We start from the raw sequence: 144,179 nt of genomic DNA, 5'->3' as shown, positions 1-144,179 counted from the left end.
GGGAAGACAGTGTAGCACAGAGAAGACAAATAGTGACTCTGTGGCATCTTACTACACTGTTGGACAGTGACTGCAATGGGGTATGGGGGGACTTGACAATATGGGTGAATGTAATAACCACAGTGTTTTTCATGTGAAACCTTCATAAGACTGTATATCAATGATATCTTAATAAAAAAAAAGGTGGAAGACAGCAGGAAAAAAGTACTTGAGCAAGAAACAACTGAAAGAAACAAATTTGGATTCAACATAATTAGAAACTGGGACAAAATTATAGTAGGTTGAAGACACAGTAGAAGTAGAAGAGGCTGTATTTTTGTTTGCTGTGGTGTTCATGGAAAAATCACTGATGCATTTCCAGCAAGGAAGGGGCATTAGCAGATTTATATTTTACAAATAAAACTCTGCAATCCTGTAGAGAACAAATGACAGAGTATTTTAGTTTAAGCCAAGAATAACAAAACAATGGCCTGCACACCAAATCTGACCTACTGCTTGTTTTTGTTTATATTTAAGGATTAAGTAGATATGATTTTTACAGCAGTCTTAGATTCACAGAAAATTTGAGAGGAAGGTAAAGAGATTTCCCACATACCTTGTGCCCCTACTCATGTATATCCTCCCCCATTATTAATATTGCCCACCAGAGAGGTACATGTGTTGCAACTGATGAGCCTACATTGATAGATCATTATCATCCAAAGTCCATAGTTTACCTCCAGGTCCCGTATTGGTAAAGCACTGCCTATGGCTGTTTTCTCAGTACAACGAGAGAATTCAGTAGTTGCCCCAGAGACCCTATGATTCATAATGCCTAAAAAATGTACTAAATGTACTTTAAAGGAAAATGTTTGTTGAGCCCTGGTTTTAGCAAGAAATAATAGTAAATGTGACCAATATTTTGTTAATATATACGTTAACACCTGGACAGCTTTGAGATCTGAGTTGATGATCAGGATGAAAAGAGAAAAGGAAGATGATTCCTAGTTTTTCAGTTTTGGGTATAGATGGATTGTGGCCTTTTTTACTGTGATGTAAAAACTGAGGGAGCATTAGGTTTCATTAGTTTTTTATTATGGCTAGAAAAAAGTGCCATAAACTTATTGGCTTACAAAAACACAAATTAATTCTCTTACAGTACTATAGGTCAGAAGTTTTATGTGAGCTTCACTCAGACAAAATCATAGTGTTGACTGAGTGGTATTTTTTTCTGAAGGTTATATGAGAGAATCTGTTTTCTTGCTTTTTCCAGTTCCTGGAAGACCACTTTTATCTTTAAAGCAGCAACTTCATATATTTCTGGCCATTCTTCCATAGTCTCACCTTTCTCTTATTTTGACATCAGGACAGAAAAGTTCTTAGTTTATAAGGACTCAGATGATTATATTGGGTCCACTGGGAATCCAGGATACTCTTCCCGTCTCAAGATCCTTCATCATATCTGCAAAGTCCCTTTTTCCATCACAGGTAACATATTCACAGGCTTCAAGGATTAATATGTAGTCACTTGGAGAGGGGTTAGTATGGTACCTACTATTGCAGGCTTAAAGGGGAATTTATAAGTTCTGTTTGAGATGTCTTATTTAAGATTTCTAAGCAGATATAACTAATAGGCATGTTTATTCTTTAATAGTATTCTTATTGAAGTATAATTCATATACCATACAATTAAACCATTTAAAGTGTTCAATATACAAAACATAACCACAATATAATTTTAGAATAGTTTTGTCACCCCAAAAACAAACCCTGTACCCAATAGAAGTCACTTCCTACCTCTTCCCTCCCCCAGCATTTGGCTACCACTGATATAATTTCCATCTTTTAAAAATTGCTTAATCTAGACATTTTATGTAAATGGATCACACAATACCATTTTTGTGACTGGATTCTTTCACTTAGCATAATGGAGAGATTCTAAAAGGCCAAAATACTTCTGATTCACTCACTGAAAATACTCACTCTTGGAGCCTTAAGCCACCTAAATTTTCATTACTCATTAATTAGAGGCCTTAGGCATTATTTGAAAAGAATTCATTGTAGCATTAGGGATAAGTACCACAGGAATCTGAGCAATGTTTGCTTGAAATTAACTTGCAGCTTTGAGGGCTATTTGAGTGCATTCATATATATTCTCTTTTTAATTAATGATGCATCACAACTCAACTCTAGTTTTTCAGATTGAATAAGTCTAAAGATGAGCAGTTTAAGTAAAACATGTACTTGCTATCCCATTATTAGATACTCTTTATCTACAAGGACTCACTGACAAACCAGAAGGGGGATCCAACACAGAAAGCAGTAGTCAATGAGGGGTGCAGCCACTGCTGCAAATAAGTATGGAAGAGAAAAGTGAACAAAGCCCCTAACATTACTTCTACCTTGTCCTCCAATCTCCTAAGAATGTCATTTTGGTCAAATTTTAAAAAATAATAACTATTCAGTAAGGGAGACTATGTAATCATTCCATAGCAAATGGACTCCTGAGGCAAAGAACAAGACCAGAAAGAACTGAGAATACCGCTTAGCACAGTGAAATAAATGCTATTGGACAGTGCATGATATCACTGAGTTGAAGGACATGAGTGTTCATAATGCTTTGAAAAGCTACAGGCCATTTTCTAGGCCCAGAGACATTTAGGAAATATTTGTGCTTGACTACCTAATCAATTATTAATGCTTGTGCATCAAAGCATTTTTTGGTGACACAGGGATTGATAGGCTAAATTCAGCCATGATCTCTCTCACTTTCTTGAGTCATCCAAACAGAGCCAGACAGTGTTGTTTCTAGTGTAAAGAGTAGGGCTTGTGGTAGGTCCTGCTGAGAACAACTGTTTTCTGTCTTGTCCTAGACCTTGAACTGTTAAGGCATGTTGCACTATATTCAGTTACTCAGTTGCAATCTTATTCTTGTGTTAGAACGTACATCCAGGATAGAGTGTAATAACATAGTTCCAGGAAGGATACTATGTCCCAAACTGGGTATTAGAAGAGGAAGCTTGGCTTGTAAATATAACTTTAGTAAACATAATAAAGTAGTTTGACTTTTTTAGGGTGATATATTTGGAAATATAACTGTTTGGGATGATCTTTAATACATGACTTCCCTCAATCTGGCAGCACTGCCACCTCTAGTTTACTGTAAGACTCTGTATACAGTCAAGAAACTAATCTCATTGAATATTTGCCAGCTTAGTGGTACCTAGTAGGCTCTGCTGCAAATATATTCATAGCACTTTGTTAAAGCAAACTCATGTGTCATGATTTATCTATTTCTCCAAGCCTCTCAGTCAGCCAACTGAAAGAAAAACTTTAGACACCAACTGCGCTGCTAGCAGGGTCAGCTTATTCCGAACCTCCCTAACCACTCCAAGGCAGAGCCTATTCAAATTAAGTTCTCTTAACACCCAAACTCTTAAAGTAGACAATTATATAATTGTGAAGCAGAATGCTACATTCCTTTTGCCCTGTAAGTTTGTGAGGGAAAGAATAGAACTTCCAACTGAGCTTTCTCATTTCTGTCTGGAGCTTATTATAGGGAAAATTTTCAGTCACTCTAACCATCTTCTGCATGGGGGAAACATTTTCAATTCTTATTGGAAAAAGCCAAAAGTTAACTCTGTACAGGTTTACTAAGGCATGAACAGAAGCAGAGCAAAATCTGAAAGGCAAGCATGCCTTGTTTCTTCTTTCACTGAACATGCTCACTTGCAAGTACTTTCTCTTCCCACTACCTCCTGTGCTTTGGGAACCAGGGAAAATTCTGACAGTACATGCGCCACGAAGTCAGTCTGTAATATAGTTCTGACCATTACACCTCATCTTTTGTGCATTTTGTAGAGAAATTAGTTTGGAAATGTACTTCCTAGTCCAAGGCTTTTTGTTCAGGGGGTATGCAGTAGTTTCACATAAAGGTTAGTTGGGTTTATGCAAATTTTTAGCATGATTTGCAAAAGACTTTCTGCTTTTCCAGGATTTTTCCATGATAATTGCCATAACACTAAACACTCTATACTGTCATTTTTTTTCTCTTGTAATAAGTTCACATGGAAGGAAGTATGAATAGAGTACTAAGTCAAAACGTCCCAGAAGTACAGCACAGGTAATCTTCCATTCACTTGTTGAAAAAATAAAAGCAGAGTAGTGTTGGTAAAATTGCAATATTTCCAGAATCTCTTGCCTGGCTTTAGTCCATCTCCATATCAGTAGGTGATTACAAGGGGGAGTGAGGGCATATCTGGACTGGGGAGGATGGGTGGGGCCCCTTTTTTGCAGCCGGGTCATGAGATACACAGGTGAACAGAAGTGGACTGTTTGTAAGCAGTAAATGGGTTTCAATCACTTTATTTTTCCCTTTGACTGATTTCGATTTCAAAGGTAATTTACCCCAGGATGGGAAACAGATTTTCCCCCTCTAAGTTACATCTGGCAGTAGTTGGCAGGACCTTTGTACCCGAAATCTGTCTACATGAGTGCAGCCCTTGGGTGAGCTGCCTCTAGAGGTAGTGGGGAGATACCCAGAAACCCCCGCCCATGGATCATGGTGGCCTCAGTGGCTGCACTGGTGGAGGGTGCAGCTTCACCTGGGAGCACCCCATCTGTGGGGTTTCCAACTGGGGAGCCCCTAGTGGGGAATTGGTCTAGGGTAAAGCACCTCCTAGAGGGTTGGGCCTTCCCAGAATTGGGGAAGTGTGGAGGCACTGAAAGCTGTGGAATTAGCCCTCCATGAGATAGAAAACTGCTTAGAGGCTCTGAGTGGCTTTGAAGCAGCGGGGATTGTGGGATGTCTGTTTCTCAAGATAGTGGAAAATGTTATCGAGGAGAGAGAGAAGGTTATCGAGGAGAGAGAGAGACTTCAGCAGGAGAGAGGCACACTTCAGCATCATTTGGGGGAGCTGGGCTATGATCTACAAGATGTCCTAAAGAAAGGAGACAGTTATTGAGAAGACAGGTCGTGCTCCTGGAGGATATGTTAGCAGCAAGGGAGGAGGCAGCAGGAGAATCAGTGCTGCAGGAGGCTGTGAGGGAGGAAAGGGAAATAGCAGGGCCTCCAGCTCCAGAGATGGTAGAGGAGATGCTGGGAGAAGAGGAGGGAGTGGAGCAAATGGCTGATCTGTTGCCAAGACCACTGACCAGGGGACCAGTATCTCTCATATTAAAGGCTCTCCTGGTAGTGCTTAATAAAATAAAAACATAATAACCACCCCCACACACCGTGTGATGGTAGGCAAGTGAGATTGACAATTATGAAAACAATCCCATATGCCAGGCATTGGTAATAACCAAGTCAGGAAGGCAACAAGAGCTGCTTCAGAGCTGACCAAGTGTAGGGAAGGCTCCCCCACCTCTTTCCCTAGTATTCTATAAGGATAGCTGTCTGCTGCTTCACCCCGGATATGTCTGGCCTTGTCTGTAAACCATGAAAGAACTGCTATTGTACCCATGACTAAGGAGCTAGATAAGAGCCTTGAACGCCGGACACCTGGTCATGAAGGCCATGCACATGCTTGTTTTTACTACTTATGCAACCATGAATCAGCACTAACACACTATGAAAAGTACAGCTTTGTGCAGAATAAAGTGGCTTCTTTTGAGCACCCTCCATAACGACTTTTGCTTCCTTCTTCACTCTCTGCATTGCCCCAAGACATCAACTGCAAGCCCTGTGCTCCAACATCATGTTTCTTGCAGTGCCCTATGATTGATGTAACACCTACACCAATCACTTTACTCAATACAGAGAATTCACCCAAACGTCTAGGAATTCAGCTCTCAATTCTGTAGGATTAGATAGCAATAGTTACTGGTAAGTTACTTTGTCATTCTTTATGAAAGATCTGATGAAATGTCTTCTACTGGGTATCTGTTCTTCATGTGTGCTCAACAAACCCTCTTACCTTTCACACAGAAAAAAATCTTAGTATGTAAGATATCCTTCACCTCATAGTCACTAACATTTTTGAGATGCCTTTTTTATATATTCCTGTGACATAATAAGAAAAGGATAAAATAATAAGACAGTGTTAAATTGTTTAGTATTTCACTAATCAGGAACATGTTCATATTCAAGTAGATATAATGCATTGAACAATTCCTAGTGAGCCATCATTTTGAATATTAAAGCTTTTGAATATTAAAGCATTCCATATGTTTTCTATTTTAATATATACATATTATAATTTACATGTATAATGCAACACACATATTAGAAATATATTCTTAAAAATTATGTTTTTGGTGGTAAGTGCTTTTAATTTTAATACAGAAAATGTGTCATATTTTATGTCATTTTTGAGACATTTATTCTCTTACATTATAACTAACATATTGCTGTATTGTTGTCAGTCTCCGAAATTTATTTGTATTGTTTTATAATATTCCTCTGTATGAATATACCACAATTCATTTCTCACTCTCCCAATGTTAAGCTTTCTACCTATTTAAGCATCTGCCTTTGAGAAAACACAACTATTAATGTATTGCATATCATGACTCCTAGTCTAAATGCACAGGTGTTTCTTTCCTGTTAAAACCAAATATTTATTCATATGCTTATTGAGCATATGTGGTTTTCTGTTCTGTGAAATACTTGCTCAAATCTTTTAACTATTTTTGTTGTAATTTGTGTTTTTGTAATTCATTTTTTAAAACATTTTCATAGCAATTGATGTCTACTGTGTATAAGTATAACTTTTTGGATTTGATTACTTCATTTAACCAAATGTTGTAAACATTTTGCTTTCCTTTACATATACTTTTAAAGAATATAATTTTTAATTGCTAATATTTATTTATTCTGTTGTGTACTTCCTTGTGTTTTAGATCAACTGAAGTATCTAAACATAAAAAAAGTAATGGCCTATGTATGTTCTTTCCTTAGCTCAACAGTCCCAATTAGGTGTTAGTTCTGTTAGGAATGAGAACTTTCTCTATACCATCAGCAAAAACAAAGGAAAAAAGGAAAAGAAAAAAATTAGATACGAAGGTAATAGCTGCTTGGTATGGCCTTTGAAGTATTTTGCATTTGTTGGTTTTTCAGGAAATTTAATTTACTCCCAAGTTTTGAAGAAGTCACAGAAACAATCCTAATTCAAAGGACTCTTATTTATACTCTAATATAATTATATTATACAGTTTTGATATGATATACAGAGATAGTTGTCTTTGCTAATATTTGGTATGAAATAAAGATAACCATATCAATGATAATCTACAAGGAGACATTTAGACATAGATGTTCTATGTTTAGACATATCATCTCACCAGATAACATCCTAGTTTTTGCCAAGTATTAACTGAACAAAATAAAGAAGAAAGAAGAAAAAAGGAAGGAAGGAAGGAAGGAAGGAAAAATGAATCATCACTAATTTAAAAATACTAATGGAAAAATTAAGAACAGTCACATTAATCCCACCACACAAAGATAATCATTATCTGTAACATTTATGTTGTATGCTTACTTAAAACTAACAGTGGTGATGAAATTGTTAAGTACCTCTACAATTAAAAACATCCAAGTGAGTGCTGTGAATGTTTATTCTTTCACTGTGGCAGCAGCTGCTCCTCACCCCTGACCCCCCACTCCACCCCACCAGCAGGAGTGCCCTGTGGAAGATTTCTAGACTCTCCCAGTTTGCCCTTCAACGTCTCTCTTGATCACCCTCTGGACTTCACTGGAGAAGAGCCTGGGAGTAGGCATGAACTCTCTTTATGTCTGTGGCTATCAGATATCTTGCTCTCACACTGGCCAGCAATTGTATAGTCTCTCTATTTAACTATATATTTTAATCCTAGTTGTATCATCAAGGCCTAAAAGAGTGCCTCAAAGAGGAGGCAGGTGGTAATTGTATTTAAAACATTTTATATGTAGCTCATATTTTACTGATACTAATTCATTGAATAGTTATATGAGAAATTTCAATAATTTTTCTAAATATAAGCATTCTAACTTTTGTTTTATCAATACCAAATATGGTATGTGGATATATGTGTGTATTTATCCTAAAGAAATGAAAACTATATATAGTTGACTTTATTTATGCAGAATAATTTCCCTGAAGTCATATTACTTGAACACATAATAAGCACATTTAATTTTTTGAAAAGTTTTATATTGCCAGATATTGTTCCAAAAGACCACAGCAACTTACTGTGCTACTAATTATGTATGAGAGTTCTCATATATCCTACTTTAGTAGGCTCTGCTTATAATTATATTCTTTAATTCCCCAAATTATGTATTGGCAATATTTCATTCTTTTTGATAAGTTTTCCCCTGACTAGTAATTAAACACTCATTCTATCTATCATTTGTATATTTTAACCATCTTCTGTGGATTTTGTCTCCATAATTTTGACCCTTTTAAATTATATTGTTTACTTTTTCTATCATATATTTGAAGGTTTTTTATTTTTAATATTGGTACTTCTAGTTTTCTCTACTAAATGTTTTCTATATTTACTTTTCCCTCTAATCTTTGGGTAGCAATTTTGTATAATTATTAAATTATCAGAATACTATTGTATAATGATAGAGGAAATATGGGTACATGAGTAGACCCACTATTAATATTTGGGAAACCAAAATTATTTTAAAACTACGCTAATTACATTTTACATAGTTGTGATATATCTGGACTATATTTATACTCACTTTAAAATTTTTCTCTTGTGTCTGTCCATTTGGACTTTTCATACCAAAGTTTATATCTGTTGTCAGTGGCCTTACAGGCAGAGATCAAAGGAAGAATATGCACTATAGATCCCAAACACAGAGAAAAGATCTGATTCAGGGCATCAAAGAGGAGTTTCCCCTGAGATTTTAGTTTTTCATTTCTTGTTATTGTGGTAAAGAATCAAAAGCTTAAATTTTTCTAAGAATAAGATGAAAATCATTCTGGAATGTGTTCAGGGCTCGGATTCTAATCTATTATCAAATTTAATATTCAGTATTCTTATGATTTTTTAAATCAAATTATAATGACATTATTTTCCTCTTTTATATTATTTTTGCTTACAAAATATCTGTGTGCATGTGTGTGGTTTAAGGGTTATTTGAAATAATATATTACAGTGTAATATTTTACATCAATTATTTCATTTAATCCTCATGATTATGCTGAGATATGGATTTTTTTTTTATCTTACAACTGAGAAAAATACATCATAAAAGTCTAACTGGCCCTGGAAAGATCACACTAGGAGTAGAAATCTGGAACTGAAAGTTCATTCTTGTAATTTTTATTAAAGTTATTAATAAATATAATTTATTTCTCTTCTAAATATTGAGGTGACTACTGTCTATACATCAGTAACAGAGATGATGTTGTTTTCTTCCAGAGATATAATATAGTTTATTTTCTATTTGTGCTTCTTCACAGTTATTTTGGTGTAAAGATGGCCAGGGTTATGGAATAGGGAAACACTACTTTTTAATATTAACACAGGCTCATAATGCTTTATTACTATTTTCAAAATGTAAAATAAAAATAGTGTATTTACATATTTTACATTGTCAAATTTCAATTTTGTATCAATCACTTTCTATTTATTTTTACTTCAAAATACATCATTTTTTTTCAATTTTTTAAAATTTTGATATTATTAATGTATACAATTACATGAACAACATTATGGTTACTAGACTTCCCCCATTATCAAGTCCCCCCACATACCCCATTACAGTCACTGTCCATCAGCGTAGTAAGATGCTATAGAATCATTACTTCTCTGTATATACTACCTTTCCCGTGTCCGCCCCGCCACATTATGTGTGCTAATCGCAATGCCCCATTTTCCCCCTTATCCCTCCCTTCCCACCCATCCTCCCCAGTCCCTTTCCCCTTGGTAACTGTTAATCCATTCTTGGGTTCTGTGGGTCTGCTGCTGTTTTGCTCCTTCAGTTTTTTCTTTGTTCTTATACTCTACAGATAAGTGAAATCATTTGATACTTGTCTTTCTCTGCCTGGCTTATTTCACTGAGTGTAATACCCTCTAGCTCCATCCATGTTGTTGCAAATGGTAGGATTTGTTTTCTTTTTATGGCTGAATAATATTCCATTGTGTATATGTACCACATCTTTATCCATTCATCTACTGATGGACACTTAAGTTGCTTCCATTTCTTGGCTATTGTAAATAGTGATGTGATAAACAAAGAAGTACATATGTCTTTTTCAAACTGGGCTCCTGCATTCTTAGGGTAAATTCCTAGGAGTGGAATTCCTGGGTCAAATGTAATTTCTGTTTTTAGAGGAACCTCCATACTGCTTTCCACAATGGTTGAACTAGTTTACATTCCCAACAGCAGTGTTGGAGGGTTCCCATTTTTCCACATCCTCACCAACATTTGTTGTTTTTCTTTTGGATGTTGGCCATCCTAACTGGTATGAGGTGATATCTCATTGTGGTTTTAATTTCCATTTCTCTGATGATTAGCGATGTGGAGCATCTTTTCATGTGCCTGTTGGCCATCTGAATTTCTTCTTTGGAGAAAATACATAATTTTTTTAAAAAGTCTATTCCTCTATGTTTTGACAATAGTAGATGTCCTGCTGATCATGCAAGGGTTTAGCACATTCTGGTTAATTATAAGCAACAGTCTTTTTAACCAATTTTTAATCTATTTAATGCTACCAATATATTAACAAAGAGTTATATATCTTCCCTTTTGCTCTAACAATGCCGTGAAAGCACATAAATTTCTAGATTACTTAAATAGGATCAGCGCTACAGGCTATATTACAATATTTAATTGTACCTGAAGTTAATGCCAAGATATATAAATTGAATATCTATACTGAAAAATATTTTGATAGGAATTGTGAAAATTAAAAAAAATAAAAGCAATAAACTGGAATACTTGGTGCCTGTTTCAATGAGCCTGAATGCAGTATATGATGTACTTAGAGACACAGAAAAATCTAATCATTAGCACTCCAACATTTTTTCCATTCCTATTGCTAGAAACAAGACCTGGTCACCAACATCTCTTTCCTGGTAATAATCTCCTAAATGAAACCATGAACTCTAATATACATACTAAACTTATCTTTTTATTTTCCAAAATGCTGTTTCTTTTCATATTTGAATTTTTATACACACTATTTGCTTTGATATAGATGTTTCTCTATTAGTTTGCTGGGCTGCCATAACAAAATACCATAAACTACAAGCCTTAAATAACAGAAATTTATTTTCTTAAAATTCTGGAGTCCTGAAACCTAAGATCAAAGTACTGGCAGCACTGGTTTATGTTGAGGCCTTTCTTCTCGGTTTGCAGAGGGCCACCTTCTCACAAATGTTCTTACTTAGCCTTTTTTTCTGTTTAAGTAAACAGAGAAAGAGAGATCTCCAGTGTATGTCCCTCTTATAATGACACCAATCCTATTGTTTTAAAATCCCTCCTTTATGATCTCACTAAACTTTAATTACTTCCATAAAAAGTCCTGTCTCCAAATACAATCACATTAGTTAGTGTTAGGGCTTCAACATAGAATTTGGGAAGGGAAAATAATTCAATCTATAACAGTTTATAAATTGAAATTCCAAATTACAGGCACCTATAGACTCTTAAAAATACAGATGACTATTGGTCCTCCCCTGTACCAATAAAAGTAGAATCCTAAGGATGGAACCCATGCATTGGTGTGTTTTATAATCTTCCCAAGTGATTTCCAATTGCAGCTGGTGGTGAGAATCAGTGATAGAGATCTAACTTTGGTTTAGTCAAAAATTTTATTTCATTTTGTTAATATCCTCAATATTCCCAAATCTCTAATTTCTCCAGTAATTCTCCCCTTAATGCATATACACAGAATCGCAATCTTTTATACATTTTAATGCAATTGTTTATTTAATTGTCTTCCTACTTCACTACTAAGCAAACTCTATTGTAATGTTCATTATTGTATCTCAATACTTGACATACTGCCTGGACCCAAACTGAGGAATTTGTTAGTAAATACTTATAAATAAATTTTAATAATAAGTGTTGAGTGGTGCAGGCAATATATGCTACAGTGATATTGCCCTGTGATTTGTAGAGTTACAGGTAACAAGACAAAATAAATACATATTTAAACATCACTGTAGACTTCAAATTCAACATTAAGAAATATCATAATATTTTGTATTTTCATTTTTACTTTGATGGAGAAAAAATATGCTGGAGTCAACAGAGACTTATTGCAATAAAAGAAAAACAAAGCCTTCCCTTTAGTAGCTAGAAATTGCTTCACAGTTTTTAAAAAGAAATCTGTTCCATAAGAATAGTTTCATTTTAATAATAATATGAAAATTAAGTTATCTAAGAATTTGTCTTGACTTTCTTAAGAGATTAAACAATTGGGACACCTATGAGATAATCAACAGTATGCTATTGTTGCATAATATTCCGTCCATTAATTCTTTATGTTGCTAATAAAATGTGATGTGTCCTAATTACATGCTGGTCAGTCTATAATGAAATAATATATACTAAATAAACATACACTGTACAACTCACAGAAAATAAACATTAAAATTATGAGTGTCTACATACATGTATATTTAATTATTACAGTAGTATAACCTGTTCACTAACCTGAATAACCCAGTTTCCCAGTTTACTAAATATTTTATTTCACTAATTTTTAATTCACTTGCCATTCATTTTTAATAAAAAGATGGAGAATTTTAATTTTAAATTACTTGAAATGCCAAGTCTTAAATATTACAATAATTAAAAATCCCTTGATTGTTTCTATAAGTTATATATCTACAAATATAACATATAAACATTTTAATTGAATCATTGTAATATGTAAATAAGTTAGGCAGAAAATGTTTTTTTCTATTTACTTATTTTGTGACTACTAAGTAAATTATTAAATTGTAATAAACTCATATATGACAATCACTTCTAAACTTAGTCTTAATTTATTAAGTTTTTCAGAATTATTTGTTCTACTTCTTAAAAAAGAGAAAGAAACACTTTTTCCCCTTGGATAGGATATACATCTTAGAACTGAAATAGTTGTTTAGAGATTGTCTTATTTGAATACACAGGACAAAAAGTCATAATCCTTATATTATTTCTTGTCTCTGGGATCCTGAAGGTCATTTTTGTGGACAAAAAGGAATAATCAACCCATCTTTACTTAATAGTCATTATGGAACAATCTCAATGGTAAAGTAAATACAAAAATAAATGATAAAGAAAATGTGAAAAATGTGATTTATACTTAGTAGTTACAAGTTTTTAACAAATGTGCATGCATCATTTTGAGCTGGTTATCTGTGTTGTATATAAAGATACTTTTACAGGGAGGACAGAGGTGTAATTAATTAAGTAAAGCTTATTTGGGGGAGAAATTTTATAATGAAGCATAAAATTTTTAATATATATTGTATGAAGGTAAAATGAGGCTGTAATCTAAATTACTGATAGAAATATAATAAGTAGGATAATATATACTGCCTCAAATTGCATTTAGTCTCTTTGAAGTATACAAAGGTGGTAAATAAACTCATTGGGAATACTTCTGCCAGAAATGAGTACATGTTCCAAACAGTCTTTCTCGTAATTATAACCTAATGGCAGATGCTTGTAATCGTAAGTAATTACATTTCTTAACTTTAATTTCCGTTTAATAAGAGAAGAATCACTAGAGGGAATAAATGGAAGGTTCATAACCTGGGTCATTTTTGTTGTTTAATATTCATAATTTACTTCAGTAATTTTGGACTATCTAGAGCTGGCCATCAGTTTTACCTCACAGGCATGTTCCTCTGGCCTATATTAAATAAATGAGAAAAGAATTTAGAGTTTTCAGAAACCCACTGATGGTTGAATTCAGACCCTTAAAAATGTCCTAAAAGTTCACCTTTTACTTTGTAAAACCATTCTATCACTAGTGGAGCATTTCAGAATTATATAATATGGAATCACTGTGTTACATACCTAAATCTAATAAAACATTGTATATCAATTAATCTTAAATTTCTTAAAAAATTAAAACATCATTTTATCACTCATTCTACAAATATTTGTTTTTAATTCTCTTAATATATGTGGTGTAATCTAGGCACTAACACAGTGTTGAAGGAGATGAGGTCCTGCTTTTAACTAGATGTGTTCTCATATGAGGCAGATAGCACACCAGCAAATGTATATTAATTGCACAATTTTAGAGAATTATAAATTAAAAAAAAATAAAGCTGGGTAACTACTTCTTGGAGTCAGGTATTCAAGTCACCTTGGGTGGTTAGGGAAAGCTTTGGTGTGGTGATATTTGAGTTAAGATCTCAAAAACAAGAAGGACTCATTCATGCATTGAACTAGACATCTGGACACGGGGTATTCCAGAGAGAGGGAACATCAAGAACAAGGTCCTAAGCCAGGAGCAAGCTTGGAACGACATTTAGAATTCTTGCATGGTTTAAACAAACTGAGGGGTGATGCTCAGCAATTGACATAGATAGAAATATTAATATACTTTGCCCTGAAAGTAGTGAACTTGCATATATAAAGACTGGAAGGACAAACATGCCTCTATGGGTTGTCATGAATCAGTAACATGATACGGTAAAACGTATCATCCCCTAACCATGACAAACCGTGGCAGATCCTCCCAAACTGTTCCAGCGATATGTTCCAACTGTTTATATCATGATGACAAATGTTGGTTTTATAATTAGAATGAAAAAAATAGAAGCAGAGCATATGTTTCACAATTCATGTTGTTTATAATCTGTAAATGTTATACTTTCATAATACTTAATAGAGACACAAAACTCTTTCCTCCTCTGGGAAGTTATGTGGGGTTGAGGAAGGCATACAAACTTTGTCTGAATCTGCGCACTGATAATACCAATTGTATGGGGAGCTGTATTTTGGCACACCAGCAAAAAGGAATTGAAGCAATAGCTGGAATGGCTTTCTCAGAATTCTTTCAAAAAACATCAAGCCACCAGTAATCTATATTCTAAGGCAAGGCAATATATTGTATTTTAGCTGATTTCCTCCTGTATGAACCAAAATGTCCCAGATGTATTATTAAAAAGTCTTTTTGATTGCTAATATTTCATAAATTATGAAAATTGGGTAACATCTTCATCATAAATGGTTGGATCCTCCAAATCAAAATGATATTGAAACACAGTCATTCTCACAGAGCAACACAAAACTGATAAGATAAACTGGGGAGATGATAATGGTCACACTGGGAGATAAATAATTGAAAATCCCACTTTCTGATTCAGGACCTTCTCAACTGCTAATTTTGCCAATACTGTATATTGCTTCATGCAGAACCCACTCTAGTGGGACAAACAATATCATTCCACATCTGGTGTGTAGAGGCTTGAAAGAACGGGGAAAGAAAAACATTTTCAATATTTTCTCAAAACTAAGAGATGCATGAGATATGTTCCTCCAAGTAGACACACAAGAAGGGAAGTGAGAATTTGAGCAATATGAAATAACATTCCTCTGGGAAGAGGCCATCTCATTTCAAGTAGAATAGTGGAAATATACGGTTCTTCCAGGGACATTGCAGTGGAGTTTCTAGTGCACAGTCTCCGCCCTCATGGCAAGATGAGCAGTAATATAATAAAATCACTTTTCCTGGCTAGAAGACTCAAACATTATTTCCTTTTCAATTCCAGAAATTCTAAAACCTAATAACTTGTAATGAATTCCTGTATGATTAAGCTAGCTAGAATAGATTACATGTCAGCAATAGAATGAAACAGTGCCTAACAAACAAGATTATATGGCTTATGCAAATAAAGGAAATTATTGACACATGAAAATATCACGGTTAAGCTATCTTCAGAAATGTCTGAAGCCAGAGGCTCAATGTTTCGATGTTCTCCTCTATTTCCCTCTTAGACCCTATCTATGTGGTGCTTCAAATCAAGTTTAAAATCTCCACATACCTTGAAATTATAATAGAAAGAAAAAAGATTACCTTCACTTATCCTAACAAATGCCATGGGAATGAGCATCACTGGATCAGCTCAAGTTCCAGGCCCATCACCTCCAAACCAAGCTCTATCGTAGGTTGTGGAATAAACTGATTGCCTAGTATAAAGCCATGTACCCACTACTGCAACAAAAATGAGTAGGGCTTCAGTCCCACTTGGACCACATCCATGACAGTAGAGAGAGGTGGTTTCTCAAAGAAAGTAGTTTTACCCAAAGAAAATGAACGTTGGGCACAAGAAAACACAGATCTACTCACAAACACACACACTCTGTATGTATATTTCTGCTTCTCATTTTTTTAATATATAATTTATTTTTTATTGAAGTATAGTTGATATACCATTTGATATTGATTTCAAACGTATAACACAGTGGTATACCAGTTACCCATATTTTTAAATCCTCAGTTACTATCTGTAAACATAGATGTTACAGAATCATTGACTATATTCCCCATACTGTACTACTACCCTTTAATTCTTCGGGTCTGGGGGGGAATATGTTCCCAGACTGGGGCAAATAAACCTTTAAAGCCAAAATCCATCAAAGGGACAAATAAAGCAGTCATCTACTCCTGCTCACACAAGTTTCTCACAACCCAGCTTCCAACACCCCACAAAACCTCTTTGGTCCAGGTGTGTGGTCGCTCCCCACCCCCTTGTAATCACCTACTGATATGGAGATGGTTACTTCTCTCCATCCCTTGGAAACACCTATTGATATGGAAATGAACTAAGGCCAGGTGAGAGATTCTGGAAATATTGCAATTTTACCCACATATCTCAATGAATAACTTATATTATAATTGAGAATTTTTGTATCCCTTTATCCCCCTCACCCTCTCTACCCACCAACCAGAACCCTTTCCCCACGGTAATGTTGCTGGGCAGCTGTGTCTTGGGAGGACTGTCCTTGAGCATCAGGTGAAGCACTAGAAAAAACTACAACCTGCACGTTGGGAGGGTTCTTGACGCTGGAGAAGAAAATTCATGAACAGGTCAGGCGAGTATAGGTAAAGAAGGAATTCATTAAAGCGAGAGTAGTAGGGAATGGTAGCTGCCCTCTAGGTGGCTGAGAACAGGGAGAGATCCCAGACAAGCCTCCAAAAGATGATATGGGGGTTCTTTTTTACAGAGTCAAAGAATGAACTTCTCAAACGCTTAAGGTAGGCAAGCAAGAAAGAGGCTTTTTATTGATAGGGCGAAGCAAAGATACCGAACTCCCAGGCATATACTGGGAGGGCCAAGGCTACATTCTACGGGCTCAGGCCTAGGGGTTTTATGCCTGCTGCATTGACGAGGGAGAGAAGCTGTTTGTTTTCTATAGGTTCTTGTCAGAAGGCCTGCTGTATTTTTGCTAATCATACTAAAGGTCATTTCTATTTTTAACTAGTATGCCTTGATCAAGCTATGTGAACTATGTGACTTATAGCCAGTAAAATGATTCTTTATCACCAGAGGATTGGAGGGAACCTTCTTATACATTGTTGCATTGTTTCAGCTGTGAGTCTCCTGTTTTTCACATTCCTAAGTTCCTTAGTAAACATCTCATTTTCACATTCCTAAGGTCTTTAGTAAACATCTCATTTGTCTTTCTCAGGGCCCTTACCTTGCTCTAATTAGACAGGGGCTGCCCCTGTTCCCTCCCTATCTCACTAAGCACTAGTCACTTCTCAGTGTCTATGAGTCTATTGCTGTTTCGTTCATTTTTTTTTTTATACATTCCACAACTAAGTGAAATCAAGAGGATATTTACCAGGTGGAGAAAGTTACCTCCCTTTTCTTTAGTCACCTCAACTAGCAAATTTGGCGAACCTCAAATTTCATTCTGGTATAGGATAGACTAGCTCTCTGGAAGCCATCATGATATATTTTTTATGTGCAAAAAGATAGGTATTCATTCTAATATGTGATTTTATAAGCATATTTTTACTTGATATTTTGTAGAAAAAAACAAAAGAGCATTGTAATGGAAAATTTTTATTTTATTTCCATTCATGTTATTAAATAACTGTCAATGTTATAAAAATTCATATCTTCTCTGTCTCTATTATCCTTATGAAGAAATAGGACAAGTTAGATTTTTCTGTTGTAAGTTAAAGTAAATGAAATTTCCAATATTTGACTAATTTTAACTTACAAAACTAGCAAATTTGCATGTTTCCACCTATTTTTTTTTTCATTTACAAAATCATGAATGTTCTTTTTCAGTATATTAGACAACTAAATCAGGACACCACATATTTAGTTTTGAGCATAGCAGAAAACAGGAAATGTACTTATATAATTATTGAAAATAACTAATTTACACATACATAAAATCTATAAACTCAAATCATGTCTGAAGTTGCAATGAAATCATTATACCAACTCTTCTGCATTTTCTGATGCCTTAGGCACATTTCTAAGGATATATTATTGTTTAATAAATATGTACAATATTCATAGTTATACAAACAAAAAGTTAAAATTAATTTCTTGGCCAACTATTTTCCTTTATTATCTTAACAATGTAGAGCCCATGTTTGTTACTTTTTACAATAAAACTAATTCAGAATGCCTTAGGTAATTGACCTATAATGATGATAATTTTCTCTTTGCCTGAGAAAATTACATTTAATTTTAAATTTCCTTTTAATCTTAAGGGAATGATTCACCTTGTCAATTCATTTGTTTTTGATTTCCCAATTTAATTAGTCTCAATTTAATTACAATTGATCAAGTTAAATTATCAAACAAGAAACTACATGCATGAATAGGAAAATCACATTCTCCCAGTAAATGTGCAAAAAGATAGGTATTCTCAACTTACACTTCAGAGAAAAATAACCAAACTACTTTGTATGTGCTTATGTATGTGAACTTCCAAGTTATTTTTTAGACACTAATTAAAAAAGAAAAACACTTGCTTACAAAAATGATAAAATCACTCCTGGGGCCAAAATCAATTCACTCTTTTTTTGTTAACACATAGAAACAAGGAGAAAAAAACAAAAACCGAAAAACACAGGGTTATTCTGATGCATGATCAAGGCTGAGAACCGCAGAAATCTATACCCTCATTCTCTGTCATTTATACTTTACTTCCATTGCTATCAAAATACATTGATTTAGTTAAGTACAGTTTAAGGGTAATATAGTAGAAATTAGAAATGGTCATAAAGCTAGATGCAATCTGTTTTTCTTTCCCCAACTGATTATAAGCATAACTCATTTCTCTTCATTCTATGTTTGGCCATTTTTCCCTGTTGTACCAATGAGATTTAAGGAATTAGTGCCAAAAGAGAAGTTTTAGGAGAAAGTCTTATTAAATACTACCATGTGGGAGATATAAATCCAGGACAATTCTTCTAGGATAGCAACTTCTCTTTATTCCCCTTCCTGTCTCAGTACCAATTAATCCATCTAATGTTCATTCCCAATAGTGAACAGAATATTTAAAATTTTATTATTACAGTTTTTACAAGATTTCCAAATGATAAGTATAAATTTTTTCAGAATAATACAATATATGAGATTAGCACTAATATCTGGTTCAAACAAAACAGTAACTATGAAATTTCATTTATACAGTGGATTTTAATACTATTTTTTCTTGTTTTTCATAAAACATGATTAGCTTCATAATGACAAAATTCCAAGAAAATTCTAAAACAAAGTCAAAAATGATTCCTGAAGTGAAAGTGGACATTTGCAGACCAGACAATATAGAAAACTGGATTTTGGTTGAATATACATGTTTCTATATATGATGTATTTTATGCCATATAAGTATAAAATATGGTAGGTCTTTATTAAATAAGTTTTTATATTTTTAATGTATGTAAGTGAATACTATTTATTTTATGCTTTCTTTGGAAATATATGTGCTTAAAATAGCTATAGCCCAATAGTTTTTTAGAACTCTTCAACTGAAATATCTTCAAAGGTTTTATTTTTTTTATTATCAAACATAAATTGGGAGGGGTTTTATTTTTGGAAGGAGCCATTCACTCCAAACTTATGCATTGAAACATGTTTCTATCATGTCGGATACAGTAATGAAAAAAGAAAATGAAATCCTACCCTATTAGTACTTTTCTATTTTTCTTTTTAAGTGGGGAATATAATGAAATAGCTATAAGTCTGCAAAATGTTCAGTAATGGGAAACTGTTTAAAAATTAATTAAAAGATAGAAAGTGAAATGGTGGTTGCCAGGGCTGGGAGGGAAGGGGAAGAGCTAATTTTTTAAGGAGAACAGAACTTTAATTTTAATAGATGGGAAGAGTTGTACTTAACACTACTCAACTGGACACTTAAAAAGGATTAAGATGCTAAATTTTATGATACAGTTATCAGAATGGAGGTATTAGCTGACCCTATGGTGGTAATCACTTTGCAGTACATATAACATGTACAACTTAAATCTACACATTTCAGTATATGAATTTCAGTAAAGCTGGAAAGGATTTTTGAAATTATAGCATAAAATATATGATTAAATGATAATTAAAATATAAGGAGAAGACAAAAACCTTATAATTATGGTGAAATCACACAAGGACAACTGCCCCAAAGCTAACAAAATTTTCAAACATTTTTAAGAAACAAATAAAAATATATAAGAATTGAAATTTTATCAGGTCAAATTAATTCAAACAATTGAATTAAAAAGAGGAACCCAGACTAGACAAGTGATTTCTTCACCATCAAAGTGATCTGTGTTGAGGGGAAGAAGTGATTGGGTAACAGAAAAGTAAATAAAACAATGACAATAGGGAGGTTGGAGAACTTACTGATATCCTATAAATCAGAATAATGTAGCTTTACTGCATGATTAATAAATAGCAATCCACCAGAAGCTGAAAAAAGCACCAAAAAAATGGCATCTTATTTTTCTCTCTAGGCAGAAATTAGGAGAATGTCAAGAGAATAATTTTCTAAATGTATTATCTCCATTAGCATTATCTTTCCAAGAGGAAAAAGGAAAAACAAGAACAATAACAAATGTAGATGCCTGCAACTCAGAAAATGCTTAAAAAGTTCTCAGGAAACCCAATATTTCATTGTAAATGACATATGCCACTGTCATAGTTGCAAGAACTCCAAATTAAACGTTCTTTTTACCTTCCCCATTACCTAAGGCTGATTTTCTACCAACAGCAAATAAAAGCTCAACTAAGTCAACTCAATGAAACATTCTGATTCAAGAGACTAATTGAAAACTAAGGGGGATGTCCTACATGACAAAATAATTCCAAATGGAGGTAGAAAAATGTCAGCCTGGCAATGTCATTTAACAAAATTTAGGTAGAGAAATGAAGGCAGTGAAGAAAGGCCAAAGCCACCCAGTTCACTGCATACATCCTCCAACTGTGTTAATTCCTTCTTCTTGGAATAGACAACAAATATATATAACTAATGATACAAATTGTCTACAAAAACACTCAATTGGAAACTCCAAATTAGAAATACAAAACTGAAATACAGCAAGAGACAGAATAAGAAAAATTTAGTTTCCCTGTATTTGAACAAATAGAAGGGCTATGTAGAGACATTCCCATCTCATGAAGAAACAGCAAATGTACCTATTCCTAAATACTACAGGAGAAATGAGCAAAAGAAATGTATCTTGCAAAAGGCAGATGAAATATCATTATATTTAATGAACCTTAAGAAGCAAATACAAATTTTAGGAATAAAACTTTCATATGATCAAAGAAAGTAAAGACAACTTGACATCATTGAAATAACCATAAAAGATGATATAGTGTACAGAATGTCAGTAGTTAAGAAATTGGAAAAAAAAAAAAAGCACATTAAGGGAAACTGACATTACATCAATGAAGTAATCAGAAGTAATAACATATTACTGATATGAAATAAAGAAATGAGAAACATACATAAAATTTATAGGAAGAAGGAAGGCATGAATGTAATTAGATTATATGATAGATATATGGAGGTTGGAATTAGAGCTAGAGTATATGCCATCTTGTAACAGACATGCAAATAAAAGACAAAGTACACCAAATAATATTTAATGTATTTAAAATATGAGATAAACATTACTGACTTGACAGAATAATTAAAACATTAACATGAGATCACAAAAAACAGATGCATGTTTTATCACTGGAGCTTCAAGAAAATCAAAGCCTGAACCTCCAACAGAAAAAAGACAGGGGTAGAGAGAGCGGAAGAGAGAGTCAAGCGTTTGGAGCTGGGAGGAGGAGGCAGAGTGGTGAAACTGAGGGAGGAGAGAACATGCTGTTTTCAGAAATGTTCAGAGCATAATTTCTTACAGAACAAATGAACCACACTGTGCATAAAATTCCAGGAGAAAATTTAACAAACTGTTTCCATCATTCTTAAAATTAATTGATAATGGGCACTATTTTAGTTCTTATTTCAACAGTTTAAAAAATGGATGATAAAATATGTTACTTAAATTTGTGTTACCAATCAGAAGAGAAGTCTGTTTTTCAAATAACCAGAAAAAAAGAGATGCACTGTAAAGGAAAAACAAACTCAGGAAACAATAGAACAAAAGGAAGAATTAAAATGAGAAAAATGTTAAAAAGACCACTTCAAAATACAGAAATACTCAGCAGACTCTGTATCGGCAGTACCACTCGTTGGCATAAATATGTCTATGAGCAAAAAAAATTCCCTAAGGCTGATTTGTAAATATAAAATCGGTATATATTGGAGAATATATTGGAGAAAATATGTCCTAGAAAGTTTTAACGGGGAAGAATGGATAAAATCAGCAAAATTAAAATAAATGGAAGTCAAAGAGTTGTCTCGAAGAAAAAAACAAACAGATCAGAATGGAATTGATGTCAAAACGCATTTAATAGTCTATATAAAAAAATAGTCTCTTATAAAAAAACCAGTCTATAATAAAGTCCTGAGAAAAATTAAAATGTAACAGTTATGAATCTTTTGGCATCAAATAGTAAAAGATCAACACATTTATAACAAGCAAAGTGGGAAATGGACACACAAATCAAAAGTAAAACAAACACACTAAGATAAATGAACTCACTACTCTCACTTTATAAAGTAGACACAAGTTCACACAAGCGTTCACCTGGATAATTGCTAAAACTGATGTGACCGTTATATATCTGAGTCAACTTTATGAAATCAGCCATTATAATCCTTTATTAAATATTTATCTAAAATTCACACGTATTAATTCAAATCTCTCATCAATAAATCACTAATATCAGTAATATCACATTAATCCCTAAACAAAAGTAGGGCAAATCTACAAATTAAGAAATGAAGAATATGTTAACTATTTCTTTATTTTTTAAAAAACACCTCCATCAAACACATACACACCAAAAATTTAAATTTTGTTCTTGCTAAAGAATTAAAAACTAAAATTTCAGAGTAAAAAATTAACTATTTAAATAATTATATTCATATCCATGTATTAAGGCTAAATCTGTATTCAGAAAGAACAGTTGTAAGATTGTAAAATTCTCAATAAAAAAAATGAAAATACATGCATGGAGTTCTTTACTAACTAATTGAAGTGATGAAAAATACATTTTAAGATAGACTGCATGAATGAATAAGGCTAAATTTAGGAATTATTGAAATGGGAAAAATTACAACTGTTAAATAAATAAACAAAACTTATCATCTGAAAAACTAAATTTCTCCCTGCCAAACAAAACAGCTAGCTAATAAATTTTAAAAAATGTAAACACAATTATATTTAATTAGAAAATAGAAAACAAAGGATAATGACAGATGACTAGGAAGATAAAATAATGAGTTGCTTAGACAATTTTTTCAACATGTTTCACAATACTTGGCCAATATAGGATGGAGCCATCAGTTTAAGGTGTACATGTTAAGTCTGATACACTTATATATTGCAAATGATTACTACCATATGGTCAGCTAATACCTCCATCCTGATATTTATATCATAAAATTCAGCATCTTAACCCTTTTTAAGCATCCAGCTCAGTAATGTTAAACATTCATATTGTTGTACAACCTCCAGAACTCCTTTCATCTATCAAAACTAAAATTCTATTCCCTTTATTAACTCCCCATTTGCTTCCGCTCCTAGCCCTGACAACCACCTTCTACTTTCTGTCTCGTTATAATGGAGCTTCAGTCCATTTGTATAGATGGGGGGAGTTTCCTGTGATAACAATATGGTTAAATTTCTTGGTAGGGATAAGTGGCTGGGCTGATTACACAGAGGCCCAAAATGAGGGAGTTTAAAGATTAGATGTTTGAGGAAAAGACATAGGTGAGTTTGGGGGGAAACTAAAAGTATAATAATAAGTTGTACAGATTTTTAGATTTCTATTGCTTTCATGTTTGCCTGACATTATACATAATATTGAATATCAGGAAGCTTTCAATAAAACACCCCAAAATATAGTACCCTAAAATTAAAAAAAATTATTTTTCACATTCTGCAATCTTTGGTGGGCACAGTGTTGTTTCTGCTTCTTCTGGCGATAGCTAAGGCTGGACTATCCAAGATAACTTCCTCACTCACATGTCTGATGCCTCAGAGGGAACAGCAGAACAGCTGGTGGATATCATGTCTCTCTTCTCTTCCTTCCCCTTGTCTTACCACCCCTTTCCCTTCTCCTCTCTATTTCTCTTTCTCAGGCACTGACTTTACTATATGGTAGCTAGATTGGCCTAGCTATATATTTCTGTTTTAAATTCACTAGTTATTTTTCTTCATTAAGGTCAAATTGTTTCACCTTTCTCAACCGAGAGCTAACAGATTCATATGTCCTATGACAAAACCCTCATAGTTGTTGATAATCCTTTGCTTTTAAGCAGGATGAGATATTACAAGGCAGGAAGCTGTATCAGCAGTCTTTCCAAGGAACTCTGTATTACTTTAATAAGAAATGGTATTTATGGACAATTATCTGGAATATAGCAGTGATTATTTTACTGAATTATTCCTTATTTCTAGGGTATTTCAATGACCCTATTCAAAGCTAGGAAACAATGTTCTTTAAAGTTATAAAAAGAAAGCATATACTTAAACACACACTTCCAAAATAAATTAATATTTGAGGACTGTTATTTAACTTAATTTATTGTATAAGTGCATATTTTAACTCTTATGCTGACAATCTTAGTTCCTAATGATGTTAACAAAACATGCACACAAATACATGAACTCATACCAAAATAACTGGTATTTTGAGAGAATATTATTGGTATCTGTTTCCTACTATATTCTCCCTATTTCTAGAAGTAATTTCTAGAAATTATTGAGATTTCATTTATCTTTCTCTTTCCTCTTAAAATGTTAACACATATTAATATATTTCTTTATTTTTCTCTTCGATACTCAGAAAGATAGCATTCTGTATATCCTCTTTTCCACATCTCATCCTTCATTTAACAATGTTCTCTGGACATAACTACTTAGCAAATTATGGAGTTTTTCATTCCATTTTCCAACGGCAAAGTATTCTTCTGGATGATTTTACATAGTTTATTCAGCCTTTTTCCTAAGCAGCATAATTTTTCCAATCAGTTACCGTAAATAGCATTTAAGTGATTTGCAGACTTTTTTTTTTCAAATAATGCAAAATGAATGGCACCGTCCATAAGTCTTATGTACTTTTTACCAATTTATCTTTGAATAGATTCCTAGAAATAGGATAACTGGTTCAAAAGGTAAATTAATGCACAATTTTGATAAATGTACAATTTTGATAAATATTCCAAATTTCCTCAAAAGAATGACACATTTGCATTTCCCACAAAGAATATATATATATATATATATATATATATATATATATAATATCCCTGTGATCCACAACCACAACTTGCCAAGGGAATATATATTTCAACTTCTATATTTTTTAACCAATCTGAGAGATAATGAATGTTATTAAATTAATGTTTAGAAATAGGAGTGAAATGAAACACCCATATATATCACTTTGACAATTCTGATATTCAAAATTCTGTTTTAAATTGTAAAAACCATTGAGTGACAGTTGGTGGTATAAATATGATACCTCCAATGAAAGGATATTAGACTTGAACAAAAATTAGCATCAATAATATTGGATTTGAGAGAAATTAGTTGATATCTTCAAATTATAGCAAATATATGGTTCTATCCATAATCATTCAAATATCAATTTGTATGCCAAAACAAAATTAGTACTGATTAAGGAAAGAAACGAATCATATTTATTTCTTATTTCTAAGTAAGCAAATAAAGGTAAGTCCCAGGCAAAAAAATGATAATAATAAAGAAGTATCTAGTTCCTCCTAAAAGTTCAGTAAAAAGAAATCATAAGTAATAGCTTCATAACACATGTAGATAGCAGACTGATATAGAATAAATGGTGTGAATGTTTTAAGTTAAAAAGCCTATGTATTTTAGTGATAATTTAACAATTAAAAGGAGGGAAAAAGGGAAAAAATATGGGTAAGGAAGTAGGGAACAGCACTAAGCTATTTTGAACAATTCATGAAGTATAAGAAAGGATAGTATATTATATGTCAATGCTTAAGGCATTAAAGGAATTAAAATTGGAGATATACCGTATTATATCTCAATACTTAAGGCATTTTCTGAATGATACTCATTAGATGATTTTGAGATGGATTACTGGTTTTGTGGATTGTGAAGGAAATAAAACAATGTTAAATTTCTATCTTATTTTCTAGTCTCAGAATTTAAAAAGATGACAGAATATATAAAAACATGTACGAAAGACAGCTGTTATAATACATTGAAAATGTCAGTATATGATTGTGTTTGTAGAAGGAAGACAGTAGGAAAAGTAACAGGGAATGTAAAGCTTCACATTACCTTAACTTACAACAAAGCAATCAAAGATTAAGTTTTAAAATTTATGGATAACAGAGCAGAGGTTTTAGTTATAAGCTTTATGATCAAACAGAAATCAAAAATAATTAAAATTGGAGACATACCAATAAAATTTCTGAAGAAAAGATAGAGAAGGGAAATAGTTTCTCATTTAAATTCCTCATCTTTGAATGATGGACAAAATTAAATACTCCTTCTTTTATGAAACAAGAATTAATAGTATAAGAATGTATTTTAGAATTCCATAACAAAATGATACTTAAAAAAATAAATGGTGAGCAGGGGAAAAAGCAATATACATTAGGAAGAAGAAAATGTACAAGGGATAGTGTTAGAGAAACAAGAGTTGTGTTAATGGAAGAAAAGTAAAAATAATCAAGGGAAAATTTGCATGTCAATTTTTTAGTATTTGTGTTGGTAGATTAGCCATGAGGGATGAGGGAAAATTGCAGGAAAATAGATGCTGATTTTAGCACCTCAGAGAAAGGGTGACAACAGTGGGGAAGATGAGAGACTGAATGGGTTTGGGAAAGGAGGATCACATGTTCAATTATGAACAAGTTTGTATGGAGATCATGCAACACATCCATGTACACAAGGTAAGTTCTAGATGAAGGGAAAAGCAAATCTAGGATGTAATGAATGCTGTATATATGTTGATGGGTTAATATTCGTTCAGAAGAATGTGTAGAGAACAGATCACAGTTTTCCCAACTACCTTTGAGAATAACTATGTCTGCTACTCTCAGGCAGTTAAGTTAGAGCAAGGTTCTCAAAATGTGGTTGGGCAACATGTGGGGATCCACATAAATGTCAGGAGGCCTACTGGATCAAAATGATTTCCACAATAATACTAAGCTTTTATTTAATTCCTTTACATTCATTCTCTCATGAATGCACTATGATTCCTGAATTTATATGACATGTGCTTCCACAACAGATAAAATGCAGAAGCAAAAATGATAGTCTGGTGGTCTTAACCAAACCAAAGATGTTTCAACAAATGTAAAACAGTGCAATGATTCTCACTTACATTTTTTGATAATATCTTTTTCATAAAGAATACTATGTATGTCAGCATATTTTAGTTTTTTTATGTAAATGAATTAATAACTATGTTTAAAAAGATTATTTCTAATATGATAAACACCAATATAAATCACATAAACAAAACTTCGAAGTCCTCAGGAATGTTTAATAGTATACAAGGTGTCCTGAGGACAGAAAATCTGAGAGACAATGAGTTAGATACAGTTGCAACCCTAGACCCATTTAATACAGTCATGAATTCTATTCTCTTAAAGCTGGGTTAAAAATTTTGGGCACAGTACTCTATTTCAAGTTTACATTCAATCTCAGAGTGTATCCTTCATGAGTTCTGAAAGTTGGGGAAGTATGGCCAGGCTTTTCCTCTTTTGTGGACTAATAGGTAATTGACCCTGCTAAAACTTTCAAAGTCTCTGTTTACTCCTCAGTATCTCAATCACTGCTTTGGAATTTGGAAACAAATGCCCCAAAAATGTTCAATTGTATTCTGGGCTCTCTTTGTCTGGATCTTAATCCCATGATTCTTCACTTACATGTAGTAGTTTATATTATAAATGATATCACATTAAAATAGAATCATTTTTTACTTTTCAATATAATATATTTTACTTAAATAAAAATAATTGAGTTATAGATAACAATTTAGAAAACAGTTCATGATATTCTTCATTTGAAGAGAAGTTATCTCATGGAAAGTTCTGTTTCATACTCGGAAAGTCTATAATATGAACAAAACCACAATAAAAAATGTGTAGCCACTGTTAAAAACATCTTGCATGAAATACTTCAAAAAATTAAACTTTTGCTAATGGCATTTTACAGATAAAAATACTGAAACATGAAAACTGTTTCCGCTCTTCTTGTCCTACCTCCTCCACCCATGGAGATACCGTTTCTGCTCATGACCTATCATTAAGTTCTACTATTCCTAAGTGATGAATGCCTATCCCACTAAACTAATTCCTTTACTGAAAACTTTTTCTTAAATAGCTGACTCAGTGAAAAAGAACTTACACATAAATGTACATATTTTTGCAATGCTAGAAAATTTCTGTTGAAAGATAAACATAATATGGATAAATGATGGCTTGATAACTTTGATGTGCTTAATGATTTACTCTTCTGGTATTGCTTTACTCACCATAGATCCAAGTCAGTGAGATTGGGAGTTTATGAATATATTAAGAGAAAATTAACTAGAATGACATCATGTATTCCTGTTGCTATGTATGCATATTGAACTTACGGGAAGCTCAATAATCCTCCCCTAATAGCATACACAGAGGTGTGTTCCAGTATCACAAAGCAAGCTTTTTCTCAATAAAGTAACAGGAAAATAATACAGACATCTGTAGTTTAAATATTTTAAAAGCAAATAGGAAAGAATTATTCATAAATAAGTGGAATAAGAAAAGGATAGCTTGGCCTTTCAAATTCTTTTCTGGATCCTTGGTATACTTGAGAGAAGGATAGAGGATTCATTGAATGGGGTAGGATTACTAGAAGAGCAGCAACAACTTTAGAGGTTCAATACAAATGCTAAATATTTATACTTAAAAATCATTAAATACATAAGCTATATATTATTAAGGATGATTATTATAATCATGAGATATATCATGAACATGACTACAATATTGATTACCTTTGTAAAAATTGAATGAATATATTTTAAAATGTTTAAAAGAGATATGGGACATACTACAAGATGTATTTCATGGTGAGGTATAATTATTTTTAGGTGTTTTCTTTAAATCTGAGGTGTCAGAAATCTGAACTATTTTTATGTAACTTGTAATTAAAATGGCTTGTGGAAATCAAACTTTTAAGATGTTTTGCTTCTCCATGTTTGCCGTAATTTAAATATTGTGTGACAACATTTTATTTTTAATACAAATCTACTTAGTTGAATTGAATTTTCTTAAGGATATTTTTCTTTGAAATAATTCTGTATTTATCTAGTATATTTCTGGAAATTAAGGAAGGAAAACCTAAAAGTGCTATCTAGGGACACAAATTTCTTAGAAAATGTGTGCTAAATGAATTTATAGATGATAATTAATAGCAGTATGACTATAAATAATATTAATATAAATAATACTATGATTAACTTTCAGTTAAATTCACAATACACTGTAAGGACTAAGACTATATATATTTTTTCCACTGGCCACTTTCAAATGATCATACTCTAATTACCCAATGAATATTCAAATACATCCCACTAAAATTTATGTTCTGAGTAATTCATAAAGTTAGCACCATTTATTTATTTATACTGAAAAAAGGCAATCTCTCTATTTGTATTATTTATTCTCTGCTTTCATCATCTGATGCACTTTCAGCCCTCCAATAATGACATCCAGAAGGCTGACCTCTTTGTGAACTAACTACCTTGTCCTCTGGATTTGGTCATGCTCAGCTAATGGAAGGTAGGAGAAGAGAAAGATCAGAGTGTGTGGTACCCTGCGTTTTCTCCTAGCTGGGTGGCCATTTGGTGCTGCTGTTCTATGTAAACACCTGTGCTGTTTTGCAGCTCTCTACTATACCCTCTGCTCAGACAAATTGTGGACAACTTCATTCTACCTCTGCATTTCAGGCCTATGGGTGATAAAGACTTCCTTCTCCTCTGCCTTCTATTTCATTAGTCTTAATCCTATGTTTTCTTAATCTTTCTGTATTTTGTATACAATACATTCATTAAACTCTTCAATCACCCCTTTTCTGAGTGTGCCATCTATTTCTTCATCTATTTCTTGCTGGGACACTGATACTTCCAACTTATCTGTCATTGGAAACACTTAGATTCAAGTTACAGAAGAATACTGTAGTGTCTAAAGTTGTCTTAGATCAATCAGAAATTTTAAGTAAGTAAATACTACTTTGAAAATAATGATTACTATCTAATATGTGTTCAATATTTGGGAAAAGTAAAGGACCAAAGAATCAAAAAATACAGTTTGAATTGTATTAATAAAATCATATACAAGTAATTAATTATATTTATTTAAAATTTAAGTAAGATAACTGAAAGGATTCAAGTAAAGAAATGTATGTGCATTAGTTTTAGAACAAAGAAAAAGACAACCATCAGGTATTTATTTTCTGTCCTCAAGTGAACGAACATGGCTCTATTCCAGTAGTCAACTAGAAAGCTCCTCTTGACTATAAACAGAGACCATACAATTGAAGAGTAAGCTTTCTTCTGACCTTGTCCTCTCATTTTTTGTGATTTTTATGGGGTATTTCCATTTTCATGTCTACCCTTTCTTTTAGTACAATATAATCTAAGTTTGTTCTATATTTCTGAACATTATATATCAGTCTATTTCATTGGATTGTATTCCTTTCAATCCTGAATTTTGTACTCTACAGATTTTTTTTTTGTGAAGCCATTTACTTCCAGTGATTATTCTTTCTCCTGTTTCTCCTGTTTCACCACCTCTTCTTTCGTACACTGTTCATTGTTAATCCATTTTAGTGAATATTACTCAAACTGAACTATGTTTACTCCAGTTATCTATGGTGAAATCTAAAGTTATACAAAGTTAATTAGTTTTCTAGGGCTACTCTAACAAAGAAACAAAAATTATGTAGCTTAAAATAACAGAAATGTATTGTCTAACAGCTCTGTAGACTAGAAGCCCCAAATCAAGCTGTCAGTAGAGCCCTGTTTTCAGAGAGCTCTGGGGAGAATCCTTCCTTGCTTCTAGCTGTGGTGTTTGCCAGCACCCCTTGGCATGCATATGCATCACTCTGGTCACATGACTATCTTCTTCCTGTGTGCCTTCACCATGTCTTCCCTTTTTACATATCTGTTTCTGTGTCTAAATCCCACTTTTTCAAGACACCAGTCATACTGGGTTAGGGCCCACCCAAATAACCTATTTTGTTAGATTTAAAATTGATTGTCACTGTAAAGACCCTACTTCCAAATAAGGATATATTCTGAGTTAGAACCTCGATGTATCTCTTTGGGGAGACATAATTCATAACACAAAATTAGGGCAAAACATGACATATTTTCCTGAAGATATTTTGGACTAGGAAATTTATTTGAGTAACCGATATGATTTCAATTGTTTTAAGTAGTTATTTTATATTCATTTACAATAAAAATAAACAGAAACCTAATACTTTTACATTTAGGACATTTATACCTATAGCTCTCCATGAGCATGAGAAATAACATACTATGAATGAGTATGACTTCATAGCATGTTTTGTTTTTGAAATGCATTTTATCAATAATGCCAGTCATTTCATTTATATATTTTATATTTTAGAATCTGATCTAGAGTTTATCTGGTCTCTTGGAGATTATTATTTAAAAATTGTTACAGATATATTGTATAATTAAAATATAATTTAGAGTAAATAACTTCTGGGTCTTCATAGCATATCAAACATCCATTTTTAGCATTTCTTCAATTTCTTCTTTTTACATCAACTATTAGATGCTTCAAAACATGCCTCCACTCCTGTAGATTATATGATTTAATTTAGACCACTGTGTGATCTTATCACAGGCATTCTAATTCTGTCTCAGAATTTACTAGTCAATGTTTTCTTTGGTTTTACCGAGATTTAAATGACTATGTAATTATATAACAGCTATTACTTTCAGTGATTTGAAAAATGGAGTAGTTTTACTTCAAAGTCCTTCACTGTAGGTTAACTACATACTTAGGTAGACAGAAAAATGCATATAGCCTTCTTGGGAAGCAATTGATTTATTACCACATTTCAGGGTCTACAGACTCAGAAGTGTGCCAAAGGTACACTTGAGAGTTAATATGGTTTCCTAAATTTTCTTCTTTGCAGGAAGTTGGGAAGGCAAATACCAGAACTCCCATCTGTTATTTAGACACTTTTAATCCAATGTGGCTATTTAGGAAGTTGAGAAATAAATATTAATACAACCCCTGACAAATCTTTGTTTCTTTAAAAATGTTTATCCTTACTTCTTAAAACATTAATTATAAGAAGGACTGTAATGGTTCAAAAAAATTATATGTAGTATTTCCTTTCCTGAAGGTTTTAAAATATGGTTTTCTGAAATGATTTAGGTATTTATTATTAGTGGAAAAAGAAGGGAAGTCAATGACTTCTCAAGTTAATTTCCAGAAAAAAAATTTACTGATACATGAGTGCTCCATTTTTTTATTATTTAACTTGTAAACACATTTTCAAACATATAGTTACTTGTGGAAGTAAAAATAAAAATTGCCTCTATTTGCAGTCTAATTTGAAAACAAAATTCAGTCAACATAGTTTTGATTATATTTTCTCTAAGTGTACCAACTAATTGCATATGGGAATGGTAAAAAGAAAAAAAAGAAAGACTATATAAGCACACTGGCCAATTTCAGACACATGGAGAAAAGGGGAACAACCATGCATTAAAATATTCAAAATTCTTTGCAGTGTTTATTCATGAGCAGTCACAGCCCTTGAGCTCTAATGATGAAGCAGGTGACCAACTACCAGGAATACTAATCTTTAATCAACCTATATTTGAAGCATGAAATTCTCACCCCAGGAAGGTGATTAGCAGTTTAATGGGAATAGGACTGTCAAATGGGAAATATGTACAGGAGAATAATTTTAAATATTGCTCTGTTATTACTCTAGCAATTTGAAGAGTAAAATGTCTCTTTATTTGGAACTTACATAATTATTTTTCCAACAAAATTATTATAAATAGATCAAACAGAAATGTCTCTTTTGGTGCTCTTTATTGAATGATCATGACTCAACTGTCTTCATATTTTTCATATTTTTAAACCATGATAAGACATTTAATAATTATTCCCTTATAATTAATGGAATGAAATAAAGCTAAGTCGAATCCCTTTAAGGATATGATCTAATAATGAGTATACAGTGACGAAGAGTAATTCAGCTACTGGTAAGAGACTGTTACTTTTATTATGACATGTATTAGATAATTTCTAGAAAAAGTGCTTTCCAGTATTTATCCAAAATTTGTTTTAATGTCAAACATAGGTGAATAATTAGATCTGTAAATAAGCATCTTGGGAATTAAAGGAGCTACTTCTTATATTCACAGATTTAAGGTCTGGGAAATCTATAGTGTCCAATTTGATCCCATTTAACTATAAGATTTCCCCGTATTTTGTGCCCTACCATATCCCCAGAAAATTATTTTAATTGCCTGAATGAAAGAAATAGTACTAATGTTTACTATAAAAGTTTTCTATAAAGTATCCAAGCTATAAACAACTATCCCTGAGGCTGAGCCATTTTCTCTTCTAGAATAAAATGTATTTCATAATTAATTTTACAGGTTTGGGGACTTGCTATTTTAATATTTAAATCTGGAAAAATTTTTAAACTGCTATGAAAATTATGTAATTAGTCCAGTTAAATTATAGAGCTGGTTAAACAAAGTACAATATTTATGTGCTTACAAATCTTTTAATTTCTTGAAAGTGTTGTTTTTCTTTGCTGTAGAAAATGGTGTTCTTTTTATTTTATTTTGGTTTCATTAATATACCATCACATGCAACATGTGGTTACTAGATTCCCCCCATTATCAAGTCCCCACCACATACTCCATTACAGTCACTGTCCATCAGCATAGTAAGATGCTATAGAGTCACTGCTTGTCTTCTCTGTGCTATACTACCTGCCCTGTGTCCCACTCCCCATGTTATGAGTGCTAATTGTAAGGCCTCTTATTCCCCTTCTCCCTCCCTTCTCACCCACCCTCCCCAGTCCCTTTTCCTTTGGTAACTGTTAATCCATTCTTGGGTTCTGTGAGTCTGCTGCTGCTTTGTTCCTTCCGTTTTTGCTTTGTTCTTATGCTCCACAGATAAGTGAAATCATCTGGTACTTGTCTTTCTCCACCTGGCTTATTTCACTGAGCATAATACCCTCTAGCTCCATCCATGTTGTTGCAAATGGCTGAATAGTATTCCATAGTATTCCATTGTGTATATGTACCACATCTTCTTTATTCATTCATCTACTGATGGACTTAGGTAGAAAATGGTATGCTTTTTAAGAGTTTATTGCTCTTGTTTTTCATCATTTGATTTTTCCTAATTAATAACATTTTAAATTGTTATATCTTTTTCATTTCATCCTCACTTCTTAACATGATCTATTAAGCTATTTAGGTGTGAGTTACATGATATAACTATATTTAGAGAAGCAGACTTGCATTAAAATATTAAAGGAATATTACTGTGTGTTTCTCTGAATTTTTTCAATCTGGCCATTAATTGTACTTCATGAACATACAAATACTTGTGTTTTCAACTCATATTTTAAAAGCAATAGTCTATGGAAATTTTCAGAGGTTTTTAATGCTGTAAGAAAACAATGTAGTCCCCAGTACCAATTTTTAAATTAAAGTTAACATCTTACACTCCTGAGAAACAAATTGGAAGTCATACACAAATGAAGAATAATAATAGTGAATGTAAACTTAGAATGATTCATCTTCCTGTAACAGTGTGTTTGAGGTAAGTAATGTCTTTTGCTTTATAAGTCATCTTCAGTTAATCAAAGTATGTACCTTATAATATTAAAAAACACATTATGTTGCTGACATCCAACATGTTAACATTAGAGAAACTGAATCGCAATACTGTGTGTGTCTGATAAAAGAGTAAAACTAATGATTTATTTGATCAAAATGACATGTAAAATATGATTAAACTAATCAGGTTGGGGTTTTCTACTTTTTTCTAATCATATATCTTCATTTATATGTTATGTATATTAATTTTAATATTCACTTCTAGTATTGAGCAAACTACTGAAAGATTTCTTTTACCTTTGAGTGGTGTGTGTGTGCTTTTGTGTGTGTGAAAGATTGAGAGTATGTGAATAGGTTTATACTAAATACAGGATCGAATAACAATTAAACTGAAAAGAAACTGGATCTTTTGGAACAGGTGATTTAAAAAAAATGGTGTAATAAAACCAAAGGACATAGTCCTGTAAATAACTGGGGGGGACCTACCATGGGATCTACAGATTATGCTCTATTCTCTTCTTAACTGTAAGTAAAGAAATTTAGAAATCTCCTCTCAACATTATGAAAAAACAAAATAGGGCATTATGTACCAAACTTTTAGAGACTTGGGAGTCAAAAAATACCATTCTTCCTGAAGTTTCTGTGATTTTCCAAATCTGTACCAAACAACAAAAATAGAGAGAGAGAATTAAAGGTCAATAAATATTTACCCAAATACCTCAACTTGGGAAAGTTGACAGTCCCCAAAAGAAGGCTTCTGTTGGCTACCCTGGCTCTGGGGATACAATAATAAAGGCTCATTTTCAGTATTAACACAAAGACATGAGAGAAATTTGGGGAAAGACAAAATGTGGAAGAAATGATCACAAAGAATGACTGTCGGCTGTGGCGACAGACCAGGAATGGATTACGGGATAGTTTGATGGCTGTGCTCACTTGTGTGACCCACTTTGCCCTTAGACTATCACAATCTCAAGGGAAGAAAGAAACTAAGTGACAACTGAGGCATAACATGAGGGCACTCCTTATAACAGCCAGGATAAGACACTGATTGGAATAAGTACAGATGAACTGTGCAGCCCAGAAAATTATTTATTGGAAAAGATTCTAAAGGACTAAACACTTACTACTGTGACCCCTGCAGAGATTTAGCCCCCAATTGTCCTTTCCACCCTTCTTACTAAACTCCTATTGATTGCAATCTTGCTGTCCCTACATCTTTTTTCCAGATGTATTATAACCTAAAATTCTTCACATTTTCCAAGAAATTGAAAAATGACTGATTTTTAGAACAAACTACAGTACACTGACATTTCCCAATCTGTCCTATGAAATCTTTAGGCTTCTTATTTTTCTCCTACCACACCACTCACACATCTATCCCTGTCATTGTTTGGCAAACCTCCTTCCTTAAGTCTAATTTTATGGCGGAGGTATTTAGAGCTCTCTAGGAGTCGCTGAACACAGTAAGTTGGGGGTAAATGGAGTGATTGAGGCCTGATGATAAAACCAGAGGCTCTCTTCCTAAACTGTACCTCAAAGACACATATGAGAAAATAATATACGGCCTAGACTTTTCCTCATTCCCCATCGATATACAACTAGTTTATGTATAAGTTCACAAACAAGAATCTATTGGATTTCTAAAAATATGGCATTTCAAAATAAAGAGGCTAAAATTAGTTGGTAATGGAGCAGCTTACTCACACTCATGGGGAGAGGGGAATGTCAGGTGTTTCTGCGGTTTGCACAGCGACCTAGTTTGTCTGACGCTCCCTCCAACTATCTGAAATCAGAATTACCCTTCCTCCTAAATTCCTAAACCTTTCACGTTCAAATACGAACACCATTCGCAAATACTCCTCCTTTCTAATATCTACACTTTAGCTATTTTATTCCCGCCTCTGCCCATGACCATCTCATATTACTTTTCTTCCTATCAGTATGTTATCTGCCATTCCGACTCTATCACATATTTCACATTTAGCTTTGAGGTACCTCACACTTTGCTTTTAAACTGATATAGTAGTTAGTGTCCCTGGCAGGACATCACGTTATGCTGTACAGTACAAATCAAGTTTGTGCCTCTCTCATTTCTCAATTGGATTATATATTTATTTTAGGCAGGAACTGGTTACCATTCAAACATTCAATATCAAGTCTGTAGTAATGTCCAGATACAGCCTTTATTTTTTTTAAACTCTCAAAAATAAAAATAAAAAAACCCTTGAGTGGAAATTCTAACTGTATTCTGTTTTAATAAATAAAATGCTAAAGACTGTATATTTTTACTTTGACACATAGTTCTCTCTCTTTCAATTTAAGATAGCTTCTCTAAACCACTTTCTTTTTGTAACTACATTAATGCATATTGATGTGTCATATCTACGGGGAAGAAGTTTGAAAGTTGCTGTCAGCAGAAGCTTGTCCAACCTTTATTGTCTCAATCACTGTTAGAAATGTTAAACAATTAAGAATTTGTGAAAAAGACGATATTAGTTTCTCTCACCCTGCTCTAAAGCTTTCAATTTTGGGAAACAAAGAGTAAATTACAAAGAAACAAAATTAAAATGCTGCCTATAAATTAGACATAGTTAATATCTTGGAGATAACATGCATTCATATGCATCTTATATAGTGTAAGGGTACTATACCTATTTTTGTGTTTGTGCGCAAGGGAATGCAATGATCATAGATGGGTTCTACAGGAAATAAACATGTAATCCTTAATAATACAGGAGATATGGGATATGAGATATAAAGGACAATGAAGCAACATAAATGGACATAAACAGTCCAGAAGAAACACTCCTGGGCCTTTGAAATAAAGACCTGATTGATACGGAGTAAGCGCAACACCCTGGAAAGGAAGACTGAGGACTTGTCATGTTTCAGTTAGAGAGGAATTTCAACACAGGAGGAACACACAGAGAGTAAAAGGTGAAAGATGTCACTGAATACTAACACACTTAACTTGACTCATGTGAACTGGCAACAATGAATGAAAAACAAAGTTTGTGTTCAAGGAAGAAGGAATTAACTTTAAAGTAACTATTACATTTGGAAATAAAAGTTATTAGAGATGGGAAGTCTACCATTACACTTAGCTATGGGTACAAATAATCTATTTTCTAAATCACATCTCCACTGGGGACTTCAGAAGATACAACTGCATTTTATTTCCCCATTGAGCATAATCCTAATATTGTTACAGGGAATCCATTCCTCTGTTTGTTTCCATCCATTTCCCTCTGGGCTTAAAGATCTTGCACTCTTTCATGTCTTCTATTTTGTTTCCTTTTTACCCGTTCTACTCTTTCAACAGTTGATTTCCTCAACTGATAATGCATAAGTCATCTTCGTTGAGGAATACTATTGCAAGTGCTGTAGGCTTCTAGAGGTTATGTTGGGATTCACTATAAATAGCTAAAGCAAAAGGAAGTAACTTTTTCCATTTATATAACTATCATTTTGTTTCAAGGGGTTCTGGAACATGTCTCCATGTGCTAGGTTGGAAATAAACTGTGAAACATTATAGTTGAGTCTTCAACAACACAGATGCAAGTCCACTTTTATGAACACTCTTTTTCAGTAAATACAGTACAATAAGTATGTTTTCTCTTTCTTATGATTGTCTTAGTAACATTTTCTATAGAAGAGTTTCCTTATTATGTAAGAAATTATATTAATGCATAGGCTAATGCAAGAACTATCCATGCATTTTAATACATACAGTAAGAAATACACCTGAGGATTCTTTTGGAATGTCCACTACTCCACGTAAGTTTGCTTGGGAGCTCACTGCCAAATTTTTAGCACATTTTTCTCTCTACAACTGTTTAATCATTTGGATCATTATAGTATCGGAGGCTACCTAGGCTGCTGCAGTCAATCCAAGGATAGTTCTGTAATGCAATTGTCAGCTTTTCAGTCGCATGTTTAACCTTTGACTTCAAGCTTATCTTTGTCTAAAGTGCTTTGCAGACACTTTGAAACAACACATTATTTATACATCACCCAGTAAAATCCAAAAACCGCAGCTTTCAGGATGCAGCAGCAGCATGGTTACTGCTTCAAGCACTTAGGCTGATGCTCCTTCTGCACAGTTATGAGTTCTAATGAACCAGAAGAGTTTTAAGACCCCAGAATAAATACAATAAAGTGTTTGATAAAAAGTTGTTCCTAGGGGGAAGAGCCAAGATAGCGGCGTGAGTAGAGCAGCAGAAATCTCCTCCCAAAACTACATATATTTTTGAAAATACAACAAAGAAAACTCTTCCTAAAAGAGAGACCACAAGACACAGGACAACAGCCAGACCACATCCACACCTGTGAGAACCCAGCACTTCACTTAGGGGGTAAGATACAAGGCCAGGCCCGGCGGGACAAGAGCGCCCCACACCCCAGCTCCCAGGGGGAGGAGAGTAGTCAGAGTGGGGAGGGAGAGGGAGCCCAGGACTGCTAAATACCCAGCCCCAGCCATCCGCACCAGAACGCAGACACAGTGCATGTGTGAGATACTGAAAACTAGGGAAACAGGACAGTAAGACCTGAGAGAGGGTCCCCGCAGCCGGCACACCTGGAACAAGGAAAAGTGAGTGCTTTTTGGAAGTCTTAAAGGGACAGGGACCCCACCACCAGACGGAAGCATGCTGGGACACTTAGACCAGCAGCAGGGAATCTGGGGATCTCTGGGCACTCTAACTGCCTGGGCAGCAGGGAGCATGGAGGCCCCTCACAGAGATAAATAGCCTCCTGGCCGTTCCCCCTCCAATGTGGCTCCACCATATTGGAGTAGCAGCCCGAGGTACGCCATGACCAGAGTAACAGCGGAGATAAACTCCATAGCAGCCAGGCAGGAATCAGAAGCCCTTTCTGCGTGCAGCAGCCCTGCACAAGCCACTAGAAGTCACAGTTCTCACAGGGGAAGAAGGCCACAAACCAACAGAAGGGAAGTTCTTCCAGCCATCACTCGTCCCAGCTCTGCAAACTATCTCTATCACCATGAAAAGGCAAAATTACAGGTAGACTAAGATCACAGAGACAACACCAGAGAAGGAGACAGACCTAACCAGTCTTCCTGAAAAAGAATTCAAAATAAAAATCATAAAAATGCTGACGGAGATGCAGAGAAATATACAAGAGCTAAGGGATGAAGTCCAGAGGGAGATTACAGATGCCAGGAAGGAGATTACAGAAGAGAAACAAACTCTGGAAGGATTTATTAGCAGAATGGATAAGATGAAAGAGGCCATTGATGGAATAGAAACCAGAGAAAAGGAACGCATAGAAGCTGACACAGAGAGAGATAAAAGGATCTCCAGGAATGAAACAATATTAAGACAACTGTGTGATCAATCCAAAAGGAACAATACCATATTATTGGAGTACCAGAAGAAGAAGAGAGAGGAAAAGGGATAGTAACTGTCTTTGAAGAAATAATTGCTGAAAACTTCCCCAAACTTTGGAGGAAATAATCGAACAGACCACGGAAATACACAGACCTCCCAACAGAAAGGATCCAAGGAGAACAACACCAAGACACATAATAATTAAAATGGCAAAGATCAAGGACAAGGAAAGAGTTTAAAAGGCAGCTAGAGAGAAAAAGGTCACCTATAAAGGAAAACCCATCAGGTTATCATCAGACTCCTCAACAGAAACCTTACAGGCCAGAAGAGAATGGCATGATATATTTAATGCAATGAAACAGAAGGGCCTTGAACCAAGGATACCATATCCAGCACGATTATCATTTAAATATGAAGGAGGGATTAAGCAATTCCAAGAAAAGCAAAAGTTGAGGGAATTTGCCTCCCACAAAACACCTCTACAGGGTATTTTAGAGGGACTGTTCTAGACAGGAGCACTCCTAAGACTAAACAGATGTCACCAGAGAAAATAAAATCACAGCAAAGAAAGCAGACCAACCAAATACTAACTAAAGGCAAAAAATAAAATCAACTACCCACTAAAAGTAGTTAAAGGAAACATGGAAGAGCACAAAATAAAACACCCAACATATAAAGAATGGAGAAGGAGGAATAAGAAGGGAGAGAAGAAAAGAATCTCCAGACAGTGTATATAACAGCTCAATAAGCAAGCTAAGTTAGGCAGTAAGATACTAAAGAGGCTAACCTTGAACCTTTGGTAACCACGAATCTAAAGCCTGCAATGGCAATAAGTACATATATTTCAATAGTTACCCTAAATGTAAATGGATTGAATGAACCAATCAAAAGACACAGAGTAACAGAATGGATGAAAAAGCAAGACCCATCTATATGCTGCTTACAAGAAACTCACCTCAAACCCAAAGACATGCACAGACTAAAAGTCAAGGGATGGAAAAACATATTTCAGGCAAACAGCAGAGAGAAGAAAGCAGGGGATGCAGTACTAGTACCAGACAAAATAGACTTCAAAACAAAGAAAGTAACAAGAGATAAAGAAGGACATTACATAATGATAAAGGGCTCAGTCCAACAAGAGGATATAACCATTCTAAATATATATGCACCCAACACAGTAGCACAAGCATACATGAAACAAATACTAAAAGAACTAAAGGGGGAAACAGACTGCAATGCATTCATTTCAGGAGACTTCAACACTCCACTCAACCCAAAGGAGAGATCCACCGGGTAGAAAATAAGTAAGGACACGGAGGCACTGAACAACACAGTAGAAAAGATGGACCTGATAGACATCTATAGAACTCTACATCTAAAAGCAACAGGATATACATTCTTCTCAAGTGCACATGGAACATTCTCCAGAATAGACCACATACTAGCCCACAAAAAGAGCCTCAGTAAATTTCAAAATATTGAAATTCTATCAACCAACTTTTCAGACCACAAAGGTATAAAACTAGAAATAAATTCTACAAAGAAAACAAAAAGGCTCACAAACACATGGAGGCTTAACAACATGTTCCTAAATAATCAATGGATCAAAGAACAAATTAAAATAGAGATCCAGGCATATATGGAAACAAATGACAACAACAACACAAAGCCCAAACTTCTGTGGGACGCAGCAAAAGCAGTCTTAAGAGGAAAGTATATAGTGATCCAGGCACACTTGAAGAAGGAAGAACAATCCCAAATGAATAGTCAAACATCGCAATTATCGAAACTGGAAAAAGAAGAACAAATGAGGCCTAAAGTCAGCAGAAGGAGGGACATAATAAAGATAAGGGAAGAAATAAACGAAATTGAGAAGAATAAAACAATAGCAAAAATCAATGAAACGAAGAGCTGGTTCTTTGAGAAAATTAACAAAATAGATAAGCCTCTAGCCAAACTTATTAAGAGAAAAAGAGAATCAACACACATCAACAGAATCAGAAATGAGAATGGAAAAATCATGACAGACTCCACAGAAATACAAAGAATTATTAAAGACTACTATGAAAACCGATATGCCAACAAGCTGGAAAACCTAGAAGAAATGGACAACTTCCTAGAAAAATACAACATTTCAAGACTGACCAAGAAAGAAACACAAAAGTTAAACAAACCAATTACGAGCAAAGAAATTGAAACGGTAATCAAAAAACTACCCAAGAACAAAACACCCGGGCCGAACGGATTTATCTCGGAATTTTACCAGACATACAGAGAAGACATAATCCCTATTCTCCTTAAAGTTTTCCAAAAAATAGAAGAGGAGGGAATACTTCCAAACTCATTGTATGAAGCCAACATCACCCGAATACCAAAACCAGGCAAAGACCCTACCAAAAAAGAAAACTACAGACAAATACCCCTGATGAACGTAGATGCAAAAATACTCAACAAAATATTAGCAAACCGAATTCAAAAATACATCAAAATGATCATACACCATGACCAAGTGGGATTCATCACAGGGATGCAATGACAGTACAACATTCGAAAATCCATCAACATCATCCACCACATCAACATAAAGAAGGACAAAAACCACATGATCATTTCCATAGATGCTGAAAAAGCATTCGAAAAAATTCAACATCCATTCATGATAAAAACTCTCAGCAAAATGGGTATAGAGGGCAAGTACCTCAACATAATAAAGGCCATATATGATAAACAGACAGCCAACATCATACTGAATGGCGAGAAGCTGAAAGCTTTTCCTCTGAGATCAGGAACAAGACAGGGATGAACACTCTCCCCAATGTTATTTAACATAGTACTGGAGGTCCTAGCCACGGCAATTAGACAAAACAAAGAAATACAAGGAATCCAGATTGGTAAAGAAGAAGTTAAACTGTCACTATTTGCAGATGACATGATACTGTACATAAAAAACCCTAAAGACTCCACCCCAAAACTACTAGAACTGATATTGGAATACAGCAAAGTTGCAGGATACAAAATTAACACACAGAAATCTGTGGCTTTCCTATACACTAACAATGAACCAATAGAAAGAGAAATCAGGGAAACAACTCCATTCACAATTGCATCAAAAAGAATAAAATACCTAGGAATAAACTTCACCAAAGAAGTGAAAGACCTATACCCTAAATACTACAAGATACTCTTAAGAGAAATTAAAGGGGACACTAACAAATGGAAACTCATCCCATCCTCTTGGCTAGGAATGATTAATATCATCAAAATGGCCAACCTGCCCAAAGCAATATACAGATTTGATGCAATCCCTATCAAATTACCAGCAACATTCTTCAACAAACTGGAACAAATAGTTCAAAAATTCATATGGATACACCAAAGACCCCGAATAGCCAAAGCAATCCTGAGAAGGAAGAATAAAGTGGGGGGGGATCTCACTCCCCAACTTCAAGCTCTACTACAAAGCCATAGTAATCAAGACAATTTGGTACTGGCACAAGAACAGAGCCACAGACCAGTGGAACAGATTAGAGACTCCAGACATTAACCCAAACATATATGGTCAATTAATATTTGAAAAAGGAGCCATGGACATACAATGGCGAAATGACTGTCTCTTCAACAGAGGGTGCTGGCAAAACTGGACAGTTACATGTAAGAGAATGAAACTGGACCACTGTCTAACTCCACACACAAAAGTAAATTTGAAGTGGATCAAAGACCTGAATGTAAGTCATTAAACCATAAATCTCTTAGAAAAAAACATAGGTAAAAATCTCTTAGACATAAACATGAGTGACCTCTTCTTGAACATATCTCCCCATGCAAGGAAAACAAAATCAAAAATGAACAAGTGGGACTATGTTAAGCTGAAAAGCTTCTGTACAGCCAAAGACACCATCAATAGAACAAAACGGTACCCTACAGTATGGGAGAATATATTTGTAAATGACAGATCCGATAAAGGGTTGACATCCAAAATATATAAAGAGCTCACCCACCTCAAAAAACAAAAAACATATAATCCTATTAAAAAATGGGCAGGGTAACTGAACAGGCAGTTCTCCAAAAAAGAAATTCAGATGGTCAACAGACACATGAAAAGATGTTCCATATCGCTAATTATCAGAGAAATGCAAATTAAAACCACAATGAGATATCACCTCACACCAGTAAGGATGGCTACCATTCAAAAGACAAACAACAACAAATGTTGGCAAGGTTGTGGAGAAAGGGGAACCCTTCTACACTGCTGATGGGAATGTAAATTAGTTCAACCATTGTGGAAAGCAGTATGGAGGTTCCTCAAAATGCTCAAAATAGACTTACCATTTGACCCAGGAATTCCACTTCTAGGAAATAACTCTAAGGATTCAGCACTCCAGTTTAAAAAAGACAGATGCACCCCTATGTTTATCGCAGCACTATTTACAATAGCCAAGAATTGGAGGCAACCTAAGTGTCCATCAGTAGATGAATGGATAAAGAAGATGTGGTACATATACACAATGGAATATTATTCAGCCATAAGAAGAAAACAAATCCTACCATTTCCAACAACATGGATGGAGCTAGAGGGTATTATGCTCAGTGAAATAAGCCAAGCGGAGAAAGAGAAATACCATATGATTTCACTCATCTGTGGAGTGTAAGAACAAAGGAAAAACTGAAGGAACAAAACAGCAGTAGAATCGTAGAACCCAAGAATGGACTAACAGGTACCAAAGGGAAAGGGACTGGGGAGGATGGGTGGGTAGGGAGGGATAATGGGGGGAAGAAGAAAGGGGGTATTATGATTAGCATGCATAATGTGGGTGGTGGGAGAAAGGGGAGGGCTGAGCAACACAGAGAAGGCAAGTAGTGATTCTACAACATTTTGCTATGCTGATGGACAGTGACTGTAATGGGGTTTGTGGGGGAGACTTGTTATAGAGGAGAGCCTAGTAAACATAATATTCTTCATGTAATTGTAGGTTAATGATAAAAAAAAAAAGAAAGAAAAGTGGGATTACTCCCTGATAGGATAAAACTAACTGCAAATCAATGATTAATGCATGCTTTACATATCCTTAATTTTGATCTTTCAAAGGATGTCAGATGATCAGCTATGGAAGTACATTTTTCTGATAATATTCTTTTCTCTTTAAAAAAAAAAAAAGGCAGTTCCTTTGTGGTGATCTCCAATAGGTTCTTCACAATGGTATAAATGTCATATTAAATTGTGGGCAAAGGGTTTGTGTTTATACAGAGGATCAAAGCCTAATTTGGCTACACAGAAAACAAATGAAGATACTATATGAAGAAGTACTTCCAACATCAACACCCTCTGGAAGAGTCATTCCAGAAGATGAACATCAAAAAACTTCAACAATGATCCTGGCGGTGTTGCAGTTTTAGCTGCAGTCATCCCACCAGTTCCTGGATTTGCCATTGGAGTAAAGAAGGAGATATCTAAGCTGGCCTGTGCATACAGTAAAACAACAAATTTGACTGGATCTATACTGTCGGAACTCAACCAAGAATTAGGAGAAGTGCAAGTTGCAGTGCTCCAAAATCGTGCGACTATAGACTATCTACTGTTAAAAGAACACATGGGATGTTAACAGTTCCCAGGAATGTGTTGTTTTAATTTGTCTGATTTTTCTCAAATTGTCGGAAGCCGTAGGCCATAGAAAGAATGGTCTCGCCCTTTTCTCCTAGGCCTCTAGTTTCTCAAGCCTGCCCCATTCATGAAAGATCAATTGACCAAGTTTGCGATTAGACCGCTGGGATAGAGATTAAGCAGCTGCCGTGATAACATCTCCTCCTTAGTAAAACATTCTGTCTTTTCTCAGTAATCCCCCACCCATGATTTTTTCCAGAGAACATTCTTCAGTTAGGTAACCTAGCAACCTAGATAATCCTTGCCACTTCAGCTGGGGCTGTTTCCCCCTCCTAGCTCCCATATAATCTACCTTGTAAGAATAAACTTTGAGACCTTGATCAGACTTTTGACTTGGCCTCCTTCTTTGTGTCTGGTTTGTCTCTCATCCAGGTTAACTTTCCCTCGAGCCCTTGTTGAACTCCCCGCCGGCCGGGGCATCAAACTATTCAAATTATTAGACAATATCCATCATATCATTGATAAGTTTTCACAAATGCCTAGGGTACCTAACTGGTTTTCTTGGTTTCACTGGATATGGCTGGTAATTGTAGGTCTGCTTTTGTTAAGTAGCTGTATTCCTATTATGTTAATGTATGTGCGCAATTTAATTAGTAGTTTAAAACCTATACATGCTTATGTTACTCTACAAGAAGATATGTCAAAGAAATAATCAATCTTCCCATGTTTTCTTCCATCTGCTACTTCTATACCTTTTCTTCTTCCATCCTAATTACAACCCTTTAGTAGAATTAGTGCCTCGTATCGAAAATTACCGAGTATCATAATTCTTCCAAGTGTTAAAGATACCTCAAGACAAATGCTGGGCATAGAAGCCACAGGGCATAAATCTGCAAAGAAGTAAAAAGCTAACCTTTTCAACCAATATTGCTTCTCTCTCACTTACCAACTTTACATTTCCCTGTATGGCCCCGGAAGATGACTGGTTAGCCAGAGACTGGTAAGATTCCTCAAGGGAGGAACAACCTAAGACAGGCACAGTCGCAGCGGGGCCATCAGGAGAGAAATTGGGGACCAACAGAGGGGAGGCTTAGAACCTCACCCCCCCTGTTTTGAGAGAAATCTGCATCCGTGGATGTTTTGTTGCCCTTGTCTAGCTTGGATTAACACATAGTATACAGGCACACACCTGATCATCTACATTTGCCCTCTTACAGCACTGTTTTGTTTTCTACCTTAATCTTGCATCTATCTACCACTTAAGCATTTTATTAAAAAGTAATAATAATAATAAGGGAGAAATGTGGGATTCACATATAAATCAAGTATAAAAATCATATGAATAATCATATCTGACTTGATTGTTTATAGTTCATAATGCGTGATCAAAACTGAAAGTTTCTGTGATATGACTGCCCTTGTACTGTTCACCATGTAAGAACTTATTCACTATGTAAGACCTTGTTCACCATGAAACAAAAAGAACTTGTTTGTTTTGCTTCAGAAGATTGGAGACTGTTGAGATATAGGCTTGGGGTTGATTAAGACTGTGTATTGAGTCCCCTATACAGAATTTTATTGTTGTTAACAACCAATTGATCAATAAATATGAGAGATGCCCTCTAAAAAAAAAAAAAAGTTGTTCCTAAAATAAGAAGTGAAGGAGAAGCAATAAGAAAATACATTATAATATCTTGATATTCATTATCACTAAATTATATCAACACAGTAATGACTTCATTTTAATAAAAATCAATAGTTATAGTCTTTCTCTCTAAACATTAACATTCTATGCAAGGTTTAATGTTTTAGAAGTCTTCCACAAAAGACATTGCCATTTGATGATGGATGGTGAATAAGCACTTTAGCACATTAAACGAGTTACTAATTGTTCCAAAGATGATGATAATGACTTTATGGGCTGAATATATCCTTACACTGTTACTAATGGGTTCATTTTTAAGATAGTGATAATTTTACTATAAACATTGTAATCTATATTAGAGATGGTTGATTAGAAGAATCACTTCAATTCCCCTTATCCTGCTTATATTGAATCACTGAATTAAAAATAATAAGAAATTTATGCTGGGTTTAATAGGCAAAAATATAAATGACATCTTTTGGTCCTTTCCTCTACTACATCCTCAAATTTAATATCTGCTCCCAAAGAGGATACCATGCCAATTTTAATAGTATTCTTTATGGTAATTAAACACCACAATTTCAGTTTATCCATCTACGAAAAGTGTTAGAGGTGATACAAATCCATTTACTCTTCCACTGATGCATTCCAGCCAACATTTGAGGAACAAACCTAATCCTTCCTTTAACATTGAATGGGAATCTGTCAGAGACAGTTGGAGAAATAATTGTCTTTGCAAAATTATGTAAAAATAAATGAAATTAATATAGTAAGAAGTGTAGCTAAAGTGTGTCAAAGTTCATATATTTCTTCTTTGTACTATATGTAAATTATGTGTAATATATTATGTGATACTATATATATATATCTGTAGTGTTCTGGTACAAATTCCATATTATTTCCTTAGAATCAGAATGTTATTTTTAAATTGCCTTTTTAAGCTATAAACATACTAAGAAAAATGAGCAAGACTAAATTATTTATTAATTGCACAAATATATTACTTTCCATTGAAACAAAACTTTTACTAATTAAAAAAATTAAATGACAAAATTCGGTCTATTTTTACTAATAAAATGTATATTCAAGTTTTATTCACTTGAGTAATTAGGGACTAGTCACCAAATAGTTTCAAATGATATTTTGAGACAATAATAATTTTAAAATAAATTTGATTTTTTAAAACTCTTAGATTTACAGAAAAATTATAAGACAGTAGAGAGAGTTCCAATATACCCTACTACCACCTAATTACTTTATTATTAACTTATCACATTATCATGGTACATTTATTCCAAATAATGAACAAAGATTAATACATTACTTTTGACTAACAACTATATTTTATTTGAATTTCTTTAGTTTTTAACCTGATATCTTTTTCTGTTGATGCTGATATTCACCTGGATGAGTTAGTGTTTGTCAAGTTTCCAGTATGAAGTTACTCTTTCAGTAAAGTTGCCTTTTTTATAAAGTTTCTTTCTTCTGTGTTTGGAAGAAAGTCATTGTATGTGCAGCTAAGGAGTGAGGAGTTATGCTCCCCCCTTGAGGGCACAGTATCAACATAGTATTTAAAATTTTTCCACATGGCAGATTTATCTATTATCCCGTTTAAATTTTTCCAATAATTTTTATATGAGTATTCACTCATTTAAAAAATATATTTTGGGTTATCATCCAGTGTTTATTTACTTGGTGCTTAAGTTGTTGTACTTTGGCCACAGTTGACTCTCATGTTCCCCCAAAATATCTCCCAACATTAGGGTGTGTTGTTTGTTTGCTTTTGAGGTTGTTCTTACTTTATGGCACTGTACACTGCAGGATGCTCCAGGGAAAGGTTGACAGCATATATGGCAAAAAAATATATATATATATTATATTTTCTATATAATATACACATTTCTGCAGTATCACTTTATTATAAAAGTTTCTGAAATTGATACTCTTTCTTAAAGGTGCTACAAATCCATTTGTTCTTCCATTGATTTATTTCAGCCAACACTTGAAGAACACAAACCTAATCCTTTCTGGAACACTGAATGGGAATCTGTCAGAAGACAACTGGAGAAACAACTTGTCCTTAGAGAATCTTGTAAACTTAAATGACTTTAAAATACCAAGAATAGTAACTATAGTGTGTTAAAGTTCATATATTTTTTCTGTCTATTATATGTAAATTATGTGTTTAATTCACATTTAAATATTTGGTATTTACTTAAGTTTTCTAGATCTATAATCTGTTTTGTATTTTATCAGTTCTCTATTTTCCTGTATAATTTTCTGTTAAATGCAATCCTAATTATTTAATTTTATTTATTATGTATTTTTTTCATTTTAGTAACTGTCTTATTTCTTTTTCAAATTAGCTTTGGATTTGGTGGTATTGTTCTTTTTGAACTTTATAATTTTATTCCTCTACATAATCTATTTTGATTATTTCTGATTTATTTTATTTTATTATTTTTCTTTCACATTATGCTCATGTATGTTATGAACTAATATTTGATTGTGTTCTCTGTTAATCAAGAATACATGGGTTGAGGGGGCATTTCGTTTTTATGGGATTTGCATTTACTTTTTCCAGAAGCCAAAAGTTACTACTAACCAGAGACTGAATTTAAGGATTGAAATTTCCCATGCTACATAAGTAACATTCGTTTTAATCCCCCAAACGTTTGTAACCCGAGGAGTATTTATGATTTTATTAGGCATAAAGACAGATGTGAGAGGATGAAAAGAGGGTGGGGCCTACCAAGAACTCAAAGATGTTAATCAAATAAAGCCAGAGAGCCAGAGATGACTCAGAGGAGTAATTAAATAAAGCCACAGGGACTGAGAGTGACTTGAAGGGCACAGACAATCCCCAGATAAAGAAAAAAAAAAAACAAACCTCAGAGTACAGGCACTCCCCAGACAACAAAAGTTTCCCAGATAAAAATGTCAGAGTACAGCCCATGTCTTCAACCCTCCAATCATATCAAGCCCTCAAGGCCAAAGAATGTCAATCAAGGACTTCTCTGCCTTACCAAAAACCCCATAAAAGAAGCCTCACAGTAAACAGCCTGCCTTTGTCTCCCTTGACTCTAGCCCACTCCTCACTTGGAGTGTAGTCAAATAAATCTACCTTTGACTTCCTAGACTCTGGCCTTCTCCTCCATAGAATGTATTCAATAAAACTTTCATTCTGCTTTGCTACTGTGTCTCTGTTTTTCAATTCTTTGTTGTGGAGGGAACACAAACCCAGGAGAATGAACTCAACCATAACAATTTTTTTCAGTCTTTTTTCCATCCAGAGTCAAGGCCAAGGCACAAAAGTTTCCTTATCCCTTCCAATGCAGCTATTGTATTAGAGTTATCCAGAGAAGGAAAACCAATAGGAGATTTTATATCTATGTACAAAATATACATAATATTAAATTTATTATCTCATGCACATGCAAACATATGGAGAGAGAGGGATTGATTGAATGATTTTATTATAAGGAATTGGCTATCACAATAATAGAGGCTAGGAAGTCCCTGACCTGTCCTCTGCAAGCAGGAAAGCCAGTGGCATAAATTCCAGTCCTAGTCCAAAGGTCTGATAACCAAGCTATTTGCTTTCCTCAGTCCACCAAATCTAATGCTTATCTTTCCCAGAAACACCCTCACAGACACACCCAGAAATAATGTTTGACCAGATATCTGGGCAACCCATGATCCAGTCAAGCTGATACATAAAATTAAAGATTACATATATTTATTTTCTTATCCATACTTTTAATATCTATGTTCTTTAATGATTCCTGTTCTATGTGGCAACTTAGTTCTATTGTATGTAGTTTCAAGACCTTATCTCTTGTTCCACATAAGGTCATTAAATCCTAAAGGCGTTGGCAAATTCCAAGATTTTCTTATTTCTTTAGCACCTTTCTTTGATATTTCTTCTTTGTCTCTGGCTCTTTGTTTACAAAAACAGAAATGTATAGTATGTTACTACAATTTATTATAACTGTTTTCTGAAGTGAGAATTTTTCTTTTTTTGTTTACATATAATAATATCATGCATATGCTCAGAAGTTATTAGCTATATCCAACTAATTTTAAAATAAAAAATCTTTATCCCTATTTCTGCCACCTATACACACAATTTAGAATAAATGAAACTATACATATATATATTACATATTTCATTATTTTATCATTTTCCTCCCACTGTAGTATCTATTCTTATTTTCACCAAATATTTCCAGGCCATTGGAAAAATCTGCAGACATTTTGATTGTCAAGACTGGGGGAATGATATGGAGATCTAGCAGGTATAGACCAGAAATGCTACTAAATATTGTATAATGGCAGGACATCCCTCACAGAAAAATTATGTATATGACACCACATGTGAATAGTGCCAAGGCTGAGAAACCCTACTCTAGGCACATGACGACATAAGTCTCTTTCCTGTGCTTGGGCAAGTGGAATGTGAGAGCAAATGATGTGTCATGATTTGGTAAAGCCTTTAAAGACAGACTCACAATTTAGCATATTGTTATTCCCTTGTCATAGAGTATCATTATGCAAATAAAGGATGCCCATTCAACTTGCATATTTGGGTGAGAAAGATATTGCAACAGAGGCTTACTTCTCTAAAAGACAAGTACTTGAGACAGGTAAGTACTGTAAGTGAAAAAGACATGCTGGTATTTTAATCCACTGTGTATGATTTTATTTTTTCCCCTGTAACATAATCTAGGTATTACCACATATGACTATTTAAAGTTAAATTAGAGTAAATTAAAAATTAGTCTTTCAGTCACACTAGCTAAATTTCAAGTTCCTTAGAAATAGTGTGCACCTAGTGGCTATTAAATTGGATAGTGCAGATACAGATCATTTCCATTACTATGGAATTAAAAATATACATATTGATAGGCTATTCTTATTGACCCATCTCTCCTTATTTCTCATCCCTCCAACTGCACTAAACTCAAGTTTGCATAAAAAAATACATTAATACCATCTGTGTGTGTGTATGTGTTTATGCTTAAATGTGACTGTTTTATAAATTCATCTGCATTTTGTTTTTCTCAAAATATCACATTAATTTCTTCAAATTCCTTCATTTCAATGCCATATAATGTCCATGATGAGATGAAACATTAACAGTATTTTCCCCTCCTGCCATCTTGTTTTTAGGTCTGGCACTGTGTGTTTCAGGGGAGATTGGCCACTTCAGACATCAATGAATCAAACATCCTATTATATAGAGTTTCATATTTTGGTTCTTTTATTCCCATAGGATAAATGTCTCTGGAGTGGGTTTTCTGGGCATGAACTATGCTTTATTGTTTGTTTTTGTTTTTATTTTAATAGAATTTCTGGAGTGTCTCTTTTTGCAAAATAATTGCAACAATTCATGTTTCTACTAGTAACACTAATGACTGTTATTTACTGTATGCTAGCTACATTGTTCACACTAGTCTGATTGGTGTTATCAGCTTCATTTTTTCTTTGCTTCTCCATGATTTCTAATAAATTTTTCCATTTTTGTTTTTTTGGCATTTTGATATGCTTGAGAACTTGACAGTTTGTATCCTTTTCTCTGTTCTACTTGCATATTTTTAAGTAAATTTGTGGGAACTCTCTTTGTAATACTCTTTATTTGACATGTGTATTTCTCTCTTATTCTTCCAACTGCACTATATCTAAATATCACTTATGGTACTCTTTCCACATAAAAACTTGTTTTTATACTATTAATTTGTCTTTTATTTTGCAACTCACAGATTTAATGTCATTATTTGCATATTCCTCTAATATGGTTTTATATACTTTCTATTTGATATTGCCCTAAGGGTTATATTTTTTTCAGTTTGCATAACTTTTAATTTATTTGGAATTTATTTCTTTTGTTGTTATATTTGAATATTTTTTATTTATACTTAATTTCAGATTTGAATAAATCATTTTACAATGTTTATTTTAAATATGTTCATTATTTGATACATGATTGTTTTTAAGATCTTTATATTTTAAGGTCTAACTTTAGGGTTCTCCATGTGTTTGTATAGTATTACTTCAGTGACAACAGCAATTAAAATGTAAGTACTTCACAACTATGTAGACTGCATGTATTTTGCTTAAAGATTCTAACTTCTGACCTCTATTGTAAAATTCTTGTATCCCCCTTTTCACTGAAAATCATGTTTTGTTTTCCAAGTAGAATTTTGAATAGACCTATCCTACTTCTGTGCTAGAAAGTACAGGATACTAAATGTTATGAGTGAAGACACTGGAAGAGATCAGGCCTACCCCCTAGCTTTGTCATTATCTTATAACTGCTTCATTTTTGACACATGCTAAAAATATGCATATTTTAATACACTATTAAGTTTTTAGTTAAATAAATATTTAGACAAATAGGTGATCAAAATAAATAAAGAATCATTACTCCTATGATGTCCCCTATATGTATGAGGGTTTTTTAATCTTTATTCTTTAGTGATATCTTCTTAATAATTTTAGAATATCAAATATTCTCATATAAATATAATTGTAATGTTTATATATTCTACCTTATTTTTGTCAAAATGATTTATAGTATTTTTTATTAGGTATTTATGATATTTAATATTATTCCCTGTGATAAGGATGTAAATTCTTATTCATATACTTAATTATTATCTTGAGAGTAATCCCTAGATTCTGATTTTATTTTTGAGACTTTCAATATGCATTGTTAAATACCTTCTAAAAATAATTGTGCAGTAGTGGCAACCAATGGTGGAAATAATTACATGTTGTTGTCTACTTTATTTGGAACACCAGATTGGATATGTTAATAATAGTTCTTAAAAAGCATGAGGCATAAATTCACATAAACTCACAGTTACTTCTAATTCTTAGTATATCCTTCTATTCTTACTATTTCCTGATGTTCTGCATCTAACCTAATATCTTTTGAATGCCATCTATATGCTCAATATATTCTGAATGAATAAATGTTTCACTTCTATGATTTTGGTTCTCACAGATTTGGACTTAAAAGTAGTTATACCTTTCTTTTAATACTGAAACTGTATTGCTTAGTTGGAAATCCAGTCTCCTAAATTTCTCTTTGAAAAATACTCTCAAGTGTCCTTAAAACTTCTTACAAAGGCTCACAGTTTTATGTGGGAAATAGAAAATGATATAGGTTTCTCATGTGATACAGAAGTGGTTCTTGATAATCTTTTTGACCTGCTGGATGATTACTGCACTTCAGGACCAGTTCGCTGACTTTTTCAAAGCAGCAGCCTGGTGTATGTCTTTGGTATGAGACATTTTGAAGAAACACCTCCATTAACTACTACTGCTGAATCCTGCTCCCATTAGTCTCTGGCTTGTGGGGTTCATGATACAGTACAATTTTCTGCTCCTTTAGTCAGTCCATTGGGACTCTCAAACACAGAAGAGGTCATTCATTCCAAGTCACACATGGTAAAAGTTATATCATTAAAAACTCACAATCTTACTTATCGGTACTTCCAATTCACAGGTGAACACATATACCATAGAGACTCATTTTTTTTCTCCTAAGATGTGGTCAACAGCTCTGTGAGTTATTCCAAGCCATTCTGAGATCAAATCATCACTATTTAATGTTCAGCTAACTATGGTGAGGTGCCCACTGCTGGTTGGGAATGTAAATTGGTTCAACCATTGTGGGAGGCAGTATGGAGGTTCCTCAAAATGCTCAAAATAGACATACCATTTGACCCAGGAATTCCACTTCTAGGAATTTACCCTAAAAATGCAGCAGCCCAGTTTGAAAAAGACAGATGCACCCCTATGTTTATCGTAGCACTATTTACAATAGCCAAGAAATGGAAGCAATCTAAGTGTCCATCAGTAGATGAATGGATAAAGAAGTTGTGGTACTATACACAATGGAATATTATTCAGCCATAAGAAGAGAACAAATCCTACCATTTGCAACAATCCACTCACTTTTATGGCAAATTATTTCTTAGGGACTACATCATCCCTTTCTTTTTAATCACCTTAGTGAGGTCAATCTAATTCATCTAAAAGTATAATTTTCAATAAAATTTAATAAGCAAGAGATGGAATTGTGAAGCACTTACCCTTCTAGGCATGGTTGCATGACCAACTTGTTTGGTAAGACACATGGTGGCATACATGTGCCAAGTTTACACTGTGTCATCAGAATGGCCTGATATATAGACCCTTGTGAAAAATGGGTAAATATTCTGGCCTTGCAACAGAGAGTATTCACATAGTTATTCTGAGGAAAAACAGATACTTCTCAAGGATGAACTGATGTTTCCATTTATATACAAGAAAAAACATAATGACTTTTAAGTTATAAAATGTAATGCCCCCCCACCCCACCACAAAAATGTTTCTTTCCCACAAGGTGCTTTTTAAAAATCAATTAATAATCAAATTTTAACAACAAAAACACACCAGGCATATAGTTCTAACAAAAGTCTTACAGTATATTTGAAAACAGAATTATTTATTTACTTGGTTGAAAGAAAAAAGTAAGGATCAGAATGAGAGTTTAGCTCAGAGAATTATTATGACTGGCTTTTAAGATCATTTCTAGCTGTAGATAGTCAAACTTACTTGATAGAATATTTGGTGGGTCTGTGCCCACATTTCCATTATGCCTGTTCTTTGTCCTTCACAGGAGATAAAAATATTTTAGTCACTCTATATACATGGGGCTCAACTGTTAATGTGAATAGAAAATTGATTAATGTATCAGTTACATAGCCTACATCCATACGTCACATCATGTGAAAAGGCACCATTTGTTATGCAAACTTCAATACTCAGACATATGTCAATTCATATAGAAGAATATAAATATATCAAAAATGAATTTTGTGAAAGATTATTTTCTGAGAGAAGTAAATTATTAAATTACATAAATATATAAAGTAAATGTGCTTGCAAATCTATTTGTCTTTCACAGTGAACACTGAGATAATAGCTTAGTTATTATTGTAACAGTTTTACACCATGTTAAACTGAACACTTTCCATGACTACACTTAACTTAAAAAAAAAGTAGATAGAAGGGGAGCCAAGATGTTGGTATGAGTAGGGCAGTGGAAATCTCCTCCCAAAACCATATATATTTTTGAAAATACAACAAATACAACCATTCCTAAAAGAGAGACCAGAGGATACAGTACAACAGCCAGGCTACATCTACATCTGCGAGAACTCAGCACCTCATGAAGGGAGTGAGATACAAGCTGCGTCCTGATGGGACTCGAGTGCCCACCACCTCAGCTCCCTGGTGGAAAGAAAGGAGTTGGAGTGGGGATGGAGTGGAAGCACAGGACTGCTAAATACTCAGCCAAAGTAGTCTGCTCCAGGAGCACAGACACACATTGCATGATGTGCTGGATATTAGGGACATGGAAAAGTAAAATCTGCGAGCAGTTCCCCACAGCCAGCTCCACTGGGACAAAAGAAAAGTGAGTGCTTTTTGAAAGTCTTAAAGGAATAGAGGCTTCACAGCTGGATAGAATCATCCCGGCACACTCAGACCAGCAGGCTGGGAATCCTGAGAAACCTCAGGCACCCCAGACCCCTGGGTGGCAAGGCAGCTCTGAAGTCCCTCACAGTGATAAGCAGCCTGCCAATCATTCCCCCGGCTGGCGCTGCACTGCCACAGTGGTGGGGCACCTGGAGAGTGGCCCCACTGCAGCAACCACCCAGAGTCTCCTCCCAGTGCACAGCTGCCTGGGCCAGACCCGGAGGCTGCTGCCGGCGTGCAACTGCCGGGCACAGACAGAGGAGGCTTGGGCAAGGTGCAAAGGGGAGCTGTACTCACAGGAAAGCACACCCAGCGCACTGGACACTCCCCGCAGCAGCTCAGGGGATTAACCCGGAGGCTGCTCCCAGTGTGCAGGTAACTGACACGGGTAGCAGAGAAGGGCAAAGTGACCAGCAAGCAGGAAGGGAATTTGTTCTCCCAGCTAACATACCCACCACCTGCCTGCAACTACTTCTATCGCCATGAAAAGGCAGAAGAATTTGGTAGAGACCAGAATTACCCAGACAAACCCCGAGAGAGGGCCTGGGGAGATAGATATAACCAATCTTCCTGAAAAAGAATTCAAAAAAGGGTCATACCATGCTGATGGACCTGCAGAGAAATATGCAAGAGCTAAGGGATGAAGTCAGGAGGGAGAATACAGAAATAAAACAATCTCTGGAAGGACTAAATAGCAGACTGGATAAGGTGCAAGAGACCATTAATGGAATAGAAGTCAGAGAACAGGAATACAGAGAAGCTGAGGCAGAGAGAGATAAAAGGATCTACAGGAATGAAAGAATATTAAGAGAACTGTGTGACCAATCCAAATGGAACAATATTCACATTATAGCGGTACCAGAAGAAGAAGAGAGAGAAAAAGGGATAGAAATTATCTTTGAAGAAATAATTGCTGGAAACTACCCCTAACTGGGAGAGGAAATAGTCTCTCAGACCATGGAAGCCCACAGATCTCCCAACACAAGGGACCCAAGGAGGACAACACCAAGACATATAATAATTAAAATGGCAAAGATCAAAGACACAGACAGAGTATTAAAGGCAGCCAGAGAGAGAGAAAAGATCACCTACAAAGGAAAACCCATCAGGCTATCATCAGACTTCTCAACAGAAACTTTACAGGCCAGAAGAGAATGGCATGATATATTTAATGCAATGAAACAGAAGGGTCTTGAACCAAGAATACCATATCCAGCACGATTATCATTTAAATATGAAGGAGGGATTAAACAATTCCCAGACAAGCAAAAGTTGAGGGAATTTGCCTCCCACAAAACACCTCTATGGGATATTTTAAACGGACTGCTCTAGATGGAAGCACTCTTAAGGCTAAATAGATGTCACCAGAGAAAATAAAATTAAATCAAAGAAAGCAGACCAACCAAATACTAACTAAAGGCAAAAACTAAAATCAACTATTCACAAAAGCAGTCAAAGGAAACAAAAAAGAGTACAGAATAAAACACCTAACATATAAAGAATGGAGGAGGAGGAATGTGAAGGGAGAGATATAAATAATCATCACACTGTGTTTATAATAGCTTAATAAGTGAGTTAAGTTAGATGGTTAGATACTAAAGAAGCTACTCTTGAACCTTTGATAACCACAACCTAAAGCCTGCAATGGCAATAAGTACGTATCTTTCAATAATCACCTTAAATGTAAATGGACTGAATGCACCCATCAAAAGATACAGAGTAATAGAATGGATAAAAAAGCAAGACCCATCTGTATGCTGCTTACAAGAGACTCATCTCTAACTCAAAGACATACACAGACTAAAAGTCAAGGGATGGAATAAGATATTTCATGAAAACAATAGGGAGAAAAAAGCAAGTGTTGCAGTATTGTATCAGACAAAATAGACTTCAAAACAAAGAAAGTAACAAGAGATAAAGAAGGACAGTATATAATGATAAAGGGGTCAGTCCAACAGGAAGATATAACCATTATAAATACATATGCTCCCAATAGAGGAGCACCAACAGATGTGAAACAAATACTAACAGAATTAAAGGAGGAAAAAGAATGCAATGCATTCCTTCTAGGAGACTTCAACACATCACTCACTCCAAAGGACAGATACATCAGACAGAAAATAAGTAAGGACACAGAGGCACTGAACAGCACACTAGAACAGATGGACTTAACAGACATCTACAGATCTCTACACCCAAAAGCAGCAGGATACACATTCTTCTCAAGTGCACATGGAACATTTTCCAGAATAGACCACATACTAGGCCACAAAAAGAGCCTTAATAAATTCCAAAAGATTGAAATTCTACCAACCAACTTTTCAGACCACAAAGGTATAAAACTAGAAATAAATTGCACAAAGAAAACAAAAAGGCTCACAAACACATGGAGGCTTAATAACATGCTTCTAAATAGTCAGTGGATCAATGACCAAATTAAAACAGAGATCAAGCAATATATAGAGACAAAGGACAACAACAGCATAAAGCCCCAACTTCTGTGGGACACAGCAAAGGCAGTTCTAAGAGAAAAGTATATAGCAATCCAGGCCTATTTAAAGAAGGAAGAACAATCCCAAATGAATAGTCTAAAGTCGCAATTAGTGAAACTGGAAAAAGAAGAACAAATGAGGCCCAAAGTCAGCAGAAGGAGGGACGTAATAAATATCAGAGAAGAAATAAATAAAATTGAGAAGAATAAAACAATAGAAAAAATCAATGAAACCAAGAGCTGGTTTTTTGAGAAAATAAACAAAATAGATAAGCCCCTAGCCAGACTTATTAAGAGAAAAAGAGAATCTACACACATCAACAGAATCAGAAATGAGAAAGGAAAAATCATGATGGACCCCACAGAAATACAAAAAATTATTAGAGAATACTATGAAAATCTATATGCTAACAGGCTGGAAAACGTGGAAGAAATGGACAACTTCCTAGAAAAGTACAACCTTCCAAGACTGACCAAGGAAGAAACACAAAATCTAGACAGACCAATTACCAGCAAAGAAATTGAATCGGTAATCAAAAAACTACCCAAGAACAAATCCCCTGGACCAGATGGATTCACCGCTGTATTTTATCAGACATATAGAGAAAACATAATACCCATTCTCCTTAAAGTTTTCCAAAAAATAGAAGAGGAGGGAATACTCCCAAACTCATTCTATGAAGCCAGCATCACTCTACTACCAAAACCAGGCAAAGACCCCACCAAAAAAGAAAATTACAGACCAATATCCCTGATGAACATAAATGCAAAAATACTCAACAAAATATTAGCAAACCGAATTCAAAAATACATCAAAAGGATCATACACCATGATCAAGTGGGATTCATCTCAGGGATGCAATGATGGTACAACATTCGAAAATCCATCAACATCATCCACTACATCAACAAAAAGAAGGACAGAAACCACATGATCATTTCCATAGACGCTGAAAAAGCATTCAACAAAATTCAACATCCATTCATGATAAAAACTTTCAACAAAATGGATATAGAGGGCAAGTCCCTCAACATAACAAAGGCCATATACGACAAACCCACAGACAGCATCATACTTAACATCAAAAAAGCTAAAAGCTTTTCCTTTAAGATCAGGAACAAGACAGGGATGCTCCCTCTCCCCACTGTTATTCTACATAGTACTGGAGGTCCAAGCCATGGCAATCAGGCAAAACAAAGAAATACAAGGCATCCAGATTGGTAAAGAAGAAGTCAAACTGTCACTATTTGCAGATGACATGATATTGTACATAAAAAACCTTAAAGACTCCATTCCAGTGTTTAGAGAGGGGTGGATAGTTGGTCTTGATATAGACAGAGTCAACAAGGCTGAAATATTTCATTGCTTTTTGAAAAGAATTAGCTATTTTTTAAATGTTTGGACTTTTATAAAACTTCACAAAGAGACCAACCTAAAGTGAACTCACATATTTAATATTTGCAAAGTTGTGATGATGTAAAATTTTGTACAAATACATACACACACTCAAGTGAGTATGAAGTTTATGCAGATAATGTAAGGGAAATTGAACATAATGTATGCCCAAAATCTTTATGATGCATGCTACTATATTACCCAAACTATCTGTCATTAATATTGAATATTAGTCATTCTGAATTATGTATCTTTGATATTCAATATTTTGTTGACTTCTACTTTACTAGTACTTCATTGTAAAATTTAAATGATAAGGGACAATATTTAAATAAGAATAGTAATTATATTTGGAATATTGCTTTTCCTAAGACAATGTAAATATATGAAAGGATAGAACATTTTATTAAGATGGTTTTCTAAAACTTTCCAAAAACAAAAATATATGGTCTAATGTCATTTTTTAAATTAATTTTTAAAATATTTTGGGCATCATGAACCTATATGCACGTACCTGTCTATAAACCATAGAGATAGATATCTTTTAAGTAGTAAGAGATGGATACAGTAAAAATAGATGGAAAAGATAGTTCAAGAAAAAGTAAGATGTGTACTAACAGGAAGAAATATGTCGGTAGTCATATATTAAATGCAGACTAAAAGGAAGGTTCAAGATTGCTGTTAACTGAAAACATTCAGGAGAATTTTGGTTATATTTCATCCCCATTTTCCAGTTGATGAATCCTTTGGATACCCATAATAATTATAATGTAGTAATGAGTTACTCTTCAACTGAGATTTTGTACCCTGAGAAAAAGGCTTAAATGACATAGGGATTGAGGGGAGGTTCATGTAAAGAAGAGAAAGATGGAAACAGTGGGAGAAAGGAGATACCTGACCCTGTACCTCTGTGTCACATTTAAGGGTGGATTTGCTTGATAGTTCTGAATTTTGAGAGAAATGGGCTCTCAAATGACAATAAAGTGAATGTAGCTGCCCTTGAACTTACTGAGAAGAAGATTGGATATATCTGGAAATACTGGGTAACAATACAGCTGGTAGAATTTGATTGGGTATATTTGAGGCTTTCTATATCATAGAGTAAAGATTCCAAATAACAACCAGGGAAATTTGTGGAGTACTTAGTTTGTCTTTATTCCCATTTGCTTCACAGGGTTTCACCTTCACTGTTCCACTCTATCTTGGGAGAATCCCTCAATAATTTCCTAATTATGGACACACTGAGTGCATTAGACTCCTTGACTTTATTCATGTCTCACTAATATTTCTACTATGAGCTTTCTATCTCTTATTATTTCCTCTGCCTTGGCTTTTGAAAACCATATTAGTATGTATCCACTCTTTAAACAGTAACACTTCAGTCCTCTTATTCTATATAACAGCTTCATCACAAAATCTGTATCCTTATCCCAGAATACTCTTTTCTGAACTCTAGTAAAATCATCCTACATGAATGACTCACAGATGTCAGGAGGCCATTATATCACACACTACTGACTAGCACTAACAACACAACTCCATTTGCTCTATACTCTCCATCATTCTTTCTTCCCTTATCATCAGTCAAAAAAGCCAGAAACTAGGAGTCACCCTGGACACTTCTCATTCTTATCCCACCTGCTTCAACTTAGTTACTTATTTCTGCACATGTACTTTTGTAAAAGTTTTCAACACTCATCCCTGACTTTCATTTCCTTTTTCCCACATGATTACTATAGTAGATTCCTAATTGTCCCCTTGCCTAAAAAAGTAAATCCTTTACCCCATTATGTCCTAAACATACTTGTAATGCATCATTACCTATCCTTAAATATAGTGAACCCATAAATTCACATAAATATAATTATCATAAACATTATATTTATCTTTGAAACAATGTAGTGAATAATATACTCAAACTACTCACTGCTGATAATAAAATTTTAATACACTGAATACTTCAGTGCTGTATGTAGATATCTAGACTTGGACATATTTACATGTGGTAGCCATGAAAAAGTACCTTTCAGTCTCTGTCTGTAGACTATAGTTGACTGATGGCTCCAGCTGCTGTATTCTGTAATTCATCACTGTGTTCACACCTGAGGCCACACGTCCCACAGACTTCAGCAGAAGACTGAACATGGCAGGGATATTATATTAGTACTGTTCTTGGGAGACACAGAACTCAATTGAGAGGTGACTTTGGGTCAGAAATGGATTTGGTGAGCTCTCTTAAACCTGCTTTGCCTTTAAGACACTTTTGCTCAGTCTTGCTTTTTTTTTTGCCTTCATCTGTTGTCAGATCAGTATCATAGCTGATTAGCATTCCCAAACTTTCCTGGTTCCTCCCCTTTTCCTTGATAGGCACTGCCCTTAATAAATTGCATGTATGGCTAATTCAGTCTCGGTGTCTTCTTAGGGAATCAAGACTAACATGAGTGGTATCAGAAGTGTTCCACGAATACAGATGGTAAAATGAGGAATCTGAAACTGGCTCACACACCATGCATCAGAAGTGGGGTGTGGATTGCCATGGCACAAGACAGTGGATTACCTGTGAAGTATTCCACTGGCAGTTGCCTTGGAAAATGTTCCAGTGATGAGGAATGTTGCAGCAGATAGGATGATTCAGGCATTCAAAAAATATGGGGGGCAGAGATCGGACAGGAGGACAATGCTGATAGAGAAAACAGAAGTGATTGGTTATTGCTGCTAATATCAATACCATCAGAGAGATATTAGAATATTGAGCACTACTGATAAGCAATGAATAGCGAACTATAAGAAACAAAGGATCTTACATTAGGCCCTTATCTCTTGAAATATAAAAGTAGGTGATCAGCAGGCTGCAGACCTACTACAGTTGGAGACCTCCAAAGAAACTTAGATGCTCAGCCCTGGCTGGTCTGTTATATGAAAGTCAAAGGCCCTCTAGGAAAAAGCTTGGGCTCCTGATACATGGGGCAGGAGCATGTATATGGACATTCTTGAGTATGTTGACTCTGAAGCCCCTCCTGGACTCTCTGTACTTGCAAAGATTGCTTACCTTTTCTACTAAGAGCTAGCATTTCTTTATTCTGGAAGGTACTGCATAGGAAGAGAAGGTACTAACCCTCAAGGAATTTTTTTTTTTCCTCAAAATCTATACCTACATTCTTTCCTGACTGCCAGGATAATAATAGTGATGAATCACAGAAAAACCCACCTGGGAATACACTGAACCTTCTACAAAAAAGAGACCATAAACCAATAGAGTTGTAAGAAACAGCCAACATGTACAGACAGAAGCCAGGCAAGTATTCCTAGAACTGAATCTTGACGGTTCTTGACAAAGGAAGCCAAAATACGAGAGTTAGTAAGCAACTACTTATTGAATGGGGAACACTTTCCCAGGACATAGGACTTATTCTAGAGGAGACCTCAAGGGACTGAAAAAAAAGTCAGTGCTGTGGTGATCCTTGGAGGCCTGGGAAGAGCAACGGCAAGCACTATGTGGGGGGGACAGTGCTTGAACTGCCCCAGGTGATGTATAGAAGAGGGAAGAAAGAGGTTAAGGGCAGTGGGCAAGCTGGAATGAATATGTTCCATAAGGTCAGAACACCCATAAGAGATTTATGCTCCATGAGAGAGCCCAGGAGACTCACCATTCACCAAGACCTTGAAGTGAGAGTGTCACCAACATCACTGTGAAGCTCTCTCTGTAGAACAGGGCTGACATAGAAGAGTCAGCTGCATGGCTGGATGATGGGGATCCGAAGTATCAGAGGTTAGGGATCAGCACCTAACCTCCAGGAGACTGCAATTACCATCACAACAGGCAAGGTCAAATGGGAATGTAAGGGGCTTAACCAACGAAGATTTATGAAGATGGTTCAAAGTGTGCAGCCTTCCTATGGATAAAACAGAGGAGCAGCCCTGAAGGATGATGCTTAATTTGTCACCACATGGCCTGTTGTTCCTGAGCAGTAGTGACTGCAGTATTTACAGTTCAATGTTGAGCTCTATTCTAACAGGTTGGCTATTCACAGTCACAGTAGCTAGACCTGCTGTGACGTATGGGAGCCCTTACTGTTAATTTAGGTTAATGTTCAGCTGAAGTTTTGGCTGTTATGGCTGCTTAGCTCATGTGTCAATAGTGTCATCTCAGGCCTGATGCATTTTTAAAAATTCATGAATGCATATTGATATTTCAGATTCGTATTTACTATTATAGGATGTTTACAAAATGTCCTTGATTTTAAACATGAATTTTTTATTCTCTTATACAGAATATCTAACTTTAGCATAAATACTTGTTATTATCTATTTATACGTAAATACACATTATATATATATATATATAATTTCAAAGTAATAATAATACTTTGAACAATAAACAAGATAAACTTTACATTTTATTTGCAGTTTTATTTGATTATAAAATATATTCAGCTAAGAATAAACTAAAGAATATTCTGAAGACACTAGAAATAATTCCCTCTCCAGTGTGGTTATATAAATAACTAGATTTATTTGTTTTGATTTACTTTCAATTTTTAGGAGTTGTCTCTTTTCTTGTTGGTTTAATCCTAAATGGATTCATAAACTATACTGTCACTATGATTCCTTACCTGAAATTTCTCACATCTATTGACTTTTAATAAACTGATTGAATTATAAGAAGACATTATGAAAATATATACAGGTCATATGTGTACCACAAAACTATGTGAGGATATAACTAGACAACAACTACCCAGGCTAAAAATAGGAAAATAGAATATTAGAAGTGTCCCCACAAATCCTTTAGTGTTCCTCTCAAATACCCCTGGCCACATGCCCAAGTTTATCACTGCCACTACTTCTAATGTCACAGAACCAAATTATCTTTAACTACTCTTGACATTTATATAATGACAATCTTAAACACAGAGTAACACTCATGTTTGTATACCTAAAATATTCATTTTTTTCATTTACTTTGCTGTGAAATATTTTCATTTGTAAGGATCTCATTATTCTTGTATCCATTCTATTGCTGTTGGGTTGTATTCAGCTTTTGGATATTGATATCTTTCAAATGTCTTTTGCTACAAGTATGCATGCATATCTTTAAATTTAGTAGATAAATCTTAACATATTACCGTACAATTTATTCCAGTTTACTGCTTCCCCAGCTCATTATGAGAATTTTATTTCACTTTCTTGCCAATATTTGATATTGTTCGTTTCAATTTTAGGGTTTCTACTTTGATTATAGGGTTATCAACATTGGGGTCTTAATTTATATTTTCCTGGTTACTAACATAATGGAGAAACTTTTAATATGTTTACTATCACCTTTTAATTCTCTCTTCTGAAGTGCCGAAGTCTCTTCTCTATTGAGTTTTCTGCCTTTTCTAATCAGGTATTTATAGCCAATACATGCCACAGCCTCCTTCTCTATTCCCATGATATTGACAGACTACAACATAATAGAAGCCCAGAAACAGATTTTCACAGATAAGGAAATTTGATTTATGATAAAGAACAGTGGAAAAAATCTGACTTTTCAGTAAACAGTGCTGAGTCCTTTGGATTCTATGAGGAAAAAAAGTGAAATTTGACCCTTATATCACCCCAAAACAAAAATTAAAACCAGGTATAAAAAGTAAAATAGTAAGAATATTTCTAAAGGAAAACAAAGAACAATATTTGCACAACTTTGGATTAAGGTTAGGTTAAACAAGACAAAGAAAACTCTACCATAAAGGGAAAGATAGATTATAATCAAGAATGTTATTTTCCATTTAAGCAAGTAAGAATCTACAAATTGATACAATTTAAATTTCAACAAATACACTTTAATTATAATGATTATGAATTCCTCCCCCCTGACATGCTTCTCTTGTTTAATGTTTTTCTTTCATTGTTTATGACTGTTCAACTCGTTTTCTATAAAAAATATAAATTTTGTTATTTCTTGATATTTCTTTCCTGTGGGGATGGGAATAATCCCTCTGTTTGCTTATTTATTAATTTATTTGAAGACCTTTATAGTGGTTCAATAGCCTGTGATGGCTGTCATTTTTTTCATAACCATGTCTTAAACTAACTAATTATTTTCTTTCTGTGCATACATTTTAGAAAAAAAAATCTATAAGAAAAAATTTCCTGTGTGCTCCCAAGATCCCTAGGTTCTGCTGGTTTTGAACTTTTAACCCAGAGTCTCATCCTGTACTTTGGAAAAGTGTGTTTGAATTTTATACTCTTGTGGTATATGAATCTGGATTTTCTTTCTTAATAGGGGACTTCCCTCACTAAAGCAAAGCCCCACCTATAAATGGTACATCAGTTTGCTAGGGCTGCCATAACAAAGTACCGTAGACTGGGTGGTTTAAACAACAGAAAATTACTTTTTCATAATTCTGGAGGCTTCAAGTCTGATATCAAGGTATTGGCAGGGTTAGGTTTTTTTGAGGCTCTTTGACTTGTACATGACAATCTTCATATTTCTTGTAGAAATATTCTTACTATTTTACTTTTTATACCTGGATTTGATGTTTGTTTGTGGGGTGATATAAGGGTCAAATTTCACTTTTTTTTCCTTACAGAATCCAAAGGACTCAGCACTGTTTACTGAAAAGTCAGATTTTTTCCACTGTTCTTTATCATACATCAAATTTCCTTATCTGTGGAAATCTGTTCATGTTCACAGTATATTCTCCTTTTATTTATAAATGCCCACATTTCCTCTTCTTAAAAGGGTACCAATCATACTGGATTAAGGCCGATCTTAATGACCTCATTTTAACTTAATTATCTCTTTAAAGACTTTATCTTCAAATATGGTTACATTTTATCATACTAAGGGTTAGGCCATAAACAAATAAATTCTGGGGGGACACACTCAGCCCAGACCAGACAGGATGTTTTGTTAATTTGAGTATCTTTTTTATTGAGGCAGCACTTCAGGGTCCTCCATATACATAGGAGTCTGATTGTCACTGCCTCACACAGGCCCAATATCTCATCAAAATTTTTGACATAACATTAAAATAATATTTTTAGCTTATAGGGTATCTATTCCTTCCTGAAATGTCTCACCTTGCTGGATAACTGCTCTGGGTTTCACTTATTTATATTCATGGGATATTTGTTTTCACTTTATGCCTCTTGAGAAGGTTTTGTATATTTTGTAGCAATTTTGCACTTTCACTTGATATAATGCATGTATCTGGCTCAATTTAACATGGTGTAAACAAAAGTGAGTACATTGCTGTTGGAAACTCTTTGGAAATACATGTCAAGGTTGTTGGCAACATTAAATAACAAAAGCTAATTCAAAAAAATATATTTAAGGTAGATTTATGTATATTTGTATCTAGGTATCTATTTATTTATCTATTGATCTGTCACCAATCACCTGTCATCTATCTACATATTTACTTAGGTGTAGAGGAAGAGAACTTTTAAAGGAATATAGGACTCTAAAGGTTAATTGTGGTTAAAACTAGAAGGTTTATGGTAGGATATAAAATTTCCCCTGCTATGAATGCCTCCAATAAGTCCATTTTAACTTTTCACAATGAACATCTGCAGTCTTAGTATACTTACTCTGGACTTTTGTTTCTAAAATAAACGAGTTATTCTGTCAGGATATGCAACAGAAAAATGATAAGTAGTAAAAGAAAAACTGTGTAAACAAAGAAAATCCATTCCTCCTGTAAAATATTTGGAAAATCCAAATATCTGACAAATGGATTACTTATGAATAGTTTATATATAATTGTTTAAATGTTATATAATTATCAAAATACTGATTATTTGAAATTCATAGTTATGTTGATATAATGTAAAAAACAATGAGGCCACTATAATGTATGTGTATAAATTAGTGTATACACACATACATATATGTTTGTTCACATATACACAGTGATTCTATACAGAAATGTAGAGCATAATACATAAAAACCTTACAAATTACCTTTGTTAATTATATAATTGTTATATCTTTCATGGACTCTTTAAATTTTCTGAAGTTTTTTGATATCTTTCAGTAGAAGAGCTGATATGCCTCAATCTGATGTGATTGTTTATTATTTATGGAATAAATAAGTCTAGTGGGGATAGAAGGTATAGCATGGGAATATAGTCAATAACATTGTAGGAACTTATGTATGAGATACAGATGGTAACTAAACTTAATGTGGGGAGCATTTTGTAATGTCTATTAATGTTGAATCACTATGTTGCACACCTGAAATTAATATAATGTCAACTATATTTCAATAATAATTTTTAAATTAATCAATTAACTAGATTACCTATATGGTAGAACTAAATGGAATGGTTTCTGCTATCTATGCAACAGAAAAATTACAAATAGGTGTACATTTTTGGTAACATATCATAAAAATCTATTGACTTCCAGTTTCAAATTCAGCTTAGAACCATTAACTTAAATAGACCTAACTATGCAATAAAAACAGAACCATGCAAAAGTTATTTAAAATATTCAACCTGTCTAACAAAATAGTTACCAATACTAGTGGAATTTTTCTCTATTGCCAAAAAATTATTATTTTTACCTTTGCTATTTAATATTAGATGTAAAACAGTGATTAAGACATCAGAATAAACATAATCTAACATATGTTTTATGAAACCATCAGTCAAAGTAAATTTGAGCAGAATGTACTCTTAAAAAAAAGGTCATAGAGCAGAAAAGAATATAATAACTTGCTGCGGGGGCTTTGTATCCTTACTGATGTTTGTAGCCTCTTTGCTTCTGCTGCATCATTCTGCAGAAGAGTCACTTCTTGAATATATTTAATGGTATTCTAAAGTAACTCTTTTGTAGGAATACAAAATGCCCCTGACAGCAAGAGGTAACCAAATCAATTCAGTCAGCTAAGATTCAATTTTAGATCTTCATGGAACACTGTGACATATTATTTAAGAGGAAAAAAACTTTATGTGGTACTGATATTCAGCCAGCAAGCAAGACTATATCTATATTGGTTTTCAAAATATTGAAATACTTTCTTCCTTTTAGTAAACAGTTACTGCCTCCACTTTCCAAATCACACATCCCACCTGTGTCATCACTGCACTAAGAGTCTCGGCTCTTCCCTGGTCTCTATAGTACCACCCCACATTACAGCAGCCAAATATAACTCTGGTTGCAGAGAGGTCCTCTGGACCTTACACTACAGTTCCATTATAAACATCTGTACTCATGATGATGGTTGATTTGAATTTCAGCTCTTTTTTCTTAGTTTTTTGATGACTTTGTATATCTCCCAGTCCTACCTGCTACCAGAGGTTTTCCCTTTTGACCCCTTCTCCTCTGTAAGGTGCCCATATGTAGTGAGCCCCAAAATAACCACAGACCCATTCAACTACCTATGATGAACATCTAGCAATCTCTAGGCTTCCATAATTTATTTGGAGCCAAAGTATTAAGCCTGGAAAGATGACAATTGTCCACTGAAGTTTAGAAACATGTTCTACTATTAATGAACTAAGAGCTTAGGAATATGGAGAGTGAACACAGCTGCACAGAATTTCAGCATGTAGGAACACTTGGACTTTCCTCCCTCTATTATGCCACTCGCCCAGCCATACACAGTCACTGCCTGGACAGTACAGCTATGTCTATGTCAACCAGGCAGTTGGAGTCTCCATCCTGATTTTTGTTCAGCAGTCTTAAGACTGCTTCATATCTAGACTGCTTCCCGTTTTCTTTGACAATTATTTATGCTTAATAATGTCCTCTCTTTAAAAAATATTAAGTTAAGAAAATATTTCAACAGTGAAAATTACTGATGATACTTATGAACAAGATTTAGTTGCTTACTTATAAAAGTGTAGTAGTTTAAATATGCAAATAAAAGAGAAAGGGCAAAAATAATTTTTGATATTGTGAATTTAATCTTTCACATATTCAAGAAATGCTAATCATGGGAGAGATATAATGAACATAGACCTACATGCTAAATATATGTGTTTGTATGAATGAGCTTGTGAAATAATGGATTCTGTACACATTTGGAATGCTAGAAGTATTGTAACTTCAAAATATAGAATTGAAAACTATTTTAAATATATTCTCATCGTACATTTCAGGGTTCTTCTTCCCATAAGAATGTATCTCCACTTTTTAAAAATGAATGTTGAAAGACTGATTTACTTATGTCACAGCTTGCCTTTTTCTAAAGCCCAAACATAGACCACAGGGAGAAAAATGTCTCAGCCTGATGACTAGTGAAGAACATCCTGTTCCGTTTTTAGTCAAATTATTGAGTTAGAACTCTAATTTGAAAATTTTCTTGCATAAATTATTTATTGGTTTCACACACTTGTAACTTCTCATGAAAATAAACATTGAAGCATAGTTATGAATAAATAAGAATTACATGAAGAATGTGGAAATCCAAGGAAATTATATGACATTACTGAAAATATCTCATTCCAATCAAATATATTCCCAGCACTATAGTCTTCTGTATTAAGGTTCTCTTGAAAACACTGTGTTAATCTGGAACTACAGATAAATAATGTATACATATACTGTGGATACTGGAAGATAAAAAAAATGGTTAGGCAAAGACAAAATTAGATGCTTTCAGAAAATGTGACTTGGTATGGTTTGATTAAAGCCCAGTATCAAGGTATAATATAAGGAAACCTTGATCTGCCATTACTCTGTATAACATTTTTTAGATACTTAAGTACAGAAGAAACACAATAAAGCCTTCTTTCCCCAAAATATTTATTACTAGCTAAGAATTCATTCAAAACTGCTGGTGTAAACATTTGACTGATCCAATCGGAAGGAGACATTTTAGGTAACATAATCCTGAGTTTAGCCAAGAGACAAAAAAATACAAAAGAATCACTTGCTCTCCATTTTGCCCATCTGAATCTGTCACCCCTGCAACCTGAGCAGAAAACATGCTTGAAATACAAAGGTGTGCATGAATATTTATTTCCATATTTCAGGTGTACCTGTGGAGACCCAAGTCCAGTCCTGAGTGTAATATTTGAGCAGAGAAGTCCTGCTTGTGTTTAAGCAGGGCCTTGTGAGAAGAGGGAAAGGTACCACATATAAATGCTTTTAAACATTTAATGGCTTTAAAAACTGTTTACACCAAGACTATGGTCAAGTTCAAAGTTCTAGTATTTGGACAACTAAGATCAGTTCACTTTTTTGAAGTGTGAGATTTAGAGATTTAGCAGTAGGAGTAGGGATGGTGGTTTAATGTCACATGCAATAACAATTTCTGACTAGTTGATTGGTAATGGTAATTAAAATTAGAGACACAGGCTGCCGCCAGATGATCAAGCATCATAAATTCTCGAACAGGTAGTCAAATTTTAGCCTGTTGGTAATAGAAAGTGACTGAATGACTTTGTGCAAGGGAGTTAAATGATAAAAGGGGTAATATATATAATCAATCTAAAGGAAATGTGCCAGCTGGATTGGTATGGGAAGACTGAGAACGAGAAGGATGTTCATCTTGAAACCCCAGGACCTTTGTCTCTTTTTTTTGAACTTATTGTACATATTTTTGTTTGTTTCTTTGTACCTTTGCTCCTTCATCCAGAAATAAGTTTTTCTGATTTGTCCCATAGGTTACCTCACATTTCTATATAATTAAATAACTAAGCCCAATTTAATCCTCATTTATCATCTTTGATTTTAATTACAACCTGGCCTATTTAACAATGTCAAGTGTTTGACTTAACAGCATAAAAAATACTCCTTAATCTTTGACTTACACGTCTGTGTCACAAACACATTTCCCTACCACTTTATCAGGCAAGCTATCAATTTTTCAACAGATAGCCATTAAAATGTTAAATGCAAATGACCAATTGGTAGGGAAATAAGAACTAATAAATTATTATAAGAATAAATCAAGCTGGACTGAACTCCTAACAGTTTTTTAAAGGGAAATATAAAATAAATAAAATATTATACATATTTGAATTTTCAACTTAATGGTATTCCACAAATATAACTTATTTAACATAAGACCTTAATTATTTTATTGCTAACAATTAACCAGATGATCTGTTTTAAAATAAAAAGAAGATTCAACCAAGTCCAAATGGAAAGCTATAAATTATACATGGTCCACCAGACAGGTATAGCTTGATATTTTGGAATCTATCTTCATCTATGTCTACATCTATATTGAGACATGTTGATGTTGTCTAAAATGAAGACTACAGGTGTATATATAATCATAAAGCCATAGTTTCAAAAATTTTGAAACTGAAACATATCCATAAACATATCATATATAATAAATGTATGTCTGCAAGATTTTAGTTTTTCTGAAATCTTTATTCATATGAAATAAAATTTACTTGAATTACCATTTAATTTTGTATATGTATACTATATTGTTCTACTGACAAATTACAATATGTAAACCCTACTTTATATATCCTTGTCTTGTATGGAAGTACTTATGCATATACTCAATTACTTGCTATTGCTAAATCCCTAGGAATAGACTTACAATGTCAAAGAGAATGCATATATTAAGGTGGCTTTTTCACTTGTTGGACACAGAAAGGCTATACGACTTTACTCTTCCATTCAGACTCTTCAAGGAATTTTACCTCTAAGTTTTTCCCAATTATGACAACAATTATTTAATATGTATCTTTGTAATAAAAAAAAACCACTTCACATATAAAACAAAATAAAGAAGGAAATGGTAAGCATCTTGTAATTTGACTAGCACTATTTCATTTAGGAGCTAAGTTATTTTCTCATATACACTTACTTTAATCTCTTAATATTTGTCTGGATTGTTTTACTTTATTTCTTTTATTGATATAGGGCTATTTTATATGTCATGTTAATGGGCATTTGATATGTAAATAGGGTTCCACAAATTGCCTATTGTTTATCATCATTTTGGTATTATTTTACTTAGAATTTCTCTCCTTAATGCTTATCCATTTTTCATCTCTCATATTAAAGGTAATTTTTACAGAAAGGTATGCCCTGAACAACTGCTAAACAACATATTGATTCTAGTATGTTTATTATAGCAAAGTTTAATGTTTTTACACAGTATTCTTCAGATGTATAGCCATACGTTCGTGTGCGCTCTTTATTTGACTCATTAATTCCTCTTCTCTAATTAGCTTGCAACCTTCCTGAGAATTGGAAATTAGTTGTCTTTGATTTTATTACCCAAAAAATAATTCAGTGTAGGAAATACTGAAAGTGCTCAACAGTATCTATTGAATAACTTCATAGCTGAGTTTAGGCAAGGGTGAGATCTGCTGACAGATAACATTATTATAACCACTGAACTGCAGTTCTGAAATAGGACACCAGATCCTTGAAGAGACGTGTCTCAAAAAGAGAACAGCAGAATCTTGCCTTAGAAAGTTTGGGGGGCTTTTAAATACAACAGATACTTATTAGTCTTTTTCTTATATGACCTTTCTATGCCATTTGATAATGCTCTTCACTTCTTAAAAATCTTTCCTTCCCTGGCTTCTCTAATTCACTATTTTGCATTTTTCCCAAAACGTTTTATCTTGGGTGAGTTTCTTCTTAATTAACATTATTTTAAATGATTGGTAAATAGAAGAGAGAGTCATGTTTTAAGTTGATAGCTTATATATCCTTCCACATAATCAAATACTGATGCAAAGGGAACAAAAATCCACAATAAAAAATCAGACAGGATATTTTTGCACTAGAATAGGGTAAATAATTAAAATATTTGGAATTTTCTAATTGAATTCCTAAGATAGATGAAAATACTATTGAAATATATGGAGATATATGTAATGCTAAAAATGTGAAGAGTATAAGGAAATTTTTTTCAGATTACTGATGTAACCTTTTCTAGAGTGCTCCTGTAAAAATTCTCTGGACTCTAGGAAGCTGAATCAATGTGTCTCAATAATTTAAAATCTGATTTATTAATAGTAACTACAGGAATGGCAGTGCTGGGAAGAAATAGTAGTCCATATCAGGGCTTGAGCAGGAAGGGATGTTGTGATCAATGCAGATTTATTGTTTGCCTGAGGGTTTCTATTGCCAGTCATTCACCTGGAAAGTAATTTACAATGCCCCTCACCCATCAGCAACCAATCAATTATACCTGGGAGTTGGTTTACAAATAATCTCAGTCCCCTCTCTCCTCAGGGAATCACTAAATTATGTATTTTACTGTGGCTTTCTGACTTTTCACAGTAGGATAAAGTATAGTCACACCAAATTCTTCTTGTGATAACAGAATATAACCTTTGTAAAATGCTTCTCTTCATGTCTCTTTTGCCCTTCCTAGGGTCAGGTCTCCTTCACCAGCAAAATAATTGAATTTCATGGAGAGCCTTACCTCAGGGTCTGCTTTTGAACTCAAACTAAAGATAAACCTTCCAGTGGAGGTGGGATGGGAGAGATCTAGCATGTGTTTGTGATGTTTCTGTTATTCCAGCTTCCCCTACTAGGAAGAGAAACCTGAGACTGAGCAAAGATACAATTATTTCATTCACAATTTAGCAGACCTAAACCCTATTTTCCAAACAGGAGATACTTATTAGAATACATTACACATATTTACATATTGAGAAATCATATAATTGATTATTTTTTATAAGGGATTTTTTTTTAAGCAAAGGATCTTAGATTTCTTCTGTGCATCCCCTATCTTCTGTTACTAGTTTCAGAGGATAAACTCTTCTCTCCATAAAGCGTTCCTCATTGATTCTAAAATGTACTAGGTAGCCATCATGTAATGTCCACCGAAAAGAGTTTTACTTATCATATTATACATAGGATTATCTAACTCATGATTTTTGTCATCAAAACTTACTGAATGTTGACCTCACACATTTTTTTGTGGATGGACCTATATTTGAAGGTGGGTTTTGAAATTTTTTTCAGAGTCTTTGGAATCATATTTGAGAAATACAAAGATAATACAGTATCTATTATTTTTGGTCATTTGCACTATAATCATGTAAGGTGTTAAATATATTTATTTAAAATTATTTTTAATTTATTAATTAAAGATGAATTGATTGAATGTATTAAATAATATCTATCTTCTTGAACTTTCATAAATGCTCATACTGTGCATATTTTCAACTGTATTGGGCATATAAAAAGTCAAAAGTCACAAATCAGGGAATTCTGAGATCAGATTTCTGCCTAGCCTGTTTTATAATTTATACTTTAAATATCTTGAAGTATAAGGAAGCTATGGAGATTATCTAATCTAGAATATGCTTATTGTAATTTCCAAAAAAGAATGAACTCATCAGTGTCACCTTTTTCAAGACTGGCACCTAACAGCTAAGAAAGAAAAATTTATGTTTTATACAGCAGAAAAATTCTTCATGGTAAATAGACCTATGGATTTCCTATTTTTAGGTCCTGCCAAATAGATGAACTTATGTGTCTTTAAATCAATCATCAGATATAAGAGACACCAATTGTTAAAAACAGTAATTAAGAATCAGATCCTTAATTATGATATGGGGTTCCACAGACCCAGTGTCAAGATCTGGTTTTTAATGTAAAATAAATATTGCACCTGTTAAGACATTTATTAAGAATGGCAAAAAAAGCTTTATTTAAGACCATTGTAATAGTGGTCAACATTATTTTTAATCATTCATAAGCAGTGGGAAAATACTGGGGGACATTGTTTGATATGGTCAATGTAGTTAGGCCATCTCTGTTTATTAATTGTCATTTATCAAAGTTAGTCTTCTACCCACCCAAGAGGCTGTCAGAGGAGGCATTATTTTTCTTGATGACTGCATTTCAAAGGGAAGGCTCATAGGTCCAAGAAAAAAACATCCTTGGGTTGTAGAAGATTAACATCTCAAAGGAGCAGAGAAAGAATTTACAATAACAAATTTTCTCAAGTGAATGTTCTGAAAAAAGGAAAGTTAGGGGCCTACAGTTAGGAAGAAGCCTGTCTAAAGTTTAGTCAAGTAGAGGGTAAATGTAAGGCCACAGTGTTCATTATCTCAGAAACACGCTGTCTTGTTTTCAGTTTTATAACTGTTCACACACACACACACACACACACACACACACACACACACACACATACACACATCTGTTTTTATTGTAGAGGTAACAATGTTGAATGAAATACTACTGAGAAATTATAATATCTATGTTTGTGTTTGGGGCACCAATTAATCACCAACACTGAGCACCTCACTGCATGCTTGTTGTAATATTTCACAAAGCTGGGTACATAGATGTATTATTGGCAACAAGTTTTCTCAAATTTGCAAATCATTGGAGCAGGTCATAGGTTTAAAAATAAAAGGTGAAAACCTCTAAAGTTCTTCAGAATTCCAACAACCTCCTTCCATCCCAGTCTTCACTCACTACCACTTGTCTTTTTTAGTAGCTAGTATGGCCAGGGAGTTCTCCATTGCCACATTTTTTACATTGAATTGTCTGACTAATGAATCCAGGTACCAAGGTTGTTTCCTTTTCTGGGCCACCATAAACAAAACTTGGATACAGAACACTTGACACACTGCAGTATAGGTTGCTGGTTGCTGCTATAGACAATTATATACTCAGACATAAAGCTGGCAGCATAATTAGCATAAAGGAAAAACATTGCATTATTGCATACTTCCATTTTACCTAGAGTTTTTAATGGTTCCATTAAAAGAAAAGAGGTTATAATATGTGTTCTTATGGTAACTCTCTCTAAATACATAAAGAAAGGCAATGATTAGTCATTTTTATTCATTTAATTTCAGTGTGTTCACTTGCCAAAGCACAAAGGCCAGAAAAGGAATTAACCTTTGCTCTTAGTTTAATAGGAATGAAGCTAAAACAAGAACCACCTAGCATTAATATTTTTAGATTAAAGCTGCTGAGAAGACAGATGAAGGCTTTAAAATAACCCCAGTTGGTTACTGATATATCCCTCCCAAAACAAAAATGCCAGTCTGTTTAGTTCAAAGATCATTAGTTCCCTTATTTGACAATTTGGGATTTTGCTTCTCATAATGTGAGAAATGCACCGTTATCTAACAGAGTGTGTGACCCTGTGCTAATTAAAAGGCACCCTGAGCAGGGTAAGGTGAAGCAACCCAGCTCTGTTACCAGGTGGTTGTTCCCTCCGGTCGAAACATCAAAAGACTCCTGGAAGTGGTCCAAGGCATCAGTCAAAGGCAATGTGCTTCCCAGATAGCAAGGCCACTGAGTGGGACTGAAATCCTGGGGATTGTTTGATCTGCATGTGGCTTTTGTTTGTTTGTCAGATTGGTGAAGTATGAGACCTCAGAGGGAATTGAACATGCTGACAGAAACTGACTGTGACCTTTGCAGCTGACAGGCCAGACTTGCTTTGTGGAAGGGATGTTCTTAGTATCTCTACATTCTGTCACCTTAAGTGGAGAGTGACATATGAATGGAAAAAGACAAACAGAAGGGTATGGAGGCTCCCCTAATAGTATGATTCCAGTCCCTGGCCCCTTCACTTCTTGGGCTAGTACTGTATTTTCACCTAATGTTATATTCTAACTGGAAGCCAAGCTTTCAAAGAGAAGCAAGATCATTCACTTGACAATAATGGGGCTATAAAGAGTCCAACAGGCAACCTGAGAACGCCCTGTGATCATCCAATTCTAGGGCTCTCTCCAACAGAAGTAATCCACCTATGTGCACGTATAAACATTTCAGAATTATTTGTAAAGGTGAACAATGTAACTTAAAAACTCCTCAGTAGGAGTAGGGAAATTAAATATATAACACCCATGTAATATATATATATATATAACATAATAATTGTTAATCTTGTATATCATGTATAGTTAAGATATATTATCATTTATTATATATTTCTAATTACATAAGTAATAAGTAATATTATAATTGTGAATATATATAGTAGGCCAATTTGTAAATTTTGTTCCTGTTTATAACGTATATACTATTATATATAAATACAATATATTTTATAATACAAATGTATATATTATTTATACACACACACACACACACACACACACATGCACACACGCCCATGCACACAAAGAAAAGTTCCACAATGTATACTGATACATATACAAGCTATTGAAAAAGAGGGAGAAAAGAATGAGATCAAGAAAGTTTGTGTATTTATGCACGTAGCTATATTATCATGTTCTATAAGGATGTACTTGCAAGGGACTAGAGTCATAAAGGCAGGAAGGTCGATATTTTATATGTTTTAATTTAGATTTTCAAAGGTTAGATTAAATTAGTAACTGAAAAATGTATAAGAAAATATTGTGGCTTTGCCTCCTTTGGAGAGCAAATATTTAAAGGCTTTAATTTTTTCCTGTTTTCACAGTAAAATCTAATTGTCCTCCCTTGTTCACCCATTTCATTTTACTCTTTTTCAGTTGAGCAATCCCCAGAGTTTTCTTTGAATTATCGTTTTTATCAGGAAGTATAGTTAGATGGTTAAAATAAAAAGCTGGTTTAATTGTATAGTTCCTATAAAGAGGTGCACATATAATTGTCCTTATAAATGTACACAAACATTCCATTCTCTTAATGTTGGCCAAATATTTTGATGTATTTGGGTCCATGCTCAGTGGAGATGTTATGTTGTCTTTCTTGTATACTCACGAGAATTTTTAGTAACCAATTTCATGTTCCCAAAGTAGTGAGAACATTTTGGTACATATTTGAAATACTTTGGTTTCATAATCCTTCAAGAATTTTATATTCTTTTTTCTCTCAATCGCATCCTACACAATACTGACATTAATTATGCTAACTCACTTTTACTATTTTCAAAGCACTCAATTTTCTTAATACTTTTATGTGCTAATTTAACATTTAATTAACTTAAATAACTGGAGACAGGAGTAAGAGTGCCTTGAATAGGTTTGGAAACAGAAGCTAGCCGACTCTTGATAAGTATGCAATTTAACATGGGGAGAAAGGTGTGGTTCGCCAGAGAACAACTGCAAGCTTAGTGAGTTAGGGGTTTCGACATTGGACAGGGCATACTAGAGCAGTGGTTCTCAAATGAGGTCTACTTTTCCTGTCAGAGAACATTTGGCAATTTTAGGAGACATTTTTCATTGTCACGACTGTGCAGGAGAAAAGGTGCTCTTGGAATCTTTGGGTAGAGGCCATGGATGCTGCTACACATCCTATAGGGTAGAGGACAGCCTCACAACAAAGAGTTGTCAGTCAATAATCCTACCATTGAAATATCCTCTTATGGCAGGAATAGAGAGTTGCTATGCCTGTGAGTCATTTAAGAGGAAAAGGTATTGAAAATAATATCATTTCATCTGCAAGGATTTGTTTGCTTCTGGAGAGAAATAGAGAAGTCATATTCCCTTCAACATTTCATAAACCATAAAATCTACTAAAGTGCTCAGTGAATTCTGTTCAGTGATACAGACTGCAAAAATAATTTGTGACCAGCCAAAGAGTAGGCACAGGTAAATACATAATGAGAATAAAGGTGGGGCAAATGAAATCCTTAAGAAGGTGGGAAAGTGCTGGAAGATGACTGGTTAGCCAGAGACGGGTAAGATTCCTCAAGGGAGGAACAACCTAAGACAGGCACAGTCGCAGGGGGGCCATCAGGAGAGAAAATGGGGATCAACAGAGGTGAGGCTTAGAACCTCCCCCCCCCATTCTGAGAGAAATCTTCTGCATCCGTGGATGTTTTATTGCCCTTGTCTAGCTTGGATTAACACATAGTCTACAGGCACACATCTGATCATCTACATTTGCTCTCTTACAACACTAAACTATGTTTTCTACCTTTATCTTGTATCTACCTATCACTTCAGCATTTTATTAAAAATAATAACAATAAAGAGAGAAATGTGGTATCCACATATAAATCAAGTATAAAAATCAAATGAATATTCATATTTGAACTGACTGTTTATAGTTCATAATGCATGAGCAAAACCGAAAGCTTCTGTGATGACTGCCCTTGTAATGTTCACCATGTAACTTATTCACTATGTAAGAATTTGTTCTCCATGTAAGAACTTGTTCGTTATGCTTCAGAAGATTGGAGACTGATGAAAATTAAGCATGGGGTGGATTAATGATTGTGCATTGAGCATTGACCCCCCTATACAGAATTTTACTGTTGTTAACCATTTGATCAATAAATATGAGAGAAGCCCTCACAAAAAAAAAAAATATACACACTTCCAATTGTAAAATAAATAAGTAACCAGGATGTAATGTATAGCATAAGGAATATAGTCAAAATATTGTAACAACTTGGTATGGTGATAGCTGGTACCTAGAATTATCATGTATATAAATGTTGAATCACTGCGTTGTACACCTGAAACTAATGTAATACTGTGTGTCAACTACCCTTCAATAAAAAATAATTATCTAAAGAAAAGAATGTGTCAGCGCCAGGTCCCCAGGGAGAGAAGGAAGGAGAGCTTGGTGTTCCTGCCAAACATTCACTGGACAAGGAGCCAGCCTGCGTGCCATTATGCAGAAAGAGCCTCTGCCTCCAGGCACCCTTTGAGGTCTCCCAGCTCAGTACATGCCCCATAAAGAAGGTGTGCACGATGCTCCAGCCAGAGGGGAAGAGAAGAGCAAAACGGACAAACCAACCTACCCCATGCACACTTGGAAAAACACGGGCAGCGTTTTCACTGCTGCATCAAGGTGATGAGATTACAGAGTTACTGTTTTAGGATTCCTGGTTCATATTAGGTTTTTTTAAACAAAAATAAAATAAAATATAATGAGAAAAAAGAAAAAAAAAAAGAAGGTGGGAAAGTGGCCTCAATCCAGAATATGATTTAAAAGAGTGTCTTGCAATCATTTGTGAACAAAAGCCTTTTTTATTAGAAATTCTAAAACAACCTGAAAATATAATTTTAAATATGTTTTATTTCAATAACAAGAAAGCAGATTTTGAATATGTCATTTTAGAAGTTTATAAGTATGGGGACAGATGCACAATATAATTACTTGTGATTAACCTGAATTGCTGCTAAATTTAACCTTGTTTACACATGAATGGAAGCTGTATAAGCAGGTTGGGTCTTTTAAAATAGAGATGAACTTTATTGAAAATAATTTTAACCTATAGAAATGATTAAAAATGTGGCATTTCTTGAAAAAATATTTCATGCAATATTACATCTGTTTGGTGGAACTTTTTTCTTCTATTAGGTCCAGAATTATATTCATTTATGTTATTAAAAAACAACTATGTTTAGTTATAGCTATAATTTCATAAAGTGAGGAACATATTTTCCCCTTATATATTTGTATCCAATTTGTTAAATTTGTACCTAATTTGGAAATTGATGCACCAGGAGAATTTATATAATTAGTAATTCATTCACTATTTGCAAAGCAATTGATCCAGCAACTAAGAGACTCACTATACTGGTTGAGGAATTAAATAGTCATAGCAGAAGTGCAGTTCATGTTTACTTTAGTAATAGTGGTGGAGAGACAGTGTCTATGTGATACTGATGGAGTTTCATTTCCTTCAGCTAAATGGAGGAGAGTTAGGCAAGTGCTTGTCATATTCAAGCATGTTAGCTAAGCCAGCAGGATGAAGAGTGCTAGATAGAGGTAAAACTTAATACTAGGAGAAATTTGAGTAATTAAATTTTGACGCCTAATATTGTGTTTGGAGTTTTACACAAAAGATTAAAATTTTTGCATTATATCTAATCCAGTTTAAACCTCTAACTCTTATTATGGGTCAAAATACTGCTAAATGAAATATTTTATTTCAAAATGCTATTATATATATTATTGATGGCCTATTTGAAGCATTACTTATTACTTTAACAATTATTGTGTTTGTTTTTCAAAAATAACTCACACTTGTTTTTTGTTTTTCTATGTGTTTTTCTAAGACATAATGGTAATGCAATTGACATTTTAAAAGATGAATCTTTAAAAGAGATATAAGGTTATACATCATAGTTTCCTGGACTACATTTCTGTAACTCAATGCCATCTTCTGATTGATTGACTGGTAGATTGCTTAATACATGGATAGCTGAAAATATTTTTATCAAGTAATTTCCTTCACTATGTTGAAACTCAGAAATATGTATTTCCAAGAATGTCATTGGTGCCTTTTAGCTCTTATTTCTATTTTTTTTTACCACTTTCTATGCAGGATATGGAGAAGCCTGAATAAAAGGTAGGAGAAAACTTGATAATTATCTAAATCACTTTAAGAAACAAGGAATGTGTAGAAAATATGGAATTATCAATGTAATCAGAAAAATGCCAATAACAAAGATAACATAAGTATCAATAACAGTTGTAATATTTGGAGTACAGATCAAAGCTGAAAATGGTTAAATGAACTTGACATGAGTTTCATGGACCTTCTCATGCCAAAAATAAACAAATAAAAAAGGAATTTGGGGGAGTTTATGACTAGTACATATTAGTAATTAAAACATTTTTTGATGCATATTCATCCAACACAATTTCATTTGGGTACACATCTAAATCTCCTAATAAAGGAAGACAATAAAGAAAGTGTATTTAAGCAATCAAAGTTTAAGTTCTCATGTTCCAGAAGATTCATTCAGGATACTGCTTTACTAAGGAAAAGCAAAATATAATTATTTAGAAAGTATCTCATTTAGGGGCATTGTAAATAAAGTTACTATGATTACAAATAACACAACAGTATCTAAAATAGTTTCTTCCAGTCTCAAAAGGCTGAATTAACTTGGGTCCAGTTTGAGTAAGATGAGTGAACAATCCTACCTAGGAGACAATTTACGTGTTTCTAAGAAAAAAAGTATGCAAAAAATTATGAAGCCAGTTCATAGCTGAAGAAGAATGTTTTTGACAGTGCTGAAATCACTGTAAGTCTAGACGTTTCTAAAAATGTTTAACTTGGTTTCTTTCAACAAAAAAAAAAATGCCTGGTTCTAATAGACTTTTAGAGTGTTTCCTAGTGATTATCTCAAATAATATTGTTACTGATTCTGATAATTGTTAAAATTATTAAATACAATATTTTATCACATTACTTTAGAAAATGGCAATATTTTTGCACATATCAACTTGGAATTAGTAAATCAGTTGGTTAGTTGGAAAATTTTTATTACCTGATGGGCATTATAAAGAGCATTTGGGATTGAAATAGGAACAAGCCACAGACATGGCCTCCAGGAGTTTGTTGTTCAACAAATGATTAATATACTTTGGCATTATGTCACTGTATAATAATTTTATGTGACTCCTGAGTCAGGAACTTCTTTCTCTTCTCTTTCTTTTCTTTTAAGTGGAGGATATCTTTATTTATAAGACAATCCTAAATTATAGAATGATACTGCATATGCAACACTTTCTTATTTATCCAATACTTTGCAGCACAATAAGTACTTAAGATTTAATACAATACATAATCATTCGCATAATCCAATTAGGAAAATATGTGTTATCTGTGTCAACATTGATTTCTTTCCTCTCTTTTGCACTGTCTTACAGCTGGTTCCTCAGATACTCATTACCTGCAGTTCTTCCTCAATTTTGGTATGAGACTTGGTAAAATAGATATCTTAATATTAGTCTAACAAAGATTATGTAGTGGAACTGATTAAAATGTTACACTCAAAGGATTCCTAAATTGTTTTTCAGAAGCAGAAATATAATTTCCAACTCAGAAAACAAAACAAAACAAATGTTATTTTTTTAATGGAAACTCTACCTTTTCATTTTCTATGTTCTACAAAGAATATTAAAAAGCTAGGTTTTGAGTTCAATTCTGAATTGGGAATTCTGTCTTAGTATATTACCTAGGACTCCCCTAAAACACATTTCATTCTATGTACCCCATTTTAGGCAACTAAAATCCTGTCCAGTCCTTGTTACATGGAAACCTTATCCAAAAGTTCCTTTATGTAACCCTTTCCTGAAGATGTCAAGGGATGCTGAGGTGGTACTCTGGATTTCTGACACTCAGAGCTTGTCTATATATAATCCCTGATGTTTTCCTGACCATTTCAGTCTTATGATGATAGTGGTGGAATGACATAATATATTTTTAATCAATAATTTTATAAGACCTTATACATTTTTATCAGGTGGGTCTGGAATAATTTACCCTTAATGTCATAATCCAGGTGGACAGAATTACTTCAAGACTTCAGCTCTTAATTTACACATCTTGTTCTGTGACCTACTGTGTTGACAGGATCCTAATACATATGAAGACATGTTATATTTTTCTCTATTACTTAACTGTAAGAATTTCAGATTGAACATGGATTGTGGAGCTGGAAAAAGAAAGCTTTGGTTAGATTATAAAATCAGGATACACCTTTTAATTTCCTCATTTTTCTAATTGCTGTGACATTCTGAAGCAAACAAAATTCCACACAGAGCTCCTGGTCACTACATTACATGCTATCCTTCCTAAGTATTTTCCTTTCATCATTGTGGAAATATCTATGTCTGTCAGTCACAAACTGCCTCAATAATATGGACATGGACATTTATTAATGACTATCAAATCTGAAGGCTGCCGACTTGCAGAACTCCATTTTTATCTCCTCTCCAGTATAGCACTCTGCCTCCTTTATAGGATTTATAAATTACACAAAAAAATGAAAATTGCTGACATAATAGTGAGAATGATTAGGAAAGATGATGTATTTGGCTTTCAAATCTATAAAAAATTGGCAATAATCTAAGAAAAATATTTAGGTTTTTGTGCATGTGTGTGTGTTTTATACCATATGCTGTTTCTCCTATACAACCTAAGATATTACTGTTTGTTCAAAAGGAACATATTCCTCTTTCATAATCTTTGGTGCACTGGTTACAGAAGTGTTTTGTTTAAATGTGATTAAAAAGGGATTTTTTTTTTCTGCAGTGAATGAATTAAAATGAAAAACATGTCATGGAATAAATGTTAACTATCTAAGCATAGCTTATGTACTACTACATCAAATATGTGATTTTGGTTTGGAGTTCAGAGATGCAACAGTTCTCTGAAGAGATGTTCTCAAAATGAATTATTATTTGTCCTTCTGTTTGCTGTATTATTATTTAGATGTACAGATATAAAATAGAGTCAACACTGAAGCCAGGAGACAAGAAATAGAACAACATTAAATGAATTACGATGCTAGAGTACAATGTAAGGAAAGAAATTTTAAAAGGATGGAATATTTTAATAACTAAAGAGAATTCACTTAGATAAATTTTGAAAACAAATGGTATTGCATAAAATAACTAAATGCAGTATAAACAAAAAAAAATGGGTTGTTAATAAAAAAATAAGACTGTGTGTGTGTATGTGTATTCCTCACATCATTATTAAAGATCAAGAGCTATTGAAAGCAACCAAAAAGGAATCCTAACATATTTATAATCATTTAAGATAGATTAAGAATGATAGGAAGATTCACTCCTTAAAAACATAAAATGTACAACCTACAGCTAACATTGTCATATAAATATAGGACAGTTAAGAGAGTAAATTTACTCCTAAGACCTCTCATCACATGGAGAAATATTTTTCCTTTCTTCTTTCATTCTTTCTTTTATTTTTATTGTTATCTGTATGAGACTATGAATGTTAGTTGCATCTCTGTGGGAATCATTTCACAATACATGTAAACCAATCCATATATATGCCTTAAACTGACATAGGAATGTATGTCAAATTTCTCATTAAACTGGAAGAAAACAAATACACAAAATTTAAATAATTTAAATAATTCTATTTTGTTATATTCAAATATCTTCAGAATGTTTTAAAATGTAATGTTCATACTTGATCGATAAATAAAACTAGATTATATGTTCTATTTTTAAAATTTTTAAATGTTTTCATTTAAAAGTACAGAAAAATATGAAAAATATTCAGCCCCCTGATTGACTAGTAGAACAATGTAAAGTTAGTATGACAGGTAGTTCAGTCATCCTTTCATAACTCAAACAGTTACTTTTTAATAACCTTGAGCCAGAGTTAAACTTACAATTTGAAATCAGTTAACTGGTTTTATATGTGATGGGGGCATTCCTGTAATAATCATGCATTTCTTACAGAAATAGAAAACAATTGGGTAAATGTTCCTGAAGTTTGGATCAGTGTTAAGACTCTACTATTTACTAAGTTATTAAGTATTTGTATTACATAAATATTTACTGTGAATTTCCTATTTCTATATTTTAAAAAGAATTTGACTAATTATGAGTGTACAATGGATTGTTGTTTTCCAAATTTTCCAATCTTTATAAATATTTGCTATTTTTTATAAAGATAAATTGTATTTGAGATTCATCCACACTGATGGTTGCAGCTCTATTTTTTCATTTATCCATTTTTTCAATTCTATAAAATGAGTAAGTTATAACATATTTACCCATTGAATTAGGGTGCATTTGTTGAATATTCCTTCCTATTCCAGTTTTTTTAATAATAGTATTATTATTGACATATTGACATTCTGTACATCCCCTGTAGTGTATGTGTGAAAATATGTAAATACATGTCACTGATTGAATATATATATATACACACATATAACATAAATATCACTGATTTATGTATAAATTAAAATATATATTATATACATACATATATATATATCAACAATTTAATAAAATATAGCTTAATAAGTTATAATATCTGGTTGGGCACATCCCTCAACATATTCTACTTCATAAATATCTTGGTTATAAATTGGTACTTGCTCTTTATGAAATTAAAATCCAACTTCTCAAGATTCAATGAAAATTCTGTTAGAATTTTTATGTGAATGTATCTGAATGTAACTCTGGCATAGATTCTAGTGTCCATGCTGTGAGGATTTGGGGTAGATTTCTGGAAACCCTTGTTTCCTGCTATATTATTTAGAATAGGGAGGATTATGCTCACTCCTTTGAATGATACCACCAAATTTCCATCCAAAATAATTTTACATATCTCAACACCATCAGCAGTACAAAAGTTTCCATTATTACAATAATCAGAATTTAAAATGGTATCTCACATAGATTTATTGGAATTTCCTTGACCCAATTGTCTATCAGAGCATTGCCTAGGTACGTCTCTTTTATGAAATGTCTGATCGTAAGTTTTGCCCAAATTTGTTTAAATTTCAATAGGATTATTTGCTTGTTTTGTTTTGAATAATTGAATTTTGTTTTATGTTCTGAATAGTTTATTAGTTGCATTTCTCTATGGCTTCTAATTTTACTTTGTTTCATGATGTACTTTGCTAGTTAAATAGTTAATATTAATTATTCAAAACCTTCATTGTTTTCCTTGTGGTTTACACTTTTTGTGTCTTAAGAAATGCTTCCCTAATTAAAACTATTTTTTTTTTACAGATTTCAAAATTTTTTCTAAGAAAAAAATGCCTGTAAGCCATTGTATATAGTATGAACTAGAAACCCATATTTCTTCTAGCTGGTAAACAATTATCACAGAATTATTGATGTTCTTTTATTTAGTTGAAATATTAGTCCAATAATTTATTAATTTCCTTATATGTGTGGGGGCAGTTTCTTATTCTTATTCAAAAATTAATCTGCCTACTGGTGTAACTTTATACCAAGTCTTCATATATGTTTAGGTAAGTATCAGCCTACCTTCCCATGACCCAGTCCTATAAACTTTTCCAGTTATTTTTTATCTAATTGCTAGATATCAAACTCACAAATTGTTATTTTATTAACCTCAAAGATAAGATAAAATTCTTACCTTATTAACCTCATCAGTTAATGCCTTAGTTTATTCATTACTTGTCATTTAATGAAGACTTGGATAAAAGAAAATAAAAACAAGTAGAGGTGGCATATAATCATATTTAAATAGAAGTGTATAGGTTGTTTAATCTGTTTTTAAGCAATGTATTAGAAACAACATATTACATCATGATATATAATTTTAAAGCATAGTTTTAGTGGGAAAGATATTATATCATATGGCAATATATTCAAATGTCTATTTTGGGTATTTAAATTTTTAAACAACTTATTTTAATATTACTATAGCAATATTATCTAAAACTCAGAGTACACCATAATTATTTATTTAGCATATATATTTATAAAAAGTAGAATTGATGTTTCAAAAATTTGAATATTTTTCAATGTTTTTGCTATACTGTAAGCTGGCATTTTAAATATATATCAGATATTTAAATTACTGAAAGGATTTCCTAACTCACTGCTCTACTTAACATCGCCATGTAGCTCATAATATTCTCCACATAATTTCCAGAAATTTTTTTTATAATATATGTGAGGACATGTCATAATCCTTCTTAAAACTGACAATACCTCTTTACCATATTTTGTATAAAATCCAAGCCCATTTTCATGACCTACAATGACATACCTGACTTTGTAATCATTGCTTGGGTTTTCTTCCCTTGGTAACTAGTTGCTTGTGGGTGTTTTTTTTTTTTTTTTTTAATACAGTTCATTATCACATGCTTTTTTCCCATGTATAGAATACTCATTCCCCAAAATTTCATGTGAATACGTCTTTCTTATCATTTAAGTCTCAGTTCAAAACAAACATAAAGTTACTTTGGCCACTCTACAAAATTAGCTCCTTCCATAATTTTTCATGACATTTTATTCCACATTTATTCATAGCATTTATTCACACTGAAATTATTTTCTTACATATATGATTATTATTTTCCTCCTCCAATAATAGAGTAAGGTCTTTATTTATTGATGTAGTATGATGTGTAAAGTTAAATATGGTCAATATTTTTTAAAAAAACATATATTTCAATGAATTAAGATGTAAAATTGCCCATCCAAAAAAAAGTTGTGAAGATAATATTTTTCTTGCACACAGTGTGCCACAAGGAAATAAAAATTAATAATAAAACAAACAAGCAAACAATATGTGTAACAGCAGGCAAACTGGCATTGACAACTGACCATAAATGGTTGTCCCTTGAACCACATGGGTTTAAACTGCTCGGATCCACTTATATGTTGATTTTTTTCAGTAAATGTTGGAAAAATTTTTGGAGATTTTCAACATTTTAGTATTTTTCTTTTCTCTAACTTACATTATTGTAAGAATACAGTACATAATAGATATAACATACAAAATATGTGTTAATCATCTGCTTATGTTATTGGTAAAGTTTCTCATCAACAGCAGGCTATTAGTAGTTAAGTTTTGGGGAGCCAGAAAATATACTCAGATTTTCATTTTCAAGAGGATCAATTCCCCTAACCCCTTGTTGTTCAAGGGTGAACTGCACTTGGGTGGAGGAGATGTTGGCATTAAGAATTGGCCAGAACACTTTCTACCCCTATTTTGCCTCTACTATTATTTATCTGTGTATCTGATAAAGAGGATGCAATACATGAACAATGAAAAGAAAGATGTTGATGGATTTTACACAGTAGGTAACACATACTCCTGGAAAAAACAACAAGAACAGCATTAATATTTAGAAAACTAAGAATAGATTCAAGAGCTGTTCATATCGGAGAAGATACAGATATAGTCAAGAAAATTATGGTAAGATAACTCAGTTCAGTTAATCACAGGTGTGCTACCACAGTGAAAGAATACTCATTCATCAATGGCAATTCCTCTTTATGAAAGAATAACAGATACTGTACCGAGATTTCATATGAATTAACAAATTCTGAGATGAGCAAAGAGACAGTGATGTTGATACACAGCCATTTAATTTATTTTAGAATTAGTATGTGGGAAAACAAAGTAACTTTAAATAAAAAAGCTGTAATCAAGATATAAATTCTCATGCATATATCACCTTATAACATATGTATGATATACATTATACACACATAATTATATGCATATAATTAATATATGTATATAGTATGTATGTATATGTATACATTTATTTCATCCATGGAAAAATCTCTAGTAACATAAACTACATCCACATCCACATCAATTACCCCATAGTCTCAAAACACTAAAAATATTCATGGGGCTTTAAGATAAAATATTAGCAGTGGTTTTTCGTTGTGTTTTGACATTACAGAGGATAACTTTAAAGGATTTATATATTTTCATTGCTCTTACCATATTCTTTATAACTTGTGTTTGTTTTATAATATTAAATATCAACTTAGAACTCATCCGTGATTTAGTATAACATGAAATAAAATCCATACTTTAATGATATTTTTGTTTTAGCATATGTTTTGCATTGACATATTTTGCTAAGATAACAAAACATTGTGTATAGTAAGCTTTTAAAAGCAGAGAGAAATGCTTTTAAAATGTCATTTGATTAAGATTAGATAGGAATAAAAATCAAGCAAAATTAAACTAAATATCCATACTGATCCTGACTGGGATGAATCTGAATTTGTCTAACATATTTTACACTGTAGATTGCCATAGACACTAAGTAGAAGATTTATTTATGTCCTCAACACTTTTTTTAACAGTTGCTGACCCTATGACACCAACCAGACTGGCAAAGGAGCAAAGAAGAAGGTAAAAATTCTCTGCCCTTAGATGGCATACGGTGGATTCAGTAAAGGGGACTGTATAATTGAACAATGTAGGGAAATACAATCACACAAACTATAACTATTATTTGATACACGTGATAAGAAGACATCCCAATTGCTATGTATGTGTTGGTGGTGGTGGTAGGAACAAACCCAGTATTTGGAAGTGATATTTAATGTGCAACTTGAAACCTATTAAGGAATTAAATGTTAATATATGCCTGGAATAACTGACATTGCAAAAAGAAAATGAGGAAGAGGTGATGGCTACATGACAGACAGAGGTGGAGACAATAATAAACTCACAGTTATTCTGAAAAATTAGCAACACTTGTCTTCTTAGTGATGATGGAACAGAAATATCTGTTTCTCCACACTTTCTGTCTTAATGGATGTACAATGAATATAAGTAGAAAAGTAGAATTGTTATATATTTTTGTGCTTCCAGCCTTGTACTTATCAAACATGTTTATGATATCCATCCATCATATTTTTTAAAATAGTTTAGAGAGATATACTATCAAAATTTTGTGGCAGAAAACTTGGAATTATGTGACCTGAGATTGAAAAGTCTAAGAAAAACAGGGTATCTGGACAATTTTACTGTACAAATATTACTTACAATATATGTATAATTGATAAATGAGCTAAGCTATGCAAAATATAGCCAATATTATAAATTCTTACCTAAGATAATAATTTCAGTGTAATCCTTTTCAGCATTACTTAAAATATATTAATTATAAATTGAATAAATATCAAATGATGAGCAAAACATACTAGGTTAGAAAATTTATCAGACCTACTTATGAAAACATTGGAAAGTCAGTAATTTAGCCTTACTTTTAACTATTTTAAGAAAATAAATATGTGTAGATCAACACTAATGAATACAACTTTTCTTTTTTAAGCATCAAAACCTATCTTGAATGGCAAATGGCCAAATCAGTTATTGCAGAGTAAGGGGCTTTCCTCTATTGCTCAAGGCATGTTTGTTGCCTGCTACCTTGAAAATACTCCCTTATACACATTATATGGGAAAAAGAGAAAACAAGGCTATATTTCAGAGCAGTTTACATTCACAATGACATACACAGAACACCTTGGTGGCTCAGATTTTCTCCTTAGTTGGCATAACTGTAAGGTACTAGTGCCTTGAAAAAAATACCCAAATTAAAAACTGCTGTGCATTAATAAAGCACCTGCTTTTATTACCCTGAAACCACAGTGTTCTTCAGATGATAGTAATTTTCAGAATACTTTGAGTTGCCTTTCCCAACTTGCTTCAAATATATATAAACATCATAATGACCAACATTTCCTCTAATTTATAATACACAGTCTAAAACATTTACAAACAAAAAAACTACTTCCAGTTTATAGTCCTGCATGTAAGGAGCTTGGAAATCTACATGCCAGCTGAACAATATGAACAGTTGAACAAACTGAAAAATCAGCAACACTCCTTGGATCCCTGAGAGGAGGACACTATGGACAATGGCCTTCAAGTCTGGAGAGACAGACAGGTAAATGAATACAGGCAGAGTTACGACTTACCAGAGCAGTGACTCACAAGCAGACACGGCCTCAGACACCAGCACCTGGAAAACCCAATTCCAGTATTGCAGTATTATAATTCTCAAGATAGTAATAAATACACATACTTATTTGTTTAGTTGTTCTACAAAAATAGCGATAATATCTAATATCCTATGTATAGCTAAAAATATCTTGTGAGATGTCTTGAAAGATGAACTTAACAAATGATGGCCGAACAGATCCTTTTAGCTATGGAATAACTGATGATAAGTACAATGAAATTTATAATGTAATAAATTAATTTTATATTAATTTCTACTCCATTTTTCCAAGTATGGTCTCTTAGAACTTCTGTCCTCAACTTTATTAGTATATTTATGTGTCCATAAACTAAAAATTTTACTCTAGCCCATCCAGTGTTCTTCCAAGTAATGACATCTATAACAACTTCTCTGATCATATAACATGTTGTTTAAAACTCTTCAAACCCTATCACCTTCCAATAAGGAAAAACTTTTAAACATGACATTAAACACACTTCTTGATGAATGAGGTACCAACTGTACTTTATTAATAATCTCTTTTATATCCATTATATATACCAAAATTAAATGTTGATTTATATGTTAATTTTGCTTCATTTAATAAAGAATACAATTATTTAATGATCTAATTAAATATTCAAGTGATTAAATATTTAATTTAAATATATAATTTGATAAAATATTAAAATTTTGCTTTATTTATCATATGATATATTTCACAGAACATTCAGATACACATATATCACCTTAGATAGGCATTATCTCAGAGCTTCACATAGTACTTTAGATATGTTTTCATTTTTGTTTGATTATGTAGGATTATGGTCTTTTTGTGACCCGTTATTGTAATTTTATATCACATCTACACAATGTCTGTATCAGCAATGTTATAATATTACTGGCTCAGACTGTGTTCCAGTTCTTGTAAAGTGCCAAGTGTTTCCACATGTCATTCTGTAAATCCAAAACTTTTAATTTTGACTACTTTAATTGAACTTTTCTATATTGTGATGGTTAATTTTATGTGTCTATTTGACTGGGCTAAGGGATGTCCAAATAGCAGGTAAAGCATTATTTCTGGGTGTTTGTGTGAGGGTGTTTCTGGAAGAGATAAGCACTTATTCAATAAACTGAATGAAGAGATCATCCCTCATCAATGTTTGCAGGCATTGTCCAATCCTTTGGTGTCCCAAGAGAAGGGCAATTCTTTCACTCTTTTGAGCTGGGACTTTCATCTTTCCCTGTCCTCAGGCAGTGAAGCTCCTGGTTCTCAGATCTGTAGATTCTCACACATAAAACAGCAGCTTGCTGGTTCTCAAGGCTCAGAGCCGGACTGGGAGTTACATCAGGGGCTCCCGTGGTTCTCAGACTTTTGGACAAGGAATTACATCACCAGGTTTCCTGGATCTCCAGCTTGCAGACAGCAGATAGTAGGACTTCTCAGCTTCCATAACTGTACGAGCCAAGTCCTATAATAAATCTCCCCATATGTATCTATATATATCCTGTTGGTTCTGTTTCTCTGGAGAACTCTTACTAATACATATATTGTTTAAGCACTTTATATTTACATTTAGTTTTCAGTTTATTGATTCTGGGCTGCTAATGCCATATTTAAATATTCTCTTGAATCCTGGTGTTATCCTTTTGTTCTCACTTACACTATCAATAAATATGGACAGTATAATTTCTGTATTTTAATAAAATGCTTTGGTTACAATATTAGGTAGCACAGAATAAAAACGGCCCTTTAGCATCACAAAAAAAAAGTCAAATAAATTCACTGTAGTAGAACTAGTGCCTTTATATGTATGCCCAGCATTCCTGTATCCTTTTTGGTAATTTGCTCTGTCATTGGTTTTAGGACATTCTTAACTCATCTGTCTTAAATTATTGCTTCTGCCCCAGTGTCTCTCCCATCCTTTTCTGTGAATCCAATTATATGTATACTAAATTCATCTACTCTGTCTCATATATCTTTTATGCTATTTTTCTTGTGTATTTTCTATCCATTATGTTCTTTTTGTCTCAGTCTGAAAATTTTTGTTTAACTGGCATCTGGTTCACAAATCATCTTATGCTGTGTGACCAATCTTATGCCAAAATTATCTATTATGTTCTTAATAGTCATTACTATTTCAGTTCTAGAATTACATTATTTATTTATTTATTTACTGTTCTATGATTGAATTCCCCATTCATCATCTACCTTTAGGAACATATCATATCCATTCATTTTCAAATCCATATGATAACTCTAATATGTAATTTGGTCTGGATTTCATATTTATTTTTTTACTTTTCTCTTGGTCCTCTTTATCACATACCTAGACATTTATGTTTTAGTGTTGGATACTACTGTATGAGTCAGGGTTCTCTCTGGAAACAGAGCTAATGTGATCTATCTATCTATTATGTATCATCTATCAGTTTATCTATCTAGATGGAATTATATTAAGTAATTGACTCATGCAACCGTGGGTTGTGGGGACTGGCAAGTCCAAAATTCGTAGGGGAAGCCTGCAGACTGGAAATTCAAGTAAGAGTTGATGTTTCAGTCTTAAGGCAGAGTTACTTCTTCTCTGGGAAACATCAGTGTTTTCTCTTAGAAACCTCAACTGATTTTATGAAATCCACCCACATTATGAGGAGAAATAAAGTTTGTTTTTAAAGCCAACTGATTGTAAATGTTAATCATATGTAAAAAAAATGCCTTCCAAGTAACACGCAGACTAGCATTTATACAAAAAACTGGGCACCATAGCCCAGCCAAGTTGACATAAAACATTAACCATCAGATTTATGAATTGAAAAACAATAAAGGCTTCAGTGATGCTTTTGTCCTCAACAGAGTATTAACCCTACAATTGGACAGCAAGGCATAAAAAAGATCACATCATACTGACTTGAGGCAGGGTAGTGATCTTTGAGTGATTCTCTGATTCGCTCTGGTTTCTTTCTCTGGTACACTGATCCTTAATATATATAAGAATAATAGCTATGAATAATGTTTTAATAATTGGGTTTCTTCTCCTTGGGAACTAATGAATTCCAATTTTTATGCAAGTGGAAAACTGATCATTCTGCTCATATCTCTGTAACTCTCTTTTCTCTTCTATGTTGGCCCCATTAAATCTGGTTACCTTAATACTAAAATTGCGGCTTTCCATCCCAGTGAAGATTGATGAGATTTCTTCCAACTCCTCTGCTTCTAGGTGTTGCCACTCAGGTTTTCAGCTTCTTACTCCATACGAAGAAAAGGAGAAAATTGATAAAATATTGGCTCATTCTCTTTTGGTTCTTTCTGTTTAGGATCTTGTAACATGAAGTCTTGATTGCTGTATCAGCTTTCCAATGGACTTACTATTCAATAAACTCCTTCTTCTCTTTCTTAGGCTTCTTCTCCCTCTTCTCCTTCTTTCCTTTCTGTCTTCTTCATTGGCTTCTCCTTCTTATTACTACTTTATCTGGCTTTTCCACATGCCTTCAGTAGGACTTTTTGGTCTAGCAGTTACTCCATCTAGCTGGGATTGGAAGTATCTACTAGTTTTATTGCCACCAAAATTAAAATCAGGAACCATTTCAAGAAGAATCAAATGGTCAATAGTTCAACTGAAGTCAAAATGTTAACAAGCTCACTGAAGAGCACTGATTAAATTATGTGTCAAAGTCACTGTCTTTAGTCAAAATTGGTTATGTCTGTATGAAGTGTTTTGGGGCAAATCAATGTCAGAGAATGTTTTTGAATATTTGATAGTGACTCTAATAATGTCTGGAATGTATCATGCATTCTAGTGACTGAATGAAAGAAGCACATGCAGAGAATGAAGGTCAGTATTGTGGGTATAATTACAAAAGTAGCTTCTTTTCTTCTGTTCTTCACTTATTTCTCTCTCGGGCTTCAAAAGTAACCAAGTCTAATAAATAAGTTTGGAAAGAAAAATAAGCATAAGCTAACAAACTACACTCAATGTTACCTGAATACAGTAATTGTAAGACAACATTGAATATGCAAGTACCTGATTTGTGGATATGTTAAAATGTGAAGTAATGTGGGTCTCAGAATTTAAAAAAAAAGGTTTTTTTATTATTTAAGCACTTTAAGCTTCATCTAGTTTCAAGGCCTTATTTAATCTTTGATTCCAACTTGTTCTTTGGTTTAGTTTGCAATGTTTCAGAAATTGAATAAATAAAAGTGGTGCTATTTATTTGATCTTCTTTCAAATCCCAATAGCTGTGTCAAGGATTATATGCTTTGAACCAATTATAGACAAAAAGCGAAAAGTTTAGATTTGTCTCTCAAAGTTCTTTCTGTCCTGGAGCAAAAGAGGAAATGAGAAAAAACAAAGAAAGAGTAACAGGGCTCATATGCCTATTAGGATTGTCTGTTGGTCTGCAAGTGCTGCATTCATTTTGAAGATAATAAAATGTGCTATATGAAATTAAATTGATTACAAGTTATAGAAAGAAAGTAATAGGCAGTATATTGCTTAAGATTTATGAAGTATGAAAACTATCTGAAATTGTAAAACATAACATTTCTAAAATATTAGCATATATAGAATATATATTAAAAACCATTGCTCTTTTCTGATTCAGTTTTGAAACTGAGCTAAAGCAGTAGTTTATAAATCCCAGAATGAATTCAAGAAAACTACCTTGTTTGGGGCATGGAACATTTTTTATAGATGCTATTTATCGTGTTACTGAAGAAACCACTAGCATCTATCACATTACTACAGGACCTGTATTCCTTTTTAAAGAATTCACATTTAGCCTTCTGTACCCCCAAACTACGTTATTGCTACCCCAGGGACTGTTGCTTAGATACTATGAATGCTTCTTATAAATTTCCTCTATAATAAATTGTCTAAATAACAACAAATGCCAAAAGCTCTTTGTCGCTCATGTTCAGTGTTGTTTGGCCAGAATTCCTTAGGCTGTTGATACCATTCTACTGTAATCTATTCAGCTGGAATGATCTTTTTGAATTTACAAGCCATTAAGGGATATGAATCATACTAAATTCTGGCATATGCCACATTTCTAAATGTAATAGTCCTTGATCTTTTCATGGCTCTAAACCAGTCAGCACTTAGCAGCATGGTGTTTTTACCCATACCTTTCTCTGAAAATACTGATTCAGTGAAATATTTGCCAAGCCCTCTTCCCTCTCACATTGATCATCTTCTTGGAACCTCTAACCATATAGTATGTAGAAAAATGTCTTTAGTTACAAAAATGTCCCTGAGTTAAAAGGAAATGATGCAAGTTCTCTGAATTGTTATGTTTATTATATATTTAATAAATTTGGTTCCTAAACTGAAAACTTGAATACAGTAACTGTTCACTAAACTTTCATAGAATAAATGATTAAACAGTCCATCTTCAACAGACTATAGATGACCATCATATGTTTTGCTTATTAGTCATACCAGATGTGAGGAGATCAAGAAATTGGTAACTGATGAATGAAAGGGGAAAACATGTGCTACAAAGACATAGGTGAAACACACAAAAAAAATATTTTGCCTTTGAAATTCATATATTAAAAATACAATTTTGAAGTTCTATATCCCTGTGTCTGAATTGTGTTTAGTTTCTATTTTGTATTTCTGTGCTTTTAAACTCCTAAACCACTGTTTGATATGCAAAAGGACTTTGATTTTGAGAAATTCATAAAATAAATAAGAAAACTTGTTTCTTCTCTCATCTAAGATTTTATGATGGACTTTTATATGATATATATTTAAGATATCATTTATGTTTCTGAAGATATTCATGGTGGCAAGTCATCTTTGTTTTAAGTAATTAAGTTGAAATGAGCTATCAGTAAATTCACAAAGAAAAATAGTCTTTATGTATGGCTTTTAAGAATGCTATTGGATTCTTCATTTCTCTTTATGCTAAAATATAAACCTCAAGTTTTTCATTGATATTCTTATACAGGTAGTAGGAATAGCAGGACACCCATGTAATTTCAGCTTTTAATTAATGTGAAAGAACAGCAAATTCTGAAACATATGACCAACAAAAATACTTAAATAAATAATGAGAAAGAGATCAGATGATTTGCTAAATGTGATCCAGTAGAGCTAAGTTTGGTTAATCAGTGATTTATTTTGTTTAATATACTTTGAGTTTCCCTTAGAATTGTTTTAGGACATTTGAGGAAAATTAGAAAAATAGTGGAAATAAACTATTGTCAAGGTAACTGATTTAAATATTATCTAATGACCCAGCACAAAAATTCAACAATTCAGGAGAGACTCAAATGTGTATAAGTTGAAAGATAATTAACTCTGAAACAGGATTTTTCTTTTCATTTGGCATGGATATCATTTCCATCTCACACTCTGGGGTAAGGTTATCCTGTGAAGGACACTTTCCTCCTGAGTGCTTTTTTCTGGAGCAAGAAGTGCTTTTCCCATCCATTAGAAAGTATGCTTCATATTACAATTTGAATTAATTAAGAAAAAGTTACTCTCAGTTTATAATTTACATAATAGTATTGATGCCTAGGCAAGGCATCAATTCGTCTTTATCTTTGTCATTATTTGTTCATATTCCATTTTTACACTTTTTTAATTAGTCTGCAGAGGTTCTGAGGAACACAAATCTCTTATAAATCATTGCTCTAAAGCAGTATTTTTTTGTTCATTTTGTGGTTTCTTTATTCATGGGAGCTTACTTTCATTGCCTCTATGAATGTTTGTTTCTAAATCCTTTGTTAGGACGTTTAGTTTGCTCTGACACTGAATGACTGATAATGCAGCCTTTCTAAACTGATGGATAACTAAATTGCATTCATTTTTTAATCTTAATTAAATATGTATATATATAGTATTTTATACTTCTTCATAATTTATTGGTTTTTCATTTCTGCTTCTAATGTGTACTAATGAATTATACTTTGAAAAATCTTAACTTTTATCCTCAAAACAAAATGAGATGAAAAATTGAGTCTGGGAAAATACACAGCACTGGGAAACTTAAAATATAATGGAATAAATGCTACAAAGATAATCATCAGATCTAGTATCAGTGAATAAAACTTACTTCAACTCTAAATATTTTGGGCTATTAAATTCATTGCATGTTCTTAATCTAATGTATGGTATATTACACTGTTTAGTGGCATTCTGAATGAATAGTGATGAATGTTTAATTTTCATAAATGGAAATATATATCTAAAAACACTACAAATATTTTATACCTACTTGTAGTGCATAAGAATAATGTGTTCTTTACATTCTCATCTATTGTTGAGTATTCTCAATAATTTACCTTTTATAAACTAATACATAATTATAACAATATACTAATTTGAATATATATAATCCATGACATTAACAATATTTCTGATCATTCATCTTTATCTTATGTCATTATTCGTTCATATTACATTTTTACTCTTTTTTTATTAGTCTGCAGAGATTCTGAGTAACACAAATCTCACAATTAAATGGTGCAGTTACTTTCTCTTAATCTTATATTTGTACATGCTTTATAGTGTCTTCAAATATACACAGACATACACACACACACACACTTTTATACAGTAAAATCTGTCAATATTTGTTTTCATGTCTGGATAATTGCATCAAAAAAAACTCTTTTAAAAATGTAGTCATTAGACATACTCCTTTACATGTGCAGTTGTAATTTTAAAAGCTTTTTTTTTCAGTTTTTGACTTAGCTTTTTAATTAATTCAAACTATAGTTGGAAGCTGTTTGAGCTGAGAATCAAATTTCATCCTTACTTATGTGTAGTGAACTATTTAATTACTTGAAATGGCATTTTTCCTGAAGCATATGCCCATACGTACATATATCTACCTCGACATTTATAATTCTGGTTCATTATTACCTATTTTTATTTTTCTATTACTATTTTACTGAGAGAAAACTTAAGTCCAATGAAATTTTATGCAATGCTGAGAAAGTATGGAATTAAGTTTAGTAATTTCTTGGGTTCTTCTTTTTTAATTACTTTCTTTCATTTATTTCAAAAATATTATTGGCATGTCTACTGCATGTCAGAAATACCTCCAAGTAAGCAAGAAAGATGTGACATTTTGAAGAAAAAAAAAACAGTGATAAAGAGAAATAAATTCTAAGCCAAGCAGAGAAAGACAAATACCAAATAATTTCACTCATCTGCGGAGTATAAGAACAAAAAAAAAACTGAAGGAACAAAACAGCAGCAGAATCACAGAACCCAAGAATGGACTAACAGTTACCAAAGGGAAAGAGACTGGGGAGAATGGGAGGGTAGGGAAGGGTAAGCGGGGGGGAGAAGAAAGGGGGTATTATGATTAGCATGTATAATATGGGGGGTTGGGGAAAGGGGAGGGCTGTGCAACACAGAGAAGACAAGTAGTGATTCTACAACATCTTGCTATGCTGATGGACAGTGACTATAATGGGGTTTGTGGGGGGGACTTGGGGTGGGGGAGAGCCTAGTAAACATAATGTTTTTCATGTAATTGTAGATTAATGACAACAAAATAAAAAATAAATAAAAAATCAAAAGAAATAAACACAATTGGAAATTATAAGTACTATTAAATAATCTTCCTATCAAAGAGGCTTTTGTTGCAGAAAGATAGTTACTGATGTTATTATTTTGCCCAGTGCTTAATTTTTAATTGTAAATAAATTTATTTGAAGGATCTAAACAGCCATATACAACAAATCATTTCTTCTACTTTTGTAACAATACTTATCTTAAAAAGCACTTTCACATTTCCTTATACTAATTTCACTATTGCAACAAGTCATTTTTGTCAGCTAGTCCAAAGTGCTTCAAACACTATGACAAGACAGAAGTTATTAATCACTATAAAAGTTTAATCTTATTACTACACTATTTAAAGAAATTACACTATCTATTTATTCATTTTTTCATTATCTTCATACTCTTTTCCCACACTTTACAAGGACAGAAAAATAATACCAGAACTAGAAATGAAAAAAAAAAAACATTCTCTCCCTCCTAAGTTAAGAGCTGTGGTTTTTCAATCAACTGATTTCTAGTTCAAGCATGACTCCTAGTAACCCTCCGAAACTCTCAGTAATCTTCACTAGAACAATGTTCTAGGCCAATTTTTCATATCACATTAATTTCCTATGTCAAAGATTATTCCTAACTCATGCATTTTCTTGCAACCTGAAACATTCTCTATGTGTCCCCATGACAACCAAGTTTTTCTTTATTTCCAACATCCTTTAATATTTATAAACATCATGCTTTCCTAATAGTATCACATATTATATTTTAGAGGGTGGTCCAGAGTTTATATCTATAGAAATCCAGAGTTTGGGTAAGAAAGGTTGGTTTCTTGTAGGCTGCATATCAAGCTGCTAGCTAATCAGATGTCGGGACTGCTCTCTACCCGATTATTGTAAAAATCAGAGCTGATAAACCTTCCTGTTTCTAGTGCCATGTCCTACTTTCTTCACCAGAACACTTTCCATTGTTTATACTTTTCTATTTTCCAGTGAGAAAAATACATGTAAACCATAATTTTTGTACACTTAATATTATGGAATAATCAGAGCCACATATAAACAAATAATGTGATGCAATTATTTAAAAAAATTAAAGACATGCTTGTCAATATATGTAATACAAGTAATAATATCACTTCTCTTGCACACTCGTAGCATTAATTTTTTCCATTTAAACATACTTATTGATTAATGAGATTTCATCATGAAATATATCCCAAATAATTCTGATTTTTATTCTGTCTTACTGCCAATTATCACTATGCAGTCAATAGGCTTCCTATTGGCATTAGCTCCTTTAACATTTGGGACATACTTTTATTGTAGAAAGTATTTTTGCTTTCCGGAAAAAAGTGTTTCAGCACTATCTTGAGGAGAGACATATATGCTATAGTAAAATCTACATGTTCCTAAAAGATCTTGTTTTCTGAAAAATCACCCCTAATAATAATCACAAGACTTATGGAGAAACGGTGTTCGCCAAAACCTATGCAGCTATTTAAACAGAGTACCAACAAAAACAATAATTGGTGTCTTGGAAAATAATTTGGACAGACCAGACAGGCAGCACAAGTTGTCTGGAGGCCACCTCAGAAAATATTAAAATTGCACAAATACAAGAATGAAGCAACTCTGGCATGTGGAGGCACAGTATCAATGCAGAGGGAAGTGGAGCTCTAAGCACTGGAGCAAGTAAAACCTACCTTGTGACTCTCCAGATTAAATCTCAGTACAGGGGACTCATTTTCAGTTTATCCCAAGACAGAAAAGGGACCCTTGTCTATGAAACACTCAAGAAAAGCGCTTACTGCTTTTTTGCTGAGAGTTACAATTCTTATCCTACTAATATGGCTTTCCTCCTTCAACAAACCAACGTGAAACCACATATCTTATAACTTGTATTCATAACTTTCCCTTCAATACTAATGTAGTATGAATACAGTTCATTAATGGAAATCAGCATTATTGCAGAAGGAAATTTCCTGCAACAGCATGGAATCAGCTACTCTGAAATAGTTTAACTTTTTAAAATTCAGAAATATTGTTAAAGACAAAAGTCTAGGAACATATTTAAATTTTTGAAAATCTGGGAACTCATAGAAAATAGATTAAAAGGCCATATCTAAAACTATCATCGTTTATATTTTGACAAAACATATAACTTTTTAATTCTTTGTCCTGAGTTTACATTGAAACTGATTTAATTCACATTTCTAAGTGCTTTAATCATTTACAGATAAAACCTAGTTCATTTTCTACATATCATGTACATTTTGATTTTTGACTTCTTACCTAAACTGGATTATATCTCATTCTCTTTTATAAATCTCAAAGTTCTTATTGACCAAGACAAAATATCTCTAAGACACAGAAAATAAATTAAAAAATGATGCTGATAGGTTTTTCTAATGACAGATTACTGGAGTAAACCCTCTTTGCACTGATTCATTTTGATTTAAGTACTACTGCATTGTTTGAATTTATAATATTTTATTTGTATTTTGGCATATATTTGAAATAACATTTATCTACAATGTTCTTTGTGCTGAGTTATGCTAATTTTGTAAGATGATTGGGTAAGATTTTTTATATTTTCATGTTACAGAACATTTTGAATAAAATCAAAGCTGTTCCTTAAGTCAATTTGGTTAATTTATGTTTCATTATAAAAATACCCATTTGCTTGGCTTTTAAAATTCATTTCTCCAAAGTTGCACATTTTTTTCCATTTTATTTTATCTTTCATATCTATGGCTATATATGTTATCTATTCTTTATCTCTTTAATCATAAGCAAGCATTGTGTTTAACATTAAACCAGACAATTTGTTGGGTTATGTACTCAATGTTATATTAATTTTGTATATTTGATTTAATAATTATTTTATATATACAAAGAGAAAAAATCTGAATGAAAATGTGGAGCCCAAGTAAATAACATTTATCTAGTACAAACAACAAATACTGTATAAGTGAAGAAACTTAGATTCTAATCCTAAATATCTGTGACCTTGAATAATTTACTTAATTCATTTTCTATGTGACTTAACATAATGCTTGTCATTATGTCCTATGCTTAGATCTTAGTAATTACACTTGAAATGAAAATGTTCCTCTGCAGAGACGTGTGTGTGTATGTGTGTATGTGTGTGTGTGTGCACGCTACTATTTTACAAACTACTAACTAGTTTTAGAAATAAATGATAATGTAAAATGGAGAATTAGGCCTTTATCTATTATAGCCATTGATTTTGGCAAATGTATACTAAAATCCTTCAGAGGTCTGACACATATTTTTCCCCTTAATAAGAGGTTTTATACCCAAGTATCCAAATCTCATTAACTCTGTCAATATGACCATGGGTACATCCTCAGTGGGAAAACCTTCCTTGAATTTTCCCATTTGATTAACATCTTACATTTTCTCATTTGATTAAATACTTTAAATTGAATGAAAGACTCCAAGGAGCCCTTTTTTGCAACAAAAAGATATTTAACCCTGTCAAAAGTGGCAGGCACCAATCTTTGTTAAACTTTGAACTTAATATCTCAAATATAAATTCTCTTTGAAAGGCACAATATTTATAAAATATCCAAACTCATCTTGCAAATTATCACAAAAGGGATGCATTTTTAATTGTTCAAATTCCTCAAATACAAAAAACATTCAAAAGAAAATGTTAAATAAAGGATTATATTAATTAATCTTATCTGTCTGAATAGTGTAGGTATGTAGTCTTTTATGGCTGATGATACAGAGAGGTATTGATAACATTACAATCAGTAACTATCACATTCCAAATTAATCCTGATCTAAGAAATATAAAAAGATAGGTCCAATGTATATATGATGTTGCCAGTTGTGTGGGAGCCATTATAGTGTAATGGGTAGTTCATTTGTTTGGAATTAGAAAGACCTAGTTTTGAATCCAGCTTTGTCATTTACTGTCTGATACTATAGGGAAGCAAATACTTCATTTATGGCTGTGGATATACAGCACTCACAAAATAATCCCCATCCATCCATAGACTGTGCCTTGATACATACTCTACCTAAAATGGTCCTTTACTTCCTACAACTATGAAATGAGAATAATTATAATAATATTAACTTTCCTAAAATATTTTTGGAAATAATACATGCATATAATGAGCATGCAATGCCTGATAAGTATCCTTATGCTTTACTCTATTATTATTATACTGAAAATGATAGGCATGAGAGGAATGGTTATAGTTCAGTCTCAAATCATAGAAAATATTTCTTCATCTTTTTTTGACTTATATTTAAAAACCTGAAAGTAGAGTTTATAAGAACAATACATGATCATGTCAGTTTAGATAGAAATAAAAATATATTGTTATCTTGATAATAAACCTGAAATAATTCAATCAATTGGAGATTTTCTCAGTTATGTAAGAATTTATTCTGAAATAAATATATTCTTATTGCTTCATAGGTGGCTGGATGGGGTAGGGCTTATTCTTAAAATTAGATATTTTATCAATATAAATGCCTCTAGTACTTTATCTTGCTATTTCCCAGGAAAATACTCAGATTATTTGTATATTCTTGGGGTTCCAATTCAGAATCCATTCATATGTGTCACACATTTCAACAAATATGGAACTTGTATTGATAAAAAAATTACTAGAGACATCAATTTGTCTCATCTCCAAGGGTGATCGTTCCATCTCAAGGACAATTGGTAAGGCTTTTCAACTTTCATAACAGATGTCAAAATTGTTGCCTGAACAGACTTTTAAAGCAACACTAGACCAGAGTTATCAAGCTCTATAGAAAAATGACCTTCAAGGAACATAGTTTATTGGATGTGTTGTCCATTCAGTCTGTCATGTTTTCTGATTGCTTTAAATGTAGATAAACAGTGATGTATATCCATCCAATGAAATAAATTCTATGAATTGAATTTTGGTTCAAAATGGTTACATTCTCATGTTTGCTTTGAAATGACAATTGAAGATATGAACCATAATGTTGACCAATGATATTTTTTTGGTAACTCATGAAGGGAGTTTCTTTTAAGATACAGTAAATTTATTTTTTGGAGAAATTTGTATGTTCTGTAGAGTCTACAGGAATGTCAAACTTAGAATTCCTTACATTTTGCTGGGTATGAGAGACAGCTCAAAGATCATGATTAATCACAATGGGAATATTAGCCTGGATGATTTCAAAGTTTGCTGTTTTTACTATTAAGTTTTTTTCTTGCTTATAAGCTTAAAAGCTGCTTTTAATATGTTTTGAGAAAAATGTGAGGCTTAAAAACATAAATGGAGTTTTAAAATAACCTGAGTTTCTATTATCATAATTCTATATTTGATTAACTTTTGCCATATTTGATATGGTACATCACTATTGTATGAAAAAAGTATAATAATTTATAACTTTATAATCTATTACAAAAATCAAATATGAGATATGACAATAATAAAAGCTTTTAAAATGCAATATACCTGAGGTATTGCAGACAAGATTATTTAATTAACTTATCTATTTAAAATTTTTCATTTGAATATTTCTCCATAGGTCAACAAAAGGTGTAACTGAGGAACTAAAGGTTCTAATCTACTAAATAAACATATTGCTAGTTAAATAAATTGTTATGTGATTACTAAAAGTTTCCATAACTAATAGGCTAAGACTTTTTAATAAGTGTTTCATTTGAAGATTTATACATAACATTTGTTTTTGGCATAGTATAAGCATAAGTATACTGTCCTTTATTCAGCCACAGGAATGCTAGAATATTTCTTCTGAAAAATATATTTATGAATAGGTACTTTCCTCTCTATCCTCAGAAATCTCATTTGATTCATTTTAAACACATTTTCATTAGATTAACATGATTGAGTGTCTTTCATTTAAAAATAATATTCAAGATTTTTTCAAACATATGTACTCCAGGACCTACCAAACTTTTTGAGGATATTTTTGTTTTCTTTTGTAATATTTTTCTACTTCTATGCATTTCTGTACCCAATGTCATTCAACTTCCATTTGCTTTGCTGCAATATTCAGTGAAATTAATAGTAACCTATTGTTAAAATGAGTTGAAAAAGTTTAATCTAAAAGTTTGGTTATGTGTCCACTACTTGCCATGCAATTAAATAGAGAATGTGTGAAAAGACACAGTAAATGTTTGCATTTTTTTTAGTATGCTTGATTGTGCCATATGGTATTTGAGTTTCTGGGTATGAGTGTGCATGGTGTGTGTGTGTGCATGTGTGTGTATAGGAGGAGTGGAGAGGGAGAACTGATATCAAATGCAATTTTTTGACTGTTGACTTTTTCATTTTTTAGATATTCAAGTGAATATGTATACTTGGGTGCGCTTTAGGTGGGAGCTATTTTTGAGATTCAACCCCAAGTGTTTGGTAGACAAAACCACAGAGTGCCTGAAGAAAGTTTAAAAAAGTGAGAAGAGATAATGTTTAGAGAACCTAAAATCTTGGGATTAAGGTAAGGAACAGGAACAAGCAAAGTATACCGGGAAGCAGCCATCCTAAAGGAAAATAAGGAGAGAGTAATGCTTCAAAAATGAATGGAAGAGAAAGCTTTGCAAAACAAGGAGCACTCCCCTTGAATATTCTCCACATGCTTGGCTCTTTCTCTAGAGTCCTTTCTTTTAAATCATATTCCTTAGCCACTTCTGATCAGGGCATTGAAGAGCATGTTCTGCTTAGTATTCTGCTTCCTGAAGAGCTTTGGCTATTTGTGGTCTACTGTGGTCCCATATTAATTTTAAGATTGTATTTTCTATTTTGGTAAAAAATGTTAATGGGATTTTGATGATGATAACATTGTGTAGATTGATTTGTGTAGTATGGGAATATTAGCAATGTTTTCCTCTAATCCATGAACAGAATATTTTCATTATTTATGTCTTCTTTAACTTATTTTATCTGTATTTTTTAATTTTCAGTGTACAAGACACTTAGTTGAGTTGATTCCTAAATATTTTATTTTTTTAATGTTATTGTAAATAGAAGTTTCCTTATTTCCTTTTCAGATGGTTTCTTGTTAGTGTTTAGAAATGCAACTCACTTTTGTATATTGATTTTGTACCCTGCAAATTTACTGAATTTGTTTTTTAGCTCCAACATTGTTTTGTTTGTTTGTTTGTTTTGTTTTGCTTTTTGTGGAACATCTACATAGAGTATTATGTCATCTGCAAGCAAAAGTAGTTTTATTTATTTTTTCTGATTTGGATTCATTTTATTAATTTTTTTAATATAATTTCTCTGGCTAGAACTTCCATTACTATATTGAATAGAGTTAGCAAGAGGGGTCATCCTTACCTTGTTACTAGTGTTAAAGGAAAAGCTTTTACTTTTTCACCATTGAATAGGATGTTAGCTGTGGAAAACTAGAGTAATTAAACAGTATGGTACTGGCATAAAAGCACAATACAGACCAATGGAACAGAACAGAGAGCTCAGAAATAATCCCACACATATATGATAAACTGGTCTTTGACAGAGGGCCAAGAACATGCAATTAGAAAGGATAATAATCTCTTCAACAAAAGATGTTGTGAAAACTGGAAATCCACTTGCAAAATATCATTAAATTGGACTCCTACCTTACACAATACACAAAAATCAACTCAGATTTAACACTGAAATGTAGGATATTAAACTGTAAAACTACTAGAATAAAACATAGGAGAAAATCCTTTAGACATTAGTCTTTGTAATGATTTCTTAGGTATGACACAAAAAGAGGAGACAACGAAAGCAAAAATAAATGACAGGGAATATACAAATTAAAAGCTTTTGCATAGCAAGTAAAATAGCCAACAGAATGAAAAGGCAACCTATGAAATGGGAGAAAATATATGCAAACCATAAATCTTATAAAAGGTGAATTTCCAAAATATATAAGGGACTCCTACAACTAAATAGTAGAAAGAGGGAAAGAAGGAAGGAAGGAAGGAAGGAAGGAAGGAAGGAAGGAAGGAAAGAGAGACAGAGAGAGAGAGAGAGAGAGAGAGAGAGAGAGAGAAAGAAAGAAAGAGAAAGAGAGAAAAGAAAAGAAAGAGAAAAAGAAAAGAAGAGAAAAGAAAAGAAAACAAAAGAAAAGAAAAGGAAGAAAAGAAATAGAGAGAAAGAGAGAAAAGGGAAGGAAGGAAGGAAAGGACAAAGGACTTCTACAAACATTTCTCCAAAGACATGCAAATAACCAACGGGTGTATGAAAAAATGGTCAAAATTACTTTTTATCAGGGAAATTCAAATCTAACACAATAACATATCATCCCACACCTATTTTGATAGCTATTACTGAAAAAACAAAATATAATAAGTGCTGACAAAGCTGAGAAGGAAAGAGAATTTTTGTGCTCTGTTGGTGGGAAAGTGAAATGGTGCAGAAGCTATAGAAAAGAGTTTGGAGATTCCTCAAAAAAATTGAAAATAGAACTACCATACAATCCAGCAACCCCATTTCTTACTATATATCCAAAAGAAATCAGAATCTCAGAGATGTCTGTACTCACAGGTTCATTGCAATATTATTCACAATAGCCAAGATATGGAAACAAATGAAGTATGTCTATATACAGATGTATAGATAAAGAAAATATGGTGTATGCAGTGGAATTTATTCAGCTATGAGAAAGGAGGAAATCCTGCTATTTATGACAACATGAATGAAACTGGAGGACATTATGCAAAATAAATAAGCCAGTCACAGAAGGCCAAATTCTGAATGATTCCACTTAAATATATCTATATATATATATCTAAAATATTCAAACGCACAGAGACAGAAAATGCAATGGTGTTGACCAGTGACTAAGGGGTAAGGGAAATGGGAAGTTGTTATTTAATGGGTATAAAGCTTTCAGTTATGCTACATGAATAAATTCTAGATATTTGCTGTACACATAGTGCCTATAGTTAACAATATTGTACTGTGCACTTTGGAATTTGCACAATTTGGAACAATCATGGATATTGGTCTAGTTTTCTTGTTGTCCTTATCTAGCTTTGCTATCAGGATACTGATGGCCATATGAATTGAGTTTGGAAGTGCTCCCTCTTCTTCAATTGTTTGGAAGAGTTTCAGAAGGTTGGTATTAATTCATCCTTAAATATTTGGTATATTTTTCTGTTGGGAGGTTTTTGATTACTGATTCAATCTCATTACTTGTCTGTTCAGATTTTCAATTTCTTCCTGATTCAGTCTTGGTTTGCTGTATGTTTCAAGGAATTCATCTCTTTTTTCTAGTTTATCTAATTTGTTGATGTAAAATTATTCATAATAGTTTCTTATGATCCTGTTTATTTTTGTAGTATCAGTTGTAATATCTTTTCTTTCCTTCCTGATTTTATTTATTTCAGTCCTTTTTTTCTTATTCTAGCTAAAGTTAGTAACTTTATCTTTAAAAAGGAGCTTTATTTCTTACAACGCTGATGGACAGGGACTGTAATGGAGTATGTGGGGGAGACTTGATAATAGGGAGAGTCTAGTAACCATAATGTTCAAGTAATTGTACATTAATGATACCAAAATAAAAAATTTAAATTTAAATTTAAAAAAAGAGCTCTAATTTTGTTCCAGCAGACTCACAAACTCAGACTCCAAGAAGGGACTAATGGTTACCAAAGAGGAGGGGTAGGGGACAATAGGTGGGGAGGGAGGGAGAAGAGGATTGTGGGGTATCATAATTGGTGCATATGGTGTGTATGGGGGCACAGGGAAGACAATGCAGCTCAGAGAAGACAAATAGAGACTCTGTGGCATCTTACTACACTGATGGATAGTGACTGCAATGGGGTATGGGGGGACTCGATAATAAGGGTGAAATGTAATAACCACATTGTTTTTCTTGTGAAACCTTCATAAGAGTCATATCAATGACACCATAATAAAAAAAAGCTCTAATTTTTATTGCTTTTTTCTAGTATTTCATTTATTTCTGCTCTGATCTTTATTTCCTTATTTTGACTACTTTTGGGCTTAGTTCTTTCACTAGTTCTTTGAAGTGTAAAGTGAGGTTGTTTATTTGAGATCTTTCTAAATTCTTAATATATGCATTTATCTCTATAAACGTCCCTCTCAAATTTGGCATGTTGTCTTTTCATTTTCATTTGTTTAGATATTTTTATTTCCCTTATGATTTCTTCTTTGACCCATTGATTTGTCAGAAATGTGTTGTTTAGTTTCAACTTGCTTGTAAATTTGCCAGCCTTCTTCTTGGTGTCGATTTCAAGTTTCTTTTCATTGTGATTAGAAATGATACTTGGTATGATTTCAATTTTCTTAAATTTGATAAGATTGTTTTGTAGCCTTTCATATCACTAATGAACACAGATACAAAAACTCCCCCCAAAATATTAGCAGACCTAATTCAACAGCATATTAAAAGGATCAAAGACCACGACAAAGAGGAATCTTTCCCTGGGATGCAAGAATTGTTCAATCAATAAATGTAACATACCACATTAATGGAATGAAAGAGAAAAATCATATTATAATCTCCATAGGTACAAATAAACTATTTTACAAAATTCATCTTTTCATGACTTATTTCATGAAAAAAATTCATGATAAAAACCCTCAGCAAACTAGAAAGAAACCTTAAGAAAGGCCATGTACAACAAGCCCATAATAACACCATAATATACAGTGAAAAAGCTTTCCCTAGAAGATGAAAAACAAGACAAGTGTACCCCCTCTCATTACTCTTATTCATAATACTAGAAGTCCTAACTAGAGAAATTATCAAGATAAAGAAAATAAAATGCATTGGAATAAAAAAGGAATAAGTACAATTGTTGTTACTTGCCAATATGATTTTATATAATGGAAAGTCCTAAAGACTGAATAAGAAAAATGTTGGAATAGTGAACTTGCAGGAACAAATTAACAAATAGAAATCAATGAAACATCTGAAAAAAAAATAACAAAAACTCTATTAAAATAATATCAAAAATGATAAAATACCAGAAATAAATTTATCCAAGGAGGTGAAAGATCAGCATAATGAAAATGACAAGACTTTCATAGAATAAATTGAAGTAGACTCAAACAAATGGAAAAATATTCCACGTTAATAGACTAGAAGAATTAATATTGTAAAAATGTCCATGCTGCCCAAAGCCATCTATAGACTCAGTACAATCCCTGTCAAAATCCCCATGACATTCACATAAATAGAAAAAATAAATTATCCTAAAATTTGTATGGAACCACAAAAGACACTGAATAGACACAGAAATCCTGAGAAAGAAGAGCAAAGTGGGAAACATCACACTTCCTGATTTCAAGCTATACTATAAAACTATAGTAATACAAACAGTATGGTACTTGCATAAAACCAGATGCATAGACCAATAGAACTGAATTGAGAACCCAGAAATAAACTCCTGCATATATGGTCAACTAATACTTGACTAGAGTTCCAAGAACACACAATGAGTAAAGGATAGTCTTTTTAACAAATGGTGGTGGGAAACCTGCAAAACCATACAGAGAAAAATGAAATTATATCCATACCTATACTAGTCCCCAAAGTTAATTCAAAATTGATTAAAGACTTAAACATAAGATCTGATACCATAAATTTCCTGGAAGAAAGATAGGGAAGAAATTCCTTGATACTGATCTAGGAAATTATTTTTTAGATATGATACCAAAGTGCAAACAATAAAAACAAACATAAATAAGCAGAGCTACATTAAACTTGTAAGCCTCTACATAGCAAAAGACAACAAAATGAAAAGGCACCCTACTGAATAGGAGAAAATATTTGCAAACCATTTACTAGATAAGGCATTAATATTCAAAATACATAAATAAGTCCTAAAACTTGATAGCTAAAAATCCCACACAATCTGATTAAAAAATGGGCAGAGGAAGTTAATGGAAATTTGTCCAAAGAAGATATCCAAATGACTAACAGGTACATTGAAAACTGCTTAACATCACAGACCACAAAACAAAAGCATAATTAGATCCCACCTCACACCTGTTAGAAGAGTTATCATCAAAAAGTGATGAGATAATAAGTCTTTGTGAGGATGTGGAGAAAGGAAATACTTGTGCACTGTTGGTGGGAATGTGCATTGGTTTAGCCATTGTGGAAAACAGTATGGAGGTAACTGAAAACTAAAAAATAGAGCTATCATATTACTCAGCAATTCCATGTCTGGGAGTATATCCAAAGGAAATAAAATCACAGTCTCTAAGAGATATCTGCACTCACAATTCATTGCACCATATTTCACAATAGCCTAGATGTACACACAATCTAAGCATCTGACAGTGGATGAACACATAAAGATGTAGTGTAGTATACAATGAGATAGTATTCAGCTATGAGAGAGAAGGAAGTCCCGCCATTTGCAACAACATGGATGGAACTTATGGACCTTATTCTAAGTGAGATAAGACAGACAGAGGAAGACAAATACTGAATGGTGACTCTTATAGGTGGAATATAAAAAAGGTGAATCTATAAAAACAGAAAACAGAATGGTGGTTGACAGGAGCAGGTGGGTGGGGAAATTGGGTTAGAGAAGTGTCATTTAAAGGGGACAAGCTTGCAACTAAATATAAATTAGTTCTGGAGAGGTAATGCAAATTTAGTGATTATAGTCAAGAATGCTGTATTATAATCTTCAATGTAATTAAAGATTGGATTTTAATTGTTCTGACAACAAAAAATAAATTATGTGTAGTGATAGAGATGTTAGCTAATGCTAAGTGGTAATCATATTGCAATATATAAATGTATCAAATCAACACATAGCACACTTAACCTTGCAAAATGTTATGTCAATTATATCTCAATAATAATTTTTAAGAATTTGGATTAATCACTTTGAAAGCACTTTGCTAATAGCAAGTGTGGTAGGTAATTCCTGAAGTATTTCCATATGAGCTCATCCCTTGGTATTCACTTCCTTGTGTAATCCCTTTTCCCTGAGTATGGGCTGACTTAGTCCCTTGCTTCTAACATGTGGAATACAGAAAAAAATGATAGGATGTCATTTCTGAGATTACATTACAAAGGTTAGGATCTCTCCCTTTCTCAATTTGATGAAATCAGCAGACACACTGTGAAATACTATATGGATATGGAAAGGATCAAAGCTGGCTTTTCCATAAAGGATCAACAGCCAGCAAGCAGTCTGGGCCCTAATTACAACACGTGAGGTATTGAATCCTGCCACTAACTACATGGGTAAGCTTAGAAGCAGATCCACCTTGAGGTGACTGTGGCCTGTGAAAGACCTCAAGAAAATTGAGGACCCAGCTCAGTCACGCATGGATTCCTCACCCACAAAAACTGTGAGAAAATAAATTTTTATTCCTTTAAATAGTTAAGTTTTGGAGAAATTTATAACAGTGATTGATAACTAATGCAACTAGTAAATGTGCAGGTTCTCATGTTGTAAAACTCAACAAATCTAATTTTAGATATATGCTGTAAAAATAGTATGGCTCTTGTGAACTGGGAAGTGGACTAAATAAATGCATTATTCATAAAATTTTTTTGGAAATTATAAATTTCTTAAATCCACAACACAGTTGTGAGTAAAACCAGTAAATTACAAAAGCTACATTTACAGATGATTTTATATTGTTTATTAAAGTAGTAAAACATAATATATTGTATATAATTATATTACTCTATAATAAAAGTATTATAAAATCAATCCACAATATAAACATGGATATAATATCAGAACAGCACCTCAGTGAAGGATCATTGAGAAGTCAAAGAAAGCACTACGCCATTTCAAATGTTTTGTGTTTTGAAAATATGGATGCAAATGTGGCAAAGTGCTATGAACTTTTCTTATTTTTTGGTAGAGTATGTATAGATATTTCTTATATTCTTTGTTTTCTTTGATACATTTCATAATATTTGAAATTAAATTTAATAAGGGGAATTTGAAACATTATAAATGTGATACATTAATATGATATTGGTAAAAGTGCCATTAATATAAAAAATAATGAAGATAAAAACACCTGCATTTGGTTTAAACAAGCTAAAGGAAGACTAAATTAAACATAGATCTTACTTGCTGTACTAAACTGATAACAACAGGATCAGCAAGTATAATCAATCAAATAATTTTTGAGACATTAAACAAACAAATCGTTTATATACAGTAATGTAAACAAATCATTTATATATCTATTGCACACAGCACATCTCTAAACTATGCCTCAGAGACACCTAGTAAATAGTATAAAGCAGAGTAAATCTATCATATTTTGTTATTGTTGGGGAAAAAGCACTTAAAAATGACATATAATCCACTAAACATGGAAAATACATTATTCAACCATGTAAATATGACACCTAGAAATATTAATATTATTATGCTAATTAGAGAGTAACATAAATATTCCAATTTTTAGTCACTTGAAATGCAGTAAATATATCAAATAGGCAGTCCTAGATTTTTTATGATTCATTTATTGTGCTATATAGACAAAGTTTCCAGGTTATATACATTTTTAACTAATTAATTTCCTTATTTTGATTATAAATTACTAAATGAGAACACACACAGTACCAACATATTCATTTGCTATGTATATATTTTGTCACTATGACAAAAACATTGGCAATAATATAATGTCTGCCTTGTATATATTTTTTCATCATAATTTGCTCAGTAAACAGGGTCAACCAAACCTAATTTCAAGATATTATTTGTGAGTTTTACAAACAAGACATGATTTGTGCACAGAAGAGGGGAATTAGGAGTGATTAATAAGACTATAGTAACTCCCAAAACCCTTTATAACTCACTAGCTGATTTCTTAACATTTACTTTCATACACATTTTTATAAACAGATATCTATTAAAAAGAAATTAACTCTTTGGGGACTATTATATGATTTTTTTGTGAATTATTTACAGTTTAGTGTCCAAATATAATTTTGTTATTACATATAGGAAGAAAAAATATACATATGATACTGAGAAGCAAAAGCAGTTGGGGGCCAGAATGGACATGAAGAATTTGAAAGAATAAATTTAACTGAAAAAAACAAAATAACTGATCCAAAAAGATATATGCACCCCTATGTTTATTGCCACATTATTTCCAATAGCCAAGATATGGAAGCAACCAAAGTATGCAGCAGTAAATGAACAGATAAAGAAGTGGTACATATATACACAATGGGATATTACTCAGCCATAACAAATAAATCCTGCCATTTATGACAACATGAATAGATCTAGAGGGTAATATGCTAAGTGAAATAAGCCAGTTGGAGAAAGACAAATACCATATGATTTCACTTATTTGTGGAATCCAAAAACAAAGCAAAAAAAAGTGAACAAAACAGAAGTAGACTCAGACACTGAGAAGTGACCCATGGTTACCATGGGAGAGAGATTAGAGTGGGTGGGAGGAGAGGGTGAGGGGAATAAAGGGGCATAAAAATTCTCCATCATAATATAAGTTGGTCACATGATGGTAGTACAACATGGAGAATATAGTCAATGATTCTGTAACATCTTCCTATGTTGACAGTAACTGCACTGGAGGGGGTGAAGATTTAATAATATGGGTAACTGTTGAACCACTGTGTTGTATACTTGAAACCAATATAAGGTTGTATATTAACTATACTTCAATTAAAGAATAAAAAGTAAAATAATGAATAAATATACAAATTATCAAATGACCTCTTAAATTCCAATTCTTTTTTTTTTTTTTTTTTAGGAGAGCAAGGTGAAGGCTTTTATTTAGAGATAAGGTGAAAGGACAGAGCTCCCGGCTCATGCCAGGAGGGGACAAGAGAGCCCGATTAAATTCCAATTCTTTACAGGCATTTCCCTTGACACAAATACAAGATCAAATTCTTATTCTGTATTTCTCATAGCACATTCTTGGACTTAATACAATTAAAAGTAAGTGAACATTTTTTAAAGCAATTATTTTATGCTGTTACATGAGGTTAGACTGAGTCACTTTTATCACAACTATAATTCTCACCTCATAGCAGTCTGTAGCACAGACCGGAACTCAATAAATACACTTTGAATGAATAAAGTTACACTCATTGAGCTTCATCCTTCTCAATTTTAAACTGGAGATGGCACTATCTATGCAATAAACAAAACAAAACATCAAATGTCTCAATTCTTTTCTATCCTTATTACTTTTTCCAGCATTAATTTTTAACTTCTTATAACTGATTTTCTCTCTCACTGCTAACTGTAAAAAGTCCATTGCTTTACTTATATTTGAAGATGCAAGTCCTTTATAACTGTTGTCAAATAAGTTTCAGGATGACAAAAAGTTCTCTTTTTCCTGCAGCTGAATAAAAACAAAGAACACTGTGTATTTTAGAACTATTGTAATAGTTTTACCTTCTAAGAGAACTACAATTTTGACTGGCTATTTCATATTTGTCGGCCCTTTAAATAGTACTTAATTTTCCATATTATAATAGCTGTGTTTATAAGTTACATATGTTAAGCCAGAAATTCATTGATGTAATCACTTCTATCCTCTCCCACAGGTGTCACACTTGGGGCATTTGCAACAACAATTATGCTCACATATCTACTAGACTTACTTGATTTCTTATTTTGAAAGGTTTGAGTTTCAATGTCACAATTAAATCAACACTTCATTCTAGCTTTGGTGTGAGGATTGGATATAAATCACCAAGCAAGCAGCATAGTGACAAAATATGAATTAAATGCTCAATTAAATCTGCTGATGCTACATAACGAAAAGTGCTTGATCAGATGGACAAGTCATTAACATTAAGGGTGATTGTTATTTCTGATTTTACATGTTCACATATGAGTAGCAAAACACACAGTGTCACAGTGAAATGACAATCCAAGTATGAGATTTTTCCATGAATAATTTCCCTCCATATTAGAGAGAAAATTAATGCCAAACTTTCAAATAATTAATCTAATTAAAATAGAAAGGAAATACAATGAATGAAAGTCTTCAAAATATGAAAGAAAAAGTAACTAATCATTGGATAAATTTTTAGAGTAAACAGTTTCCTTGAATACAAAGTGGACCTTGTATTCCCAGTTTGTTTCCTGTACAAAGTCAAAGTGTCACATTATATTAGGTGAATAATAAGACTCCACAGCTCATTAAAGCATAAATTCATTCCTTTGCTTCTCTTGTGGTGTAATTTGTTTGCATTCTTGCCCAGAGGACAGATACTAACATGAACATTCATCTGTAATTAAAGATTCACAGACCATTAACAGTCTAGCAATTTCCTTGCCAGTTAAGGAGGGGAAATAAGATGTTTTAAAAATGATTTCTTTTCCCAAGTGAGGGTTATCCTCCTTTTCTTAGGTCAAGTTTCTCCACTGGGGGAACCCATGCCTAGAGTGGCTTTCTCTAAAGCTAATGTGAGAAGTGTTCAATAATATACCATCTTCTCTTTTTTTTCCTCAATAATCATTTAAATAGTTTCTGTGATTGTCCTCTGGGAGGAATATCAGAATTGATTAAGGAAATGAGGGCTCAATCTAAATTTCTCTGTCTATATCCTAAATGGTAATGAGTAGAGCAGATGAAGGTGATTAAGTCAAATCAACAGATGAAAGGCTGCACAGCTAATCATCAAAGGCAGGACCATGGAAGGGACAGGGCATTTTATTGATATTAAACTGAATATCGACAAAACATTTTTCAAGTAATTAAATATTACAATGTACCTGGATAATACCTTACTAGTGATATTACAATGCTAGCAAGTGGCTGCCAAAAAAAACAGTGTTTTACATCAAATATCTGGGTAAAATGATGTTCTACATTGAATTATTTAATACAAGTGGATGGAGTAAAATTATCTGCTCAATATTCTAGTCTAATCTACAGTAATTTGTTTAAGAAATAATGTATTTGACATTTGTGTTAGATTACAAGCATTATTAAAATAGTGTAGTGGGTCAGAAGACAGATTATGAAGATTAATTGCATGGATTACCATTCTTTTTCTATTTGTGTGACCCTGAAAAAGTTATTTGAGCTCTCTTTTCCCTGATTTCCTACCTAAAAATGGGTTGTGACAATAACTGGAAGGACTTCTCACTACCTGTGGTTCCCATTGTTCATAGGCATAAAGTCCAGGTACTCCCCAACTCGTCTACATTCATGTCAGTTCGAGTGCATCTGTTTCAGCCAGAGAAATGAGAGCAGAAGTGATTGCCAACACTTCTAGCCTGGCCTATAAAACTGAGCCATACATAATTTCATCCTCCTCCATTGATATATAAAAAGGAGAGATCGCTGATGATGTTCATAGTCAAACATGCAGGATGGAAAATGATGTCCCTGAATGCCTGGAGAAGAAGCTTCCCTGTCCCGTATATAATTTAGTGTGATAAGAAAGAGAAATATACTTTCATTACATAAATTCTATGGAGGTTTGAGACTTTGGGTTATTATAGGATTATGCTTTTCTAGATAAATAATGTGATTTTTAATAATATTTATCTGAGTTAAGTAGGGATTTGTGGGTCAATACATGCAAAAACTGGTAACAGAACCTGGCATCAATTAAGCCCATAGAAATAATTGTTCTTTTACTGATTGGGATTATTGTGGCAGAGACTGGTAGTGTTCACAGAATGAACACATACTCCTCTCTATTTTCCAGCTTCCCTTGCCCTTAGATTCAGTTCTATGATTGGATTTGGGCCAGTGGAATATAGGTAAAACTGATAGATTGTCATGCTTGACTTTAAACATATTCTGTGTGAACACCTGCAGATCACTCTTTCCCTGTCAAGGATCTCTGAAGGCACATAATTAAGATGGTGTTAACAAAAATATAGAGTCTAAAGTCCTGAGTTACCACCTGGACCGGCAAAGGACTCTGATAAATAAACCTCTGCATTGGTTAGCAATGAATTTTGGGTATTCATTAGTATCACAGCAAAACCTGCCCATCCCTAACAAAGAGGAGGAGGATGAAGCCTGCCAGATACAAAACATATAAAGCAGTTTCTGTGGTCTTGGGAAGTTCATGACCTATTTAGGGAAATAAAATATACACACTTTAATTGCATAAAAGGTATAAGATAAACATGATAGCTACATTACTGTTTTTAGGAGAAATTATGTTTTGCAACTTTTCACATAACTAAGGATGACATGAAAGGACACAAAGGTTCATATTTGAGGGCATATACTTAGTTTAATTCTAAGTAGATATTTTATTTTGTGTATTTTTCAATTAGGTTTCCCCATCAAGAGAAGGAGTTATTGTCTATATAAAAAATATGTTTCCTAATATAAAATAGAAAATTACTTTACTGAAAATAAGTAAACACTTAATTTTCTTCTATCAGCTTTAACCAAATGGCCTTTGAAAATCTAAGCCTGCTGAGCTCCTTTTAACTCTATTAAGATTCCTCACCCTGATGACTTTCGAGCCTACAAATTCCTACAGGCCTTTACATAATCTACAATAGATGATTAGGTTTTTATTTAATTTTGTATTGTATTAAGTTTGCTCCATCAATGTGTCCTTTAAATAGACAATCTAGGGATGAAAAAAAGTCTAGAAATTATAAATAGAAATCATAAATAATATTTCAACAAAAATTAAACATTTCTCTTATACTGTGTGATATCCCTAATAGCTATTTGAAATAAATAGTTTGATTTCCTTTCCCACAATATTATAATTATAAATTTCATATTTTTCTCATCCAGTTGGAAATGTTATTCTTCCAATTGATTTTTAACAGTAGGGAAATAGCTTTAGACATGTGAATGATTCCTATTTTCAAGGCAGTATTGAGGAACGCATGACTGTCCAAAGAATAAATAATGTGTTTGTACTTCTGTCATTTTCTCATGCCATATATTAAAAATTTGGACAACATTTCTGTTATTACACTTCATAAAACATTCAACAGGTCATGTGAAAAAATACTTTTAATTATGAATCTGAGATCAAGGATCTTAACTAATTTAGTCAGAACTGAAAGAATTTATCCCGAGTGTTTACAACCACCAGGGTATATTCTTTTTTAAATTTTAAATTTAATTAAAATTCCATTATAAGAAGGCATTATATGTAGAACTCAATACATAGTATATTCAGAACATGTTTTTCATCTCCTATTACCATCTATCTAAGAACATGGAGTTACTAATGAGATCAGAAACAATATTGAGGGACACATATACCTTGTTTCCTTCTGAATTGTTTAATATTCTTAAATTCCTAATTATTAAAATTCTTGCTAGAATGCTTTATTGTAGTTATGGTAAAAATAGATCACCCTTGTTGAACAATAAATTGGATTAACTAGAATGCTTTATTGTAGTTATAGTAAAAATAGATCACCCTTATTGAACAATAAATTGGTTTAAAACAGACATGTTATTGATTGTCATATTAAAACACAAAAATTGTTTTTAACATTGTTTTTTTATTCACTAGGGAAATTAAGGTATTTATGCTAAATAAAATTTAAAATAATTGATTCTCTGAATTCTCAGATATTCCCAAATGTCAAATTGTGTTCTTTTAGTTATGGTGATATCATTCAATTTGTTAGTAAATCATAAATTTGGAAGATTTCAAAAGAAAGATTTAACTTTTTCCTTTGCTCAGAGTATAAGAAATGACTACATTTAAATTTATCTTACTTAAAATTCCATTTATCATACAACTTTTGTTCCAATGATTTCATAATGTTTTATATTTTATTACAGTCATAAATATTTATATATTTATAAAAATATATGTACTTATGTACACATTTAATGTTCCCATTATTTTTCCCTCCATCCCACTTTCTTTTTACTGTGTTCTTTCTTTTTATCTTTTCTCATTCTCTTCTTGACAGAGGTCTTCAGAGTTGAATTAGTAAAAACAGAAAGAAGAACCAAAAATGTGTTTACAGGCTGCCAGGTTGCAAGACTTAAAATACCTGCCAAATGATTTTATATTTTTTTCTGAGACAATAGGGAATCGATAATGCTTTTCTGGAAGTTCTGTGAGAAGTGATAGTCACTAGAACCCCCTAGAATGGAAGTTATTTCCTACCATAAAGGAAAATATACAAAATTGGGAGAAACACAAATTAAGTAATAAAGAAAGAGGGAACACCAGGGAAACATCAAATTGTGACTTTCAAATTTCGTTAACACTGTCACGAGAAATTTCATTGTTGTTCAAGAAGGAGATTGATCTTAAATAAGGAAACTACAATGAGACATGTCAATTTTTTAGTGGAAATAATTATCTTATACAAAATTTATTTTTTTAATTCTAGTTCTATTTATTCATTCATTCACTTTCTATATATAAGCTACTTGTAAATCACTGCTCTTTGTTTAGGAAGGGGTAGAAGGAAAAACTAAAGTAGTACATAGTAAATTCTATTTAGTAGTAGAAAATAATATAGAAAATTATATTTTAGTAAGTTTCTAAAAGATAAATCTAAACAAACAGAAAGTAAAGATGGAGTAATGGAACTATGGGATTTTAGTCAAAATTTAAAATATCAAAGAAAGTAATTTTTACTTCTTTTTCTTTCTTTTCTTTTCTTTTTTAAATTTAACTGAAGCCAATGAGTATAAGAAGTTCAGGCATGTATATATATATATATATATATATAGGTGGACAGTTAATAGATTTAAAGGGGCAGAGTCAATACTTTTTGAAGGTTTAATAGAATTTTTTTTCCTTCAGACAGTTGACTAAATATCAATGTCCAATCACTTGCATTACTAATATTACTGTAGAGTAGCTTTCAACTTCTTTAGATGATTTACTTCCTTAAAGGATTCATGCATTTTGATTAAGATTTCTAGAACTGGTCCATGTTATGTTGGACGTCATGTCAGTTCTTATAGATTCCATAGAATCAAATGCAGACTTAGGTGATGCCTTGGGACCTCAGCCACACACATTAAACCCTCAGCAACTATGGCTCATCTCAACTCACATGTAACTCAATATTTCCCTGAAATACATGATTGTGTTGTAGGTTTAGTTCGTTCTCCTTGTCCTCATCAAAGTAGAGAATTGAGAGGCAGAGACACAATAGCGAAGCAGAGCAAAATTTTTTATTAAATAGACTCCAAGGGAGAAGCAGGTGAGAGTTGGGGTATACAGAGGCCTCCATCTCCATTAGGTGGGGAGCCTTTATATTATACTCTGGCTAGGAGGCACCTCTTTGATTGAGAAGGTGGGGTCATTTGATTGACAGGTCCATCTGTATAGCCATCACTTTCAGTGAGCTTGTCCTTCCCCATGATGAAACATGGCTTAGGCTGTTCTTAGTTTTATTTGGTAGTGCCCATGCTGGGATCTAATTAGAACCAGTTTAGCCTGGTTCCAATAAGCAAGGAAGTTAGCACCCTGCAAACTCATGTTGTCTTCACAAGGGACCCCCTATCTGGGTAGAGTTTGAGCAATGTTTTTCCTTGAACTTTATCTTCTTCTCCCGGCTGCTCATGTCTATCTTTTTACCTAACAATTGGCTTTCCAAACGTCCCAAAATCTCAAACATAAATAAAATGAGCATGAAACATGAAATACAAATTACCTACACTGTATTTCATGTTTCCCTGTTGTGTGACTAAAAATTTTTTGCCAAGAGAAAGTAAAACAAACAAATTGTCATTTTCTGTTTTCTTTTCTGCCATCTGATTGTTTATTTTTTCTTCAGGTAACACTGAGAAAGAAGAAAAACAGGATTTGCAGCAATGAATTTCAAATATTTCCAGTCTGTGGATCATTTCACTAGAGAGTCCTGGAGATGCTTCAATGTTTCTGAATAGTAAATGTCTTCTAGATACTAATTTATGTGACTTTTTCCTCCTAAAATATACATATATTAACTTAAATTCCTAGGAAGTAAGTAGTATTACTTTACCACAATTTATCTGATATATTACATAAGCCTGATTCATAATAGATATTTGATAAATATTGTTATGTGTTTTTAGTCCACATGTAAGAATTTGAAATTAATGAATCATGGCCACAATGCAATGTCAATCTTTCAATGATTTTCAGAATTGTTCTATCTACATATCTCTGAAACAAAAGACAAGGTATATTTATCTTCTTTGTTTACTAATCTGTTAAATAGGGAAAAAATAGTGCTGATACTATAATGATTCTGAAAGAGCAGTGTATATAATCTATTCATGAGACATAGGGCTGTATAAATATTAAGTTATATAGGCACCAAGGACAGGTTATCCCAAGACGTGTCACTGTGACATGCAAAGCATTTCAGGGTTGAGAACAACCAAGGACCAAAAGACTCAGAGAATTTGACCTCCTACCCTTCCAAAGGCATAAAAATAATTTAGGTAGAGGAAATACTCCAGGAGGGCAGCTATCACCATAGATGGCTATATTATGATGGAAACTAGGGGAGGTAGACAGTGAGGGATGACACATGCCTGATTTCCACAACAAATGTTAGAGTTCTGCATTATGTTTTCCAGCTAGTGGGTAAGTATGGTAAATCACGCTGATTAGGACCGTGCCCTGATGACTTCTGTCAGCCAATCCAGAAGCACCCTATTCCCTGTGGTGGGACAGGCACTTTGCAACTACTGCTGGAGAGAAGGATGAGTCATCAGCGGAGTCAGTCTACTCATTTTAGAACCTGACATAACAATGTTTTCCAATCCCATATTCCAGAGACGCAAAAGCCATGTAGACAGAGGTTCCGAGAGCTTCTGCAGATACCGGATGCTCATGTCCAACAGCTCATCCTGGGTTTAGAGGTGGAGCACAAAGTGCTCCACAATCTGTGAAGGGGGTTGCTACTCCCCCTCAGGAACCCACAGTTGTTGTGTTTTTACTTTCTTAATTACAACCCAGTGGACCTTTAATACAGGAGAGGCTGGTGCCTCTGGTGGTGGCCTTGGCAACAGATTGGCCGTTGGCCCTAACCCCGCATCCTCTCCTGACACCCCCTCCACTATCTCCAGAGCTGAAGGCATTGTTCTTTCCTCCCCCTCCCCCATGATCTTCTGCCATGCGGACTCTCCCGTTGCCTCCCCTCTTGCTGCTACTAAGGAATTTTCCAGGAGCATGACCCATCCTCTCAATAACTGTCTCTCTTCCTTAAAGGCATTCCATAGGTCACCATCCAGGTCTTCCAAGCTATGCTTAAGTATTTCTATCTCCTGAAGAAGTCTCTCTCTCTCTCCTCAATACCACTTTCCACTATTTCTACAAAAAGAGATCCTACAATCCCAGCTGCTACACAGCCACTCAGGGCCTCTACGCAGTCTTCTATCTGATGGAGGGCTAATTCTGCAGCTTCCAGAGTCTCCACTGTTCCCCAATTCTGGGGAAGGTCCCACCCCTCTAGGATGTGCTTTACCCTATACCAATTTCCCACAAGGGGATCCTGAATTAGAAGTCACACATATAGGTTTTTCTGAATAAAGCTGCACTCTCTACCACTGCAGCCACTAGGGTGTCTCCATCACCCCTAGAGGCAGCCTGCCCAAAGTTTACACCCATTTAGACAAATTTCAGGTTCAGAGATCCTGCCAACTATTCCCAGATGTAACTCTGGAGGGGGGGAGAGGGGAATCCTAGGGCAAAATATCTCTAAAACCAAAATCAGTCAAAGGCAGAAATAAAGTTAAGAAACTCTTTTATTTCATATAAGCAGTCATCCCTGCCTCTCTCTTGACCCAGTTGTAGCAGAAGAGAGCTCCACCCCACCTCTCCAGTCGCTATAAAACCTTGCATACCCTTGTAATTGCCTACTGATATGTAGAAGGACTAAATATCTCCACCCCTTGGAAACACCTATGATATGCAGATGCATAAAGCCAGGTGAGAGATTCTGGAAATATCATTCTGTCTCCTGTGTTGAGAATATAAAAGGGAAAAAGAAGTGATAATGTGGAAACCAGAGAACTCCTTAAAAGATTATGGTATATTCCTGAAGTAGGCAATCATGAGTTGGAACTCCGTGGAAATAAGAACTCTGGATATTGTTTGAAAGTAGAACCAATTAAATGTGTTGATGCATTGGCTATTAGTAGGTAACAGAAAAAAAAAGATCAAGATAACTCCAAGGGTTTTGGGCTGAGAACCTGGACAGAGAGTACTGAAGTTTACTGATACAGGAAACACAGTATAGTAGCAAGTCTGTGGGAAAGGGAGGTAAAGAGTAGATTCTGACATTTCTTCTCATGACTAAGGGCAGATTTTCAATCTAGGAAGGAGATAAATGTAAGAACTTGGAAAAATAGGAACAATGAGAAGTAGGATTATAAAGTTGTGATTTTTTTAGAGCACAAATGATACTTAAAGCCATGGTACCAGATAAAATTACATAAAAAATATTAAGTAAACTGGCTGGAAAGCTGGAGAATATCACAAGTAGCTGTAGTGTGATTATTCTTATCTAAGTCCCAAATCAGCTATCGTTTCATGCGTAGGTGTTAGAAATGGATTACTCTTAGTTTAAGGCTTCCCCAGGGCTCTGACTTTATCATTTTATGATACTGGGAGGAAAGAAGAGGAGAGTAAAAAAAAAAAAAAAAAAGAAAAAAAAGGATGGTGAGGGAGATGTGAGAAAGAAAAAATTGTATCTTTAAGGCTAGTGTAAAATAATAGTTGTATTAATGCCCCATAAAAATTATAAAGAGGAATGCAGACATAATTAATAAAGGTTTTTATAGGCTTATATACCTATCAATGCTTTTGTTTGATGCTTGGAGCAGGCATTCATGGTGTACTGCCCATATTCCCTTAACCTACACACATGACCATTTGCAAACTGGATACAGGTGTAAACTTGAAAGTTTATGCAGGGAACTGTCCTTAGCTGACAGAAACCATTTGAAAAGATAGCTGCTCCAACTCTTAGAGTCAGTTATACGGCAATAAATATGGGGTATAAAAAGCTGGACTTTCCATCTTAACATACTGCAACTTGCAATGCAGATCAGATTCTCCTACAGATCACGTCAAGTCTAGATTTAACCTAACATCCAATTCTATCTTGACTTTTTCACCTTTGCTGTTCTGTTTACCTTACCTCCCTACAGGCTTCTTCAGAAAAGCATTCACTCAAAAAATCATGCATTCTGGATTTCTTTATTTCAGGCTGTGTTTCTAGGAAAGACTACCTAAGGTAGATTCTGGGGATATTCTGAAGGTAAAGCTGACAGGATTAGGTAGTCATTTAATTCTGAAAAAATGAGTATAAAAGATTAGATCAAAGTTGACTTTGATCTGGTTTTAAAAAGGAAACTCTAAAGGTACATTTATGATTTAGCTCATTTACCAGTTCATTTACCAGAACTGAAGACATCCTCACTAAAATAAATTGACTACTGATATTCCCTGGCATGGTGCAGTTGTACAAAAGTTAGTATTTGCACCTGTTTTGAGTTAGGTTGAGATCCACATAGAAAGAATTGCTGTAACTTGTGCAATATTGCTGGAGTTTGAGATAGATAGGGAATAGTAATTATTAGGATCATAGAATCACTTGACTATTGCTAAAGATCAATAATATTTTGGAAGAAAAAAAATGTTAGGTTCAAAGCAATCCATCATGTATGCAAAGAGAAATGTAGCATCTAGAATTTCTCCTAGGCAGTGAAAAATCATCTACAGTGTCAGAGGGCTTTTCATACTGAGCACTAGACTTGAGACCTAATTATAGAAGTAGAACATCAGTAAAGATTGGATTTTCAGCTTTGCAATTCTGCTGTGTCAAAAAGTCTGGGACCTGACAGAGAAGGAGTGAAATGCTAGGGTATGTCAAAGCAGATGACTGAGGAAAGTGAAGACCCTGACCTCTGCAACCTGTGAATCTGCAGCAATGGCTTATTCTTCTTTGTTAAATAAGTGTATCCCCTGCTTCCCTTGCTGGAAGACTATGCAGAAATCTTCAATGAGGCAGTGGGGGAACTAATACCATTGGGAAGGTGAGTAGGGGCTGATCTCTATAGACTGGGGCTCACAGAAGGAGATGTTATAATATTGGAATCCCCAGTGTAAAGGGGAATGATAGGCAGCTGAAGTATCAGAGGCCAATGACAACACTAAACCAATATTAATAAGACTGATGCCATAACTGTAATCAACAGTCAGTTAAAACAGCTGCCAAAGCATAGCTTTCTCATCTCCTCAAGTATCTGTGAAAGCGGCTAATAGAAAATAGACTTCAAAGAGACAAAGTAGATGGATAGTCAACAAAGGAATTGTTTAATATATATAAACAGAAGAGATCTCTAATATGAGCAGAAAGCTGAAGGCAATCACTCCAATGGAAAGTCTTAATTCACCCATCAGTTTCCAGGAGTATTAGTACTTAGATTCATTGAATACTAACTGAATCAAGGGATGGGTCCTCATGAAGAAGGTCTGTAACCACATATTTAGTGGATTCACTAGTGGTTTAATCTGCCCTTCTCTGTATAAAGGGATTAACAACCATTTACACAAGTAGAAAATAGGGAAAGAACTAATATTTCCAGGGCTTTTAGATTCAGGGCCCATACTAACATCCATACCCAGAGACCATTGGTCAATATATATAGTGATTGGATGTAAAATGAAGTGTTGATCTTAGTAAATTTCACAGTAAATCCAATGATTTTATCACCCAAACTAGTAATCATTTCCCCCATTTCCAAATACACAATTGAATTTAACATATTTTGAATTTGGATCTTTGACCTGTGGAATAAGAGATATTAGAGTAAAAAAGACAAAATGGAAATCCTGAAAACTTCCTGTGACTCCAATTCAAAGTAACCAATCAAAAATGATATAAGCCCAAACGGCAGAGATTAGTGCCTGTCTCAGAAACTTAAGGAAATACAGAAGTGATATTCTCTACCTTCCTTCATTTTATTTCAACATAAACCTATGGAAATATTGGTGAATCATGACAGAGGAGAATAAACTTCAAAAATATAAGTGAATTCAAATTTTCAATTTTAACAGTTTTACTAGATGTGGCACATTTAATAGAGTATAGTAATACAGGCCTGGTAAAGGTTATGTAGGTATTGGTCTGACAAATGTCTTTTATTTCTTTCAGTACCCATTTCTAAAGATGTTAGGAAGCAGTTTGCATTCACATGATATGGCTATCAATATGCATTCACGGTTTTGCAACAAATCTGTTTAATTGTACACTGAAACCATAGTCCAAAGAAAACATTTTGAGAATGTCATACTGACTCACTATATTTATGATATCAATTAAATTATATATGACTAGCAAGCAATACCAATACAATCTGGATTCCTTACACAAGCAAAAAGAATAAAGGTACTGTTACATTGGTGAAGATTTCAGGTTTAGGGCAGGCCAGGGCATTTTCTCCAAAGAAAAGAATAGGAATTTGCACCTCTCCCAACTTACCACTAAGAAAGAACAACCCTGATACAAGTTTTCAAATTTGGAAGCAGCATTTCTCCACGTGGGGACAAAGTCCTAACCTATTTATTAGCTAATGAGTAAACCTCCTGGTTTTTAACTGGGCCCAGAACAATAATGGGTGCTGAAATGATTACAATGGGCAAGTGAAGAGTCCTTCTGGATTGGACCATATAACTCAGAAGATCATCCAGGTATTAGGGTATTAGAGGTATTTGGGGGTAGAAAATAGCATAATTTATTGTCTCTAGTATAGAGATCTAAATAACCTTACCATGCCATATGTAGCACAGAACCACAGTTAATTTGAAAATATAGTTCCTAGCATGCTATTAGCTCTTGATAAAACTAAAGTAACTGATGATGACATATAAAATGATAGTGAATTGTAAACCTACCCTCATAAGTTAGTTTTGACCAAAAAACATGAAGTTAATTGATATCAGTAGCCATCCAACTTAAGTTAACAGTGATTTATCTATGAGTGGGCCTGAGAAGTAGTAGTGAGCATCAGTTATATTGCATAAACAAGTAACCCAGAACTCCTTTTACCCACATCTTTTATACTTAGGCCTTTCCATCAACTCACACAAATGGTAGTATAGTGGTATTTCATATGAACAGCTGATGAAGGAGGGAAAAACATGAAGTTGAGTCCCTTTATGTGTTGGCATGTATGTTGACTTGAGTTGACAATGAACAGTGGGTATACTATGCCTCGTTCAGGAATAATAATGCTAAATGACACAGATGAAGGTAAATCCTCTCAAGGGATAGAGTTTCAAGTGATGCAATAGGCATTTAATTTGCATGGGGGAAAAAGCATTCTTGGATTAAGGAAACATAGACTCATTGTCATTAGTAAATGGATTGGTTTATTTATTAAGGAGCTTGAGAAATAAATTTGGAAGTTCAAGCACAAGGTATTATCTGGAAAAGAAATGTGGATGGAGTTATGGGAATGGGCACAAATGGTGAAGATATTACATATAAATTCCCACCAGAGGACTTCCACTGAAGAATTGACACTAACAGTCAGAGAGGCTAGTTTGGCTCATACCTGTAAGTCAGCTTGTGTCCTTAAAGATTCCAGTACTTGTGATATTGTAGCAGAAATGAGAACAAGGTATGAGCCCAAGAGTATGAGTTTTCATTCCATGCAGCTGATCTAACATGTGCTGCTACTAAATCTTAGACCTGCCAGTGGCAGAGGTAGTAAGTTTACACTGTAATATCAACCCTGGAAGAAATCAACTGTCCACATGGTAGCAAGTTGTTTATAATGCACCTCTTCCATTTTCATAAAAAGCAATGCTTTATCTTAATACAGAATGGGGCACGTTTTTCTGGATATGGGTTTGCCTTTTATGCCTGTAGTGCCTGAGGCAGAGGTCTCACAGAATGAATATCTTACTCACTAACATTAAATCCCTTTATATTATTTTTCCAGGATAAGGAATCCTCCTTATGGCAAGGTATATGCAGAGGTGAGGGAATGACCATAGGATCTGTTATAGTTCACCATCCAGAAGCTAAAACCTGATTGAGTAGTGGAAGGGCCATGTTCTGAAGATGTAAAATACCAGAATATTGAAAGCAAGAAAACATCAGTGAACGCATTCACAATTACTCCCAATTGTCCACTTGATGCATATGTGCTTGCTCTTTCCGAAAATTTAGGGTTTGAGAGACTAGGGATCTTGGTTCTGAGATTGATACACAGTAAGAATCTCATTAATCTTAAAAACATTGCCACCCCTTGGTCACTTAGAGCATCACATGCAAACAAACTAGGACTTAAACATATTATTGGTACAGCTGCTGCTACTTATGGGACAGGGAAAAATATGTTTGACACTTGACTGATTCTTTGAGTACATTTGGATACCCACAGGCCCAGTTAAACTGTTAATGTGCAAGTATAATAGTCACTGTCTTATAATGGCATAGTAATAGGAAAGACAAAATCTGTAAGAATGAAGTTCAGTATCATTCCACCAAGAAAGCCGCCTAAACCAGCAGATTCACTAGTCAGTGGGGACTCTAAGGTGATAAGACAGCAGGATGGTTCATCAGCTACAGGAGGTCATCCTGTACACCTCTTTTAAGTTTGCCTCAAAACTGTCACTTATCATAATTATAGAGAAGCTATACCTGGATAATAAGGTTGAGTAAATGGGAGAAGTATGTGTATCTGAGCAAACAATTGAGAGATTACAGCTGATATAAATCTTCACATCCATGTTCCAGCTGTTTCAAGTATCATCAGAATCCTCCATTCATTTTATTCTCTAGAAAAATGTCCCCAGCTAAGGGGAGGCACTTTGCCTGGAGACACCTGGAAGGTAGCATTATTCCACCCAAGACAGCAGCCAATGCCTAATACCTGGATACAAAATCCTGGCTTTTTGGCCTCAAGGGCAGAAAATTCTGAAGTATAATTTACATTTCAGAACATCAAGGATTAAGCTAAAACTGTTGTCTTGCCTGAGAGTTTCAGTCCCGAGCAAGTTCATTATGGATTCAGTAAGACCGAAAAATGACAATGGAACGTTCTTGGGGTAAAAGGATTTAGAACCAGCTTTATTCTCACAGTGGTAGGTTGAGCAATAGAATCATGTCTGCATCCAGTGGTCTAAAGGTCCGTCTCCATCTCCATTTCTACCTCTGCCGAGAGCACTGGGCAAAGCTCTTTATATAGTGACTCAGTCAATAATAGCTCATTGCCAAGGGTGTGGAAGTACTATCCTAGCAGTAGGCCTATTACATCATCAAGTAGATTAGGGTCAGGTGAGGATCCTGGCCATATGAACTTCCATTTTCCCCACATTCCACCCCTCCAAGATTCTCACCTCACAATCTACACACCTTCAATCTTCTGTGATGGTCCCTGTGTGAGAAACCTGGGTTTTGCCCCCAAAGGGGTTGGTGATCAATCAACCAGTTGGCATGGTACCATGATGGTAGCCACAGAGTCAAGTTTCAATAGGTGGCCCAGCTATCAGTGCAGACAACTATAGGGGAGGTCTCCTGGCTGATCACAAGCCACTGATCACAAGCCACACTGCCCACAACTCTGCCCATTGACTGCTATTCCTCTCACCATCTTCCATCCATATTGTACTCAATTCTTAGGATGGAAAGCTACAGCCCTCCATTTCAATGGCTTCCCATGGCTGAAGACTTCTGTGTACCATGCATATTCAGGTATAGGGAGGGGTTCTTCCTTCCCAATAAGTACTCTCTGCTACTAATGGCTCTAAAGCAAATTATTCCTACCTCTCACTGGTATACATCACTGGCCCCGGTAAGCATTGGAGTTCTTCACTCAAGGGGCTAGTAGAGAGGGTGCTCCACTGCAATAGGTATGCACCCCACTTGGCCAGTGTAGGCATCTGTTCCACACCACTCCATAGATTTTGGGTCTAGTCTTGTATGCATCCTGCAATGGGATAGGGGATTATTTTCTTTAATAGTGCCATTCCAGTGATCAGTTCTGTAGCCAGCAAGCCTTGGTACATGGCAGCCAGTTGTTTCTCTATTAAGGTGTACCATACCTCTGCTCCTCATCAGAGCTGTAACTCTGCATTGCCTTGACTGCCCATTTTGCAGTGGTAAAAGCAGATGCACATGTTTCATCCCAGTCCCACCTGATGCCCTTTTGTACCAAATAGTATAAGGGCCTCAGAATTTGTGCCAAGTGCAGATAAACACTCTCCAGTAGCCTAATAGACCCAAAAACTATAGGGAAGGACTGGACTTTCTCTATGACTGCTTCTGGAATAACTTCAGTCATACCAAACCAGACAATCCCCAAGAATTTGACTGACAAACTAGGTCCCTGAACACTGGTGCTGTTCACACACCACCCCATCCTTTCTCCTGTAGATGTTGCAGCAGTCCAAGTGGTACACCTTCTAGATTTGAAAGAGAATCAGACATGACCATGATATCATCAATAGAATGGTACAGCCACACCATTGGTGGTTTCTCCTGTGCTGTCAAGTTCTGGGCTATAAGTCCATGACAGGTGGTGGGACTGTACAGGTATCCCTATTCAAGAACAGTGAAAGTCCATTGCTGTCCCTCCCACATGAAGGCAAACTTTTCCTTACTTTCTTGTTTTATGTCAATGGAAAAGAAAGCATTAGCAAGGTTCACAACATAAGGATATATTCCTAGTTCATGACTGAGGGTGTCTATAAAGCCTGCGATAGATGGGATGGAAGCATGCAGAGGGGATATGATTTTATTCAGTTCTCTGTAATCCACAGTCATATGCCAGGAGCCATCTGGCTTTTTTATTGGCCACAAAAGGGAATTAAAAGGACTATGGGTGGGCTTTATAATACCCACCTTCTTCAGTTCCTGGAGAGTTTCTCCAATTTCTTTATGCCCTCCAGGCAATTTGTATTATTTGGTTTTGATCATCTTCCCTGGCACAGGCAAAGCTATAAGTTATAACAAAGCTATAACTACTTTGACCACATGTATCCTCAGTCTGAATTCACCTGCAATGGTCTGAAACCATAGGCTCTGCAGGGTATCTACCCCTATAATATATATGGAAGTAGGAGAGATATATATACACAGTATACTCTTTTGGGGATAGACACCATATTTTCCCAATGGGATTTGAGCTTATTTCACTCTGGTAGCTTTACCCCCATATCCATATATAAGAGTGGGGTTCCCAGGAAGACACTCAGGGTTGCCATAAATCAGTGAACATTAAAATCCTGTTTATACCAGAGCCAGGGCATGTTGTACATTCACTGGGGATGAATGATTTGATATTTCAACATGTGGCCTCTGGTCCCACCTGGTGCCTCAGAGTGGTTATCTTGACCCACCTCTCATTCAAACCATATCACCCAATTATCTTCCTGTGCTGCTTCAGGTGAGGTAGGCTCACTCTGCAGTGGGAAGTTTTGCAGACACACAGGCCAGACTTGTGGCTCTGTCTCTGGCCTCTACTAGTTCCCAGCAGCCAAACCACTGTTCCAGTTTCACTTGTTGCCACAGCTCCAGTAAGATTATATTTGACTCCCCATCCAATTTGTCTCTGTCTTCTCCTGTTCCTATTAAATCAACCCACATCTGGGTCCTTATGACCTTAACAGGGATTTTTAAATACTTCCTCTGAGTGGCGGACCATATCTCCTACCATATTCACATTGTTTCAGCCTCTCTCAAGTCTGCTACTGTACAGATAGCCTCACTTATGGGCTGCTATATGTGAGGGGCAAGAATGGACACTAGGGGCCCAAAGAGGGATGTGAGAGCCATTTGAAGCACAATTTTTATCCCCACAGTAAAAGTCTCCTCATCTAGGCCATAGTTCTCTGGACTATAAATGGCATTTTGCATGCCTAACTCCTGTAATACCTGTTGGAGCTCAGCATACTTCTTCCATCTAGCACGGGAGGATGGTAAATCACCCTGATTGGGCAATACAGCAGGAGGTGCAGCTTAAGCCAATTGATGAAGTAGTTTTATGTGGTCTGATGTGCATTTTGTAATTGCTGCCTTAAGGCAGATGAACTGTCAGGGAAGACAGCTTTCCCATCTCTGTTCCAGACAGAACAATTCCATTTCACCCACATTCCAAAAATGCAGGAACCAAGATGTTACAGACTCCAAGGGCTTCTGCCAAAACCAGGAGCCCAAATCTACTGGCTCAGTCTGAGTATAGCAATAGAGCATAGAGTGCTCCACATCCTGGGGTGGGGGCTGCACCTCTCCAAGAGGAACCCGTGGTTGCTGCATCTTTATTCTATTGACTACAACTGGGTGGGCTTTCAATAGAGGAGGGACTAGTGCCTTTGGCACCACCTCTTTGTTCTTCCCCAGATTGTCCTATATTTCTGTGGTTGATAGCACCTTTTTCATCACTCCCCCTGAGAGCCTCCTCTACTGTACCCTTTACATTTTCTACAGTATCTCATAGAAACACTATCTCAGTTTTCAACAGCTCTGTTACCTTAAGCTCAGTACCTTGCAGCTGGTTTGCTTGTGATGCCTCTTCTTGTGCTTCTCACAGGAGTATGTCCTTCTCCTTCATAGCCTTTGCCTCCTCCACAGTGCCTTGCAGTTCCACTGTCTCATTTGGCAAAGAATTTTTTACTTCTTCCACAGCACCTTGCAACTCACATTCTTGCATTGTCTCTTCTTGTGCTTCTCACAGGGGTACATCTTTCTCCTTTGTGGCCTTTACCTCTTCCACAGTGCCTCACAGCAACATCATTTCATTCTTCAACAAATTCATAGCACTTCTCAGCTCACATTCTCATGCTGCCACTTCTCGTGGCTGTCACAGGAGCACATTCCTCTTATCTGTAGCCTTTTTTAATACTGTGAGAAACAGCCAATCCATGGTGCCTCCTGCCTCATGGGCATTCTGTTTCTCAAAAGACCTCCTTATTTTGCTGAGGACCAACTCTATTGCCTTAGGTATCATCTCCACCTCTCCACAGTCCTGTAGAGGGGCCCAGTCCTCTAGAAGGCATGCCACCTCAGAACACACATCCACTGGGGGATATTCAAATGTCTCCCCATCGGTAGGTGCAGCTGACTAAAGCATCCCTCCCATAAGGGCAGCCTGTTCCATTCTTTAGTCTAAAGAGTATTCTGCCAGCTATACCAAATGTTTCACCTGAGGGTTTCAGCCCTGGGAAATGTTCACTATGGATTCAGTAAGGATGAAAAATGGATCATTCTTGGGGTAAAAGGGCTTATACCTGGCTTCATTCTCATGGTGGTAGGTTGAACATTAGAATAATGTTCTGTGTCCAGCAGTCTACAGGTACATAATCCACTTGTATCTCTGCCTCCACCCAGAAACTAGCTCTTTATATAGTGACTCAGTTAATAATATTTTATTGCCAATGGGTGTGGAAAATTTACTGTAGTGGTACGTCAATTAGATCATCAAGTACTTTAGGGTCAGGTGAGGATCCTGGCCACAGGAACTTCCATTTTCCCCATAGATGTAATAACCTGAGAACACAAACTTGTTCAACTCCATCCTCATCCTTATTCCCCTTTCCTTAACCTCTTTTAGATTTTTTTCTGGGTACAGTTCCTCAGTAAGCCAAAGGTACTTGCAATCCAACAGGTCACAGGCCCTGTTTCTAGGCAGACCAAATGAAGCCACCCATTACTTAATTATTACTCAATAAACTTAAGAGCATCATCATTTTCCCATTTTTCTTTCCTATTTTCTTAAAATATGCCCAATCTGTTTTATTTTAAACTGGTAAGACATATTGGGGGATAAAGTGGAAAAAATAATAAATATTTTAAAATCAAAATCATGTAATTTTTAATTTTTGCTTTTAGAACTTGTGATGTATACATAAACACATACAAATGGACACAGACACATATATCTATACACATGCAGAAAAAATGTAATTTGATGATTTTCCCTTTTAACTATATTTCTTACTACTCAAGTGTTTTTATGCTGTTCTCTACTCCTGGTAATATGTTTTCTTAGTTATATTTTCTTTGTACCTTATCTTTTTTGGTAGGATTACTTTCTTCTAGTTTTTTCTATATTTAGATAGAGAACAAATATGTATGTTGTAGGCATTATGTCTATATATCAGATAGGCAATTTTTCAAGCCAAAATAAGTTCTGAACACAACTTATCATTGATAATCTGAACATAAGAAAATCCCAGTACAGTGAAATATCTATTATGTACAAGTGAATATAATAATTGATTTTAATACATTTATGTAAAAGGATAAATTCTTTAATATTTTTCTCTGCCTTTATACCCTACATCTATAATTAAAAAAACAATGTCTGCTACTACTTTTCCTCTCTAATACAGTGTCCAGAGAATAGTGTCCTTGTCATTAAGTGTCAGAGGCAACAGAACTGGAAAAAAAGGGAAGAGATAAAGAAAAAAAGCAAACCAACAAGTAAAAAGGCCTGTATTTGTATTCCTCAAATCTCTCCACCCAAAGCTCCTCTTCATTAAAATATCTAATTATAAACTACAAATCACTTTCTGTAGGTAAAAGCTCATTAGTCTCTTTCCTATTAGTCATGTAAGAGATCATTCAAATTCAAATGAGTTAATATTAGATCTCAACATCTTTTGTCCATGAATATCTACTGGAAGGAATAGCTTTATCTTGTGTGATTTTGAAACCTAACAAATTACATTCATACTGAGTTTGATGAAAACTGTCAATAAGGGTTCTTACTCCCTTCATGGAGAATAGGAAAGTCAAAAAGTGAGAAAAAAAAATGGCAGTGTTTATAAATCTCTTTGCGTGGAAGAAAGGTTATGCATTTATTTTAATGGAAAAGTACATGTTATTATGTTGAAGGGATTTTCAATATTTGTGTTTCTATGATATGTTATTATCAACTAAGGAAGTCCTGTATCGAAAACACTCATATTCACATTAGTAAAATGGGATATTAATTTCTCCCTTTTTAGAGCAATACACTTTCAGTTTGGTTTATGAATCTATCTTTTATGAATCATATCCTGAAATTTATATCAACAGAGATGGCCCTGACAACAACATCCAGTTGAAACCACAAAACCTGAGAACTACACTCATTCATTAGTAACCATACTTATGAAAATAGCAAGATGTTTCCAGTATAATACCTCTATATAGGTTTTCTATAACCATGACAGGGCAGGATTATAGAATAAAAAGTATACGAAGAATTATGTACATATAAACCCTACTTTCAGGCATATATTCAACATTGCCATCCTCTTACATATAATCCACAGCTCTTCCTACTTGATTATCACTTCAATTAAAAGCAATTAAAACATATATATTTCAGTTTTGAATGAAAGTTCATCCAGTCTCACCTCTGACATTTAGTTAGCAGCTTTTGATAATTGTTTCCTCTTTCAGTAACCTATGGAAACTATACTTGCTACTTTCATGTCTGATTATAACCATTATGGCAAATTGCCTCTTCAATGAGTTTCTTGAACTGCTCAATAATCTGTATTGCAATGTAGGACACAACTGAAGTTATTTGAGAATATCAAAGACTTTTCAAAAAAGTTCCACCAATTCTGTACCCAACCATGATTAAAACCATCATATATGTGTGTATGTATAAATATATATACATATACACATATCTATCAATATGTCTATATTTATATCTGTCTATATATCTATTATCTATCTAGATTTTTGTGTAGATATAAATTTATATGTGAAATATATATAAATATGTATATGCATATATTTTCCAGGTGGTGAATGCTGGAATTCCTTGGCTCTTGTCTTCTCAAAGGAAGAATTCAGTCAAGAGACTTGATAGAGAGTCAATCATCCACTAAGTGTGCTTTTTATTTAGCAAACCAAAAGTACAAGTATACTCCAGAGACAGAAAGCTGACCCTGTGAGTGAGGTGCAGCCTGCCAACTTTTGAATTGTTTTTTTTTGTTATGCGGGCTTATTTGGTTTCCTCCCTCCCACTTTGTCATTATCACACCATCCTTTGAATCTACCTTGATTCCTCCCCTCTAACCTCTTTGCACATGTTTATATCCACCATCTCCTCATGAGTGCCTAAGTGACACCTATGGGCAGGTAAAACAGCATAATATCATAATGGCCTCAGTGTTACTAGCAGACAAGGTTTCCTTAAATGCATATGCTCCAAAATTGAGAAAGTCTCTATGACCCTACCTTTTGCTTATCAATCTGCTAAACTGCAAAAGGGGTTGGTCTAAATGGGATAGTTGGTCTCTGAATGGTCTGCCATCCTCCTTTCTCCCCTTTCCCTCAGGCAGTTCTATCTAACTGCCTAATCCTTGGAACCTGTGAATATTTTGCCTTACTTGGCAAAAGAGCCCTTGAAGATGTGATTGAATTTAAGGGCTTCGAAATGGGGAGATCATCCTGGGTTATCTGTTTGGGCTCAGTATAATCACTTGAACCCTAGAAAATAGGAGAAACAGGCACAAAAACCAAGGAGAAGCAGCACAAAGAGGAGGCAACAGAGATGCAGTGTGAGAAGTCCTAAAGGTGTGCTTCCTGGTTTCTGAGATGGAGGGGCCAGTGTACAAGGTCCTGAGAAGGTCCTTTAGGAGGTAAGGATGGTCTCAGGTCAACAATCAGGAAGGAAGTGTAGAGCACAGTCCTACAACCACATGGAACTAAATTCTGCCAATAACCCAAATGAGCTTGGAAGCAGAATATTTCCTAGAGTGTTCTGTAAGAAAAACAGTCCTGCTAACTTTGCTATTTTGGACTTGTGAGACCTAGAGCAATGGAACCACATAAGTAATTGTGTGCCTAGACTTAGGATCCATGGAAACTATGAGGTCATAAATTGGTATTGTTTTAAGCCATTCATTTTTGGTCATTTTTTTATGGCAGCTATAGAAAAATAGCTCACATACTTACTTTTTTTTTCCCTCCCCAATAAAATTAAAACACAAAAGACTCAAGTGTGCTATGTTTTAGATAAACAGTCATGACTTTCCTGCCTGGGAAAGCTTTAACATATTTAATTTTCATGTATGTTCGTCTGGATTCTTTGTTGCTTATCCCTTCATTTTCCATTGGCTTTGTTCACATTTTGGGGACAATATTCCTCTGTTGGAGTATTTTATTATTTAATTCCTCCTCCTGCATCTTAGTTATTTCCTTTTTTGCTTATTTTTATTCCTGTCCTCAGATTTCTATATGAACTCATTATAATCCAAAATGTATGTGCTTTAACAAATGTTATATGTGCACATTATTTATTTTTTTACAGCTGTAGATAAGTGATTATTTTAGAAACCAAAAGAAAGAGGAAAATATATTCAAGACACTATGATTCTTGTTTTATAATTACTTTTTTTGAACTTAGAATTTGTGAGTTATTTTTTATTCAGACTTTTTATATAGAAAAAGGAAATCAAGACCAGATATATAAACTAATAATATAATTGGGGTCACATACATAAAGAAATTGCCAGTATGGAATTGAACTTAGCACCATCTGACTTTAAAAGCTCCATTCTTTCAGCCACTCCATAATGCATCACTCAGGGATATCAAACTTGTGTCTCCAAATTTATTGTTATCATTGTCTGGGGCCTCGCACCATGTTGGGCATAGAAAATGTGTTGAGTTTATATGCATTTCACTGACTTCACTAGAAAAAACAGACAGATGTCTTTTGTCCAAGACCAAAATAGATTAACATGAAGAGATTAAAATGATGACAACTTATTAACTTCAAATCCTAAACTATTTACTAACAGGTCCTCCACAGAAAAATCTAACAATCCCCACTTAATCTCTTTTGTATTTTTATGACTTTGTTTTTCTGTTCTGATTCCTGGGATGTCTCTCCACATTTTCACACAGCTGGCTCCAGTTTTTATTCAAATTTCACCTTGAAAGTCACATTTTTAGCTAAGTTTCTCCATTCATTTTCTTCTACATTATCTCATGTGATTTTTATAATAAGAATTATCATTTCTTGGCTCTGTTGTTAACCAACTAAATGCCATACTTATTTGTCTTCTATTTGTTCTTTCAATTCAGGGGTTGGGAAACCATGGCCTGAGGTCTAAATCCAACCTGTGAGGAAATCCCCTCACTTCCTTACTCAGAGAGAGCAGACACCTCCTCTGCCTGCTCATTGATGTATCATCATGGTTTACAATATGACCATATTTCATGTATTTACTAAAAAAAGTGTATAAATAAAGTTGTTGTTTTACTTCATGCAAATTCTCATATAACATCCTTATATCCTAATATTATAATAGAATGAATGTATTTGTCACCAATTTGGAATAATAAAGCTATTTTTGGAGTAAAGCGCTATTTGAATGGTAGCATTGCTATTACCTCAGATAATGCAGGAGTTCTGCTCTGGTCTCATGAAGTTGATATGTTTTTTTCCTTAAGGTTCACTTTTCTTCAGCAATTTTTAGAAAAATTACTATCACTCAAATATGTTCATTTCCAAAATCTCTACTTTCACTAAATAAGAATAATTGAGAGAGAGCTGCATAGAAAAGTGAGGTATTGAATTGTGATAATCATACAGGAAATTGCCTCCTTCCTCTGTTTTCTTTTTGGTTAAAAATGAAGAGCCTATATGCAAACTTACACAGTTGGTGTAAGTGAAACAAAAGAAATTTGCTGTGATTCTGTCTGAGACATCATTTCTCCACTAAAGCAGTGTTTCATTTCAATATGATTTGGGAGCTCAGTGCTATTTATAGTACATTTAAGACTTTCAGTGCTTTCTTGCTAAAGAGCACTGATGTTTTGCACCTGGACTTCCTTACATATGGACTCCAGTTTAAAAGAGCCTGGATTTTATGTGGCACAAGTATAAAAATTAGGAAAGCTAGTCAGTTGTTCTTAACTTATTGTTTACTAAAACATATTTTATTACTACCCAAAGCAACTAATAGAATGTTCATCTAATTCTTTGAAAATATGTATTCGCATTTTCGCTGAGTCTCAATCTCCCTTTATACCCACAAATACACATTTACATGCATGCATGCAAAAATTAGATACATATGTTTCTGTACTTGTATACATATAAGTATATAATAGCTTCTATTCTTTTAACTTTTTTTTCCTTTGGTGAGACAAGGTACAATTGAATGATGTATTTTTACTTACTTAATGAAGAATGATGTTTCAAGTGTTTAACACTTCATAGAATGTCTTGCATGCAATAACTTCATAAATATTTGTTGAATTGAATTCACTTAACCCTTCATATTAGTCTGCTAGGGCTGCCATATCAAAATACCATAGACTGGGTGGCTTAAAAACAGTTCTGTGTCTTACAGTTCTGGTAATTGAAAAATCCAAAATTAAGGTTCTGGAGGGTTCTATTCTGATGCGGCCTCTCTTCCTGGCCTGCACATGGCCACATTCTCACTGTGTCTCTCTCTTCCACTTCTTATAGGGCCACAGTCCCATCAGATTAGGGTCTCACCCTCGTGACCTCTTTAAACCTTAATTTCCTATTAAAGGTCCTATTTTCAAATAACAGCAACATTGGGAGTTAGGGCTTCAACATATGAATCTTGGGGGACCACAGTTCAGTCCATAGCCCTCTCCTTTGAAAAATTATCCATTTTACTATTGTATTAGTTTACTTTTAAAAATAAAATTCATCGGATTTAATTTATTTAAAATTAATAGTCTGCAAAGGACAATATTCTTATTTAGAGCATAACAACACTGCCCATTTTTCATCTGAAAATATTTATGTTAATCTTTTTATATCTGCATATTTTGACATGAATATTAATAGTTGCCTCATTTTTTTTTATAATTGGCATGTGTTTATTCTTAGAATAGCTTGCTTTAAACTTCCAGGTTTGGAAATTTGTTCAGGTAAACAAATAATTCTTGTACCACTTTTTTTCATATACCTTTTAAGATTGAAATCCTTCCCTCTGAATTTACATGCTTTTTATTTAAACTGACACATTTTTTCATTTCATCATATGGCAGGCCTCAATCACTCTTATATTCTTTCTTTTTCTTTCTTTTTTTTCCCAACAAACTCTACCTAGGATTCCATTTACACATGGGTGTTTTAAGTTACATAACTTCAAGTTGTATTAAATAGTTGAATGTTAGAATTAGTTCTAATTGGTCATACAAAGCAATCAGTTTCATTTTTCTCATTTTATCACAGTAAATTCCCCTTGAATTTCTACAGAAAGTACTTGCAAATGTTTCCAGTGTTTGAACTCATTCATCATAAACTACCAAATTTCTTCTCTATGTAAGTACTTCAATTCTCTATTATGTAGCAAACTTCCAGATTCCCACCCATCCTCA

This window comes from Manis pentadactyla, chromosome 2, assembly GCF_030020395.1.
Source record: "Manis pentadactyla isolate mManPen7 chromosome 2, mManPen7.hap1, whole genome shotgun sequence".
NCBI lineage: Eukaryota > Metazoa > Chordata > Mammalia > Pholidota > Manidae > Manis > Manis pentadactyla.
Note: the sequence above shows the minus strand (reverse complement) of the source record.